This window comes from Schistocerca americana, chromosome 1 (assembly GCF_021461395.2).
Source record: "Schistocerca americana isolate TAMUIC-IGC-003095 chromosome 1, iqSchAmer2.1, whole genome shotgun sequence".
NCBI classification, from domain to species: Eukaryota; Metazoa; Arthropoda; class Insecta; order Orthoptera; family Acrididae; genus Schistocerca; species Schistocerca americana.
The window spans coordinates 593,962,657-594,081,925 of record NC_060119.1 but is presented as its reverse complement, the minus strand read 5'-3'; the positions used below and the strand labels follow the sequence as shown (position 1 = coordinate 594,081,925).

Sequence of the window (119,269 nt, the reverse complement as noted above, 5' to 3'; positions counted from 1 at the left end):
AAAGTGAAAGATACGGACTTCCTTGTCGAAGCCATCACCAGTGGCCTCTCTATAATCCAAGTCTATCATAAATAGTGTATGTGCGACGAAAATAAATCTATAACTAAGTGCGATAATGGACAAAGCAATCAACTGACAAGAGGATGACAATATAATGAATACAGTCAAAACAGAAAGTTGTGTACCAGTTGTGATAGTCAAATTACTTTTGCAACGATGAAAAATAAAGTGTGACTTTTTTCCTTATAAATTTTGTAAATATGTGTACTTATAGCCTTAATTTTAAGAATCATCAAGAAAGACTGAATCCATACAAAGACTCATAGAAGCACAAAACAAATTCACAATGATCTACCGTGAGTAATTACAAATTGCAACGTTAATTCTTTAATTATTTAAAACCCAGGGAATATAAAAGATCTCTGGAGAGAACATTTTAAGAAGCTGTTAAACGCTGAGGAGCAGGTACAAGAGGAAACAACAAATAATGGAGGAATTGAGAAAAGTTGGGAAGCAGAATTGGGACAAATTACACGGGAAGAAATGGAAAAAGCTGTGAAGAAGACGAATGGGGGGAAAGCCCCAGGACCTGATGAAGTATCAGTGGACATGATAAGAGCAGCAGGTCCAGTGGGAATGCAGTGGCTGTATAGAGTACTATCAAGCGTGTGGAGAAATATATCAAGCGTGTGGAGAAATAGTACAATACCTGGCGACTGGAGAGCAGGAGACATTGTTCCCATCTTCAAGAAAGGCAATAAAAGACTTTGTAAAAACTACAGAGGAATAACCCTTATGAGTCATACAGCCAAGATTTTTGAAAGAATTTTACTAAATCGAATAAGTGAAAAGATAGAAAAGGAACCGATGGAAAAAAGTTGGGAGTATAACAAAAGGGTGATAATGGTTTTTATAGACATAGAAAAGGCATATGACTCAGTTGACAGGGAAAGACTCTGGGAGGAAATGAAGAAGATAGATATAGAAGATGGATACATTAATGTTATAAAGACAATGTACAGGGGACACAATTGTAGAATTAGAACACCATTGGGGAACTGTGAATATTTCGAGATAAGGAGGACTTAAGCAAGCAAGTATTCTATGTCCTGCACTTTTTAATGTTGTAATGGAGGGGATGAATAGGGCAGTTAACGATATAGTAAAAGAAAAAGACAAAAAGATGATTTTTGCAGATGATATGGTAATATGGGGTGATAAAGAGGTAGATGTACAGTTACAGCTTGATGCGTGGAAGGAAATAATGAAGAGGTATGGATTAAAAATAAATAAAGAAAAGAGTGAAGTAATGGTATTTGGAAGAGAGAAAGGGATCAACGGAAATATTACCTTGAATGGAGAACCTCTCAAAGTGGTAGAAAGTTTCACTTATTTAGGGAGTGAAATTTATAGGGATGGAAGAATAACTAACGAAATTAATAGGAGGTTACAGAAGGGAGGCAATTTCTACCAAACAATAAAACACCTGATTTGGAAAAATAAAGTTTCAGAAAGAGCAAAACTCCTTATGTATAAGAATTATTACATCCCTATTGTCACCTATGGTGGAGAAACATGGACAATGATAGAAAGGGACTGGAGCAGACTGCAAGTAGGGGAAATGAAATTTCTCAGAGCAATTAATGGAAAAACAAGAATGGACAGAATAAGGAACGTAGAGATTAGAAAGGACCTGAAACAAGACAGTATGACAGAAGAAATTGAAAGAAAGAGATTAAGATGGTAAGGGCATGTTAAGAGGATGCATGGGCAGAGACTTCTCAAAATTATGGAAGAACTAAAGATGGATGGGAAAAGACCTAGAGGGCGCCCAAGAACACGGTGGAAAATGGGAGTGAAAATATCTGTAGAAAGGAGAGGTGTGGCCTGGTAGCAAGTGGAGGAAGAAAAGTGGTGGGAGGACCGAGCCAAATGGAAAGGACTCATCAGCACCCAGACCCGGCAGTAGCTGGAGCGGGATTCGGATATAAATAGAATTCTTTTATTATGGAATGAATGTGAAATGAAAATTTTTAATAACTTGTATGTTACACCCGAAAATTACAAATATTCCAATGGGCATGCGGTATTCCTTCCCTCCTCATGGGAGGCAGTGTAATATTAGTAATTTTCGCCTAACAAACATTAATATACGCTCAATAGTACACGCCTGATGGCCTAAAGTTATCGAACAATTGTAAAGTAAAAGAAATGAACCATCGCATAGCAGCGACAGAATCTATTGTTCTTTATCTTTTCCGTTCTTGCGCGGTGCCTGTAAATCTCTATGTACCTGTATCGATTAATGATATAAAAAAGCATTCTGTTGTTTCAAGACAAATGAGGCATTGGGCGCCTCACCTTTTACTGTTTTTATTCCATGAAAGGCGGAAGCGGACTTGCTGCGTTCCGCAACGGTATTTTATATTTTATGTGAAAATATTGAGTGAATATGCTAATTGTTATTTTTCCAATCAGTTTCTTGTAACCAGTTTCTTGTAACTGATTACGAACAGACAGCATCAAGAGGACATTTTGACTGTTATGTATAAAGTATTTAACTACAATGGTCATGTATTGTAATTTAATTATGAAAAGGTACGTAGCATTAAAAAAAACGTGTGTTAAAGATAAGTGTGCTTATTTTAGTAAAGTAACCTTGATGATTTCCATCTCCTTATTTACTTGAACGATAATTATTTTGTGTTAGTTCATTACAAGAAATTACGATCACGCTGATGGGCCGAACGCAGCATGAGGCAGAAGGAACATTATCGTTTTCCTATTATTTCTGAATCAACTCTTTTTTAATTGTGTAGTGTTGCATTTCTTTTAAAGTCTATAAATCTTCTGGTCCCTTAGTGTTGTTCCGGGTATGACTACATCGCGACTATAACAATGCATAGAAATGATAATGTTTCTTCCGAACGATCTAAATATATATCAATATGCTGCTCTTATTCAGGTATTTAATGCTTAGCGTATGTTATTATAATAGTGTAATCAATCCCTGATTCTGTTGCCAAGTGGCCCACCAAAATATTCACTTTTTCGACATTAAAAAAGAGGAACAATTCTTTTTCTTTTCGCCCCCCCAAGAGCAACTACAACTGACATGTTCCATTACCTTGGAGATTTCCTCTTCATTGTAGACCTGCAGAACTAGATGTGTAAATAAATAAATAAATAAAAGCCTCAACAGTCATTCAGTGGAATGTTGTTAAAAAAAACCATACAGCAACTGTTTATTAGCTGACACCACAAGGTTGTGACTTGCGGAGAGTATGGAGAAGCACGTTACAAATACTGTTTGTTAGGGTTTAAAACTTCTAAACAGTCCTACAAGCGTCAAACAAGTGACCCATTCTGTGGTTGTATATTTCAGTCGGTCCAGCTGGCAATACAATGATCCTTAGCTAAGAACACTTTATAAAAATTTATAAGGGGCCACATCTGGGCATGTCATCCAACATATGAGGTGCCCCAATAATGTAATGAAACTTATTCTCTTTGCAAGTCCAAGCGGCACATCGATTAAACTTCACAGTCGTGAGTTGCACTGTAATAAGTTAACACGTGTTTGTCTCTCTCGTCACGGAAATGGAACCGCATAATATTGCGCAACGGTATGCCATTTCTTTTTGCGTTAAATGGGATGAAAACGCGACGACGACTTCCGGTAAGCTTCAGAAGGCTTTTGGAGAGGAGGTTATGTCAAGAGCTCAAGTTTTTCGTTGGCTTAAAATGTTTAGTGAAGGCAGAACGAGTATTGAAGATGAAGACCGCAGTGGACGACCATTAACCTCACGGACGGACGTCAACTTGGCCAGGGTGCGTGAACTCCTACGGTCTGATCGAAGATTATCCGTAAAAATTATTGCAGAAGAACTGAACATCAATCGATAAACAGTTCGCCTAATAATAACTTAAGATCTTGGTATGAGAAAGATCTGTGCAATAATGGTCCCCAAAAATCTCACAACAGCGAGAAACACAGAAAAATGTGGCAGCCGACCTGTTAGAGCAAACGAAAATCAATCCAGAATTGTTGAGCCGTGTTATCACTGGTGATGAAAGTTGTTTTTTTCAGTGCGATCCAGAGACAAAAGGCCAAAGTTCGCAATTGTGCTCAAAGGGATCACCCAGACCAAAAAAGCTCGCATGTCAAAGTCAAAAGTGAAATGCGTGCTTATGTGTTTCTTTGATTCCAAGGGAATTGTTCATAAAGAGTGGGTGCCTCCTGGACAACAGTTAATCAATATTACTACAGAGAAATTTTTGAAAGACTCCGTAAAAGAGTTCTTCGTGTCCGTGCCAACGTTGCTGATAATTGGATTCTGCATCACGATAATGCGCCATCCCATACTGCTCTGTGAGTACAGCAATTTTTAACCTCAAAACAATTTCAGTACTACCACAGCCACCTTATTCACTAGATATCGCTCCGTGCGACTTTTTCCTATTTTCAAGAGTCAAAACGGCGGTCAAGGGACACCATTTTCAAAGAACACAAGATGTCCAAAAAGCTGTGACGAGGGTCTTGGAGGATATTACAAAAGATGAGTTCCAGAAATGTTACCATCAATGGCAGAAGCGCTGGAAAAAGTGTGTGCAATCACAAGGGAACTACTTTGAAGGAGATAACACTAAACTTGACTAAAACGGTAAGCAATTTTTTTTTTCACATCAATCTCATTACTTTATTGTCGCACCTCGTATATAAATTTATTACTCTACACTTGGTGGTCATCCACGTTAAGTATTCTATCCCAACCATCTTATCACTGTCGACGAAAAATGACTGTTTCCCTTTTTCCTGGTGCTTCCATCTCAACGTTTTCTTATATTCCTCTTGCTACTGCATACTCGTTGCCATGTACAAGAATTGCCCAGCACCAAGCAGAAGACATGCAAGTACTCCCTCAATTTCCCTGCATTTCGGCGTATTTTCCCACAATTTAATATTTTCTGTAATTTTTTTCTAATTTCATAGATTTTATGTTACTTCTGCCCATGCGATCATGACATCACTTCTCGATCCATATTCTAAAATTGCTTGTAAATGTAGTACAGTCGCCAACACCTAGCGCAAATGCACTATTTTTCTGGTCAGACAATATAATATAGCACTGTACTCAGATGCATCTAGTCACCTCCAACCAGATGTTCGACAGATGCAATGCATTGGCTCTGTTTTCTGCATCTCTGTGTTTGGGCAGTTCGATGTCCACTGTGTCCACGTTAATGTTGGTTCAGCACCTGACACAGACCACGTAGTCATGGTGGAGAAACAAAATGATCGTGGTGTATGTAGCCATAGTCATACACTGCTTGGATGTGTTACAACAGAAAAATACAATGTATCAAACAACAACACAGGGACTTTCTCTTGCGACTGATAGTCTGTGGGATATGGTCCTCCTACAGTACAGGCTACGAAACATTACACTGGTCAGTGTAAGCGAGTTATCTATCGGATGACCTTGGCGGAGCTTATATAGTTCGTAGATTATCTCTTTTGGATGGTATAAAATAACGATGATAGAGAGAATGTTTTGGTGACAGACATGAATCCACCCTGACGGACAGAGATCTCCTTCAGACTGCAATATCTATATGTAGTTGGAATAGCAAAATCCTCATCCTTCATTCAGTTCCTGTATGATGTGGTGTCTCCCTAATTATCCTGATAAAAAAACACCACTGTAACTGTTTGTACTGTCTTTCCTACTACTTCGTGTTGCAGGAGAAAGCTTTGTTTGGTACTGGTCTAATAGAGCATAGATGTTTGGCGGAACGATGAAAACATATTCCCATTTCCACTGAGTGGTCAAAATACAGTCCTATCCCAAGAACTCAGCTCACTCTGTTTCTCCACATGTTGCAGATGGTGGTAGATAAAGCGCCTTGTGACTTCTGCTCAGTTCCGACTTAAACAGGAACGAACACATGCACAAAGCTGCAGGTAGGGCGGGGCAGACTCTGAGGAACAGTTACAAGAAGCCGAGGGACTGTCTAAAAAACATTCTGCCGTTTTGCTGTAGCAGGTAGATTTGAAAAAAGGTAACTGGTTTTGAGACATGAGTGTGTCACGAATATGATACACCAGTGGCTGTAATCATTAAAAGACAGCTCCTTAGGATCCTACGCAAGTATGTTGTTAAATGGATAGACTTGATTCCAAATCACAGACAACATTTCTACCAGAAAGCGCAACACTATCAGCGACTCTTTCGTGTGCCTGTAGAACCAAGTAACATAGTCATTGTGACCGTGATTTTAATAGCGCGGTCCTTACACAAAATGTATGTTACCAGTAGTAGAGTCCTTCTGCGATCAACTATAACGTCGGTTCTCAAAAGTGTTCCTCGAAAAGAACATTTTCTTCCCTCCTAGGATTCCCATTTGAGCTCCCTGGCGAGTGTAATCCCTTTGCTGGACAAAAATTACTCGTCATACAGAGTGACTCTGATGATTAATTTAATTAATTAGCCTATCAATTTGATATCAACGACGTGCTGCCTTCTAGGTGGAAGCGATAGCTTGGTACAGCAGATATGATTCTTGATTTGCAGTGGTAAACAGGCATTTTTCGTTCCAGAGGTATGTTTTAGTTATATTTCACTCTCTCACCTACACAGGGAGAGACGACCATCGTAATAAAAACAGATGTATTACCGAATTTATAAACTAGTATGTTGTATAAACCTGATATTTGCAACTTCTCTGTGCTGGTACCTTAGAAGACTTCACATGTGTCGAGATATTTGGTTACATTGAGAGCGCTCGAAAGCGAGGAGGCGTCCTGTGATAGAGGTAGCCAAAAATGAGTTTAACATTCCAGTTCCATGATGCATAACGTAACAGATAGGAAAAGTTTTTTTCGTATCTGATGAGAAAGAACTTGGAGGAATTATAGCCTATGCCACTCTGCTACAGGATTTTCACAACAAGTAAGATTTGAGAAAGCTTGTATGCCTCGATTTCTTCTGCCTTCGAAAGTAACTCGTACAAAAGGGAGAAATCTACATTTCACGTGAGAAATTCGAGGTGTGTGGTCAATAACATCGCTGCCTCTGATTAGGTAAAGCAGATTTTTCAAAGTGATGGGCCTATGTCGCAGTTGAGTTGTTTAGAACTACCGGTACTGTATACATCCAAGCTGTAGTTGCTTGTTTTGCAGTGCACCACGACTAGTTGCAATGATGGTCACGAGGCTTCGGCGACTGGAAGATGCGGGTTAACTCAGCCTGTCATGGGTACAAAGAAAGCACCGAACTGTCTGATCTTGCCCACAGCAGCGTGAGCTGACGAACTGACCAGTGTGCTGGGTCAGCGTGACAGAAGTGGAGGTGTGTATTGTGAGACACTCAATAGGGGCTTGTGTTTGTGTTTTGGAGGTATTGATAACATCCGAATTCCTACCACTCAAATCATCCCCTGGCCCTCCATGGTCAGGGGTGGTGCACTCTAATATAAACACACTTCGAAGACTGCAGTTGCGGCCACTGTGGTAGTTTTCATCAACCTCTGAGAGTTGGCGCCAGCGGCACGTTTTGTGTGTACATTGGGACATGGGATAGGCGAGTGTTTCAGCGATCTCCGACATCTAGTCATGACAGCTACTGCTATAGACTGGATCATTGTTTAAGTGTGTCGTCCTTCTCATCACATTTCAGTGGACTTGCATAAGTATTTGTTGTTTTTGTTGCTACGAGGGTTGACTGAAAAGTAATGCCTCCACCTTCGTAACTCTTCAACAGTTGGCAACATTGGTATGCGGCAGGTACCGGCTTGTTCCGTAACCTCTTCCCTACAACTGCAGTTGGTGGGAAGCCTTAGCAGCCGGCTGGTGTGTCCGAGCGGTTCTAGGCGCTTCAGTCTGGAACCGCGCGACCGCTACGGTCGCAGGTTCGAATCCTGCTTCGGGCATGGATGTGTGTGATGTCCTTAGGTTAGTTAGGTTTAAGTAGTTCTAAGTTCTAGGGGACTAATGACCTCAGACGTTAAGGCCCACAGTGCTCAGAGCCATTTGAACCATTTTGAAGCCTTAGCAGTAAACAGTTTTGTTGTTACAGTGTAAAGTATCGAACCCTGCGCAGACGGTCGGTCAATGCGATTTAAGAAACGTACAGTCATTTAATTCTTGACAGCAGAAGGTGTCACCCCAAAGGAGATTCATGAGAGAATGAAAGCAGTTTATGGTGATTGTGCTGATGTGAGTACTGTGTGTCTTGTGGCAAGTAAATTTAAAGCTGTTGAGCCGGGAACATCTGACCTGTGTGACAAACAGAGTTGGACGTCCTCTGACAGCAACCACTGAGTTTCATAAGCAAAATGTTGACAGATTGATTCAGGATGATCGTTGTATCACTCAGAGAGAAACTCTAAGCACAATCGGCATTTCACAAGAACGTGTGGGTCACATTATTGCTCTGCTTGGCTATCGGAAGATCTGTGCACGATGGGTACCCCGCATGCTGACTCCTGAAATGAAAGCGCACAGACTTGAAGCCGCGCAGAGTGGCCCCGCGGGTAGACGCACCATGTCACTAATTGTGCGACCTCTCGCCCGGAGGTTCGAATCCTCCCTCGGGCATGGGTGTATGTACTGTCCTTAGCGTTAAGTTAGTTTACGGTAAGTCTAGGGACCGATTACCTCAGCAGTTTGGTCCCTTAGGAATTCACACACATTTGAACAGATTTGAAATTTTCCAGGAACTCCTCTCGCGTTACGAGATTGAAAGTGACGTCTTTCTCCATTCAATTACCACTGGAGACGTAACCTGGGTGCACCATTACGACCCGGAGACGAAACGTCAGTCTATGGAATATCGACACAAAGACTCGCCCCAGAAAAAGAAATTCAAGACGCAGTCCTCAGCTGGAAAAATCGTGGCCACAGTGTTCTGGGACGTAGATGGTGTTTTCCATGTTGATTTCCCTGATGATGGAACAACAATAAATTCAGAGCGTTACATCACACCGCTGCAAACTTTGAAACGATGGCTAGCAAGGGTTCGAAATGAAAAGGGAAATGTTTTCCTACAGTATGACAATGCCAAACCACACACTTCACGTGCCACCACAGCAAAAGTTCAGAGACTAAATCTCATCAGCGTATGGCATCCTCCATACATTTCGGATTTAGCACCGTCTGACTTCCATCTGTTCCTGATAATGAAAGACGATCTGCGGGGACATCATTATGCTTCTGATGAAGACGTTGAGAGAACTGTGAGATTGTGGTTGCGGAAGCAGAGTGTCGACTTCTTCCGTGACGGCTTCCGCAAACTTGTTCATTGTTGGCAGAAATGTATCCAATTGGTTGGTGATTGTGTGGCAAAGTGAATATTAGTAATTAAAGATCACATTCTTAGGATTATTTCTGCGTTTGATTTATTAAAATATTCCCATCCAAAGCCAATTAACGAAGGTGGAGGCATTACTTTTCATTCAATTGTACTATCTCATCACATGCTAGACTCTTTCCTGCCTCTTTCTTCATCCTGCTGTTGCGGGGAGAATCGGCAAACTCGGGATTTTATAGTACTTTAAAAAAAGAAAATACACTTAGCAGAACTGTAGTGGTCATGAACTCTCTAATCGTGACGGTATAAAATCATGTGGTAATTTGAAATTTCAACTAACATTTCATACACTACCTCTCCAGTCCTGACGCCAAATATTAATAGGTTTTGATTTCTCATCATAAATATAACACTGTTGTTGATGCCGGAAACTACTGTGTTGTGAAGATGTTTTTTTATTTCGAGTAGTTTTTTAAAACTGTGGAAGCAAATTGTTTTAATGCTGTATTAACCATTTGATTAATAGTTTCCATAGCACATCTTCTTTACCAACATTTGTGACATCGTCAAAATGTGATATTTCGCTCCATATTTAATAATTCCCGAAGCAGTTCGTGAAATGCACCGCTAGGAAGTGTGCCAGGAAGGCTGGGGCAGTTTAAAGCCCATGGTGAAATGAAATATCTCATGCTGGTTCCTATGTCGTCTGCAAAGCAAACTACAGCTCTCTCCCTCCCTCTCTCTCTCTTTTTTTAAAGTGTATTTCGAGTCAACCTGCTTCTAGTTTTGTGACATCATCAACTTGTGTGTGTCTGAAATAGCTACCATGCCTGGCTTATATTTCCTATATCACAATCATGTGACCAAAAATTAATTATTTATTAACTTCAGCATTATTTCAGGATCGTTTCCCAATCAGGTATTTGCTTTGGAAGGAAGGCATCTCTTGCGTGCACTGGTATGTGACAGATTGGTTCATGTATACAGACCACTTGAAACAGCAACCAACAGCCAACAGCAGTGGGGTGAGCCCACTGGTTTTTCCAAAATTCCCCTGGTATGTTGCGACTCTGTGCAGACTGATATAAATCAAATTGATATCAAAAGTGTGCTTGTATCGGCGAGGAGAGTTCCTAAAGGGATGGGCAGAGGAGGAGGGAGAGGGGGAGTCGGAAGAAGGAGGGGTATGGGTGGGGGAACAAAAGGGTAAGTACCTGTCAATCAGAAGGAATGATTATGCCCATAGGATCATAATCCTCTTAGCAAAACAATAGGTTAAGGACCTGTCAATCAAAAGAGAACAACAGGTTTGCCCCTGAACGTATGCTTGCTTCTGAAAGCTGGAATCCCGCACTAAAATATTGTGCTGATACCCCCTTTGCCCTGCTGCTAATGTCTGTTCAAGTTTCACTCCAGTCGCTAAGAGTGATGTCAGTGGCGCCACAATGTGGATGCTAATGAGGTTTGCTTCAAATATATGCTTTGAGTTCCGTGAGCATTATTAACCTTGAAATTGGACAAAGTGAGCTGATGCTGACCAAGAATGCTTTTAAGACGACGTAGTCGCCATGATCAACAGCTCACTTACATTGAATGAGGTCATGTAAAAGGCATACGAAAAGCTGGATGTGCCTTCTGTGGTATTGCAGAAAGACTTGGAACGAATGTAGCCACTGTATGTGATTGCTTGAAGCAGTCGTCATGGGAAGGTAAGTCATAAGAAGATCAGGCTGTCAATGGCCTCGTGGCCCCATCAAGATGTTCAGCATATTGCTATGGCTCATCCTACCGTATCTGGATTAGCAATTTGGGCAGCAGTTGGCACCACAGTGGCACAATGAACTGATACAAATTGGTTACTTCAAGGACAGCTCCAAGCTGGACATCCTGTAGCATCGATTTCACTAACCCTAAAACATTGCTGTTCACAACTTCAGTGGTGTCAAGTGGGAGGCCACTGTAGGGCAGAGTGGAGGCGTGTAGTGTTTCCAGATAAAAACTGGCTCTTCTTCAGTGCTGGTGATGGGCGTGTGTTGGTTAGAAGGTCGACAGGTGAGGGGCTGTAACCAATCTATCTGCCACTTAGACATAGTGGACCTACTTCTGGGGTTATGGACTGGGATGCAATTTCGTATGATTGTGGAAGCAGTCTCGCAGTTACTCCATGCACCCTGACTGCAAATTTGTACACCAAGCTGGCGATTCGGCCTATTATGCTGCCATTCATCAATAGCATTCCAGAGGGTGTTTTCCAACAGGATAACGCTCGCCCACATACTGCTGTTGTAACCCAACGTGCTCTACAGACTGTTGACGACAATTCCATAATCATCCACAAACAACATTAACTGTCCCTGTATTTACTAACCAGTTGCAAGAAATATGAAACTCCATCCCATAAACTCATATCCAGCACCTGCACAACGCAATGCATTTAAACACTTTCATTCAACATTCTGGTGGATACACTAGTTGTTAATGTACCAGCATTTCATATATTTGCAATGTCTGTTCTTGTGGTTATATTAACCTGTCATCCAGCAACGTTAATCACTAAAATATGTTACCCCTAGACAAATATATTCCCAAAATTTCTTTACTCAACACTAATTATTTCTTGATCTCCAGATTTTTTTCCTAGTAGTGTATTTCAATACCATCAGCATCAGCAATTCCTTATCTCTAATGCCAAAGCAGGAAATATGACATTCTGCCACATACCAAGATCATGGAGTGGAGGGGGACCAGGTATCAAGTCACATCAGCATCAGCAGTTTCTTATCTCCAATGCCATTCCAGTAATCATAGCATCAGAATCATCACTTCCTGTCTTGTGTCAAGGCAGGGAGGGAAGCTGGAGTGGGAATGGCATTGGGAGGCCTTCCTTGACACAGGAAAAACTTATAGAACTACCCAAGCAAGCTCGTTCCATTAATGGAGATTTATAGTGTATTTGTTTGAGGTATAAAGGTATGTGAATCCCACAGGCAACATAACATATGAATTAATTGTGTAATAGCTTATTCGGCCTAAAAATGGTGACAGATAATGAAGATAATTGATTGGTAAAATCTGCGATTTGTGTGTGACAGAGTACCAAACACGAAGGACTCACTGTGCCACTGATAATATTGTGTAGAACAACTACTCCCAAGTAGTAGTGGAATGATAGGACTCCTTGCCCACTTTAGATACCAAATTAATTGTTCAGATTAATTAAATTGATAAATTATTTATCCCCACCCCCTTATGACGTCAGGGGATTTCCCAAGCCGGCATATGGATCCCTTCCCCCTTCCCTCGCCTTCTGTTGCGCTCTCCACCCCTGTAAATGGCGAAAATTGAAATTTTGTGAGAAATTCAAAAAATGGTGGGAAATTCAAATTTATTGGTGGGATTGTCAAATTGGTGCGTTCACCTTGAGATTCATTGACAAACTGACCTAGTTCACAACACTGCTACCACCACCAACATCACCAGATGATGCTGTTGGCCCTCCCCCTCTCCTATGCACTCCTCTCTCCTCCTCATCCTCCTCTCTTCTCTTCTCTTCTCTTCTCTTCTCTTCTCTTCTCTTCTCTTCTCTTCTCTTCTCTTCTCTTCTCTTCTCTTCTCTTCTCTTTTCTTCTCCTCTCTTCTCTTCTCTTCTCTTCTCTTCTCTTCTCTTCTCTTCTCTTCTCTTCTCTTCTCTTCTAGTCTCCTCTCCTCACCTCTCCTCTTCTCTCGTCTCGTCTTGTCTCGTCTCCTCTCCTCTCCTCTCCTCTCCTCTCCTCTCCTCTCCTCTCCTCTCCTCTCCTCTCCTCTCCTCTCCTCTCCTCTCCTCTCCTCTCCTCTCCTCTCCTCTCCTCTCCTCTCCTCTCCTCTCCTCTCCTCTCCTCTCCTCTCCTCTCCCCTCCTCTCCACTCCTCTCCCCTCCACACCTCTCTTCCCTCTCCTCTCCCCTCCTGTCCCCTCCCCAGGCTGTGCTGGGCTGCTGAATAGGAAAGGTGCAAGTCTTTATTTTGTACATAGTGCGGTATATTGTTTATTTAAACCATCTGAGTTGCCACTGATCTATATTTTCATCTACATGGATGCTCTTCAAATCACATTTAAGTGCCTGGCAGAGGGTTCATCGAACCACCTTCACAATTATCTATTATTCCAATCTCGTATAGCGTGCAGAAAGAACGAACACCTATATCATCCCGTTGTTGTTGTTGTGGTCTTCAGTCCAGAGACTGGTTTGATGCAGCTCTCCATGCTACTCTATCCCGTGCAAGTTTCTTCATCTCCCAGTACCTACTGGAGCCTACATCCTTCTGAATCTGCTTAGTGCATTCATCTCTTGGTCTCTCTCTACGATTTTTACCGTCCACGATGCCCTCCAGCACTAAATTGGTGATGTCCTACCAACCGATCCCTTCTTCTAGTCAAGTTGTGCCACAAACTCCTCTTCTATTCTATTCAGTACCTCCTCATTAGTTACGTGAAATACCTATTTAATCTTCAGCATTCTTCTGTTGCACCACATTTCGAAAGCTTCTATTCTGTCTAAAACTATTTGTCGTCCCTGTTTCACTTCCATAAATGGCTATACTCCACATAAATACTTTCAGAAACGACTTTCTGAAATTTAAAACTATACACGATGTTAACAAATTTCTCTTCTCCAGAAACGCTTTCCTTGCCATTGCCAGTCTACATATTATATACTTGAATAACATCGGGGATAGCCTACAACCCTGTCTCACTCCCTTACCAACCACAGCTACCCTTCGTCTCTTATAACTGCCATCTGGTTTCTGTACAAATTGTAAATAGCCTTTCGCTCCCAGTGTTTTACCCCTGCCACCATCAGAATTTGAAAGAGAGTATTCCAGTCAACATTGTCAAATGCTTTCTCTAAGTCTACAAATGCTAGAAACGTAGGTTTGCCTTTCCTTAATCTATCTTCTAAGATAAGTCGTAGAGTCAGTATTGCCTCACGTGTTCCAACATTTCTACGGAACCTGAACTGATCTTCCCCGAGGTCGGCTTCTACTCTGTAAAGAATTCGTGTTACCCGTGACTTATTAAACTGATAGTTAGGGAATTTTCACATCTGTCAACACCTGCTTTCTTTGGGATTGCAATTATTATATTCTTCTAGAAGTCTGAGGGCATTTCGCCTGTCTCATACATCTTGCTCACCAGATGGTAGAGTTTTGTCAGGGCTGTCTCTCCCAAGGCTATCATTACTTCTAATGGAATGTTGTCTACTCCCGAGACCTTGTTTCGACTTAGGTCTTTCAGTGCTCTGTCAAACTCTTCGCGCAGTATCATATCTCCCATTTCATCTTCATCTACATCATCTTCCATTTCCATAATTTTGTCCTCAGGAACATCGCCCTTGTGTAGACTCTCTATATACTCCATCCACCTTTCTGCTTTTCCTTCTTTATTAGAACTGTGTTTCCATTTGAGCCCTTGATATTCATACAAGTGGTTCTCTTTTCTCCAAAGGTCTCTTTAATTTTCCTGTAGACAGTATCTATTTACCCCTAGTGATATATGCCTCTACATCTTTACATTTGTTCTCCAGCCATCCCTGCTTAGCCATTTTGCACTTCCTGTCGATCTCATTTTTGAGACTTTTGTATTCCTTTTTGCCTGCTTCATTTACTGTATTTTTATATTTTCTCCTTTCATCAGTTAAATTCAATATCTCTTCTGTTACCCAAGGATTTCTACTAGCCTTCGTCTTTTTACCTACTTGATCGTCTGCTGCCTTTAGTATTTAATGTCTCAAAGTTATCCATTCTTCATCTACTGTATTTCTTTTCCCCATTCTTGTGAGTCGTTCCCTAACGCTCTCCCTGAAACTCTGTACAACCTCTGGTTCTTTCAGTTTATCCAGGTCCCATCTCCTTAAATTCCCACCTTTTTGCAGTTTCTTCAGTTTTAATCTACAGTTCATAACCATTCGATTGTGTTGAGTCCCCAGCTCCCCCTGGAAATGTCTTACAATTTAAACCCTGGTTCCTAAATCCCTGTTTTACCATTATATAATCTATCTGAAACCTTGTAGTATCTCCAGGCCTCTTACACGTATACAACCTTCTTTCATGTTTCTTGAACCAAGTGTTAGCTATGATTACGTTATGCTCTGTGCAAAATTCTACCAGGCGGCGGCTTCCTCTTTCATTCCTTGCCCCCATTCGATATTCACCTACTACGTTTCCTTCCCTTCCTTTCCCTACTATCGAATTCCAGTCACCCATGACTATTAAATTTTCGTCTCCGTCCACTATCTGAAAATTTTTTTTTATCTCATCATACATTTCATCAATCTCTTCGTCATCTGCGGAGTTAATTGGTATATAAACTTCTACTACTGTAGTAGGCGTGGGCTTCGTGTCTATCTTGGCCACAATAATGCGTTCACTATGCTGTTTGTAATAGCTTACCCACACTCCTATTTTTTTATTCATTATTAATCCTATTCCTGCATTACTCCTATTTATTTTGTATTTATAACCCTGCATTCACCTGACCAGAAGTCTTGTTCCACCTGCCACCGAACTTCATTAATTCCCACTATATCTAACTTTAACCTATCCATTTCCCATGTTACATTTTCTAACCTGCCTGTCCCATTATTCCACGCTCCGATCCGTTGAACGCTAGAATGGGGGACTCTTTTACCTCCGGGATATTTTACCCAAGGGGACGCCTTCAACATTTAACCGTACAGTAAAGCTGCATGCCCTTGGAAAGAATTACTGGCTGTAGCTTCCCCTTGCTTTCAGCCGTTCGCAGTACCGGCACAGCAAGGGCGTTTTGGTTAGCGTTACAAGGCCAGATCAGTCAGTCATCCAGACTGTTGCCCATGCAACTACTGAAAAGGCTGCTGCCCCTCTTCAAGAAACACACGTTTGTCTGGCCTCTCAACTGATAACCCTCCGTTGTGGCTGTACCTACGGTAAGGCTATCTGTATCTGTATCTTAAGCCTCCCCCACAACGGCAAGTTCCATGGTCCGTACAAGCTATGATTTCCCTTACTTTATCGTGGTGATCGTTTCTCCCTGTGTAGGTCGGTGTCAACAGAATACTTTCGCATTCGAAGGAGAAAGCTGGTGATTGGTTTTCGATGTACTCCGTCGGTCCTATCTGGTAAGGATCCTACACCGAGCAGCAGTATTCTAAAAGAGGACGGACGAGCAAAGTGTAGGCAGCCTCCTTAGTAGATCGGTTACATTTTCTAAGTGTCCTGCCAATAATGCGCAGTCTTTGGTTAGCCTTCCCCACAACATTTACTATGCGTTCCTTCCAATTTAAATTGTTCGTAATTGTAATTCCTAGGTATTTAGTTGACTGAATTTACGGCCTTTAGACTTGACTGATTTATCGTGTAACCGTAGTTCGACTCATGTGGATGATCTCACACTTTTCCCTATTTTTGGTCAACTGCCAACTTTCACAGCATTCAGATATCTTTTCTAAATCGCTTTGCAGTTTGTTTTAATCTTCTGATGACTTTATTAGTCGATAACCGACAGCGTCATCTGCAAACAACCAAAGACGGCTGCTCAGATTGTATCCTAAATCGTTTAGATAGATAAGGAACAGCAAAGGGAATATAACACTTCCTTGGGGAACACCAGATATCACTTTTGTTTTATTCGATGACTTTCCGTCAATTACTACGAACTGCGACCTCTCTGACAGAAAGTCACAAATCCAGTCACATAACTGAGACGATATGCCATAAGCACGAATTTCACTACAAGCCTCTTGTGTGGTACAGCGTCAAAAGCCTTCCGGAAATCCAGAAATACGGAATCGATGTGAAATCCATTGTCAATAGCACTCAACACTTTATGCGAATAACGAGCTAGCTGTGTTTCACAAGAACGATATTTTCTAAACCAGTGTTGTCTATGTGTCAATAGACTGTCTTCTTCGGGACAATTCATAATGTTCGAACACAATATATGTTCCAAAATCCTGCTGCATATCGACGTTAATGATATGGGCCTGTAATTAAGCGGATTACTCCTACTACCTTTCTTGAATATTGGTGTGACCTGTGCAACTTTCGAGTCTTTGGGTAAGGATCTTTCGTCGAGCGAACGGTTGTATATGATTGTTAAGTATGGAGCCAATGCATCAGCATACGCTAAAAGGAACCTAATTGGTATACAGTCTGGACCAGAAGACTTGCTTTTATTGATTTAAGTTGCTTCACTACTTGGAGGATATTTACTTTTACGTTGGCAGCTGTTCTTGATTCGAACTCTGGAATATTTAATTCGTCTTCTTTTGTGAGGGCATTTCGGAAGGCTGTGTTTAGTAACTGCTTTGGCAGCACTATCTTCGATAGTAGCGCCATTGCTATCGCACAGGGAAGGCATTGATTCTTTCTTGCAGCTAACAAACACGTAACAAAAAGAGTTTTGCATTTCCTCGGTTCCGAGGGTTCCGGAACCTATACAGGAAACTGGAATAGAGATCAACATAAACATCATTTCCGCACTTTTTTTGCTCATGAAAACCACACTTTGCATGTTGTACCACCATACAACGAGACCTTCGGAGGCTGTGGTCCTGATTGCTGTACATACCACTACTTCTAATACCCAGCAGCGCGTCCTCTTGCGTTGACGCATGCCTGTATTCGTCGGGGCATACTATCCGCAAGTTCATCAAGGCACTGTTGGTCCAAATTGTCCCACTCCTCAACGGCGATTCGGCATAGATCCCACAGACTGGTTGGTGGGTTATGTCGTCAATAAACAGCCCTTTTCAATCGATCCCAGGCATTTTTCGGTAGGGTTTTTTGTCTGGAGAACACGCTGACCACTCTAGACGATCGATGTCGTTATCCTGAGGGAAGTTATTCACAATATGTGCACGATGGGGGCGCGAACTGTCGTCGATGAAGACGAATGCCTCGCCAATGTGCTGCCGATATGGTTGCACAGTCGGTCTGTAACCTCCCCCTCACTTATCGACCATAATGACAGTGAAAAATTAAACCGCGTGCACGTAATGGAAATTTGGGAAAAGCAACCGTCACCGAAGTTAGTTTGTCGGTAAAGAGGGAGGAAAGGGTTACATCTAAATGAAAGGAAAAATGCAAATGAAATTGGTGGAAATTAATTTTGAGAAAAGGGTAAAATTAATAAAGAAAGTAAATGTGCGGGCGTTACGTCAACAATTAATCGGAGGCCGACCGGAGTGGCCGTGCGGTTCTAGGCGCTACAGTCTGGAGCCGAGCTGCCGCTACAAAAAAATGTTCAAATGTGTGTGAAATCTTATGGGACTTAACTGCTAAGGTCATCAGTCCCTAAGCTTACACAATACTTAACCTAAATTATCCTAAGGACAAACACACACATCCATGCCCGAGGGAGGATTCGAACCTCCGCCGGGACCAGCCATACAGTCCACGACTGCAGCGCCTTACCGCTCGGCTAATCCCGCGCGCTGCCGCTACGGTCGCAGGTTCGAATCCTGCCTCAGGAATGGATGTGTGTGATGTCCTTAGGTTAGTTAGGTTTAATTAGTTCTGAGTTCTAGGCGACTGATGACCTCAGAAGTTAAGTCGCGTAGTGCTCAGAGCCATTTGAAACAATTAATCGGCGTTAATTAGATATTTGAGATTTGGGGAAAATTACGGTCGCCAGTCCTATGGACAACTACTATAATAACTGAAAATGAAAGATAAATGCACATATAATTAGCACTAAAAGCGTGGCAACTGAAGGTTGACACGTGTTGTGTGAAAACTGAATGTTTGTCAGAAGTAATAAATTTCGCTACTCTCTGACTTAATTTAGCAAAAGAATTAATAAAACCGGAAAATTGAAAAGTTAATTTAGTGACTGAAATTAATAGTGAACTTTGTTTCTGAAGCACTACGAAATTCAATAAAATAAGGTTAGAGCCGGCCGAAGTGGCCGTGCGGTTAAAGGCGCTGCAGTCTGGAACCGCAAGACCGCTACGGTCGCAGGTTCGAATCCTGCCTCGGGCATGGATGTTGTGATGTCCTTAGGTTAGTTAGGTTTAACTAGTTCTAAGTTCTAGGGGACTAATAACCTCAGCAGTTGAGTCCCATAGTGCTCAGAGCCATTTGAACCAAATAAGGTTAGTCTAGGGCTACCTCAACAATCATTTCAAAAGCTACTAGAATCTACGCAATTTAGAAATAAGAGATTTAACTTTGAACTTGAATTAAATGATTCTGAACAATTAACAATAGTAAAATTTAGTACGTACCAAGCTGAGCTGCAGTCACAGGTAAGCTAAAATATGGTAACAAAACTCGCACTCTTAATTTGTGCTTGTGTAATCTAAATATTGTAGCCAGCTATGAATACTTTAACCGAAATTTTAACTGAACTTTGAAATTAAAGCAGTGAAATGGAATGATATTACTTTAATGCTGGCTTTTGAATTTCAACGACACTCGGGTTCATTCCGGAAAAGGAATGCAATTGGGACAATGAGCAACAATGGTTCACGCAACGTTGCTGTAATTTAGTGTGAAAAATTTAAGAGTTTGAAAAGCTGAGGTCTGCCATACAGTTCTACAACTTTACGTGTTTCCAGTCTTCCTTGTTGGTTAATTGAAGGTTTGAAGTCGTCGATCGGGGAGGTGGCGACAGTCACTCGTTGTCGGCCGTCGCTGTTGCAGAAGCTGGATGTTGGCGCGCCTTCTTCTCGACACGGTCTCCAGCCGAAACGGGCTCTTGATATGTGCCAGCTAACGCTTCCCGTCCGCGACACCATGTCAGAAACTAACATAGCAAGTCGAGCGCAATTACATGCTGCCAAACTCCGAAAGCGCGACAACTCGCGGGAGCGTAACACAACACACCTCCTCCACCACCCTACTCCAGCCAGACTCTCTCTGCCCGCGCTCCGTGCGGCAGAGTTAACACTACCGAAGATCCTAAACACTTTGGTTCTCCACACGACCTATCGATGTAATCGTTCGATAGCATAGTTTTCCCTAGGCCAGACCCAGCGCAAAAGTACAAATAATATTTACAAAACAAACCAATCATACATCGACATAAATGCATATATATATATATATATATATATATATATATATATATATATATATATATATATATATATTAAATCAATTACAATATATGAAGACACAGAAATGTCATATCTTGAGGTAACAAATTAAGGAAAAAATTTTATAGTACAATAGATGGAAATAGGAGGATATGCATTTCCGGCGTTACAGGCCGGAGGATGGCATTCACGTATCGTACTGCCGTTACGGCGCCTTCCATGACCACCAGCGACGTACGTCGTCCCCACATAATGCCAACTGCTCGAAATAATTTTCAGAGAATGCGTTTAGCACAATTTCGGATGATGTTTTACGCGTACTCCCGGAATTAAATATGTGTTTTCGGTAACATATCGAGTGTAAATTAAAGTCACCACCAACTATAATCGTAGGAGTCGGGTATGTGTTTGAAATCAAAGTCAAGTTTTCTTTGATCTTTCAGCAACTGTATCATCTGAATTGGGAGGTCGGTAAAAAGATCCAATTATTATTTTATTCCGGTTGCCATCCCACTGCTGTCCACTTCAATTTCGCGACAGGATGAAATACTTCTGACAGCAACAAACACAGCACCGCCAACCGTGTTTAGCCTTTCCTTTCGGAACATCGTAACGGTCTTCGGAAACATTTTGGCTGAGCTTATCTCCTGCTTTAGCCAGCTTTCAGTTCCTGTATCGATTTGAGCATCAGTGCTTTCTATTAGCCCTTGGAGCTCTGGTACTTTCCCAACACAGCTACAACAATTTAAAACTGTTATATGGATGGTTCCTGTATCTACGTTCTGCAGCCTACACGGTCGCAGAACCGTCTGAGCCTCTTATTCAGACCCTCCACTCTGCTCTGTACCCGAGGTCCGCAATCGGTCCTGAAGACTCTGCTGCAAATGGTCAGGTCTGCTTTCATCTTGCAAGCAACACTGGCAGCTTATGCTCTTCACGGGTATGCTGCCAGATATGATCGTCTTCACTACGCGATAGTTCGGTGATCCATTTGGCCGCCATCTTCACATGCGATCGCTGAGCACACAATGACGCTGGAACTAAATGAACATCAAAAACGGCAGCTATTTTATACCTCTGGTCCAGGCCATTGCGCCTGCCCGAGAAGCGGAAGAGCTGCCCCTTCCAAGTGAAGAATTGCAGCGTATATAAGATAAAAAATATAGTACCCGTGGTCTAGGGGTAGCGTCTTTGATTCATAATCAAAGCGTCTTCGTTCCCGGGTTCGATTCCCGCCACAGCCTAAATTTTGATAAATAATCAGCATTGGCGGCCGAGGACTTCCGGCATAAGAAGTCAGCCTCATTCTGCCAACGGCCTTATCAAAGAGGCGGAGGAGCGGATAGAGGTTCAGGGCACTCGTCGTAGGGGTGGGAAATTGCCCCTAAAGGAGGAAGAATCAGCAATGATCAACGACATGAGGATGCAGAAAGCAATGGAAACCACTGCATTAAAGACACGTAACGTGTATCCACAAGACATGTGGCCTGTAATTGAAGAAGTGTCATGATGATCTCTCCATTGGCAGAAGATTCCGGAATAGTCCCCCATTCGGATCTCCGGGAGGGGACTGCCAAGGGGGAGGTTACCATGAGAAAAAGATTGAATAATCAACGAAGGGATAACGTTCTCCGAGTCGGGGCGTGGAATGTCAGAAGCTTGAACGTGATAGAGAAACTAGAAAATCTGAAAAGGGAAATGCAAAGGCTCAATCTAGATATAGTAGGGGTCAGTGAAGTGAAGTGGAAGGAAGACAAGGATTTCTGGTCAGATGAGTATCGGGTAATATCAACAGCAGCAGAAAATGGTATAACAGGTGTAGTATTCGTTATGAATAGGAAGGTAGGGCAGAGGGTGTGTTACTGTGAACAGTTCAGTGACCGGGTTGTTCTAATCAGAATTGACAGCAGACCAACACCGACAACGATAATTCAGATATACATGCCGACGTCGCAAGCTGAACAGATAGAGAAAGTGTATGAGGATATTGAAAGGGTAATGCAGTATGTAAAGGGGGACGAAAATCTAATAGTCATGGGCGACTGGAATGCAGTTGTAGGGGAAGGAGTAGAAGAAAAGGTTACAGGAGAATATGGGCTTGCGACAAGGAATGAAAGAGGAGAAAGACTAATTGAGTTCTGTAACAAGTTTCAGCTAGTAATAGCGAATACCCTGTTCAAGAATCACAGGAGGAGGAGGTATACTTGGAAAAGGCCGGGAGATACGGGAAGATTTCAATTAGATTGCATCATGGTCAGACAGAGATTCCGAAATCAGATACTGGATTGTAAGGCGTACCCAGGAGCAGATATAGACTCAGATCACAATATAGTAGTGATGAAGAGTAGGCTGAAGTTCAAGACATTAGTCAGGAAGAATCAATACGCAAAGAAGTGGGATACGTAAGTACTAAGGAATGACGAGATATGTTTGAAGTTCTCTAACGCTATAGATACAGCAATAAGGAATAGCGCAGTAGGCAGTACAGTTGAAGAGGAATGGACATCTTTAAAAAGGGCCATCACAGAAGTTGGGAAGGAAAACATAGGTACAAAGAAGGTAGCTGCGAAGAAACCATGGGTAACAGAAGAAATACTTCAGTTGATTGATGAAAGGAGGAAGTACAAACATGTTCCGGGAAAATCAGGAATACAGAAGTACAAGTCGCTGAGGAATGAAATAAATAGGAAGTGGAAGGAAGCTAAGAAGAAATGGCTGCAGGAAAAAGTGAAGACATCGAAAAAGATATGATTGTCGGAAGGACAGACTCAGCGTACAGGAAAGTCAAAACAACCTTTGGTGACATTAAAAGCAACGGTGGTAACGTTAAGAGTGCAACGGGAATTCCACTGTCAAATGCAGAGGAGAGAGCAGATAGGTGGAAAGAATACATTGAAAGCCTGTATGAGGGTGAAGATATGTCTGATGTGGTAGAAGAAGAAACAGGAGTCGATTAGAATCGGAATTTAAAAGAGCTTTGAAGGACTTACGGTCAAATAAGGCAGAAGGGATAGATAACATTCCATCAGAATTTCTAAAATCATTGGGGGAAGTGGCAACAAAACGACTATTCACGTTGGTGTGTAGAATATATGAGTCTGGCGACATACCATCTGACTTTCGGAAAAGCATCATCCACACAATTCCGAAGACGGCAAGAGCTGACAAGTGCGAGAATTATCGCACAATCAGATTAACAGCTCATGCATCGAAGCTGCTTACAAGAATAATATACAGAAGAATGGAAAAGAAAATTGAGAATGCGCTAGGTGACGATCAGTTTGGCTTTAGGAAAAGTAAAGGGACGAGAGAGGCAATTCTGACGTTACGGCTAATAATGGAAGCAAGGCTAAAGAAAAATCAAGACACTTTCATAGGATTTGTCGACCTGGAAAAAGCGTTCGACAATATAAAATAGTGCAAGCTGTTCCAGATTCTGAAAAAAGTAGGGGTAAGCTATAGGGAGAGACGGGTCATATACAATATGTGCAACAACCAAGAGGGAATAATAAGAGTGGACGATCAAGAACGAAGAGCTCGTATTAAGAAGGGTGTAAGACAAGGCTGTAGCCTTTCGCCCCTACTCTTCAATCTGTACATCGAGGAAGCAATGATGGAAATAAAAGAAAGGTTCAGGAGTAGAATTAAAATACAAGGTGAAAGGATATCAATGATACGATTCGCTGATGACATTGCTATCCTGAGTGAAAGTGAAGAAGAATTAAATGATCTGCTGAACGGAATGAACAGGCTAATGAGTACACAGTATGGTTTGAGAGTAAATCGGAGAAAGGCGAAGGTAATGAGAAGTAGTCGAAATGAGAATAGCGAGAAACTTAACATCAGGATTGATGGTCACGAAGTCAATGAAGTTAAGGAATTCTGCTACCTAGGCAGTAAAATAACCAATGACGGACGGAGCAAGGAGGACATCAAAAGCAGACTCGCTATGGCAAAAAAGGCATTTCCGGCCAAGAGAAGTCTCCTAATATCAAATACCGGCCTTAATTTGAGGAAGAAATTTCTGAGGATGTACGTCTGGAGTACAGCATTGTATGGTAGTGAAACATGGACCGTGGGAAAACCGGAACAGAAGAGAATCCAAGCATTTGAGATGTGGTGCTATAGACGAATGTTGAAAATGAGGTGGACTGATATGGTAAGGAATGAGGAGGTTCTACGCAGAATCGGAGAGGAAAGGAATATGTGGAAAACACTGATAAGGAGAAGGGACAGGATGATAGGACATCTGCTAAGACATGAGGGAATGACTTCCATGGTACTAGAGGGAGCTGTAGAGGGCAAAAACTGTAGAGGAAGACAGAGATTGGAATACGTCAAGCAAATAATTGAGGACGTAGGTTGCAAGTGCTATTCTGTGATGAAGTGGTTAGCACAGGAAAGGAATTCGTGGCGGGCCGCATCAAACCAGTCAGTAGACTGATGACAAAAAAAAAAAAGATAAAATAGGGTTCCATATCTTGCTTAAAGGGAAACCTTTATCTCTGTTAATAATGTCATCACATAATCGTATTTCGATGGATTCCTTGAGAATATAATCCCAGTAACGAGAAGCCGTAGCAACGATTCGCGTCTCTTTAAACGACATGTTTTGCCCTTCATTGAGACAATGTTCGGCGACGGCTGCTTTTCCTGGCTGGAACAAACGTATGTGACGGTGATATTCCACACATCGGTCATGAACAGTGCGAATAGTCTGTCCAATATAGGCCTTTCCACAATGACTGGAATTTTATAAAGGCCAGGCTTCCTAAATCCCAAATCATCTTTAACAAGTCCAAACAGGACTCTAGTCTTGGCCAAAGGTAAATGAACACGTTTAATATCATGTTTCCTAAGAATTCTAGAAATTTTTGAAGAAATACTTCCAGCAAAGGGTAGAAAAGCAATTGATTTACTAAAATCCGGCGCTGGTTCTCTTGATGGTCCAAACTGAAGAGCACTGTTAATTTAATGATCGGTTTATACGTTGAGCTTGAAGACAACCTTAGGATGATCCAGTTCCTGTGTCAAATTTTCAGAATCAGAAATGGCATAAGCTCTCTTGACCAATGTTCTTAAAAGTCTCATGCGCTGATGTGGTGGATGAAAGCTCGTAGAATGAAGATAGCGGTCCGTACGTGTGGGTTTATTGTATATGCCATATCCCAAGGTTTATTGGATGTTCTAGTGCACAAAAAAGGATGTTGTGTGCAACAATGGCTCGGTTTGAAATAGTACAGTTCATGACCTAAGTTCAGGGCTTATAGAAAATAAACTAACGCTAAATCACAGCAAGACTCAATTTTTTCAGTTTATGACACACAATTCCAATCCCAAAGAAAGCAGGTTTTGACACATATGAAAATTACCGGACTATCAGTTTAATAAGTCACAGCTGCAAAATACTAACGCGAATTCTTTACAGACGAATGGAAAAACTGGTTGAAGCCGACCTCGGGGAAGATCAGTTTGGATTCCGTAGGAATATTGGAACACGTGAGGCAATACTGACCTTACGACGTATCTTAGAAGAAATATTAAGGAAAGGCAAACCTACGTTTATAGCATTTGTAGACTTAGAGAAAGCTTTTGACAATCTTGACTGGAATATTCTCTTTCAAATTCTAAAAGTAGCAGGGGTAAAATACAGGGAGCGAAAGGCTATTTACAATTTGTACAGAAACCAGATGGCAATTATAAGAGTCGAGGGGTATAAAAGGGAAGTAATGGTTGGGAAGGGAGTGAGACAGGGTTGTAGCCTCTCCCCGATGTTATTCAATCTGTATATTGAGCAAGCAGTAAAGGAAACAAAAGAAAAATTCGGAGTAGGAATTAAAATCCATGGAGAAGAAATAAAAACTTTGAGGCTCGCCGATGACATTGTAATTCTGTCAGAGACGGCAAAATACTTGGAAGAGTAGTTGAACGGAATGGATAGTGTCTTGAAAGCAGGATATAAGATGAACATCAACAAAAGCAAAACGAGGATAATGGAATGTAGTCGAATTAAATCGGGTGATGCTGAAGGTATTAGATTAGGAAATGAGACACTTAAAGTAGTAAAGGAGTTTTGCTATTTGGGGAGCAAAATAACTGATGATGGTCGAAGTAGAGAGGATATAAAATGTAGACTGGCAATGGCAAGGAAAGCGTTTCTGAAGAAGAGAAATTTGTTAACATCGAGTATAGATTGAAGTGTCAGGAAGTCGTTTCTGAAAGTATTTGTATGGAGTGTAGCCATGTATGGAAGTGAGACATGGACGATACATAGGTTGGACAAGAAGAGAATAGAAACTTTCGAAATGTGGTGCTACAGAAGAATGCTGAAGATTAGATGGGTAGATCAATAACTAATGAGGAGGTATTGAATAGAATTGGGGAGAAGAGGAGTTTGTGGCACAACTTGACCAGAAGAAGGGACCGGTTGGTAGGACATGTTCTGAGGCATCAAGGGATCACAAATTTAGCATTGGAGGGCAGCGTGGAGGGTAAAAATCGTAGAGGGAGACCAAGAGATGAATACACTAAGCAGATTCAGAAGGATGTAGGTTGCAGTAAGTACTGGTAGATGAAGAAGCTTGTACAGCATAGAGTAGCATGGAGAGCTGCATCTAACCAGTCTCAGGACTGAAGACCAAAACAACAACACACAATTCAACAAAACCTGACGTTTTAGTGAAACTGAACAATTCAAATTTCTAGGTGTTCAGGTAGATAGTAATCTATCGTGGAAAGCCCTCGTTCAGGATCTTGTTTAAAGACTTAATGCTGCCATTTTTACTATTCGAACGTTATCTGAAGTGAGTGATTGTTCACCGCGAAAATCAGTCTGCTTTGCTTATTTTTATTCGCTTATATCATATGGTATTATGTTCTGGGGTAACTCTTCCCATTCTAAAAGGATATTTTTAGCTCAGAAACTGGAAGTTCGGGCAATAGGTAGTTTAACTCCTCGAACCTCTTGTCGACCCCTGTTAACGAGTCTGGGGATTTTGACATTGGCTTCTCAGCATACGCTATATATTCCTTATTGTCATTTCTTGTTAACAATATTAGCTTATTACCAAGAATAAACAGCTTTCACTCAGTTAACACTTGCAGAAATCACACCTGCATTTGGATCGGTTTTCCTTAACTCTTGTGCAGAAATGAATGCAGTATAGTGGTCCATCCATTTTCAATAAGTTACCAGTCGAATCTTAGCAGTAATCCACGCGGTTTCAAATCGAAACTGAAGAATTTCCTCATGGGTCACTCCTTCTATTCTGTCGGGGAGTTCCTTGACGTGTAAGTAGACAAATAAAACCTACTCGGCTCTCATCCGCATACTACAATCGCAGTCCCTATCGGCAAGTGCAGCGCAACTCTACTGTAGACCCTGACGAAAACACAGTAATTGTGTCTAATAAATTAGATTAATACTCAGAGATTCAAAAACCTAACTATCGAAGCACTCAGGTGAAACTAAATAATTCGCTCCTGAATAGGAACTTGTAATATGTCACAAAATCGATTTACTTTCCAACGCAAACGAAAAGGCGAGAACTGTGGCTATTAGGTATTAAATTAACACTTATAAACTCAAGAAACTAAGATATTAAAGCACACAGATGATATTATAAAGTTAGACAGTAGCTCCATCCAATTTCGTCTGTAACTGCTGGATGTAGAATGGATATTTTTGCTGTTAGCCTAGCACTAAGAGAGCACCAGCCAGTCTAGCCAATAGCGCTATGTGGGAAGAATGGGTAATGATGATAGGACAGCAAGCTACCTCTGAGGTACAGGGGAGTATCCTGCTGCCGATCTATAAGAGAATAGCTGCTGATGGGAGGAACCTAAGAATAGGTAACAATAATTTTAGAACAATGACCCAATGTCGCACAGGGTCTGTTTTTGTCCTTTATTGTTATTTCATACCGCTGCTCCATGTGGGCAGCAGTGGGCTGGCTGTGGCACAATTCGCCACTCATCAGCCAGAAACTGTGCAAATAATACGGGAGAAACTTTAGAAACAGATAATAAGGGGATAAATGATGAAGTTGACACATGATAATGGGAAACAATTGGGATCAAAATACATAAAAAGAAGAAATTTAACGATTACATTTGAATAAAATCCATGTATAAATAAAATAACACTCGTTGAAGATATAGTACAAAAACACTGGCAGCACTGAGACCACAATAAAAAACGGTGTCCACAGTGTAAAAAGCGACACTAGATGACGACACTTAAAACACACTGCACTTATGTAGCATATACAGCAAGCATCAAACATGGTGCAGAGTAAGCTGGATTAGAGGAAGGGTGAGGAGGGGTTCGGTGGAGGAGGGGGGAAAGGAAGGAGCGGAAGGGGAGGGAGCAGGTAGCACATTAAGGAACAGGAGACAGGGAGGATGGGAAAGGGACCACTCCAGTAAGGAGTGCAAAAACTGGGAAAGGAGAATCGAGGAGGACAAGGGGGTGGGAGGGAGGAAATAGCAAAGGGGGAGGGAGAAAGAACTCTAGAGAGAAGGGGAGAGGAAAAGGAGCGTCAGAGTTGGATAGAAGGATAAATATTGGAGCGAATCTCATCATCCAGAATGGCGCGATCTGAAAAGTTTCCTTGGGAGCGGAGATGGAGAGTTTGGAGATGCAGAGGGTGGGACACATCGGTAGAGACGCGGCAGCAGGTGGGTAGTGAAGAGGAAAGGAGACAACAGGGGGCGAAAGGGATCGAGTCTGCAGATGGTGTAAAGGATACATATGTGTTCAAAGAAAAGAAAGAGATGTGGGAAAGGGCTGAGGTCATAGAGATTCCTCATGGGGGATGGGAGGTGGGTATGGAAATCGAGGCAGAGTACATGGCATTCAAGAATTTGGAGGGCTTTATAGAATTTGGGAGGAGCAGAGATCCAGGCAACACAGCTTTACCGAAGGATAGGACAGATAAAGAATTTGTAGGTGAAGGATGGTGGAATCCCCATGTCCAGCTAGCCAGGAGTTTCAGTAGAAAGAGTCAACTATCGGCTTTACATAGGATGGTATAGAGATGTGGCGTCCAGGTAGGGTGACAGTCAAGAGTGAAGCTGAGGTGTTTGAAGGTGGGAGTAAGTAGGATAGGACGATCAAAGATGGTGAGGTAGAAATTATGGAGCTGGAAGGAGGGTGTAGTACACCTTATGATGATTGCCTGTGTTTTTGGAGGACTGATCTGAAGGAGCCACTGGTTGTTCCAACCGGTAAACTCATCTAGGAGTGTTCGAAGGGTGCACTGGGACCGTTGAGGGTAGGATAGACGGCAAGGAAGGTTGTATCTTCAGCATACTTAAGGAGATGGACAGGTGGGGGTGCTTTGGGCATATCAAGGGTCTACAGGAGATGAAGGAGAGAAGCAAGAACAGAGCCTTGGGGCACACCTGTAGGAGGGTAGAAGGTACAGGAATTAGTAGTATGGATGGTGACATAGGAAGGATGGTGGGTGAGGAATGATGCAATTAGATGAACAAAGTTAGTAAGGAGGACATAAGTCTGGAACATGAAAATGAGCCCAGAGTGCCATACATGGTCGTATGCATTCTGAAGGTCAAGGGAAATGAAAATAGCAGAGTGACAGGAGTTACGTTGAAGGGAGAGGAGATGGGTAAGGTTAAGGAGCTGGTCGTTGGAGAGGAAGGAGGATGGAAACCACACTGGGTAAAAGGGAGGGTATGTTGTTTAGTTAGGTGGTGATGGATATGATAGGAGAGGATAAACTCAAAGACCTTACTGCATACAGGGGTGAGGCACATGGGACCATAGGATGATGTGTCAGAAGGGGGTTTGTTGGTTTAAAGAACAAAAGGATGTGGAAGGTCCTCCACAGGTCAGGGGAAAAGCTAGGGGAGAGGATGCTGTTGTACATGGTGGCAAGGGTGGCAAGGAAGGAGGAAGGAAATTCTTTGAGGTGGTAGTAGGTGATGCAATGGTGACCAGAGGTTGTGTTGCGTTTGGAGCAGAGAAAGAGGTTGTTATGTGCTGTAATAGGAATGTTTAATTCTGAGGGCAGGAACTGGTCCAAGTAGGGGAGCTTGGAGCAAATGGTGGGATAGTGATATTAGTGAAGTCAAGGATGCTGGGGAAGAGGGAGTAATAAAAGTGAGGATCATCTGATATGGAGAAGGTTTTGGCGAGATGAGAGCAAAATGGTTAGCCTTACTGAGGTTCTCAGGGAAGGGGCAGTTGTTATGGAGGAGCAGGTAATATGAAGCAGGATGGCTACTAGTAAGGTGGTGGATGGCGGACCAGTACTTGGAGGAGTTGAGAGGGAGGGTGGCATTGATTCATGTGCATCTTTGGCAACAGTTCCAGCAGAAGGTTCGGAATATGTCGTTGTAGTTGCTGGTGCAGGAGGAGTGTGTCCTGGTCATGAATGTGGAGGAAGGAACAGTAGAGCCACCACGATTCAGAGAGAAGGAGTATGAACTCTTGAGGAAGGGTACGATGGTGGGGGTGGATGGATTTGATGGGAATGTGGACCTCTACAGTGTCAGAGATAGTCTTCTGGGGAAATACGAAACATGAGCGATGTCATCAGGAGGGTGGTAGGTGAGGGGGGTGGCCTTCGACCTGGGTGGCGATAGATTCCCAGCAGGAATTTCAGTTGGTGTGGTGGGGGGTAGGTGTGTATGACTTTGGGAGGGGCAAAAAGCCAGAGAGCCAGATGAGGGTGAGGGGCAAAGAAGATAGTGAGAAGAATGGGGAGATGGTCACTGCCAGTGGGATCAAAGACTTCTGCAGTGGTAACCTAAGGAGTTAAGAGAAGTGAGGACAACATTGGGAGGGGGTGTGGTTACTTTTTGGATAGGTATGCTGAGGGAGGGGGACAAGGTGACATTGGAGGGTGGAAAGAAACTGATACCACTGCTGGAGTGTAGCATGGTAGTGGCTATGGATGTGGTCAATATGGGAGAGGAGGCCATAGGGGATGGGAACAGCAGGGTGGACATAGATGGTGGCGCAGGTGATCATGAGGGTGGGGCAAAAGATGCTGATTTTAAGGTGTTTGGTGGGATCATTGAGCAGGAATTGTGGCCAGACAGGGATATTCTTAAGGTGGCCAGTAGTCATCTTGCGCTAAGGCATGGGGATTATCAGTTCAGTGAAGGACATAGACATAGGTGCAGACAACATAGTGAGGTTGGAGGAAGATTTCATTGAGGATGAAACATCAACTTGGTGCTGGGACAGGGTATGCATTTATAAGGCTTGTTAGTGGGGAAGGAGCAGATGTTTTGATAGAGAAGGTGATACTGTCGTCACACCAGGTTGGAGAGGGAGGAAGGTGGAGGGAGGAGAGGCTTGGGCAAGGGTGTCAAGACAGGTGAAGATGAATTTGGCTTGAAATGGTTGTATGGGAAAGTCGCTATCTCATTGTTACCTCGGAGGTGCTGTGGCCCATCGCTCGTGTGCAGACTATAACACCGCGTTCAAACTCACTTAAATCTTGACAACCTCCCATTGTATCAGCAGTAACCGATCTAACAACTGCAACAGACACTTGTTGTCTTACGTAGGCGTTGCCGACCGCAGCGCTGTATTCTGCCTGTTTACATATTTCTGTATTTGAAAGTACTTTAAAGCCCAAATTTTTGAGCTGACTTTGAAACTGAGTCCCATGTTCTAGTTTTTTCTTTCGTTTGTGTCCCTCATTGATTAAACATTTCTTAATCTTTGTTGTTTGTACTTCTATGTCGCATTATGTAATATTTTCAGTAAGTATTTCTATGGGACGTTCTGTAAGATTTGCTGTCAGTATTTACGTATCTAATATGAAAATATCTCTGCTAATTCTCCTGGATCATGATGCAATGGACCGAAAACATCTACAACCAAAAGATTCACAGTGCCTTTTAGTATCATCATACATGAACTATGTATACCTGAAATGATTTGTTTCACTTGCTGATGTGCTAGAGGGTCCCAGTATTTTCTTGAAAATTCTGAACATACTGTTAAAGTAATACGCTTTATTCATATATAGCACACACTTATTTGGACCAAAACATAGATCTTGTAATTGTTTGCTTGTATCATATATGACATATTCAAAGCTTTGGTAATTGCTGACATGTGAATAAAGTGTGGCATTCTTTTGTCTCCATCATTATGTAATGTACATCATTATGTATGTACAGTAGTGACACAAGAGAGTGATTTATCTTCTTTCAAATCTATGGTTTCAGTTCGTTCACTACCCAATTGTGGTTTCATTTCATATCTAAAGATTGTAAGCATTTCTGTATTCTTAGTTATGGCTTGTTCTAACTTACCATGTGTTCCTGTTATTTCTTTTTATAGTATGTGCACTATATTCACTGGAATATCTTGTAGCAAACTAATGGTAAGTTGCTTTCTAACTTTTCTTCTACTATATCTGGATGAGCAAATGAATCTAGTGTATAGAGAAATCGTAATTTCCTTCTTTTTTTTAGTTTGACCATTTTCCCATTAAAATGTGAACTCACATCAAGCAGTCTTTCATCTGTGTTATAAAATCTATCACCTGTTTGAAGAAAAATCTATCATCCATTTGAGAAAATATTTTGTGTAATTGAGAAAATCTTTTTTTATTGCCGAAAATGTTTGGTCCATTTTACTGGATAAACCTTTCTAATACTTCCTTTTCTGCCATGAAAGCCATGGACATCAATTTCCTCACAGATAGTTATTAAAAATCAAGAAGAGGTAATTACAGTAATTAAGAAGGAAGTAATAGTAAATGATGTATATTTCTTTTATATCAGCTGCTCATAAACCAATTAAATTCTGTATGTACATTGAAATTCGCCTATTAAGTTAAATTTGTAAATTGATATTCACCTAAGACAGTCATTGTATAAACTGAAAATAAAAATCCTCTGCGCAATAAATGATATCTGATATAAACAGTACACACCGGACTCTGATAAGATAAACTCCAATTAGATTTCATATAGACCATGTCTGCTGCTTGTCTGTAGAGGTTGTGTGTGAGCAATCAACACAGAAATCCCACTGTAATGGCTGCTGGCTGCTCCAGACTGTGGAACTGCTGACTGTGAGCATAGTGTGCCAGTCACTGCTAATCAGGTGCAGCACACTCACTCTGCTCTCTGTTGCTGCTGTATCAAACTGTTCTTCCTGAAAAATGTGCCACATGCATTGCATGTCACACAGACAGTGTACACAACTCAGACTTGTAGTTTCCAATTCTGCATTACTAAAGACTATTTAAAGTGAAATTAAACTTTCATAAATTCTTTGTATTCAATAGTGACTGCTAAATATTGTGGAACAATTTGTTACTGTTTGCTCTCATTGTTAAAAGTCTTGACATGTTGTTTGTTAGAGTTGTTATGAAAACTTATATACTGTGTGAATGGACTATTGATTATTTGAAAAGTACTTAAATTTCAAATTATGAAGCATCAGACAAAGAGACAGACATATAAATGCTCTTAGTAAGCACTAGTCTGAACTCCACTCAGTGTTGATTCTTCATGGTTGTAAATGTTATGTACATGCAATTCACACATGAATGAATCATGGTACTTCAACATCACCTTTACATAGTTGGTTAATTCACTTCAGAAAGGAAACTTTTATAATAAATTCAAAATGATCACATAAGTCGTCAGCTCCTTTTATGTTGTACAGTTGCTCAGCTCACTGCAGTATAATGCTTCTGCATGTAACAATGTACTATTAATTTATCAAGTTCCTGTAGATTCAATCTTCTTCTGCACAGTTGTAACATCAAAGTGGGAAACATTCTGGACAGTGAGGAGCAGAGTTGTAATTGAATTGATGTGTGTTTGCTTCTTCTTTGTAAGTTGATTAGTTTCATGTTCCAGAGATCATATTCATGATTAACCATAATGATCTGCAAGTCATTTTGCATTCACATTATACATTCACATGTAAATAAGACTTCATGCTGACCACATACAAGTCTTTTTTTTGTAAATATAGATGTGAGTTAGTAATTCCTATCAATTACAATTAACAGACTACAAAAATGGAAAAATAAAATTTTTTCTATGAAATAACAGGAGATGTCAAAAAGAAACTTTTTCAATTAGTTATCAAATTTAACTTAAATGTCTATCAGACATTTTATACCATTGAGTAAATGACCAAAAAGTATGGTGGCAGGACTGTGCATCCATTTTTCTATTAAAGACAACCTTGCTGTGAAGTAACGGATCTCGTTTTCTTCTGGTATTGCAATTATGTACATCAATGTTCCTTTTGACCTGAAGTCGATTATTTGCAACAAACTTCATGAGGGAATAAATATACTGTGAAGCAATACTCAAAATCCCTAACTCACTAAATTGATGTCTACAAGATGTGGGTAAGCAGCAACACATATAATTCATGCAGGACGTTTATGAACAATGGAATTTACTTTCTTAAACATGAGATACGCCAGAACATTATTCCATATGACTGAATGAGAACATGAAAAATATGTCGACTTATTGTGCTGATCTGCCTCCCACTAAGATTTAGAATAATTCTAAGTGCAAATTTGGCTGATCTATGTTGATTTGGGAGTTCCAAAATGTTTTTCCAGCTTATGTATACATCAATATGAGCACCTAATAATTTTTAAGTTTCGACACTAGTTATTATTTCCTCACCATGGGTTACACATAGTATCTCTAGAAGTGCAGAACTGGAATTGGTACATCGTGTGTTTCAGAAATTTAGAGTGAGACCATTTGCAGAAAACCCTTGAATAACAATTTTCAGGACATTATTTAAAAAATTTTCTGTTGCTGTATGTACGTTTGGATTGATTATAATACTAGTATATTCCGCTAAAAAACTAATTCTACGTTAGATGGACGGTCATTCACATATATGAGAAACAATAGTGGTCTTCTTGTGGAACCCCTCAAGTGATTTTCCCCACGTGGAAGAATTGTCCCCTGTTTACATTGGTACAACTTTCCGCATTTTTTTGGTAAGAGATGACATCCATTGGTTTCTATGTCATCAATTCCACCAAACTTTAGCCTATCTAGGAGAATATTGTGATTCGCCCAGTCAACTACCTTATATTGCTTGTAACATACTTCACCTCGGCCATTAATGTTCATGCATCGATTTTTACAGGATAAGTGAGAAGGACAAGAACATGTGATGTCTCTGCAGAAAACAACTCTTTGCAGCTGAAACAGGAGGAATAACAGGTTTGCACAACACAGGGCTACAGTGGACCCATCTGATGGTTTCTGCAACTCGATCGGTGTCTACGACATTGCAACCTGTTAAATCTCACCTACATTGCTGGACTGCATTCGTTCTGACATTGCACTTCAACTAGTACATACACAATCTTTGAATTAATTTGTGGCCCTAGGAAGAAGTTGGTTCACCAACAAATAAGTATCCAATGTATCTGATAAAAACAAACTGTATTGTCGAGGCCGTGGGTCCTTCAGTTACGTTGGTGTACATTAGAAACAATTTCCAATCAAAGATAAATGTGCATTACAGCAGAATTCACGAAGCTTTCACAGAAGTCACCAATTCAAAGAAATGTCTTTCCAACGGTACTCTGACGAACTAGTAACCGTAGTAGAATATCAGAAAAAAAGGCTGCCACAGGGGGCTTTAAGAAGAATACCGGAATAGTTCTGGCACTGCTTAGCATTTCGACCAACAAGATTCTCCATTACCATTAAATTTCAACATACAGTCACGACCATATGGCCATCGGCGATTATCTACTACAACACTGAGTATATACACAGTAAGATGGAGTTCTAGACCATTCGAGAAGCCGCATTTACACCCCTCTATGGGGTCTTGCTTCTGCCTAATCAGCGGACTTTCGTCTCGAGCAGGCGTGCCAAAATAACTCGCTTGCCAATGGTCTAACACGGCTGCTTCTCGCCTGCTTGAATTCTGGTGCATTATTTGATTAAAATTCACATAACTCTTTAACTAAAAGTCAGATTTAAATGCGGGTTCCATCAGCAAATTGCAAACGTAACGTTCTTGCTTCCCACGCCCGGGTTCGATTCCCGGCGGGGTCAGGGATTTTCTCTGCCTCGTGATGACTGGGTGTTGTGTGATGTCCTTAGGTTAGTTAGGTTTAAGTAGTTCTAAGTTCTAGAGGCCTGATGACCATAGATGTTAAGTCCCATAGTGCTCAGAGCCATCTGAACCATTTGAACCATTTTTTTTGTTAGAAAACAAGTTACACTTTTCCTCAACTCAAGAGAGTACGTAATTTAGGTTTGGCAATGTGCGTGGACAGGAAAAAAGCATGTCACTACTACATCTCAAAGTCACAAAAAATATCAGTAGCTGCTATTTTGTTATTTAATGCTTGTAAAATTTGATGAGCGGGTGGGTAAATAGCATTTACAGTTGCTCAACTCTTCTTAAATCCAAACTGTGATTTCCTGAGGATATTATTGTTGCTCACTGCCGTCGGTGGGGAAGGATCTTTGTTCGATTCCCAGTACTTCCTCAGATCATTTCGAGCTAGGAATGTCTGGAATGGGGTCCACTCAGCCTTTTAAGGCCAGATGGGACTCTACTAGAGTAAAGTGTCAGTAGCATGATCAGCATTCATCTACCGGCAGTAACGGCTAGAGGGATTGGTAACACGCTGACCACGATCACAGATCGCTTCTCGTACTGCCTTGTAGGCAGTAGTCAGCCAGTCGGAGCAGACCTAAGACGTAACCCCTGACTGATGTATTATTGTTGCTCAGGTGGGATTCTATTCTAGAATACAGCACCTTCTGAAAAATTTTGGGAAATGAGGTCAATAGTGAGTCAGCAATTAGTACCATCTCTTCTATCACCTTTCTTATATAGCGGTTTGAGAATGGCATGTTTCAGTCTATCTGAACAACAGCCATGAGTTAGTGGTGCAGTTCATTCTTCAGAAAAGAGAGCGCTTATTATATGGGAACAAGTCATTAGCACTATGTTGGAAACACCATCAAATCCAAATGGATATTTATTTTGGAGTAAATATATAATTTTTTTAATTTAAGAAGAAGAATTGTGTGAGACATCTGTATCATCGAATCTTATTTGAGGTGTTTTTTCAACATACAGCTTTGATTTTCCTATTTTTGTTTGTTCCTATATTTTCTATTATATTTAAAAAATGTCTGTTAAACATTTTGCTGCTGTGACTGATCATGTGTAAGCCTTTCATTAAAATCAGCAGTGATATTATTCTGTTCTGTTGCCTGTTGTCTTGTCTCTGATTTCACTACATTCCATATAGACTTATAGACTTTACTCTGTTGTCAGACTTGGTGATTTCTGAAATAATATGCATATTTCTTTATTGTCTAATAACTTTTCTTACTAGTTTTGAGTAGTTTTTGTAGCATTCATCTACTGCAGAATTTTTACTTGTTGTTTCCAACTGTTACATTTCCGTATTCCTTTAACCCCTTTAGTGATCCATGGTTTTTTGCGTGGCTCTTTAATGTTGCTTCTAACTAGCTTTTGCAGAAAGCAGTTTTCAAATTATGATACAATTTATCAAGAAATATATTAAATTTTGTCATCAGTTGGTACATTATAAATTTTATCCCAGGTCATCTCTTATAAACTATTCTTAAAACCGTATGTCCTGAAGTCATAATTTTTCTGTTTTCCACTGTGAAGTTTCTATATTGTAAAACACTGTCTTATTTATCCTAACTAACTGTAACTATCAGAAAGGGCCTATGTTACTGTGTGCTTTAAGCTTCAGCAAGGAAAACACTGCTGGTTAGGGTCCTACAGTCATTACCAACTCGTGTAGAAAAGATAATTATCGAAATAAAATTGTCGGATAGAACTAGAATTTTCGCACAACATTGTAATACTTGTCCAATTCAAACTTCTTCATCTTTTTTTGTATGTTACATACCTCTGATTACTGCTGATTCACCTGTCAACACGATTCAAGGAGAACAATATCCAGAGCTGGAGTCACCTTTCAGTGATACGTAAACTTCGTGTTCTTCTGTTACTGTATGTGTACGGTGTGCTTAGTAGTAGCTCCGTCTGTTTAACTTGTGCTCTCCTAAACCTTAATGTTATCGGGCAGTGCCGTATTAGACGTCAGCTTCAGTCATCCCACTCAGGGACACGTCGGCCTTTGTCTCACCAGCGAGGTGACATTTCGTAGGAGGACAGCATTCACTGCCATCCTTAGCTGTTAGTAAAAGAATGCAAAGTAGTGGAATGGAGGGTGAGTTGGAAGGAAAGAGTGAAGAGCGAAAAGTGAAATTAATAGGGTACATGAGGGTGACGGGGGGCGGGGGGGGGGGGGGGGTAAGAGAGAGTCAGGGATGGGAAAGGAAATGGATTTTCTTTCCTATGGGATTCTGCCACTTATTTTATACAGTGTCTGGTTTCCAATATTTATTTGGTCGTTGAACAATTATTTATTGTGTACAAATGCTTTTCGTATACAGACGTTTCCTTGGAAACGATTTTTGTAATGTTCCTATCTTTTTCTGTAGTGCCTGGCCTATATTATTGCTGTTTATAGTGTTCTGCAAATGATGAATGGTTTTTACAGCAATGCACTGATGTGCTCTTTACATCTTGTGTTAAATGTCCTGCCAGTCATCTCAAATGTGATTTTTTCATCACAGTCTATGTATCTAAGCTGGTAGGTTGTTAATTTGACTTTGATATTTTGTGTAACCACATACAACCCAAGTTCAGCACTGTGACAACATAAATTTTGTTAGAGGTGACGTCGCTATAATCTACCTACACTGCTGTGTGAAATAAATACTTATCTATAATTTAGAATGAACTTATTAATACAAACTATTAACATGCTGTGTAATGATAGCAGATGTTGGTTTCGTCACACTTCTGAGAATAATGATTCTCCTTTTCTTATAACTCACCGGTTTGTGGATAATATTAATGTATCCACATTAATGGTAGTTGAGCTCTGTGGCTATGGATTGAATTACTTGAAGAGAAACAACAGCCAGCCCATTTTTTTTTGTACAGAATTACTTTATTTCTGGGCTTTTATCCGCTTTCATCTGACATAAAAACGGGCCAAAAATTACAGAAGGAAAACAACTGCAACATTCAAAAAGCAGTCAATAAAAATGTTATACTGACAAGGCATAAACTCATTACACGCGCCGCAGACAGGTGAAACCACGAAACATGTCTTGACATAAAATAAAGCTATACAAAAAAGTGGCTGGCTTGCATTTTTTAAAGTAATTTGCAGCTAACATTTCCTTTCGAAACTGTCCAGTACCAACGGCTAAATGGTTATATCTTATATCAGCCTATTTGTAAGTCTTATTTCACTCTCATTTTATTTCAGTTTGTCCTGTCACACATAACTCTGAATTTACAGTAGATGATGATGATAATGATGGTGGTGATGATGATGATTCGTTTCTGGGGCGCTCAACTATGCTGTCATCAGCGCCCGCATTTACAGTACGAAGTCTAGTTCATTGATCTGTGTTGCACTTTTTATCTCTAGGTCGTTGATCATACCCTTAACGTGTTTGTTTCACAGACTGTAGATCTTTCTCCAGTTTGTAACAGATGCTGGGGACGAAAAGGGATCTTTAGAATAGGATTCATGAACCATAACTACACAAACGTCTTACCTGTATCAGCGTCATAATAATGAAGAAGTAAATTACTTAATTACAGCTGGCTATGTTTTTGTTTTCGCTGATACGCTAAATAAGAGCTAAGCAGGTACAGAAAGAAATGCTGGTGAAGACAAACTGAAATTTTGTACAAAATGATTTATTTTAAATCTTGTTACAAGATTCTTGAACACAAAATGATTCTCCCTGTCTTTCCTCGTAGAGAGCTTTCTTGTGTCAAATTATAATATTTTGACGAAATGTGAACTCATATAGTTATGTTTGTTCTCAAAATAATCCTGACGGAATCGGCGGGTAGTAACAAATCATGTATTTTGAATTTAAAGTCTCAAGCCTGAATCGAACAAAACCATTAATAGTCTAATGCTTCGACAGGAGATGAGCCACATAAGATTGACTTGGGTATATTTCAGTTCACCTTACAGTTCATTTCAAATCAATGTAGAGAATCACAGCGCCGAAACTCATCAATGTCTATTCGATTAATTGAATAAAATTTTATTCAACGATGCAGCGATGGTGACTTTCTTTTTTTGTGGAACTTACGCAAGGTAAACCATAGAAGTCACAGATATGGGTTTCTACATGTCTGAGCGCTGGTCTCTCAACGATAGGATGACTAGGGAAAATATGGTACGACGTTCACTTTCTTTTCACTATGAGTTACTCTGAACGTTCTACTTTCACGCTTTGTCACACAGCGGAGCTTCAGCTCCGATAAGCAGTCACAGAGCAGACGCAGCAACGCGCCTTTAGTAGATGAGGAGCAGTAAGCAGTCTGCCGTACTCTCTGCACTGAGATCAGGGAATGTAAATTGGCACGGTTTGTATTTTTTGTATTGGTTCACATCCTGCAGCCGGCGGCGCTTCGGACTCCGCTAGCTTACCATAACGACGAAATTGCTCCAGTCAACATTGTCGTATGTCCTTGCAAGCAGTTATCGTTAGCACCAGGGGAATCTGAAACAATGAAAGCGACAGTTGAGAGGTCGCTTAGCAGCAAATTATGAAATGGTTTTACTTCAATGTGCGGTAGTATAGCAGTACCATCTTACCCCACGAAACCTAATTCTGGGTGACAAAGCTTCTTTGTAAAGGACTGGCCAAGTTTCAGGGACGGTATACAGTAGGAAATCAGTAGTTTCAGTCCGCGAGTCCTTTCGTATGACTGGCAGCTGCGACGGGCCGTAATCTGCACCTGTAACGGTAAATTACAGCTTTTAAATGAGTAGTGCGTGAAAACCAGAGCAAGCGACAGAAAAAAATCGTAAAGCATGTGGTTTTAATTACAGCAGAGAAAGAGTTGTACGATTAATATCAACAGCGATAGATATATCACAACAGGGTCACATGCTGACGGGAAAGCACTCGGTTTTCCAGCCGGGTAACAATTTGAAGATACCACGACGTTTCGAAGTTTGTTATGTACAAAAGCATCTGATGAATCCTAGTCCCCTGGCCAGGAGATGAGTATGACACTCATCGGAACGTGGTGGTATTTTAACGCTGCCACTCGCCTAGAAACTCGTGAGCTTTTCATCAGCAGTACACCTCGGGAAAGTCTCTATTCACTCAGTGACATGGTCTTAACAAGAGTGGGAACGAACTATACTGGCACCTCAATGTATTGTATAATTAACACTTTTAAAATTTATTTTCATGTTAATTGTCATTTAGCGGCTAAGAGTGTTCGTACTGTTGTAATATATAGTTATTCCTGTACATTTCCTTATTATAGTGATAATACAGGGTAGCAAAACCAAGTTTTTGTTTATCATAATTTTTTGATGTTTATATATGACTTGTCCACACTGACATAGCATGTAAAATTACTTTTTATCTAATTTCAATGTTTTAGTCGTATTTCAAAATATTAACTTTTACTAAAACTAGACTAACGTAAGTAGCTATTGTATATAAGAACCAGATTAATATAGAAAAATTAATATTTACAAACACAGCACCTCTTATATCACGTAACAGATTGGGAAGAAATTAATTAAAAAATGAACATCAGAACAGCTTCTTCACTTGTGTAGTACTGCCTTCATTTCAGGCACTGAGACCCAGATGTAGCCCTCTGTCATAGATGTATCCCACTTTCTTTGGCTTCTTTCTTCCATAGTGTCAATGCCGCAGTGAAATCGTTTACCAGGTTTCCTAAGTCCTGCCGACAGGAATCACTATGTGAATGCAAGTAGTGCATTTTAATTGACATTCTCACCTATTCTCTTACCTAGAAACCCATTCACCAACATTCTGAATGACTCGCATTCATTACGTTCTGCTTGAGTCACTGCTTGCTATATATCTTTTGACTGATTGATTGTAACATGAGCCGAATTTGAAAACCACGAAAAAATTCCACTTTCCATATCTGCAGCATGGTTTGGGGCAAAAGATTTGTATCAGAAAGTGAAGAGAAGCGGAATCAGTTGCCACATCTTTAATGAACTCTTTAATTAATCTCAATCTGATATGCATGTGTTTACAATACAAAAACAGTTACCATTATAATGGTCTGTGAGCTCCATCAACATACGAGGCGGCCGAAGTTCGAGTCCTCCCTCGGGCATGGGTGTGTGTGTTTGTCCTTAGGATAATTTAGGTTAAGTAGTGTGTAAGCTTAGGGACTGATGACCTTAACAGTTAAGTTCCATAAGATTTCACACACATTAGAACATGTTTTGAACCTACGAGGAACTGCAAAAGATATACTCTTTCTTATCTCACGAAGCCACCTTTCCAATGCAGACCTACAACTTCCGTAAGGCACAAGGAGCCCAAAAAACATTCACATCTGCAACCGGCATTCCAAAGCAAGCTTTATACGCAGCAAAAAGATTGTGTCTAATACAATGTTATGCTTAATATCTTTAGGCCCAACATAATACTCACAGACGCAACAGGAAGAGCCATGTGGTAGCTTACACCTTCATCTGGTTTTCATTCTCTACTTATTGTAAAGAAAACATAAAAAAAAACAGTCTTGAATGATCTAGAAGACAGTGGAATGATTTTGGACTTACGTGTTTTGTGGTAATTACTTATAGTATTATGAAACAAAATAGGAATAAAAGTAATAAAAAACATGACAGTGGGCGCTATCTATTGATTATTGAAGTAAATGAATGAACGATTTTTTATATTTAGGTCTTTAAAAGAAGGATATCCTAAGTATTTAAAAAATAATTGTTATTTTGCAAAATATCATCTTCGCACCTAATCTATGGTACTTAATACGAATATTTAGAAGTTGTTAGCTGAATCGCAGTTTACAGTTACCTACTTATAGTTCATGAGGACGGTTTAACGCCGCCAGGGTTTGGTGACTAGACCTCCTTAACAGATTCAGGCACCTTGTAATTCACTTCGTTATTCGAATGTAGTGCTCAGTATTTATTTGTTAATTTTTCTTGTCCGTTTTTTCAGAAAATTGTGGCACGAATGGCCATTTTATTAACTTTAAAAAAGTCTTCTCGTGTGCAAGGTTCATCCAGCAGTCGGCAATGCAGCAAGTGGCCCGTATCTTGCACCTCGCCTCACACGGAGACACACAAACAGAGCATCTGCCTCATCCAGAAGGAGGCATCACTTCCACACACTGATCCTGCAGCGTGCCACTGCCGTTCAAAGTTCGCCTCAGCGTACTACGAGGAGCAGATAAACATTTATACTGAAGGCAAACCTAATATACAGAATTGAAATTTTTATGTTAGTCGCCAACTTTGTGAAGCGTGTTAGTCGTTTGTTCGATTAATATTTACGTGAACGGAATGTCTAATGTCTTACACTGCATGACAAAAACAGGGAGGCACCTGAAAGACACGGTCGAAAGTCAATGTAACTTCCTGCACGTACGTACCATCGGCGTGTATGTAAATGATTAGAGAAGAACGACGACCACTTTAGTGTTGTTATCAGGCCTGGTAGGGCATGCAAAGGGGACGTGGACAGAGACAGATGTTCACTGATCACCGTGACGGACACGGAGGTGACGCACACTCGTGTGAGACGACGCTATTTGCGCCACAGTCTGAATGGGGACTCCATTTGACCGGCTGGTCGTATCGCATATGACAGTGATACGATGTTGGACTTCGCGAGTACGAGGGTAGACATACTTGTAGTCAAGGTCCCAATCGACCCACAAGGGAGGATCGCTGTATTGCGCATCCTTTCTTTTTCACACCAGCACCAGAAATGCAAGGACGTGTAATGCACTCCCTGTGTCATTCTGCACAACTGGCCGGAGACTGGCGGCAGTCGGACTCGGGAACACAAAAGGCTGCGTTTCCAGAGTTGACGTGACCGGGGAGCATGGACTGGTGATGAACGGCGTCGCACTGTGTTCTGAAACGAGTCGCGGTTCCGCACGACACCGGATGACCATCGCTGCCGCGTATGGCAGCAACTTCTGGAGAGGCCCCATTCTTGAAATGTTTTGGAGAGCGGTGTTACCCCTGGCGTCCTGCTGTGCAGAGGCTTGGGGTATGCCCTGAGGTCACGGCTGATTGTGACTGTGTGAACTCTGACGGTACAGCGACACATCACGGTCGCCTGCATCCTCACGTGTTACCTCTCATGTGACAGCATCAAATGGTTCAAATGGCTCTGAGCACTATGGGACTTAACATCTGAGGTCATCATTCCCCTCTAGAACATAGAACTACTCAAACCTAACTAGCCTAAGAACATCATACACATCCATGCCCGAGGCAGGATTCGAACCTGCGACTAAAGCGATCGCGCGCTTCCAGACTGAAGCGCCTAGAACCGCTTAGCCACAGCGGCCGGCTGCGACAGCATCGTGATTGCGTTTGTCAACAGGGTAATGCTCGTCTATACATGACACGTGCTTCTATGAACTGTCTGCGTGACGCTGAGGTACTCCCATTGCCAGCAAGATCCACTGTCCTGTCTCCGATAGAACATGAGTGGCATGAGATCGGGCTTCAACTCTGTCCAGGTTTCAGTATCCGGGATATCAAGAACCAGTCACAACAGTTGTGAGCTTGCCTCGGGAGAGGATACTGTGGCTTTGTGACAAGCTTCTCAACTGAATTAGCACATGGGTCTCGGTCAGAGGGGATGCAATGTCATACTCCCATACTGTTTGCAAATTTTTCTCAGTTCTGTAATCACTGAAATAACTCCCATACAGTCTCATCCCGTGAAGCTTAATTTCGTTTCCCCCACCCTTCTGGCTGCTTCTGTTTTCTTGATAGGAAATTTAGCTACGATCGTGTGTCTGCTTAAATTAAGTACTTCTGAAGAAGAGCATTTTGTGATCGGATTTATACTTTCGGAAAGCGTACTACAATGAGAAATATTCTCTCGATGAACAAAAAAATACAGCGTATATTGCATGTAACGTGTGAGTTTTTACGCGTGAATGGAAAAGCTTAAAAGTGTCCCCGAAAGCGTAAGTGACTAGCACAGTTCCCGTATCTGGTGGCAGCGTCGACCTCGGCATGGCAAGCCCGAATTGATTCGGTTATCCGAGATGGTGGGCCTACGGTTGAATAAACTGCTGAAATACGTCGAGTAAGTGTTGGTGTAAAACTCATTTCGTTATTGAAAACTAACTAAACTACCGTAAGACTAATCCAAGATGGGTTCCCCGAGAGCTTACCGTTCATCATAAAGAACAGAGATTTCGCATTTTCCCTGATCTCAAAAATACTTTTAATTAGCAAACGACAGCTTCGACACGTCATTCTGAACCGGAGTCCAAGCGTAAAAGCATGCAATGGAGACACCCTTACCCGCCTGTCCGTAAGAAATTTGAAACGCAGCCTTTAATCAACAGCTGGTAAGGTCATGATATCTATCTTTTGGAATGCCCACTGTCCGATTTTATGTAGTTTTTTGGAGGGGTAACACACTATCAACAGCCATACTACGCTGGTATGATTAGGAACAAAGACAAGTTCACGTTTAAGAGGGTATGTTCGGAATGGCCGAGAAGGTATGCCTCTTCTCCAAGACAAAGATCGACCTCACACGGCCCATGACGCTAAAACTGTTGGCTAAGTAGTTTGGGAGGTCTTTCCTCATGCTTCTTACGGCCCTGACCTCTTTGCCCCATCGTCTTTCTATCTTTCTTGTTCGATGGAAGGCGTCAGGTCCAACGGCAGAGAAGACAAAAAAAAGTACAAAACTATCTGCGAGATACATGAGACAAGTGCATAGAAGGTGGTGGGAATTATATGGTGAAATAGACAAAAACTATATTGCTCGAACAGTCCACCAGTCAGCGCACCTGACGATGGCGACATGTCTGATCGCCGAAATATTGTGCCCGTTGGACACTATGAACCGGCAGTATACCCTTGGACTGTTCGAGCAACAAATACGCCGGGAGAAACTGAAGAATCACAAAAACAATATTGATTTAATATACGATTTTTGTTTTATAGCCATTTGTCTCTTTCATTACTGAATAGCCTTTGTACCAGGAGCACCCTCTTCTCTTGGGGGGATATCTGAGTTCCCCAAATCTGTGGTCCAACTTTCCACCCGCGTTTCTAATGGACACCTACTACGAGGACTGTATTCAGTCAACTTACTCCCGCAAATTTTTACAGAGTGGAGGGACGTTCTGTTTTTGGGAATTACGTTACTACCATGTTTCACATGGATTGTGTAATATAACGACTCAAGATTTCATTCCTATATTAGATGTCTCTAAGCACTACGGTAGCACTTGGAAGCTCAAACAGAAGTTTCAGTGATTTATATGAACAGTAACGTTATCTCTTTTTCCTTTCAAATCGCGGCCTATCGACAGCCACAGTTTACGGAAAATGAGGAAAATTTGGGAGGTGCAGGTAGTCATCGCACCGAGGGATACTATGAGTCGTCTTCAGCGTGGTCTCTACGACAGTGGTCACTCGGTGTTGTCAGTGGTTGGCCGGATGCAGAATTCATGTGTTGGTACAAAGTACAAGTCATCTAATTCGGCTGGATTGTAACTTGGTAAGTTTTTTAAACACTATTTTCTTCAGTTCTGGCCAAATGGGACTATTTATTCCTGGAATAAATTACAGAGTCGGACGTTTCTCTTGAAGCAGATGCGTACTTCCAGATACATTTTCCTTCGACAGTACTAATTACTTTCCTTTTGAAAAAACACTGTAAGCACTTAATGAGCTTGTCAGGACCAACAAACGAGTCAGAGCAGGTCCTACAATGCAGAACTCCGCTTAGTAAGCAAACATGGATCCGCTTCTCTCCAATACGCATTGGAGAAAGTATGGCTGCTTTATACCCGGGACTTTAAGACACAATCTGCAGGAGGAAATCAACCGAAGGTGAACCAACGTACGCACAAGTTCAGCATGTGATGTGGTCGTGTGAATGTGCTCATATTGCACTGGATTGTGCTTATCTGTGGACAAAATCCTTGGAAGTCGTATTCTAGCCTACGAGTCCCCCGTATTGGATGGAAGTATATCGGTAGCGAGGAGCTAAGTGAGCTGAAGTAATGTGTTTGAACTACGACGCAGCTGATTTTTCTCCCGGATTTTCCATTACGAATCATGAACATAAATGCAGCTACGAAGCTCACCGCAACGACCATAAACTGTAAGACACAAAGCACTGAAAAGACGGCACATGGAACACGACACTGAACCTAAATGAGAACTAGTAATAAATAACTGAAATATTCGAGAAAGAAAGCCACACAGATTGATAGTCAAGATACGTCTTTTACCACAAAGTCTCTGGATACGAGACATATTTAAGGGTTGCTTTTCTGATTAAAGAAGAAAATTTAAAATTCCTGTAACTGTCAATGAGAAAACTCATAAGACAATTCATGGTTTTAAAAGTAAAGGGAAGATACCACTTTTACTGACACTCGGATGAAGAAGCCTTTACGAACAGTTACAAAAACCGAGTTACAGCAAAATTCCCTTTCAGGAGTACAATGGATGTTTGAGAGCATAAATGAAGATGAAGTTCTAAAATAGCTCTTCTCTAGGAAAGTTCAGATTTAACACAAGAAATTATAAGAGAAAACTCACTAGTGGACTTTGTATTGCCCATTCTGGACGTGCTGAACATTGTTACTGTGGTAAGTTAGGGAAGCTGTGGCCAGAAACGACGACAAGTCGCTATTTTACTGCTTTGAAATACCTACTTTTTTCCGCGAGCTATGTTACAAGCGCATCGCACTGACATCAGATGGTGGCAATTACATCACCTAGCGTTGATCGTCGCTCACTTTGCAGCAGGAACGTAAAATCTAGAAGACAGAAAGAAAAATTTTGAGATTGTAAACGGACAAGTATTATCGCAAAATCCAATGTGCAGCAGTGCAGAATCGCACAAACCTATGTTTGACCCATTAACTGACAGAGCAGTCGATTTATGTTGACTCATATCTCAGTGTGGTTCAACAGTCGACGCAAAGCTGGAAAACTCAATGAACGTGTGACGAAACGTGCTGCTTTTCTTTGGATCTTTTTTATTTACGCTTCTGGTATGGATCCCAGAATGGTGAGCAGTATTCAGGTATTGGTCTCCTTCAGGTGGACTACAGATTCTGGGAATTCTTTCAATGAATCTTCGTCTGGCAGCTTTATAACCTGTTATTAGTTTTATGTAATCGCTCTACTTCAAACTGCTCTTTAAACGTTGTCCCCGATAATAACGAATTTGATTGCTTCTAGTGACTGTTCTGCAATCGTGCAATCATACTATAACAGATCTTTCTGCCTATTTACGCGTAAAACCCTACATTGGCTTTTGTTGTGAGTTGCCTGCCTATCCCTGCAGATTCGAACCTGTGCGGGCCTTCCTGCATTGACTGCAATTTCATAGCGTCGAAATTCTGTATAAACTGCCAGCGCAATAAAGTGTCACTTTTTTGAAACCCCGTAATTGTCTCCTATTTTGATGCAGAAGTTTGAAATGTGGTTCAAAAGTGCCTACAGCCTTCCTCTACAACGCTGCAGAAGCGTGGCGCCCTGCGACGTCTCCCTCGGGTTTGGCGATGCTTTAAACATCAACTTGTCGACAAGTGCGAAGAACGTCACAGCCCGGGACTTCATGTGACGGACGCATAACGTGCGTTAATGACCCCGCATTGGCGCCAAATTTCACGACAGCTTTTTCCACCTCCAGCGTGGACGTGTTACACGATGGGAAGGGCGTCGTACTCCCTCTTGCCCATATTTCACTCCTTTTGACGCTTCTGCGATGGGTATCAGAACTGCAAGACCCAGTGTTGAAATTACGCGATTCTCTTACGGGTGGTCAAGAATTCCGTCGATAACGAAGTTATTACAGACGGAGTACAAGCTTGGATTAGGAAAAGCGATTTAAGGAAATCACGGAAAACCTAAATCAGGATGGCAAGACGCGGGTTAGAACTGTCGTCCTCGCGAATGCGAGTCCAGCGAGCTAAGCATTGCGGTACCCCGTTCGGTCACACATTTCGCGGTCGGAAACAACAATTTGCCTTGCGATGAGCAACAGGACTACGTTCTTGACAGCTTCTGACACTGATGACACTCCTGGACAACTCGAACCTTAGCAAAGGACATCCTGGGCATGCAGCCCCAGTGGAAGTGACCACGCCCGTTCGGAGTACAGTGCGACAACAAGTTTTTGCTCTGGTGTACAGGGTGGAAAACTAGTGAACGTTCAAAAGCATTAGACGAAATCTGGACCTGATCTGAAGCAGAAAAGGTTGAACGTTGACACATGCATCAATAGCCGCCGGTAGCTGAATGGTCAGCGTGACGGATTGTCAATCCTCCGGACCTGGGTTCGATTCCCCGCTGGGTCGGGGAATTTTCTCCGTCCAGGGACTGGGTGTTGTGCTGTCATCATCATGCTACCTTCCCCATCGACTGCAGGTCGCCGCAGTGGCGTCAAGTTGAAAGACCGGCGCCCGGTGAACGGTCTGCCCGACGGGGGGCCCTAGCCGTACGATTATATTAAAAAAAATAATAAAATAAAAATTTTGCCTTATTGATGGTTGACCTGACTTCTTTTTGTAATTCTGGAGTCAGATCCTCACGCAGTTGCGAAATATTATTTTCGTTAAAAAATCTAAGGTTTTAGAAATATATTCAGAACTGTAGGCAATAACTAAAGAGTAACCTTTGTCAGACTTAGTTATTAAAGCAGAAAAAGGATTTTAGTATTTCAGCCTTCTTTCAGTCATCCTCCGTTTCGATGTCAGTACGGTCACAGAGAATCTGGAGAGTTGGATTTGATCCGTTTACTGATTTAACTGAAGACCAGAACATCTTAGGATTTCCTGACATGTGTTGACTCCTAGCATGTTTCGATGTAGCCATCAGACAAGCGATATTTATAGGTCACTGAAAGTTACTAGACAGGCAAACCCGAAATAGCCGCAAAGTTTTGCGAGTGTTGACTGAAAAAATTTTAGAGTAGCAGGTAATATGTCACTAATGCTCTCAGCCAATAACATGAAAAACATGAACAAATTAGCTACCTTTATCCACACCACAACATTCCCCAAGATAATAGCATCAAGCACGACAGCCAAGCAGTATCCCGAAGCTAACTTTTCTCCGACAGGTCGAACACCTCACTCTCACCGTTATTTACAAACAACTTGGAAACCTGGTCTAAATAATCTGTATACCGTAGATTACGAAACTAAGTTCTTCAATTACTTACTAGACAGTTCAATGATAAATTTGTTCGGAACTAAATCTCCTGAAATAGTGCACTTAATATCTATGTCGAAAAAGGGTTTTTTGCGTACACGAAAACACGGCACACTCTGAGGTACTACTGATAATTTTCTGTTATGAGAATTACCATAAACTTGCTAACAGCACACAGATGGAAGATTTTTGAAATCATGTCTTAACTGTTGCTTTTAATAAACGTGAGTGGAGGTTACTGAGCCATTTACGTTTAAACGTACGGCGTTTCCCGCTCTCTAAATACACTTACTCGATCATTAACCGTACTTATTGTTATAGTCCGCCCCTGACAGCTGAGTGGTCAGCGCGACAGAATGTCAATCCTAAGGGCCCGGGTTCGATTACCGCCTGGGTCGGAGATTTTCTCCGCTCAGGGGCTGGGTGTTGTGGTGTCCTAATCATCCTCATCTCATCTCATCCCCATTGACGTGCAAGTGGCCGAAGTGGCGTCAAATCGAAAGACTTGCACCCGGCGAACGGTCTACCCGACGCGAGGCCCTAGTCACACGACATTTATTTTTTATTGTTATAAATAATTTTGTTTGATGTTTGTTCTCAATTAATCGGTGCCTTGCTGCCTGACATTCCAAACGTTTGTCAAACAGTCGGTGTTTATTTATTACTCACTTGTGTTAGTAGATGAGGCCAGGGTGGAGCCCGCTGCGCTGGAAGAACACGTTGGGGTTGCTGGAGAGCGTCGGCTCGACCGTCGTGTACAGGTTGCTGTCGTCCGGCTTCAGGTACAGCCCGCCTGCGAACACACCGCACTGCTGCAACACCTCCCCTCTCAGCGCACGGGCTCTGTCTCAGCCGGACATTATTTTCTTACTATAGGCAGATTTATAAGGAAGAGAGATCAAAGGATTTTTTTTGTATTTTTAGGCGTAACTGAATACATGTAATATTATATGTGGTAAAATATTTAAATTTATTCTGACTATGTGAAAGCAAAAACATGTACAACACAGTCTGATCAAACCTATCCAGACACACCCAAGCAGTGTGCAGTTGGCCACAAGGTGTCACGAGAGGCGGACCAGCCACTATAAAACGAAGCGGGGAGTACTGTGTCGTCGGTAGAAAAACAGCAAGACAGTATTTGTCAGTCAGCAGAACACAGTGACTTCGAACTTGGAGTACTCGTCAGATGTCACCTGAATAACAAATCCATCTTGGACATTTCATTCCTTCTACAGCTGCCTAAGTCGACTTCTGGTGATGTGATTGTGAAATGGAAACGTGAAGGAATAACCACAGGTAAGCAGAGATCAGGCACTCCTCTTGTAGTGACGAACGAGAAACGTCTAGCCTAGCTAGCACGACGACTCTGTGTAGCAAGTTACAAAGAATGGGGCACAATGGTGGAGCACTTCCTCATAAAGCACATTTTACTGTACCCGATACTCGGCGATACTTCAGGTGCTGTAAAGGACCGACGCCACTGGACAATGGATAACTGGAAACGAGTGAATTGGAGTGTTGAATTACGCTGTACCTCGTGGCAACCCGATGGAAGGGTTTGGGTTTGGCGAATGCCTGGAAGTGTTATTTGCCGCCATGTGTACTGCCAACAGCCGGCCGAAGTGGCCGTGCGGTTAAAGGCGCTGCAGTCTGGAACCGCAAGACCGCTACGGTCGCAGGTTCGAATCCTGCCTCGGGCATGGATGTTTGTGATGTCCTTAGGTTAGTTAGGTTTAACTAGTTCTAAGTTCTAGGGGACTAATGACCTCAGCAGTTGAGTCCCATAGTGCTCAGAGCCATTTGAACCATTTTTTTGTACTGCCAACAGTGAAGTACAGAGGAGGTGGTGAGGTTACGGTACGTTTTTTTTTTCTTTTTTTTTTTTGGCCCCCTTAAGGAAATAAGAAAATTCTAAATGCGGAAGGATAGCAACACATTTTACAGCAATGTGTACTGCGTGCATCAGAGACACAGCTGAAGACGGTGACTGTATCAGCACGACAATGCACTTTGTCATAAAGCAGCAAATGTGGGACAATAACACTTCTGAAATAGACTGGGTTGCTCAGAGTCCCGACCTGAAGCCCGTGGGATTCCTTTGGAATGACTTAAATCATTGACTTCGCTCCAGGCCCCAGTGTTTATTGTCTCTAATTTCTCTGGTTTTGGCTCTTGAGGAAGAATGGGCTTCCCTTCGTCCACAGGCAATGAGCCACCGCATTGAAAGTGATCCCAGTAGTGCTGAAGCGATCATTGAGGTGAAGGGTGGACGCACACCACATTAATGTCCACTAACGGGCATCCAGATACTTTTGATCAGATGATGTGTTTGTTCATTATGGTAAAATTGTTTTCGTAGTGTTATAGTGGGGTAGGTTTTTAGTCTCTTAGGAAAGTTCAGTCCTTAATAATTAATTATAATGATAGAGAAGAAGTATGTTCAATCACGTCTTTTCGGATATGCAACAAAGTTGTTCATTTCATTTTATGCACAACATATTTTGATATTTTGACGACCGACCCAATCATTGTCGCCTTGGACTCAAGGCAACTTGTAGGCGTAATACACGTCACAGCACATGAGAAAGACGACTGGGTCGCTATGTCGTGCATAGAATGTAAACAACAGCTTGTCTGTACACCCGCAAGCACATCACTAATCAGTCTTTCCGAGGCAGAAAAATGGTTCAGTAGAGAAAGCTAAAGAACATGCAAACGCAATTATGTACTTCTTTCTGACTAATAGCTATGCTCTCAATGTGGCCCTACCCTATCAGACATGGAACAGTATGCCATACTTTTCGTTCCGACGCACTACTTTTTCTGATAATAGCTGACAAATTAGATGATCGAATAGGAGTCATAATTTGAACTGAGAACATAGAGTTTTTGAATATTCGTTTCAGAGGTAAGCAAAAACCACTCGTTGCAACGTAGTTACTCTCCGGTGTTCTTTTTTATTTCTTGTTTTGGTTTCTTGTGTCAATGCAGTGCAAGATGAAATCATTTCAGTTTCTAGGTAATTCCTTTCGGAAATTTTATACTCCTGTCGCATTTTAATATTTTACAGGGTAAAATCCCTCCCTTTTATGATTTCATTCATGTGTTTAGAATTATATGCTCCTGTTCTAACAAGGGGATCGTATTTATTTAACAACACTTTTTATATCAAGGCTAGTTCGGATTAATTGCTACAGTTTAATACAATGTCGGTCACGTTTCGGTAATCTAGTACTGCTGAAGCAAGCGATTTTGTGAACAGATAACGTAACATTCATCTTAGATCCTGGTGCGTGCTACAGTGACATAACATGCTGTCTGTTTAAACGATTGCGTAACTTAAAAAAATGCATTCTCTTTTTTGTGGTACAATTATTAACAATTTAAAAATAAACTGGAGACAATTTTTAAATCAGATAGGCCTATAGTTTAGCGCTAAGTTCTTTTGTATGCCCTATCGTTTTCTGATACTCTGTATACCAATGCTATACTCTTTTGTTTCGTAAGCAAATCACTACAAAAAACTAATTACTCAGAATACAACAAACAAGAAAGCAATCCAGGTGCGGCTACAATACGTGAAGCGTCGGTAGAGAGACAAAGAGGATGAGAAGTTTGGGTTAGTATAAGCAATGAGACATAATGTCATATCATGTTATCTCTTTTAACGGGAATGCTTTAGAAGAACTACGCTGGAGAATAATAATACAAAGGGATTGATTCTTTAACATCTTTGATGGTAAATATCTCGCTATTCTCATTTCTGCTATGTCTCATTACTTTCGTCGTTCTTCTGTTTACTCTGAATCTATATTCTGCTCTCATTGGAGTGTTTATACCACTCAACAGATCCTGTAAATTTTCTTCACCTTCACTAAGGATAAAAGTTTCATGAGCAAATCTTATCACTGATATCCTTTAATCTCGAATTTTAATCCCACTCTTGAATTTTTCTGTCACTACTTCTTCGATACACAGATTGAGCAGTAGGGGCGAAAGGCTGCATCTCTACCTTACACCCTTCCTCATCCGAACAATACGTTCTTGGTCTTTCAATGTCATTTTTACGTCTTGCTTCTTGTACATATTGTATATTACTCATCTTTCCCTATAGCTTACTCCTATTTTTCTCAGAATTTATTCTTATTTCAGTATAAAAGCTAATTTTGCTCCTCATGCATCTGGTGACAAAGTAAAATAAAGTAGTTAGTTACAGATGATATTATTAATCTCAGACGACAGTTGAATATAATTCGAATCCTGCTCAAATAGGGAAAAGCCAGAAGGTATGCGACGCCATTCGTCACCAGCGCATGCTTCCCCGGTCACGCCGACATTCCAGACGCCGCCGTTTATGTTGTGGTGTTAGCGCCGGCTTACACGTGGGACGGTATTACCCTCGGACGGCCGCTGCGTCTCCGACCAACGGCGCAGGCTGACGCAGAATACTGCAGGGAGTCCATTACTTGTTGTCGGATGGAGGGTGCAGATATGGACGGCTTACGATGTACTTGGTGCACAATACGGTGACCTAACTCGTACCTCGTTGTAGTCATGATAGCCGACCATAACTTTGGCAACGAGTAGGCCTGTGCTCAAGTTTATGCCGTTCAACGTCGAGCCTTCGTCATATCGGAATGGCAATGGATACTGCAAGATTCGACTAGCCGAACAAATGGATACCCACAATGGGAACCTTTTCAAACCACGTCCAGTACTGATAACGCTGTCTCACACAGGTACGCGGCATCTCCGCGTGCTTCGCAATGATTACTCAACACGTGACTTTGTTCACATCCCGTGAACTCTAAATACGAACAAAACTAATGTACTCTTATGACCGTTCTACCTATCACAGAGAATTACAACTCTAATCATTTGCGTACCCGCCGATGGTGAGCACGAGTACAAACTGACATTGACTTCCAACCACGTCTTCAGAATCAATTTTTTTGTTTGGCAGCGTACTTACTTGTCTGTCCAACTTCATCATCATCATCATCATCATTCTCCTCCTCCTGGGTAACCCGCCTTTTATTCTTCAGTTCTTATTCTTTTTTTTTCTCTTTCGATATGGCCCGCCATGGTGGAGTATGCTAATGATGGGCGCTTACGCATCCTAGAATTGGCAGCTGATTTTCATGCAATGCATTTTCTGCCGGTACCAGTTAGCTACTCTAAGTGAAAAGAGTCACGTATTCCACCTGTCTGTGAATCGAGCAAACTTTTCCTGATATTTTCATACATTTTTAACTGTTTTTCTGTGTGTGGGAGGGATATGGAACCAGCAAGAAATTCGCTCAGATGAGGGTGTAAGCCACAAAAAAAAAAAATTGGGAGGGAGTTCTCCACCAGTAACTAGACGTGTGATCATAACACGTATAGGCAGCGGATCGTCTGGCCAAAAAGTTGTAGAAACGGAAACCGCAAAAGGCAGTGCATCGCACCGAGTGAGAAGGTTAAGTGGAGTGCAGTTGGTACGCAGCGGCCGGCCGCGTGTTGGTTCTGCCAGCCGCCACCGCAGAGGAGCGTGTGCAGCTCGGGGCAAAGCGGCGCTTAACGACGTACAGTCGCTGCCGCACCGCCGCCTGCGTCCCGTGCGGAGATGCTCGTGCATCCTCCATACTCAGTCACCGTGGGTCGACAGATGGGCCTGCTGGCTGCGACGTTCACCGATCCAGTTCAGCTCGCCGCTATTTAAGCTGTGCAACCGACGATTTACATGTGCACGATGCAGTGCTGAGTAGGAGCACTTCTGGCTTAAAGACGCCCGATCAGCGCCATCCGCCTGGCACACAGAAGATCCTCATTCGACGTACTGTATCAGAAACCATTTTTTGCTTGTTGAAAATACTGAACCGACACTTTTACGTTTTCTTCTTTCTTGCCGTCTCACCGACTCAAACTAGTTTATCCATCGAGGGAGCTGCTTACATTTGGTCTCTGTAGCTCTGCAACACTAAGAATTCCAGTCTACACCAGAATCAATAATCTGTACTGACGATTTTATTTAACGATTCCGTATGATTATATTTTCACTACAAGTGAACATAAGTATACCATCTTACCATTATACAAAAGTGAAAAGTTTCGAATTTAATTATTCGTTTCTTTTTGTGTAATGCCCTTACAGCGTAACATGGTACACTGATCAAACGCATCCGGGCATCCCTTTCTAATGCAGAAATGGCCACTAGATTTCACGAGAGGACAATATAAAGGAGGCGGCAAGTATTGTGCTGTCACTAGCGAAGGTGTGACAGGAGAATGAATCGGTCAGGAGAGCACAGAGCTAATGTGGGCTAGTCATTGGAGGTCTCCTGGATAACAAATCTAACAGGGACATTTGAGTCCTAAATTTGTCCAAGTCAACAATTGGTGATACGACTGTCAAGCGGAAACGCGAAGGAACAGCCACAGATAAACCGAGACAAGGCAGACATTACGTACTTGCAGACAGTGAAGTACGGAGGAGGTGGTGTTACAGTATGGGGTGTTTTTCGTAATTATGGTGTGGTCGCCTTATTGTGCTTAAGGAAACGCTAAATACGCGAGGATATAAACAAATTTTACAGCATTTTGTACTGCGTACAGTACAGGAACGATTCGGAGATTATGATCGTTTCTGTCAGCACGACAATGCAGTCTGTCATAAAGCGGCATCTATCAGACAATGGTTTGTGGACAATAAATTCCGACCTGAACCCAATTAAATACTTCTGGGATGAGTTAGAACATAGACGTGGCTCCAGATTCCAGCGTCTGACGACACTACCCTCTGTGGTTTCGGCTCCAGAGGAAGAACAGGGTTCCCCTTCCTCTACAGGCATTCAGACACCTTATCGAAAACGTCTGCAACAAACTTAAAGCCGTCATCAGAGCGAAGGCTGGACGAACTCCCGTATTAATGTCCACTAGTCTGTGTCCGGATACTTTTGAACGGATAGTGTACTTGGCAACGTTGCCGATCTATCGTAGCTGATGTATCCAACAATGTGCAAAAGGATACAGTTGATGTGTATCTATGGCATTTAAACGGAAATTGCGGCATCGTTGTCTTTTCCTGATACCGGTGTGGATTTGCTTCGAAGAATTTCCCTAAAGTAGATACCTCTATCGTACAAGAAAAATCGGCAGAGTATTTCAAATTTTCATAGAGAAAGTTCAGGAATCAGAGCTGGGAACCAGCCAATAGTTGCAGTTAGTATTGTTAACAGCGGTGAAGAAGATCTGCTATGTACACCAAACGCCAAGAAATCCAAAATTTCTAATAGATCACCTACCGTCAGTATCTAATACGGAAAATACAACATATTGCATCCAGTAAGCATGTTTTGTTAGAATTTTATACTCCTATGACTTGCTAGACTGAAACATCAAGATGCAATGATATTTCATTTATGTGGGAAACCAATAAGCCCACCACCGGAATAGAGTTTTACGTGAAATGATGCGCAGTGTTTGAGATAGAAAATGACAGGTGTAGCTACTCAGTTGGAGAGAGGGAGCGTCCCTGTAACCAGACCAAATGGAACAGTCGGCATGTCGCGCCTCTGCAATGTGAACCCAATTTACGAACTGGCAGGATGGGCGTGACGGTAGTTGCCAGCGCCTTTAACCACGACTGCCCGGCACTTGCGACACTTTTCGAAGTCGTACAACCACTGGGCTTTATCACGAACCTCCATTTCATGGTCGCCTCGAGTGTCTAGATTCGGGGAAAATCATTCCTAGCGGAGTCATCTGTCACACATCATCTTGGTAACAGGGGGTCGCCGTTCACTATGATAGTTTGCAATAGTACCAAGATGGCAGGAATCACTAAGCCAGCAATACCAACCGGTGAACAACCATAACATGCAGGACCATCTCCTCGCTGTGGGTAAGGAAACCACAGTCCCGTGCGACTACCTGTGCTCACAACAAATAGCAGTGCATAGAGATCAGCATACGCGCACGAAAATATCCATCCATTTGTTTGCCTATATTTCCTCACAGGTGATCTGTATATACAACATGGGATGCCATAGAGTAAGATGTGCCTGTCTTGGAGCTAGATCCACGCCTCTCTGCGTCTTATGGACGAAGAACGTGCATATCGTGGGTTACACTTTGTTCCCCAACGCTTGGAGTCCATGTCATGATGCAGCATTGCCGTCATCAGCTCGGAAAGGACGATGCTAAGTATCAGGTATGTGCCTTCAGTTTAATGGTTCATTTTATGATTTCTCTGAATGTTGTTTGGCCTATGTTTTGAGCCTTCGCTAATCCCTGCGAACTCTGACACGTGATGAACAGAGGTATACATCTGGGATGGTGACTTTTGCCCACAGAGCGAGAAGGTGTTTCTGGATGATATGGCCAGTTTATCCTTCAGAACTGCCATACGAGTTTACTTTTATCCATATTTCGCAGCTTCAAGCGTGACTGTATTCAATACCCTGGAGGTATGAATTAAAAAAGACTTCAGTCACAACTTTTCGTGTTTTATTAAGTATACGGTGCGTTTCGGACCCTCTGAGTCCACCATCAGGTGTAATTTCTCTTCATACATGCCTTATTTTTTTCTCTTGAATGAGGTGAAATGAATTTTCCTGTCACAAAAAGGTGTGATGTTAGGTTATGAATTTCGCAAGGCAAAAGCAGAAAATACGTGCGAATTTTCGCACGATTTCGTACAGATTTTCCGCGTTTGACTTACGAGATTCATAACCTAACATCAGACCTTTTTGTGACAGGAATATTCATTTCATCTCATTCAAGAGAAAAATTAAAGCGTGTATTAAGAGAAATTATACCTGATGATGGACCCACAAGGTCCGAAATGTATCGCGTACTTAATAAAACACGAAAAGTTGTGACTGAAGGCGTTTTTTAATTCATACCTCCAGTGCCATACGAATGTCTGGAGAAGAGTTTATCAGACCTGCTAGGCCGTGAACAGGCCACAGGCAACTTCCACAGCGCATGGCCATCGCGACTGCTGGATTTCCCAGCACGTGGTTTCTTGTTATGGAAAGAAAGATACAGAGATTAGGAATCACCGCTCCACGAAAAAAATTCGAGATCGTTAGCGACTGATCACAAGTTACCTCGCCATTCGACCTGAGCAATTCAGACAAACTACTCTTGTCAGCTACGTCAGTGATAAGATATGCTTTCTTCCAACAAGGACATTATTTCAGGTCGGATGCAGGGGGTTTTGGAAGAACGGGATTAATGTTTGAATGTCTGTCATTTAAGATTCGGACCTCACATCAAATAACTTACAAGGTTCTTTCTTTCACAGAACGGATCTGTAAAAGAAAGGACCCGCATAACTAATGACCAACATGCTTAACATCGGTTTGCTGTCGAATTCTCGGATATGTTTTGAGTCTGAATAGAATAAATTTCCTTGAGGCAGAAAAGCTGCTGTCCATAAATAAGCACGGTATCAGGAAGCGTTGCTCGTGGGAAACTGGGCTTGCCCTTCTCTCGTATATCCTGCGAACCACTGATGAAGAGCCGGCCGGAGTGGCCGAGCGGTTCTAGGCGCTACAGTCTGGCACCGCGCGACCGCTGCGGTCGCAGGTTCGAATCCTGCCTCGGGCTTGGATGTGTGTGATGTACTTAGGTTAGTTAGGTTTAAGTAGTTCTAAGTTCTAGGGGACTGATGACCTCAGCAGTTAAGTCCCGTAGTGCTCAGAGCCATTTGAACCATTTGAACTGATGAAGACAAAAACAGGCAAATTCCATATTTCTAGATTTCTGGAATGCGTTCGACACGGTACACTCCTGCAGACTTAACGAAGGTAATAGCATACGGAATAAGTTACCAGATATATGACTGCCTCGAAGACGTCTTAAGCAAGAGCCCGGTACGTTGTCACAGGTGGCGAGTGTTCATCAAAGGCAAAGGGATCATCAAGCGCGCCCCAGGAAAGTGTGCTAAGGCCGCTCTGACGAACAGAGGAGCAGCAATCTGGGGCTGTTTCGTCGTGCTGCTGTGGAGTGCGGGAAGATATTGTCGCTGAGTGACGCTAGAAGGGCAAAAGACGAGTTAGACTCAATCTATAGTTCGTCTGATGAGTGGAAGCTTGCTCTAAATGTGGAAACATTTAAGCTAATGCAGATGAGTAGGAAAATATCTCGTAATTTTTCGAATTCAGCATTAGTATGGTGCTCCTTGACACAATCGCCTCGATTAAATATTTGGGTGTATCGTTGCAGAGCGGTATGAAGTGGGACGAGCATGTTAGGACGGTACCAACGAAGGCGAATGGTCGACCTCACTTGATTGTGAGAATTTTTGAGAAGTGTAGCTCATCTACGAAGGAGACAGCGTATAGGACACTAGTGCGATCCATTCTCGAGTGCTGCTTGGGTGTTTGGGACCCCCACAAGGACGGATTAAAGGAAGATATCGATGGTTCAAATGGCTCTGAGCACTATGGGTCTTAACATCTGATGTCATCAATCCCCTAGAACTAAGAACTACTTAAACCTAACTAACCTAAGGACATCACACACATCCATGCCCGAGGCAGGACTCGAACCTGCGACCGTAGCGGTCGGGCAGGTCCAGACTGAAGCGCCTAGAACCCCTCGGCCACAAGGCCGGCGATGACATCGAAGTAATTCAAAAGAGTACTGCTAGATTTGTTATTAGTAGGTTCGATCAACAAGTAAATATTATAGACATGCTTCGTGAACTCAAATGGGAATCCCTGGAGGGAAGACGACGTTGTCTTCTCGAGGCACTATTAAGAAAATTTAGGGAACTGATATTTGAGGCTGACTGCAGAATGATTATACTGCCACCAACGTACATTTCGCGTAAAAACCACAAAGATAAGAGAAATTAGGGCTCGTACAAAGTCGTTTTTCCCTCGTTCCATTTTCGAATGGAACAGGAAAGGAGGTATCTAATAGTGGTACAAGTTATTCTCCGCCATGCACCGTACGGTGATTTTCGGAATATGTAAGAAGATGTAGGGGTGGATCTGGGATCATGAGTAATTTATACTTAGTGTTGCTGAAGCTGTAAGTGAGGAAGTCCTTTGTGAAAGTATTTCTTTGGAGTCTAACCTAATATGAAAATGAATCATTGGTGATAAAAAATACAGACGAGAAGATAATAGAAACACTTTAAATTTAGTGGTAGTAAATCATGCTGAAAATTATACAGACAGAGTAAGAAATGAGGACATACATAATCGATTTGTGGAAAAAGGAGGTTTTTGTGACTTCTTGATATCGGATAGTATAGTTTGATAACACACATCCTGAGGCATCGTGGTGCAATTTGGTAACTGAGGGAAGTGTGGGAGTAAATAGCGTAGAGGTAAACCAAGGCTTCCAGGTTCTAATGGGAGTATGGTGCAATGGTTATGCACGTGTAAACAGACTTGTACAAGGTAGGCCTACAGTAGCACTGCGAAATGCGTCGAACCTGTCTTCGGGCTGATGTACGAAAGAATAACGACTGACGTACAGTGTTATGAAACAGTCAAGTAATTTATAATGAATCTGTCATAAACAGTTTCACAAAATGTTCTAAAAGACAATGCACAAAGAAATTTAAAAAAAATTAAAAAATGTTACACATCGACCAGTTAATTACAGCACAGCGCAGGCATGCAGCAGATTGTTGTTACGACGTGCCATCTCTGAGCTGCGAGAGGAGGCACATCCAGTGGAGTAGGAACAAGTAAGTTGTGCCGTGCAGGGGCGAGTTAGTCGCAAGGCATACAAGAAGCTCGGCGTGCAAAGCTGGTAGCGGCAGGAAGCTAGGCTGTGGGTGCGGGCGTGCGACATGCGGCGTGCTCGGCAGGTGCGGTGCTCACTCTTCCAGCGCGGGGCGGCGCCGGCGTGGTACTGGTCGCCGGAATTGGGGAGAGGCGCCGGCGCCGGCGCGGGGGCGGGCGTGCAAGGGCAGGCGTAGCGCGGGTAGTAGCAGTACGGGTAGTAGTGCAGCATCCGCGCGTAGCTCGGCACCTGCCCCACCACGGCCACCTGATCTGCAACACCACACACTCTGCTGCCACTGCTGCTCGGCAAGCCATCAGCTCTAGCGGGGGAGACGTGCGGTACAGTCGCGGAGAAGGTCATCCGAAACGAGTGGCCACCACAAGATGGTCATCTGTGCATCGTAGTGAAATTACGAGAGCATCAGTTCCTAACACGGTCAATCAACATTGCCTTCCTCGCAATTATAAGGAGATTTCAAAAAGTAATTTACACATTGTCATGGCAGGCAAAGTAACTTTTACTGAATGTCGCACTAGTACGCTACACTTTAAAGTGACACCGATGTATCATTTCACGATTCTTCAACAGAGTCGCCAAGTCTCTGGAAACAAAAATCGGAACGTTCTACCAATAGCTCGACTCCTCGACGATGTAAATCATCCCCTTCACCACGGAGTCATCGGAGAAAAGCTATGTGAACATCCACATCGTTGGAAAATCTCTCCCCCCCCCCCCCCCCCCCAAGATATTCTTTAACTTGCCGAAAAGAAGGAAAACGCTTGGTACAACATCTGAATTGCACGATGGATGTTCCCAGACCTCCTCTCAAAAACATTGACGCAAAAGCTTGTGGTCTGCGCGCAGTGTGAGATGTTGAGCTGTCGTGCAAGGGAACAAACTCTTTGCTAAATTTTCTACTTCACTCGTTGTTGTGGACTTTAGTCCAAAGACTGATTTGATGCAGCTCACCATGCTACTATGTCCTGTGCAAGACTCTTCACCTCCGAGTAACTACTGAAGCCTACATCCTTCTCAATCTGCTTGATGTACTCTTCTATTGGCTTAGCCCCCACACTTTCCTCCACTACTAAACTGGCGATCCCTTGATGCCTCAGAAAGTGTCCTACCAACCGATCCCTACCTCTAGTCACGTTGTGCTGTAAATTGCTCTTCTTCGCAGTTCTAATTATTACCTCCTCATTAGTTACGTGATCTACCCATGTATTCTTCAGCATTCTTCTGTAGCACCACTTTTCAAAAGCTTCTATTCTCTTCTTGTCTATACTGTTTATCGTCCATGTTTCACTCCCACACATGGCTACACTCCTTACAAATACTTTCAGAAAAGATTTCCTGATACTTAAATCGCTATTCGATTTTAACAAATTTCTCTTCTTCAGAAACGCTTTCCTTGCCATAGCCAGTCTACATTTTATATCCTCCCTACTTCAGCCTTAGTTCTTTTGCTTCCCAAACAGAGAAACTCATCTATTACTTTAAGTGTCTCATTTTCTAATCTAATTCCCTCACCATCACCTGATTTCATTCGACTACATTCCATTATCCTCGTATTGTTTTTGTTGATATCCATCTTATATCCTCCTTTCAAGATACTGTCTATTCCGTTCAACTGCTCTTCCAAGTCCTTTGCTGTCTCTGACTGAACTAAAATGTTGTCGGCAAACCCCAGAATTTTAATTCCTGCTCCAAAGTTTCTTTTGTTTGCTTTACTGTTTGCTCAATATACAGATGAGTAGCATTGGGGTTAGGCTACAACCCTGTCTCACTCCCTTCTCTACTAATGCTTCTCTTTCGTGCCCCTCTACTCTTATAACTGCCATCTGGTTTCTGTACAGATTGTAAATAGCCTTTCGGTCCTTGTATTTTATCCCTGCCACCTTTAGAGTTTGAAGGAGAGTTTTGTTGTCAACATTGTCAAAACCTTCCTCTAAGTCTACAAACGCTACAAACATAGTTCTGTCTTTCCTTAACCTGTATTTTACCTCATCCACCTTTAGAGATTGAAAGGGAGTATTCCCGTCAACGTTGTCAAAAGCTCTCTCAAAGTCTACAAATGCTACAAATATAGTTTTGCTTTTCCTTAACCTATCTTCTATGAGAAGTCGTAGGGTGAGTATTGGCTCGCGTGTTCCAACATTTCTCCGGAATCCAAACTGATCTTCTCCGAGGCCGGCTTCTACCAGTTTTTCCATTCTTCTATAAAGGATTCGTGTTAGTATTATATTCTTCTTGAAGTCTGGGGGTAATCGCCTGTTCATACATCTTGCTCACCAAATGGAAGAGTTTAGTCATGATTGACTCTCTCATGGCTATCAGTAGCTCTAACGGAATGTTGTCTACTCCTGGGGCCTTGTTTCGACTGAAGTCTTTCAGTGCTTTGTCAAATTCTTCACGTACTGTCATATCTCCCTTATCACCTTCATCAATGTCCCCTTTCATTTACTTAATATTCCCCTCAAGAACATCTCCCTTGTATAGACCTTCTACGTATTTCTTTCACCTTTCTGCTTTCCCTTTTTTGTTTAATACTGGTTTTCCATCAGGGTTCTTGATACTCATACAGGTGGTTCTCTTTTCTCCAAAGGTCTCTTTAATTTTCCTATAGGCAGCATCTTTCCCCTAGTAATATATGCTTCTACATCTTTATATTTGTCCTCTAGCCATTCCTGCTTAGCCATTTTGCACTTCCTGTAGATCTCATTTTTTAGACGTTTGTATTCCCTTTCGCCTGCTTCATTTACTGTGTTTTTATATTTTCTCCTTTTATCGATTAAATTCAATATCTCTTATGTTACCCAAGGATTTCTACTAGCCCTCGTCTTTTTACCTCCTGGATTCTCTGCTGCCTTCACTATTTCATCTCTCAAAGCTACCAATTCTTCTTCCTGCACTCCTTTCCCCCTTTTCTTGTCAATCGTTCCCCAATGCTCCCTCTGAAACTCTTTACAACCTCTGGTTCTTTCAGTTTATCCAGGTCCAACTCCTTAAAATTCTACCTTTTTGCAGCTTCTACAGTTTATAACCAATAAATTGTGGTCATAGTCCCCATATGGCCCTGGAAATGTCTTACAGTTTAAAATCACTCCGTCTTCAGGCCACGAGTGGCCTACCGGGACCATCCGACAGCCGTGTCATCCTCAGTGGAGGATGCGGATAGGAGGGGCGTGGGGTCAGCACACTGCTCTCCCGGCCGTTGTGATGGTATTCTTGACCGAAGCCGCTACTATTCGGTCGAGTAGCTCCTCAATTGGCATCACGAGGCTGAGTGCACCCCGAAAAATGGCAACAGCGCATGGTGGCCTAGATGGTCACCCATCCAAGTGCCGACCACGCCCGACAGCGCTTAATTTCGATGATCTCACGCGAACCGGTGTAGCCACTGCGGCAACAGTTTAAAATCATGTTTCTAAATCTCTGTCTTACCATTATACAACTAGTCTGAAACCGTCCAGTGTCTCCATGTCTAATCCATGAATACAACCTTTTCTCATGATTCTTAAATCAATTCTTAAATTCTACCAGGCGGCTTCCTCTTTCATTCCTTTTCCACAGTCCATATTCACCTTCTACTTTTCCTTTTCTTTCTTTTCTTCTCATTCCCGAAGTATTGTCCACAAGAATCGTACAGACTGGCGTAATTCAGCTGTAGAGTGCATTTCCAGTTGTCGCGACATTTCGCTCGCGCCTTACGACGCCAACTGTTGTCAGTACCAGAGCGGAACCGTTTCTGCATGTAACCCAGAACACATACTCTCTTCTGACATTGCGCCACTCTTGTTGCGCAATTGTCTTCACGTGTGACGCTACGTGTAACTTATCTTCTGAAGTCCCTACGTGCATCTCACGAAAGTTGCAACGAAAATGATGATCAGAGAGATTCGAGCTCATACAATGTTTTACCAAAAGTCTTTCTTCACGCACACTGTTTTCCCCACACAATACAATGGTATGCGAAGTACAAGCGTATCTCTAGTACGGTGGCCTGACACCAAACATATGCTTAGTCACTAGCCGTGTCACAAGCAGCAGAAATTTTCGGCATGTGCGTCTTCCACCTGGAATCTCAGTGATTTGAGTAGAACTGTCCTCAGTGATGAGTCCCGCTTCGAACCGAGCGCCGTGAGCAGCGAAGACGTGCCTGGAGACGCCTCAGAGGGTGGTGGGATACCAACCTGACTGTTGCCCGCCATACGGCCCGACAATAAGAGATGCTGGTCTGGGGTGCCACTAAATTTTATGGCAGGACCTCTTTGGTTGTCATCCGCGATACCTTTACAGGAAAGCGATGTTCTACGCACCGTTTTGTTGCTCTTCATGGCGAGCCACCCCAGGCTAATATTTCAGCAGTATAATGCCCGTCTGCATGCGGCGACATTTTTTTCCGCTTTTTTTCGTGCTTGCCAAACCCTACGTTGGCCAGACAGATCTCTCCCTAACCGAGCAAGTTCGCAGCGTTATGGGCAGGGCCCTCCAACCAGCTCGGTATTTTCACGACGTAACTTACCAGTTTCACAAAGTTTGGCACAATATCGCCCAGTAAAGCATCCAAAATCTCTATCGATGCCAAGCCGAGTAACTGCATGCATAAGGCCAGAAGTGGACCAACGCATTAATGACTTGATCTATAAATGAAACTCTTGCTCTTGAATAAACCGTCAAACTTTTCTGAAACTGCAATCATTTGTTTGTCTGTACATATACATCACATTTAGCGATATCCGTCCCATTCGGATAGTTGCTTCGGGATGAGTTTTTTTCTGTCTTAAGAGTGCATATTACCGGTAAAGGGCTAACGACTATCCCCACGTGACACGTATGCCGCGACTCCTAGGGCTTCCGTCTAGAGAAGACGGAAATGTAAGCCGTACCAATAAGGTCTTCACCGATTTCTGATTCTGTTTCCAGACCGCTAGAGCGACGGAAAATAGAATATACGTAGATGATTTCTATGGAGACTGCAACCAAGCGCGTATTATGCTGATACGATGGATGTACGAATCCAAGTCGTCACTCATTGAGAGTTTTTCTGCTATGACTGCGTAGTTTGTACCACTATATTATTCTGCTCTAATTTATGATACTTGTTATTTCTTGTTCTCACAAGTGGAGAAACGACAGTGCGATCACTGATTTACTTCAAACGTTCTACACCTTTACTATGTCGTTACAACAGTGTGCAAGTAGTAAGGCACAAATAGTAAGGCGCCAGTTCCGAGAAAATCGCAAGAGAACTTTTACGCGCCTATTATGCAACTGATGTATCTCTGGGTAAGTGCCGGAAGTTAGAGTTCATGGTGGTCAAGTGGTTAGCGTTCGCTCTTCGCAAGACGAACGTGTATGAAACGACAGTGACACCCGCTGAAACCTCCATTTTTGTTCTTCAAGTATAAACTCTGTGATATTCAAAAAATTTGCCCTTACACTATTCGTTCTTCGAATCCTGCCTCGGGCATGGATGTGTGTGATGTCCTTAGGTTAGTTAGGTTTAAGTAGTTCTAAGTTCTAGGGGACTGATGACCACAGATGTTAAGTCCCATAGTGCTCAGAGCCATTTGAACCATTTTTGAACTATTCGTTCTTCAACTTTGGCAACGTCTCACCGCTACGCTGGTTAACTGCGAAATGGGGCCTGCCTCTGTGTCTACAGCTCGAACCGTCGAGGTGCAAAGTAGTTTCAGGTACCTCGCCAAATTGCACGTTTGAGCGATTTCGCAAATTACGACAGGCACAGATTTTCAGCAAAACTCTATGCGTATCTTCATTTACTTGTCGATGGATATAAATATGTTTCTTGCAATAATTAAATTTAATTAATAACACAGAGCAGTCAAATAACCTGAAATTCACTAAAAGTTCGTTCAAAGGCATGTTCTTTTTTTTTTTTTAAATTATACTACCTCTCAAATGTCAGCTAAATTATATGACCAGTAATAAAAAATACGATTTAAAAATTAAATTTGAGCAGTAGTCGAACCGTCGCCTCATACATATTCGTTTTACGTGGCTAGAACATTAACCGCTTGATTACGACGAACTTCAACGTCCGGCACAAACGCACACTTACACCAGTTACATAACAGACGCGTAAAACTTCTCATGCAATTTTCTCGGAACTGACAGAGTAGTGCACCTCACTATTTGCGCACTATGTTGTTGTAATGGCCTACTAAAAGTGTACAAAGTTTGGCGTAAATCTGTGATGTCAATATCGCGGCCTCCCCTTGTCAGTTGCCGTAGATCAGCAACACCATCACTAAAACTGACTCACATCGTCTCTCAAAATATCGTACTGCCTCTGACTTGTCTCTAATGTAAATGCATCACAGTAGCCGGCGGTTGCTGGTTATAGGTAGCTGTACATTGCAGTGATCTCCCCAATGGTCCTGCGAATGCGACGTCTCTGATGTTTGACATCACAGTTGATCGTTAACACAGCTTAAGCCTACATGTAATTCGTGTGAAATCCGACGGAATGCTGGAACTTTTGGACCACTACATCCATGCTCTGTTTAGTGTCGGGCGTCTTCATTCACTAAATCTGACACAAAACAGGCCCAGTTCATGACGTCATCTTATCATCTGTTGTGCAGCTGAAATTAGCGATGTGTGTTCACCTCATAGGTTCCTCGAGTTATAGTTTTAAAAGAATAATCAATACGGGGTTCCCACTTTGAGCCGAACGCTCATAGATGTGGAACTGGTATTGTTTGTTGTTATTATATTTTATGTAGATTAAGAAATATGCATGACTTTCCAAATATTACACATATATACATGTATGCGAAAGATTTTGTGATGAGATCAGGAAGATTCGTGCTACCAGTCTGTCGATGAGAGAATGAATAGAAGTATTGTTATTAACAGATAAAACAAGTATGTGGAGAACTGAACAGTCACCGCTATTACATTAGACTCAAATTTCGGAATACGAGGTTTAGATTTCATAAACTGATTTTCTGTGTCATGTTTGCATGCTCAACTTGAATTCATTCTGGTAGCCCAATAGGTTTCCAGAGCGTTTAATTGTTCTACACGAATAGCGTTCGTTAAACCAACTTCTCAGGCTTCATCAGCATGATAAAGTGAGGGTATCAATACCATTCTATCATTTTGAATAAATAGAGGGCATGATTTTCCATGGACGTGAATGGAACTGGAGGATGAAGGGGGCACTGTGCATGAAGGAGCTTAAAAATTTTATTCATCATGCCAATGAATGCGTGTGAAATTCATTTTGTAACAACCATCCAGATCACTTGCCTTTTCAAAAAGTACGATGTGAGTACTGATGGAACATTGTTGCACTCCGAGGCTTTGGAGACTTTAAATGGCTAAAAATTTACTATTGAGTCTAGATATATTTTTAATCTTGAACACAGAATTAGCGTATGTTTCGTTCTCAGCTGTTTCTGTCTGTTAGACCCTATGCCACTAAAAGCGGGAGTGGATATAGAGATTTACAAATATGCCAACTATGCGGGATACAGGGATGTTGTAAAGCCGTTCTGTTTTGCTAATTCATTAAATATAACAGCATTTATACATCTCTTCCCATCTAATAAACATAAAAGTTGCTTCTCATCGACTAAGTAACGAAAACGAGTGAGTTCATGAGTAGTTCAGTACTATTACTTAACCTTCATTCCACACAAAATCATTTCGTTCACATTAAACAACATTTTAAAACCCTAAAAACCCAACCACGATTCAAATACAATAGATTTTTCACAAGCATTGAAAAGCGATTGTTGTTTAAAGTCAGAAGCCGAAATCATGTTTCCAGAATCGATACTGGAGTGTTTACATGACCCACCAGAAGCGGCATTAGGAAATCAATTTACGGAAAACTAGGTTTATGAGCCCATGAAAATGTAGTGACTTATGAAGATCTGGAAGTCGTAGGATCAATAAGCAATGATTACAGGATATCTATGCAACACGTGCATCAGTTAAGTTGAAGCATAATACAAAATGTCAAATTATGAATTGCATTGATGAGAGAAGTAATGGGAAGAAGCAGCGCGACTTGCTCTGCTCTGCCAAATAAGGGTCATCGTCCAGCGAGAGCGCCCCTGGCAGCCCGGCAGCCCGCGCAGCACTTGACGGCTGTTTTAAGTGGCGTCCCGTTATAAGCGCTCTCGGGGCACTAGAATAGCTGCTTCCAGCAGTCCAGCCACACGCTCAAATGACCTCCAGAGGTCGAAGTAAACGCTGATACAGCTCCAGAGAGGTTCACTCTCAGCACCGCAGGATCGTACCAAATAGATATCTGAGCTCTTACAAGAACATCATACAGCTTCGGTATCTCCTTGGTGTAATTCACGAAGGGAGCTACTCCGCATGATTCAGACTGCTTAGGATTAAAGACTCGAACTCGCGTTTTGCCTAGCTAAGTTAAATTTGTACCGGTTGTATGATCTAAATCTACATTACACTTTGCAAGCCTCCTTACGTCTTTACATGTATGGCGGAAAGTACTTCAGATGCACTATATCCCTCGCTAAATAGGCTTTTCCATCAACCTCCTATATTCCGCAAGACAGCTACCAGTGTGTAAAGGAGTTTATTTCTTCTACCACCTTCTCTACCTGTTCCATTCACGAACGGTAGGTGGAAATAAATGAATGTCGATAAACCTCTGTACGAACTCCAGTTTTCCATAGTGATCGTTTCGTGAGACTTCTGTGGAGGAAATAATATTTTACACGACTCTTCCACGAACATATTCCCTGTGAATTTCAACAGTAAAACTCCCTATAATGCACAACGCCTTTCTTGCAGCGTCTACTTTTCTCGAGCATCTCCAAAATGCTCTCATGTCGACGACGATCCTGTGACGAAACGACTCCCTCTTCATTGGATTTTCTCCATCTCTTCTATTAATTCAACCTTGTATGGGTCCAAGAATGATGAACAATATCAATCTGAATAAGTGTTTTGTAATCCACACCTCTCGTGGATGATTTGCCCTACCTTAAAATACTCCCGTATCAATCTCAGCCCGCCACCTACTTCTACAATTTGTTTTACTTTGACATTTCACATTAGGTTCTTCCTGATGGTTACTCTCAGATATAGAAGGGTAGTTTTTCCAGTAATTTTACGTCAATAATGTAACGAAAACTAATGAATTGCTTCGCCTATTTATTCTCAGTGCGTTACATCTATTTATGTACAGCGTCAACTGCCAGGTCCTCGAGCAATCTCCTTTCCTCTCCTGATTTTTCTGAATTTCGCTGCCAACTTCTGGCGTTCCTACCTTCCCATACACGAATACCTAGGTTGCGAAGAGCCTCATGGGGCTTCAGAAGTCATCCACTAGACCGTTTATATACAAGCTGATTAACTATTGCCACCAAGAATAAATCTGAAAGTATGATAGGAGCTGCAAAGTTTGTGGGACAAAAGTTGCATGGGACAAAAGTTGCATGGGACAACGAGGGCCATAATATGACGCTGGTTTTCCGTTGCTAGGTGGGGTCGCTTCAGAGATATGAAGGTCAATTTTTTTTTTAATAGGATGCTGTAGTTTGGTACTTATTTTTATTTTCTGATAGCGGCTATCGAGACGAATCCAGTGATGTGTAACAGTAAGGTCTTTGAAGGTCAATGGAGGTCGGAAAGGTGGCATGAACGTCCATTTACAGAAGGTGTTCGAAGTGATGACCATTGGGATCAATGCAGTGCTGCAATCTTCTTATCATGGATTGAGTGGTATTTCTTATTACATCGGCACTTATCGAAGCACATGCTCTGACAATTCTCTCTCGCATATCTTCAGGTGTAGTTCGAACGTCTTTATAAACAATGCCTTTCACGAATCCCCGCAAGTAAAAATCCAGAGCCCTCAAGTCTGGCGAACGAGACTGCCACGACACAATTCCTCCGTGTCCAATCCATCGATTTGGGAACTGTCTCTGCAACTCATTTCTAACCATCAGCGAAAAATGTGCCGGACACCCATCGTGTTGATACTACATTCTATTCCTTGTTCCTAAAGGTATTTCTTCCAATAACAGACCTAATGTTTCTTTCAGGAAGATTTCCTTCGATGAAATAGGGGCCTATCATTCTGTCCTCCAGAATCCCACACCATACGTTCACCGACCATGGTTTTTGGTGTGCAACTTGGTGCAGCCAACATAGATTTTCATTTGCCCAGTAATGCATGTTATTCAAATTAACATTTCCATGGTTCGTTAATCTAGCCTCATCAGTAAATAAAATCAAATTAATAAATGTGTCATCCCTTTGAATCTGAAGTTGAGCCCATCGGCAGAATTCAGTGCGACGCATACAATCCGTACCAGTTAATTCTTGGTGGAAACTGATATGGTAAGGATGATATTTATGGCGTTGCAGAACACGAACAACACTACTCTGGCGGCTCATGCCAGATTCCCTTGCGATTTGACGCGAACTAACACAAGGATCTCGAACCACAGTGGCAAGAGTACCAATTTCCGTTACCTCGTTAGTAACTTTCCTTTGCCGGATATGTTTCCGATTTTCCGATGCGTTAAATATCCAGTTGTTCTCAATTTATCACACACATACTTAAATGTACGACGTGTAGGGTGAGTACGTTAAGGATATCTTTCAGCGTATAAATCTCTAGCTCTCACTGAATATCGTTGGCATTCTCCGTAAATGAGAAGCATATCGACTTGTTCTTCGAAGAAATTCATGATTCACATTCGCTTGATTCGAGGATACCAGTCTTATCTTTCCTATTAGTGTTGTATTGCGGAACCGTCGAATGGTGTTTACATGTCAATGTTACCTTAGATGGATACGCCGTATGCGGTGAATATTTACTGTTTGCACCATATACGAGAGAGAATTGTCAGAGCATGTGCTTCGATAAGTGCCAATGTCATAAGGAATACCACGCAATCCATGATAAGAAGTTTGCAGCACTGTATTGATACCAATGGTCATCATTTCGAACACCTTCTGTAAATGGAGGTTCTTGTCACCTTTTTGAGCTTCGTTGACCTTCAAAGACCTTACTGTTACACATCACTGGATTCGTCTCGATAGCTACCTAGCAACAAAAAACCAGCGTCATATTATGGCCCCCGTTGTCAAGCAACTTTTGTCCCAAAAACTTTTCAGCTAATATCATACTTTCTGAGTTATTATAGGTGGCAATAGTTAGCGACTCACCCTGTATAGTGTAAATAGCAGTACCCACATCGCATTTCTTAGGGAAGCTTCTGAAATCACTTTGGCATCTGCCAATTTTGTTCCGTTAAGAACGACGTTCCATCTGCAAATAAGTTCGGAACTCGGTTAGTGATGTGGTCCAGTACTCGGCAGTTTCGTATTTTTTTACACGAAACGACAGAGCGGAACCGTATCGAAAGCGTTGCTGAAGTTAAAGAACACGGTACCAACCTGGAGACCGTTATCTAAGACATTCTGCATACCTTGGACGGACGGAGCGAGCTGAGGATTCATCAACTTGTCCTGTCTACCGCATAAAACGAGAAACAGTGTATGTAATTATGATAACACTTTCATCGTTAATACTTGAGGTGTCACAGTGACTGGGTAACATCTGGCTATTTCATATGATTCATCGTCCCCGAAGCCTCGTCTCGTAACTCAGGTCGCAAATTCACGGTAGTGCTGTAGCAATAGCCTCTGAGGTACCCGCTTCGAAATTATGGGGCAAAGAGAGGTGGAATAGTGATAAACCTGATAATCAGACCTTGCGGTAATGTACTGAGCTAAATTTTGAACTTGTGCGCAGCCTCTCGCGGAATGAACGGGGAGGGGGCGGGGGGCGGCGGCGAATACTTGTAACACACACAAAACAATATTAAACACGAGAAGTACGAAACACAGTACGTGTTTTTATACACGTGAGAGTTATTCACTGTGAAGAACTTTTATTGATGAAACGGGTCATCATTTTATAAATGTGCGATCAAGACAAATTTTATATAAGTAAATACATTAATTGTTTGATTGAGAATCCTCAGCCACTACCAATTTTGCAAATAAAATGGTTCCAGAAGTGGAAAAATGTGGAATGTTTATTTGTGTTACTACGCTTAAAACAGCTGAACTGAAGCAAGCTCCATCCAGAAATAGGTTTGCAAATTACACAGCGGAAAAACCAAGAAACTATACAGGACGTTTTTCCAACATAATTCATGGAAGCGACATAACAGAACACATTACTACAGATCTTGGTGCAGTACGTCCTTGGTTACATGTGAGATCCGTTCGTAGAGGAAGAGTATAAACACTGTCCGATTTAAATGGTTCAAATGGCTCTGAGCACTATGGGACTCAACTGCTGTGGTCATAAGTCCCCCAGAACTTAGAACTACTTAAACCTAACTAACCTAAGGACATCACACACATCCATGCCCGAGGCAGGATTCGAACCTGCGACCGTAGCGGTCGTGCGGTTCCAGACTGTAGCGCCTTTAACCGCTCGGCCACTCCGGCCGGCCCGATTTAAATGTACCCAAATTTACTGAGGAATCGACGTCAGAGATTAAATGTTTTAAAAGCAGAAAACAGATCTTCTAAACGCAGGTCGTTACTAGGTTGGTGTCTTTGTAACGAACATTATTGCAGGTGTGGACATTTTCAGCCACACTGTGTCGTTTTTGTAGATATCAACTTTATTGCTTTGCGGCAGTACTCTGTTTACAAGATACTTCGCACATAACATGAAAACGGAATGAGATAGTGCGGCACATCTCTGGCTGGCTGGTGTTGTTGCTTTTATCTCGTGAGACAGTGAGTATGGAGACGGGAGCGTGGTAGCGGACCGCAGAGTCAAGGCTGTGTAGGCCGGGGAGGGAAGCGGCGACGCAGCCACAAGCAGACCGGAAAGGCACGCCCCGTACGTAAACCCGCGCAGAACGTTCGCCGCGGGCGGCTACGGTGCGTTGCTCGCCTTTTCATCCACGCTGGCGGCGCTGGGAACGAAAAACATCGACTGCCCAAATTGCAGAGTGGGCCTAAACAGCTCTTATTTCAAGCTACGCGGCCTACTTTCGGAAGGACAGTGAGTTTCTGCCATTGTAGACCGTCTTTTTATAGTCGGTTCTGTACAATTCGAGTCTCTTAAGATTTTTACGTTATTTAGTTTTCCTTCCTTAACTGCTACTGAAAATAAGTTTGATGTTTGCTGAGAAATTTATTATACTGAAAAAACTGTGCAATTCAATTCAAATTAAATTGTTCGCCGTTTGTTTCTGCCACCTGCAGAACGATGACCCTTGTCACAAACATGAACCTCAGAATACTGAAAACGTGTTCTCCAGATAATCAACGAGTGAAGGAACGTGTCTAAAATAGCAAACGTATAGCATGACGCATCTGCCGAGAAATCCCGAAATAATTTCATTGTAGGTAGAGGGTAAGGGGTAAAATAGTTGAAGACGCTGGCTCTGAGATGAGGAGGTTCGTGTAGTAGAGGAAGTCGTAACGAATCTCACCAAACGAGTCAGAAAAATGATAAGAAAAAGTCGACGCCAAACAACGTTCAGGATTTTACATGGATCAACAACCGAAACTAAATCTTACTGATCTGCACGATTGTGCTGTTATCACATCGACGCTCAGTTCACAGAATATCGCGGTCGACGATCAGTAGTATAGCTGTGAATGTATGCGTGCAGTCTGCATTGTTGCCACATTTCCAAATATCTCATACATGACATAATTACATGTTGCCAGATTTGCCCCCTCCCCTCCCCACCGCCCCCACGCCACAGGCCAATTGCCTTGATGTTATATACGGCGAGAAATTCAAAACCTGGCGGGAAATCCAAGATATTTTAGTTGTGCTTAAGTGTTTTCTCCTCCCCTCTGAAGTCACATCTTGCAGACCAGTTGTCCTAAATGGTAAAAGATGGGCAGTTTCCCTGTTGGCGGGAATTCCAATCAGGTCACTTGTGCAAAGTATAGACTCCGAGATGATGTAAAAGGGGATATGGGCGTAGCCTGCATGGTTACCACATCACTTCTGCTAAGTTCAGAATCGAAGACAGCCGCTGCGTTTCACTCTGATGTGACAGACAATTTGTCCTAATTTTACACTGTTGTAAATTTAAAAAAAATCCAAAATGGTCACTTGAGCTAAGCTGGGCACTTTAAAATAGCGGGCAAATAAGAAACCACTGCATTTGCCTACTCCTATGACGTTAGAGTTCACTTACCAGAATTTCAAACAATTTGTAAGCAATTCATTTTTTAAGCCCATCTTCTAAAATACAGAGGGTGGACTTAAATATGGAAACACCAAAAACACAACACACTGCCGTGCCTTTTAGAGAGTAGGAAAACCGTTAGCATCCACAACAGCTTAGTTTCGAAATGGATAAATACAGGCCCTATAAGGTTTTCAGTGGCATTTTATTATACCGGTCTTCCTATAAAATAGTGGCAAGTTCGGGTAACGATGATGGAGGTGCATAGCGATCACCCACCCTGCTCTCCTAAGTAGACCATAAAGACTCAATAACATCGAGATCTGGCGTCTGTGATGGTCAGGAGATACGCGATAATCCATTCTCGTACCCACAAAACCAATCCTGGACGATGCAAGCTCTGTGAACAGGGGTCATACAGTCTTCGAATACAGCTTCACCGTTAGGAACAAAGATTGATCTATGGGATGGATCTGATCAGCCAAAATGGTCCTTGGCAGTAAAGCAAACTTGCACAGTACCAATGGGTCCCACGAAATACAACGATATGGCCGCCCAAATCATCACCGAACCGCCGTCATGTTTCACTATTGGGATGTAAACTCAGGCAGAAGTTGAAAACAGTGTAAAACAAGACTCATCTGACCAAATGACTTTCTTCCATTGCTCGATAGTCCACATTTTATGGCTTCGGCACCATGGTTTCCTGTTAAGGGCATTTGCATAATTGATGAGTGGATTTGGAGATCCAGGTCGCCCTGAAATTACGTAGTTATGGGGCTCTCTTCATGATGTTTCGGTGCAAACAAGCTTCGTGAATGCGACATTCAGTTCCGTAGTGTCTTTTGCAGCTGTTGTCCTTTTATTATTCGTCACAATCCTCATAACTGAGCTTCTGTCACGATCAGTTAACAAAACATACGGCCGCTTTGTGTCTTAGCGGATGATGTTTCTCCGTCTTTCTTGTATGCTGTATAAATCCCCGATAGGTGCCTCTTGAAACACCGAACACGTCGACAATTTTGGTTGCGGAAGCTCCCACCAAACGAGCATCAACAATCTTCCTACAACCTAAACCACCTAGCTTCGAAATAACACAGTTACAACTAGACAGTGGCGATCGTGGTCAAGTACAACAGAGCAAACTGCAAGCTTGGCTATCAACTGCATTTATGTCCAGGGATGCATTTCTCGTGGTATTTACATATTTTTGTCCAACCCCTCAAGTTCCATTTTTTGCTTTACCTAAAAGTATGCCCCATTAATCTTTACAAATCACACCTGCTGTTCATTGCTAACATCAGCTATTTCTGTGGCAACACTGACTCTAGATTGGATTTAGTAATTTCATAGTCAGACGCCATAACATCTTAGGTTTATACCAAGCCTTGAATGTGGAGAAGGTTGCATTTCTCTGCTTAATGAACTGACGCCATTCGTTTCATGATCTAACAGGATATTAATTCAACACTTATCAGATAACATTTCCTCATAGAAAAGTCAGTTCATTTACAATACGTCAGACGTTCAGTCAGCACTGTCGAATACACGAATAGTATATAACACGAACGGCTCACTTTAATAAGAATTGCTAAATCTGAACTTATTTAACTGGAATTTTTCAGCTTGTTGGAAACTGTTGTTAAGAGGTTGTCTCATTTAAGGGATGGTAGCGACTTCGCCCAATGTAAGTGTGAAAAATCATAAAAAATAGAAATCAGATTGGTAAAGCGACGATTTAAACCTATTGGCTACATAATGATCTTTCATCTCGGAACGGAATGTTCGCTGTGTTGAAACTCTGCGTTACATTTAAACTTATGTCGTACCGGGATCCAAATCTAGAACCTCATCCTCATGGGCACTAGGGGACTGTCTAAAACGTCTCATGATATGTCCTCAGGAGCTTCGTCGTTTCCTTATTCCTATTACATCGCGTTAAAACGTTTTCTCACCTCCGCCTTTTTTTCTATTTTCCCTGAAAGGAATCAAGAAACAAACCTACCTGCGATAACGGCTCTTTGATGTCAGAGAGCATGCATCTGAAGATTGTATGCACGGCCACGGTATAAACGACTCTGTGATTTTTCGCATTTTGATGACAAAAGGTCTGCCGCATGAACCTTGCAATTAGCGAAGTTTACGAGATTCTCGAGATACACAAGCTTTCTTCTCAATTGTTTGGAGATATGACGAGTTCTGTTCATTTTTGGACAGATGTTAAAACTGGTTAACTGTGTAAGGCCAGTATTACTGTCGGTTTTCGCACAAACTCAGTTATTGGCGGGTCGTAATGTCTGATTTCCTAAGTGTCTCATGAGTTCTGTATATCCAAATCTCCAGTTTGCGCATTTTGACGCTAGCAACCAGGGTAATACGTTCGAAGAAAGTGACGCTAAAAGGTAGTTCTCAGCCATCAGGCCCAACAAACCGTTATTAGCGGCAGAGGCACATTCCACACACAGCGTTGTGTATACAGTCGCTCAGTACCACACTCCTTCACTCAGTTACGTGCTGGGACGTTCTGGTTTTTAACACTGGTTCCCGCTCTTAGACTTACTCGCTCTGCCTATTATCCAGTTCCGAACCGCCACAGTTACGATCTCTAGACTCATTATGCTGCAGTCTAATTTTTGTGCCACTAACTTTTGGCACTAAAGAAACCAAGTGAAGCATTCTACGTTTAGAATTTTGGTGCTTCAAAACTGCCATCATTTCCGTTTTCATTGTCTCTCCATTTCGAACAGAATAAGATTGAAAATATCATCTTTCTTGTTAACAATCTTAGGAAGAACCACGTGCTTTCTATTTAGATGACTTTCCGACCAATTTTCACGAAATGAGTTACGATATATCAGAGTGCCTGAATCTGGACTCCAGAACTGAGTTATTTCTAATTTGATGTTTTCGCGTTATTCTTTACAGAACATTAAGGAAATATGAGGATGATATTTTCACATGTAATAACTATTCATGGCATTAATCGTTTAAAATGACAATTACGTGATCGATTATTGTGAATAAGAAACTATGGTGGAAACGAAATTCCGGTCACGTTTCACTAAAAGTCCACTTTGACGTCAACATAACTGTGAATGATCTTGTCAATGACTATCAGTTTAAGCTATCCGATTACACCTCCCTAAAGTTTGAAGAAACATGTTGGACACATCAGAAAACCTTAAAAGCCACACCACATTTGTTTGAACGTCCTTAAAATGTGCCGCTGCCGCCTCGTCCGAAAATAAAACACAATCTAGTAAAATGTGGCGCACAGAGATCTGTACGTCGCAAGCACCACACATTGGTGGGTCATCTCGCCGGAGCAAGAAGCCCTGGATCAGAGGATTGTGGCCTATATGAAAACGAATGAGGAGGACCTCACCCTGTCTTCGTGGCTGAAAGGAAGTACACCACGGTAGCATAGTCGGCTTTATGAGATGCAGTTTATTATCGGTCACTTACAGCCACTCGTCTTCCCATCGATGCATAACTCTGTACATCAACATCGAAGTGATTGCGTGCAGATGGATAGGACACTGAAATAATTAAGAATCACGTCACGCCTCCTTTGCTACATCTGCCCTTTCATTCCCTGAAATACCCACGTGCCCCCGTACCCAGCAGAAAGACACCGCATTCCCCAGTCGTCATAGTTGGAGGAGAGCATCCTGGGTATTCTGGCTACTTTATCTGCTGGGTACAAGCGTTGGAGAGAGTGAAGGGCACATAGAGAATTGGGACAGACAAGAAGTTTAGTGCTCGAAGCACATCTCATTTGCTTCAGCTCCCGCAAGATCGCATATAATTCCACGTCAATGACAGCAAAGTCTCGAGGCAGTCTGACCTTGAGGATCAGGGAAAACAACAGAGCAACCAACAGAGTGCCCTTGTTTCAACCCATCTGTAAATACGGCTGTGGAGTAGTGGTGCTCACATAAAATGTCATAAAATAATGTATTTAAAACATACACAGAAGTGCAATATCTCCTGTACTGCACCAAATCTAAAATTACTCTGGGCCCGTGCAGTAATCAGGGTGGCAGATGGTTAAAGCCCTGGATTTTGGGTTGTACTTGCTCCACACCAAGCGACTCCAGCACACGCTGCAGGAGAATCCCAAACGGCACTGATGCGCAAGAATGATTGGACAAAAGACTTTCCAGAGGTGGGCGAGCAGCAGTATAGTATGCAGATGAATTCGGAGCTGTGAGGACTTTACACGCCTGACGCACCATGAGGAGCTGCCGTCGGATTGTAAGTGGCAGTTTGCCAGCCTCAGCACATAGACTGGGTATGGGGTTGCTCCTATAACCACGTGCGGACCGTCTAATCCCCTCATGGAGGACAGCGTCAAAGAACTTCAAATAAGGAAGCTTCACCGATCCATACACCTGCACCCTTAATCTAGCCGCAAACGCATGAAAGACCTATGAAACTGGAGCAGAAGCGCTCTGTCCGCTCCCAAAGACCTATGGCTAAGGCGCTTTATGATGATCACTGCCTTTAGGTTTTTGGCCTTCAGATCTCCCCGTTGTGACAACCACGACAATTTGCAGTACAAAATGAGGCCCAGAAACACTGAGTGTGTAAGATGTAGAATGGTGACCATTACATGGAATTCAGGTAAATTAAAATACGGCGAGAAGGATTATAATGAACACACACACATTTCTCTGGAGAAAACTGAAAATCAGTCTTTGCAGCCCACTCCTATAACCTCTGCACTGTGAATTGCACCTGATGGCTCGCAGTTGCACTGCTGGAGGAAAAACAGAAAACAGCAAAAAACGTCCATAAATGAGGAGGACTGTACAGGACTCGTTGCTGTAGATGTGATACTGTTTATGGCTATTGCAAAGAGAGGAGCACGCAAAACACTGCCCTGAGGGACATCATCCTCCTGCTCAAAACGATCTGACGGCGTATCGGCAACTAGGGTCCTAAAAAGCCGTTGAGACATGAAAGACCATATGAAGATATGGAGGTGGCCACGAAAGCCCCACTGTTGCAGTTGAGCGAGAATACTGTGTCTCCAAGTAAGGTCATACCCCTTACTGCTGTCAAAGAATATGTCAATACAGTGATGATGTTCACATAGGAAAGACTGCCGAATAGCCGCTTCTAGCAGGGTCAGTTGTCGACAGCGGACCTAAATCTCACGAATCCACTTTGAGGGTGGCTAAGGAATTGTTTGGTCTCTAACAACCAGACCAGTCGACGTTAACCATTCATTCCAGGGTCTTTCCTACACAGCTCGTTAATGTGATACTCCGGTAACTACTGGGATGTGTGTGGTCATATCCTAGTTTGAGGAGAAGTAACAAAATTCCCTCTTTCCACGAATCGGGGCAATGACCTGTCTGCCATATCAAATTAAAACATTCATTGAGGATTTCCTTTGACACTGCTGGCAAAGGTCGAAACATGCAGTACTGGATTTGGTCGTGCCTGGGTGCAATATCACGAATCTCACACAGCGACGATTTCAGTTCCCACATTGAGAAACGGTAGTTGTAAGACTCAGAATTGTTGGATCTGAAGTCCAACTTTCCCCTCTCTACAACCACATTGTAGCGAGAAAACTCTGGTTCCTGGCTTGCATGACAGTAGTTTTGCAAAATGCTCTGTCACCGTCTGGGCAATGTTTCCAATCGTTCTTCGGAGACAACCTTCTTTCAGCCTGCTGCTATTGGTAAATGATTATATTGATCGGGGATCCTCCAGATAGTTTCCCATACTTTTGAAGAAGTAGTGGAACAGTTGACAGAGTCCAGGAACCTTGCCATGACCTTTTGTTGCTCTCTTTAAGTACGAGGCGGGCCTTTGCTCTCGCAGTTCGAAAGGCTGTGAGTTTTTCTGTTGTTGGGCGGTACCTAAACCGTCGAAAAACGACACGCCTGTCGTGGATTTTTGAACAGCGCTCATCTGTCCTCCTAAAATTACCTAAGGACTTTTGGGTCGATAAGTCAATGGCATGATGGATCACACTTCTCTGATATGGTCTACCCATTCCTGTATTTCGTCATGGTGTTTAAACACAGACAGCTAGCTGAACAGTGCCCAGTTGGCCCTGATGATCATACATTTCGGTGGCTCCTGTTCAAGAAATCTTCCATCCAAATGAATTCACAGTGGGAACTGGTCTCTGGAATGAAGGTCATCAACTGCTTCCCAGTGTGCTGAATGTGCAAGGGCTGGAGAGCAGAAAGAGAGGTCGACTCAGCAGCGTACAGCTCCTGAGACATCGAGACGTCCTCCAAGACTCGACCTGTGGGGCAAGTATAATCTGAGCCTCTTAATACATTGTGGGGACTGAAATCAACCAGTAGGAGAAACGGGTGGGGGAGCTGTTCCATAACGCCTGTGAGAGCGCCAGGGCAAGTATGCAGAGGTAAGTAAAGGGGGCAGATAGTGATGTTTTCACCCATATGTACTGCAATGGCTACTGCTTGTAGGTCAGTAACCAAGGAGAAAGCAGAGGAGTGATGTGTTTTATTGACGAACACAGCAACCCGTCTTGGCTCTTTCAACAGTCGGGTCGTCCTTTCAATGGAGGGTGTAGCCCAGTAGTACAGAGGCATCAGTGGCTTTCAGATGTGTTTCTTGTAAATATAAGCACAGGGATTGAGCCCACAATGGGTGGAGCATCAAACTTGGGGAAAGATGGTCGCCTTGGGATGACTTCGAAATCCATTGGCTCTGAAGCAGAAGCAGCAGAACCATCATGTCGAATGATAGCAACATGGTCGGACGGTCTACCGTTTCTTTCCACGTTCGTTGGAAGCTTACTTGGCAGGTGTGAGTGCAGCCCGCTCGCCAACGGCACTCGAAAGACCCCCATGAGGACCCATCGAAGTGCTAGACATGCCCGACAGCGTTTAACTTCGGTGATCTGACGGGAACCGGTTTTATCACTGCGGCAAGGCCATTGGCCGATAATGGAAACAAAGCTAACAAAAAATCAAGGCAAGTTCATAGTATTTGTCGACTTGGAAAAAGCATTCGACAGTTAAAATGGTTCGAGATGTTCGAAATTCTGAGAAAAATAGGTGTAAGCCATAGTGAAAGAGGGGTGATTATATAGTATGTACAAGAACCGAGAGGAAACAGTAAGACTTGAAGACCAGGAAGGAAGTGTTTGTATTGAAAAGGGTGTAAGAGAGGAACGTACTTTTTCGTCTCTTTCGCCGCTACTCTTCAATCTATACGCCGAAGAAGCAGAGACGGAAATAAAAGAAAGATTCAAGACTGTGATTAAAATTCCGGGTGAAAAAATATCAATGATACTATTCGCTGACGACACTGCTATTCTCAGTGAAAGTGAAGAAGAATTGCGGGAGTTGTTGAACGGAATGAACACTGTAACAGTATATGGACTTAGAGTAAATGGAAGCAAGACGAAAGCAATGAGAAGTTGCGAAAATGAAAACAGCGAGAAACTTAACATCAGAATTGGGGATCACGAACAAGACGAAGTTAAGGACTTCTGCTTCCTAGGCAGGAAAATAACCCATGATGGACGGGGTAAAGACATAAAAAGCAGACTAGACTGGCATAAAGGGCATTCCTGCGCAAGAAAAGTCTGCTGGTATCCAACATAGGCCTTAACTTAAGGAACAAATTTCTGAGAATGTACTTCTGGAATAGACCACTTTATGGTTGTGAACTATGGACTGTGAGAAAACCGGAATAGAAGAGAATGGAAGCATCTGAGATATGGTGCTACAGAAGAATGTTGAAAATTAGGTGGATTGATGAGGAATGTGGAGGTTCTCCTGAGAATAATAATAATAATAATAATATAAAAACAAGGACTAGCTTGAATTGATGGTGAAAATAAATTTCACACCGATGGGACATTCAAGTCATGCACAGGTGTTACGTTTATACGTAGACGATTATGGTTCCCGGTGATGGCCTAGGAAATGTTTTACGACCCATTGTGAACTGTTACTTCAGTTTCGCAAGAAGCAACGAGCACCAGATATGAGCGACATGGCTTAATAAGCCACACTGACGAATGGATGTGAGGATTTAATAAAGGGTGATTTCGAACAATAGGCATAACCTGTGAGAGATACTGCCTAAAACATAAAGAACAAACAAGCTCTAAATTATCATTTGTCCAGAGGTGTTTGTTTCCGTGCTAAATGTCACTTTATCCGTACTATGCATCACTTTGTGTAGAACATTCCTGAGTTGCTGCATACCAAAGGGCGCCACTGTTCATCGGAGCTTGTACCTTATCCCCTTAGGAACTGTCGTCCTCTCACGGATACGTCCCCATTTACTGCGGGACACACTGCCTTGCTGCTGAAAGAAGTGTCTCGGTGGCTTCGGTCACGTGGGTTCTACGTGATGGTACTGCAGCAAACGTCGGCCCTGTGGCATAAAGTATGCGTGCAGCCCTCTGTACATGGTAGAAAGGCCTCCGGCCACGAAAACGCATTCATGGGGCAATGTTAATTAGACCTTAACTCGTCCTTATCCACTTACATATGGCCTTCTGCAGTGTACTTCCAACTTTCAAAATCACCCCACGTTCGGAGTGAGGAGTCATCAATTATCTTAGTTGAAATGTGGCAATAGGAAATCCGCCAGATAGTCACTGCTTGGGTCAAATCTCACATAAAAGTGTCTTCCCTGGTTTAGTACAGTCGAGGAAGCTCACTAGACTATACAATATTGGGAATCTACCTACGGAAGGTTAGTTTTACTAAATGTATCGATTTGACAATGGGACTGGAGATCTGTCCGGAGTGGTGAAATGACGGCTGTACGTGAACAAGAAGACGTTGTACAAACTGTGATTGGTTCCACAGATCTGTAGCGTCTCGCCCTGTGGTATACGAATGGAAGGAACCTAATAATTTTGTATCCCACTGATCGTGGCCGTCTGTATGGCATTTGAAACATGTACTCTTGAGTATAATCTATCAACTCACTAATGAAGAAACATTCAAATTTATAGTCTGAGTGAAATTACTTTTATTTGTTACTTAAGGCCTTCGAATCTGGTTCTCCAGTCAGACGCCTTGACGTAACACGTGTACAGAGCATAACCCAGGTGTCAGTTCAGTTGCGGTTCTGGAGCACAGCTGGTAACGCAAAGTCGTTACCGGACACCAGGTAACAGCCGCAGCGAGCAAGAACGTGCTCTGGCCTTATTGGCAGACCGCTCCCTGTTTCCCGAGCCTTAACCGATGTGCTGTCGACAAGCTATGAGGCATGTCTTGACACGACGTGGCAAACGTCTGCTAACAAGTGCTTTTAAATGAAGTTCAGTTAATGATGCTTCACTAAACATCACACAGTAGCCTCGTCACCACAGCCTCTCAAAATAAAGCCAGTATATCATTAAAGGAACGTCACATGAAAATCTGTGTCTTATCCCACGCATAAAGGAGCTTGTAACATCTCATATGCTTTCCGCCTTTCATCGGGGGTGGGAAACATATTCGTAAAGTTTTTAATAAATGTCAAGTAATTCAGCGATTAGCCACAATCTGAGATAATGTCATCCACAGATACGATACACCGCACATCGCTGACTACCTTCTTAGTTTATATATATGAAGCTAATATCTGTCCTTTCGGACATGTCCGAAAGAACAGATACCATTGGTAATCTTGCAGCTCAAGAACAATGAAATCAACACCTTTAGCTGCTTACTATCCCCGTTTATATTTATCAACGCCTGTAAGGAGCTAAAGGTCTGCATTTCATTGTAATTTCATTCTTAGTTCATCTTCTCCGTAGAGGAAGATGAAGATTATCAATGATTAGTCTGGAGTTATCTGCCTTGATTAATAGTCGAGAGAGAGAGAGAGAGAGAGAGAGAGAGAGAGAGACAGCTTGTATCAAAAGTTACGTTCCGCCGTCCTGCAAAGTGAAGCAGGTACTGTACCGACGCTGCTGTTTGTTGTACAGGCATATCTTAGACGTTTTATGATTGTGTATCCCGATCGCCACGCCTCTATCAATTAGCAATTTACTTGATGTCACATGATGATGGGGCTGTAAACTTCCGGAAGTAGTCGTCCAATAAAAAGATACATTAATTACAACAGCAGCGGATATTTACTTCAGTCAACATGAGCCTCAACTGCGGATGTTCTCAAAATCAGGTTTTATGCTTTATCGAAAAATACAGGTAGATGAGAGTGTGACGCCATTGTAATAAGTTATTCATGGAACGTTACTAATGGCTCTAATAATACAAGAAGTTTTTGTCCGCAGAAAATTCGGCCGTATTTTGTGTGAGCCTGCAAAAGGAAACTAATAATCAAGGTACATTGCATATTTTATAGTCATTTAATGAACAGTCATAATCATATTTTAAGCTGTGTTCACAGATCCAGAGGCCATTCTGCAATCAAATAATTTTATTTTTTACAAAGCTTTTCCACATTTAAGCATTATTCATTCAAGGGTACATGCACCACAATTAAGTAGTAAGTAGGGTGAAGGAGAATCTTAGAAGCTGCAGGCAGATGCTGGCGCAACGAAATATTTGATAGGAAGTCTTATCCGCTCGTTCAGACGCAAGTACGATGAAATAGAGAGCTCTCCACAAATAGGGGGTGTTTAAAAAATAATTCCACAAACTGCTGTGAGAAGTTCCTTGCACAGAAACGAGAAAAATGTACAATAAACATGGCCTCTAAAAAGCGCATGCCGTAAGAGCTATGGGCACTTTTTCGTCTTCGATACTGTGAAACGCGTCTGTCCATCTGAAAGTTCCTTGCTTTCCGTATTTTGGGAAGAGGTAGTACGGACCAAAACAAGAAAAAAAAGATACCAGTGAACATGGGCTCTGCATTCATCCCTTAAGAGCTATATGCGCTTGTTCAATAGAAGAGATGTGTTCCAAAGTAACCAAGACGAGCAAGTGCAATGGCTCTTAAGATATGCATTTTAGAGCCCATGTTTACCAGAGATTTTTTCTTGTTCGGTGCAAGTAGCCCGTCCCCACAGTTTGTAAAAGTATTTTTGAAACACCCTGTATAAGAGACAGTGAAACGAAAACGAGACAGAAGGAATAAAGAAAGTAAACTGTTTATTATTTCAAAAGTAAGCGCTGTAAGTGTTAATAAATTTATGCCACTGTACGATAAGACGGTCAGTGCCTTCACGGGAAAATATTTGCGGTTGCCTACGGAACCATGATTGTACCCAGGCGTGCATCTCCTTTGCCGAAGCCAATCGACGGCCAAGAACGTGTTTCTTCAAGGCACCAAAAATATGTAAATCGCATGGGGAGAGATCGGGACTGTACGGAGGACGCGTAAGGGTTTCCCAGTGAAACTTCGGCAGTGTAATCGAAACAATTTTGGCAACACGCTGGTCGAACGTTCCCCATGCGTCTTCTTTATTTCTGAAGCGCCGAAGAAAGGCATTTGCGGCCGTCGATTTGTTCGTATGAAGAAGTGACCGGTGGGTACAATTATAGTTCCGTAGGCAACGGCAAACATTTTTCCGTGAAGGCACTGACCGCCTTGTCTCACAGTGGGATAAGTACACTACTGGCCATTAAAATTGCTACACCAAGCAGAAATGCAGATGATAAACGGGTATTCATTGGACAAATATATTATTCTGGAACTGACACGTGATTACATTTCCACGCAATTTGGGTGCATAGATCCTGAAAAATCAGTACCCAGAACAACAACCTCAGGCCGTAATAAAGGCCTCCATACGCCTGGGCATTGAGTCAAACAGAACTTGAATGGCGTGTACAGGTACAGCTGACCATGCACCTTCAACACGATACCACAGTTCATCAAGAATAGTGAGTGGCGTATTGTGACGAGCCACTTGCTCGGCCGCCATTGACAAGACGTTTTCAATTGGTGAGAGATCTGGAGAATGTGCTGGCCAGGGCAGCAGTCGAACATTTTCTGTATCCAGAAAGGCCCGTACAGGACCTGCAACATGCGGTCGTGCATTATCCTACTGAGATGTAAGGTTTCGCAGGGATCGAATGAAGGTTAGAGCCACGGGTCGTAACACATTTGAAATGTAACGTCCACTGTTCAAAGTGTCGTCAGTGCGAGAGGTGACAAGAGACGTGTAAACAATGGCACCCAATACCATGTTGCCGGGTGATACGCCAGTATGGCGATGACGAATACACGCTTCGAAAGTGCGTTCACCGCGATGTCGCCAAACACGGATGCGAGCATCATGATGCTGTAAACAGAACCTGAATTCATCCGAAAAAATGACGTTTTGCCATTCGTGCACCTAGGTTCGTCGTTGAGTACACCATCGCAGGCGCTCCTGTCTGTGATGCAGCGTCAAGGGTAACCGCAGCCACGGTCTCGGAGCTGCTGGAACCGTCGTCGAACTGTTCGCGCATATACACTCCTGGAAATGGAAAAAAGAACACATTGACACCGGTGTGTCAGACCCACCATACTTGCTCCGGACACTGCGAGAGGGCTGTACAAGCAATGATCACACGCACGGCACAGCGGACACACCAGGAACCGCGGTGTTGGCCGTCGAATGGCGCTAGCTGCGCAGCATTTGTGCACCGCCGCCGTCAGTGTCAGCCAGTTTGCCGTGGCATACGGAGCTCCATCGCAGTCTTTAACACTGGTAGCATGCCGCGACAGCGTGGACGTGAACCGTATGTGCAGTTGACGGACTTTGAGCGAGGGCGTATAGTGGGCATGCGGGAGGCCGGGTGGACGTACCGCCGAATTGCTCAACACGTGGGGCGTGAGGTCTCCACAGTACATCGATGTTGTCGCCAGTGGTCGGCGGAAGGTGCACGTGCCCGTCGACCTGGGACCGGACCGCAGCGACGCACGGATGCACGCCGAGACCGTAGGATCCTACGCAGTGCCGTAGGGGACCGCACCGCCACTTCCCAGCAAATTAGGGACACTGTTGCTCCTGGGGTATCGGCGAGGACCATTCGCAACCGTCTCCATGAAGCTGGGCTACGGTCCCGCACACCGTTAGGCCGTCTTCCGCTCACGCCCCAACATCGTGCAGCCCGCCTTCAGTGGTGTCGCGACAGGCGTGAATGGAGGGACGAATGGAGACGTGTCGTCTTCAGCGATGAGAGTCGCTTCTGCCTTGGTGCCAATGATGGTCGTTTGCGTGTTTGGCGCCGTGCAGGTGAGCGCCACAATCAGGACTGCATACGACCGAGGCACACAGGGCCAACACCCGGCATCATGGTGTGCGGAGCGATCTCCTACACTGGCCGTACACCACTGGTGATCGTCGAGGGGACACTGAATAGTGCAAGGTACATCCAAACCGTCACCGAACCCATCGTTCTACCATTCCTAGACCGGCAAGGGAACTTGCTGTTCCAACAGGACAGTGCACGTCCGCATGTATCCCGTGCCACCCAACGTGCTCTATAAGGTGTAAGTCAACTACCCTGGCCAGCAAGATCTCTGGATCTGTCCCCCATTGAGCATGTTTGGGACTGGATGAAGCGTCGTCTCACGCGGTCTGCACGTCCAGCACGAACGCTGGTCCAACTGAGGCGCCAGGTGGAAATGGCATGGCAAGCCGTTCCACAGGACTACATCCAGCATCTCTACGATCGTCTCCATGGGAGAATAGCAGCCTGTATTGCTGCGAAAGGTGGATATACGCTGTACTAGTGCCGACATTGTGCATGCTCTGTTGCCTGTGTCTATGTGCCTGTGGTTCTGTCAGTGTGATCATGTGATGTATCTGACCCCAGGAATGTGTCAATAAAGTTTCCCCTTCCTGGGACATTGAATTCACGGTGTTCTTATTTCAATTTCCAGGAGTGTAGTTGTTGTCTCGCAAACGTCCGCATCTGTTGATTCAGGGATCGAGACGTGTCTGCACGATCCGTTACAGCCATGAGGATAAGATGCCTGTCATCTCGACTGCTAGTGATACGAGGCCGTTGGGATCCAGCACGGCATTCCATATTACCCTCCTGAACCCACCGATTCTATATTCTGCTAACAGTCATTGGATCTCGACCAACGGGAGCAGCAATGTCGCGATTAGATAAACCGCGATCGCGATAGGCTACAATCGGACCTTTATCAATGTCGGAAACGTGATGGTACGCAATTCTCCTCCTTCCACGAGGCATCACAACAACGTTTCCCCATGCAACGCCGGTCAACTGCTGTTTGTGCACGAGAAATCGGTTGGAAACTTTCCTCGTGCCAGCATGTTGTAGACGTCGCCACCGGCCCAACCTTGTGTGAATGCTCTGAAAATCTAATCATTTGCATACGTCAGCAATTTTAATGGCCAGTAGTGTAATATTAACAGTTACAGCGATTACTTTTGAAACTTTCTTTCAATCTGTCTCGTTTTCGTTTGACTGCCCCTTGGAGTTACGTTTGCCAGGCGAGAGCGGCCTGCCCGTATCACGGAGGCACGTGCGCGCTTACCTGTGAGTCCGGGCGGCACGGGCGCCTTGTGCGGCGGCGGCGGCGGCGGCGGCTGTGGGTGGTGCGCGGGCGTGAAGTGGAAGAAGGAGGGCGAGGCGGCCCTGCTGAGCGAGCTGAGGCGGTCGTCGCGGTCCTCGGCGTACAGGCCGTCGCGGCCCATGGCGGCCAGCTGGCGGCCCTTGGGCATGAACATGACGAGGAAGACGACGGCGGCGGTGGCGACGAGGCCGAAGGCGACGCAGGCGTCGCGCTGGGGCGGCGTGGCGAGCAGCAGGCCGGCCAGCAGCCAGGCGGCCGCGATGAGCACGGCGGCGCCCGCGCTCAGCCCGATGAACGTGGCCTCGCGGTAGTTGTCGCGGATGGCGCGCGACTTGACGGCCAGCACGGCCACCAGCAGCAGCAGCGCGCCGCAGTACGACAGCGACGCCACCAGGTGCGCGTACGGCGACCGGCACGACCACACCCAGCGCTCCCCGCCGCCCTGCAACGGGCGCGCCCAGCGTGCGTTCACCCTCCACACCGTTTATCGTTACAATCCTTTTTCGGAAAGTGACGGTACACCCCTTACGCCACGGGGCACAGCGGGCTGTTAGAGATCCCGGTCACTGAAGAGTCGCGATTCTCTTCGGTCAAATGTCCCAGCACTAGAGAAAAAGGACAAAGCGAATCCCAATTGGTAATACTTGGGAGAGGACTTCCAGTTCCCGTATTCAGTTGATAACCGAGGGAAACTTCCCGAAAATCGAGTACGGAAAAGGGGAATTGAGACTATTTTGACTATCTTATTTAACGTCTGGGAAAGTAATTTTATTCGTACAGTGTCACGGTCGGAATGCAGGCATTCACGGCCGGCGTCTTCGGTATTCTTGATATATGATTTATCTGGTTCACATGGCTCTAAGCACTAAGCGACTTAACATCTGAGGTCATCAGTCCCCTAGACTTAGAACAACTTAAACCTAAGGACAGCACACAAATCCATGCCCGAGGCAGGATTCGAACCTGCGATCGTAGCGGTCGCGCGGTTCCAAACTGAAGCGCCTAGAACCGCTCGGCCACACCGGCCGGCTATGATTTATTTGCATAAGGCAGTGGTACAATGCGAATTCTCTGCTTAGCGTTTCGTCTTCAACTGCTGAAGGCTCCATGAGAGGCTTTAACGACACCGCGATCTTAGGCAGCATTCTGATGACGCAACGAACAAACTGTTCAGTGGATATAAACAGCCGGCCTTTGTGGCCGAGCGGTTCTAGGAACTTCAGTCTGGAACCGCGCGACCGCGACGGTCGCAGGTTCGAATCCTGCCTCGGGCATGGATATGTGCAATGTCCTTAGGTTAGTTAGGTTTAAGTAGTTCTAAGTTCTACGGGACAGATGACCTCAGATCTTAAGTCCGATAGTGCTCAGAGCCATTCTTTTTACATATAAGCGGTTGCGCTTGCTCACCTGTTTTGAGCCTGTAACAGCTGTCTGAGTCGTTAAAGCCTCCAATGTAATCGACACCAATGTAAGATGAAATATTGGGCAGAGAATTATCTATGGACCACGACCTTATGCCAATAAATCAAATATCAACAACAATGTTATTGATCGTCCCAGACAAATATTAAAATCTACTCTCTCTGTTCTCTCTCTCTGTCTCTGGGTTTGTAGGTTATTAACACAATAATTAGATAAAGAAACAACTATACCTTTTAAAATGGAACAGTATGGTACCTTAATGAAAATAAAATTGGAAATCTGTGGTAAGTTTTATGGGAGCAAACTGGTGAGGATATCGGTCCCTAAGCTTACACAATACTTAATCTAACTTTTGCTAAGGTAAGCTAAGGGAAACACAAACAGCCATGCCGGAGGGAGGACTCGAACCTCCGACGGGACGAGCCGTGCGAACCGTGACAAGACGCTCCAAACCGCTCGGCTACCACGGTTATCGACAATTAATTGATCGTGAAAACGAAAGTACAGTAAAATATCATATGTCAGTATTCACAATTAAACGTTTCGGAAAATAAAATTTAAAACCTGAGAGACGTAAAAGGATGAGGACTGACTCCTAGAATAAGAGATCTTCTAAACACAGCGTGACAACACTGAAAAGCCCTTCTGATGGCAGACTTTCTCATCAGCCGTAGTGACGCTGAGGTTGCGGCAATGGACTCGCACTCTGAGGGAGCAGGGTTCTAAACCCTGTCTCGCCACTCGAATTTAAACTTTCCATCGTTTGCTGAAAATAATTAGCGCGAATGCTGGGAAGGTTGGTAAGGCATGTGCACGACCGATTGCCTTACCTACCGTTGGCCGATTTGAGCTTGGTTTCGCCTGTATTAACAATGAAGAGGACGACACGTTAATTCCTAATCGTCCTCCCCCAAGACTTCAGTTTTAAGAACACTTCAAGCGCATTAAATAATAGTGCGAGAGATCCTGGCAGGAGTCACAGACAGATATACGCGAGTAGCAAAACCGAAGAATCTTAGCGTCAGAATCAGCACGCCGTTATTAGCGTGCGAGCAACGGTAGAGGAGTAGAACAAACGTGCATATGTATGAAACATATGCCTATCAATTTATTTTAGAATACAGATTTGCCGCGCGTGGTAGCCGCGCGGTCTGGGGCGTCTTGTCACGGTCCGTGCGGCTCCCCCCGCCGGAGGTTCGCGTCCTCCCTCGGACATGGGTGTGAGTGTTGTCCATAGCGTATGTTAAAGTTAGATTAAGTAGTGTGTAGGCTTAGGGACCGATGACGTCAATATTTTGGTTCCAGAAGACCTCACCAGAAATTACCAAATGCAGATTTTCTAAAAGATTTATATTTTCAGTATTTTTTGTGTTTATTTGAACTATAAAAGTTAAAAAATTGGTAGTGAACAATCTTGGAGGGTGGAAGGAACATTATCGATAAACGTTTGCATCCAAATACGGTAATCATTTTCAATTTTTTTTTTCCATGTTCTTCAGTCGGAAGTTGTAATATAATGTGATGAGCAAAATTGGACTCCAGAAGAAGTGGGTGAATTTTGATGTTCTGGAAGTAGGATAGGCTTTCTTTAAGGCAGATATAATAAAGGTACAGGCTCCGTCGACTAATGTTTACTTTACCGACCGAGGTGCCGGCTATTAGCAGAGACTGGAGGAGTGGTTGGCGCTTACGTGCAGCAGCGGCGGCAGCGGGCGCAGCTCGGCGGCGGGCGGCGACGCGAGCAGCCACTGCACGCCGACGGCGACCTGCGTGAGCACCGCGAAGGCCAGCAGCAGCGCCTGGTAGGCCGCCGGCAGGTACACGCCGCCGTTCAGGCTGATCAGGAAGACGCACTTCACCAGCAGCGCCGAGAACACCACCGCGTACGACACGCCCGCGCCCATCCTGCCGACACGCGCGCGCCACAAATGAAGCACCTGACAGCCGGTAAACTAACAGATTACCTCCGACAGTTAAATCAGTTGTCACTGAAAGGAATAACAGGGAGATTAGAACTATAATAAGGGTGGTACGAATATTTACCTCATCTTGTCGAAAAGCACAATAGTAATGTAAATGTATGTGAAGAAACAGAAATTTAGTGCAAGTGACAATAATAAGCGGTGCTCGCGTTGTGGGACATTTGAATCTTAAATTGTAATCCGTAAAGCTCCCAATTATCAGGATGCAGAATATCTCCCTTACGGATTATCCATACATAGCTCAATAACTTTTGAAAAAGACAAAGAATAGCTAAAGTGTTCAGTTATAAATGGAGCCAGTATTTTCGTTTCAAATACAATATTCTGATTGTGATGGCGTAGGTGATGAAAATATCCGCGAGTAGTTAAATACCGATGCTTATGAACCGGGATTTGAACAGTTCAGTGACTAGGACTCTTTCCTTTTCTTTTTTGAGTCATCAGCTTTCTGACTGATTTGATGCGTCCCGCCACGAATCCCTCTCCCGTGCCAACCTCTTCATTTCACAGTAACACTCGAAAACTAAGTCCTAAATTATTTGCTGGATGTATTCCAATCTCTGTCTTCCTCTACAGTTTTTGCCCTCTACAGCTCCCTCTAGTATCATGAAAGTCATTCCCACATTCTTAACACATGTCCTATCATCCTGCCCCTTCTCAAAAATGGTTCAAATGCCTCTGAGGACTATGGGATTTAACTTCTGAGGTCATCAGTCTCCTAGAACTTAGAACTACTTAAACCTAACTAACCTAAGGACATCACACACACCCATGCCCGAAGCAGGATTCGAACCTGCGACCGTAGCGGTCGCGCGGTTCCTGTCCCCTTCTCCTTGTCAGTGTTTTCCACATATTCCTTTCCTCTCCGATGCTGCGCAGAATCTCCTCATTCCTCACCTGATCGGTCCACCTAATTTTCAACATTCGTCTAAAGCACCACATCTTAAATGCTTCGATTCTCTTCTGTTCTGGTTTTCCCACAGTCCATGTTTCACTACCGTACAATGCTGTGCTCCGGACGTACGTTCTCAGAAATTTCTTCCCCAAATTAAGGTCTGACACTAGCACACTTCTCTTGGCCAGGAATGCCTTTTTTGCCAGTGCTAGTCTGCATTTGATATCCTCCTTGCTCCATCCGGCACTGGTGATTTTGCTGCCTAGGTAGCAGAGTCCCTTAACTTCATTTACTTTGTGACCATCAATCCTGATGTTAAGTTTCTCGTTGTTCTCATTTCTGCCACGTCTCATTACTTTAATCTTTCTTCGATTTACTCTCAGTCCATATTCTATAGTCATTAGACTGTTCATTCCATTCAGGTGATGATGTAGTTCTTCTTCAAAATGGCTCTGAGCACTATGGGACTTAACTTCAAAGGTCATCAGTCCCCTAGAACTTAGAACTACTTAAACCTAACTAACCTAAGGACATCACACACATCCATGCCCGAGGCAGGATTCGAACTTGCGACCGTAGCGGTCACGCGGTTCCAGACTGAAGCGCCTAGACCCGCACGGCCACACCGAGTTCTTCTTCACTTAGCGAACAAATTTCAGATGTTTGGTAGAGGAAGAGGGTTGAAAGAAGCCTATGGAGGAACCCTTTCGCACGCACAACGTCGAAATGAAATACGTTGATCTATTATTAGATTAAGGACATACCGGTGAAAGAATGTGAACGTGAACGTAAGCAGAAAAAATCTTAGGATTATTTTCCAAAATAAAGAAAAATCAACTGAAATGAAAGACGATCTTTTTTCAGTGTAATTGTGTAAATAAGTTGTCAGCTTCGGAGAGAAACACGTAAGTAATGCAGTAAGCTTTTACATCTGACGTGTATAATGGGGCAATGAAATGAAAACGTGACAGGTGGCAAGAAAGTAAGTAAACTGTGTCTTATTTCAAAAGTAATCGCCAATTCTATTAGCACATTTATCCCACTGTGATACAAGGAGGTCAAGGCCTCCTTTGAAAAAATTTTTGCGGTTGCCTACGGAACCAGGCGTGCATCTCTTCCTCCGAAGCAAATAGACGGCTCCGCATTTCTTTCTTCAGGCTTCCAAAATGTGGAAACCACACGGGGAGGGATTACATCTAAGAACACCGTTTTTTTGACCAGAAGCAAGTACAACGTTGGAGCCCACTGACTGAAGACACTTTTAAACAAAAATGAAATGCGCCTGAATTTCTCATATTGCAGAACATAAAAAGGCAGTTTGTTCATCATAAATGTATAATCCACCCTTTCTATTTTCTTTTAATCTCATCTCTAGCTCAAACAGACATGAAAACGAGCGACTGCAAACACTTTTAGCACTTGCCAAAAGTTTCGTTCCGATATCCTTTGGATCAAATACACTTGTGTCCAAAAGTAAAGCTACAAACGGAACTTTTGCAAGATTACTTTTATTTTGCCACAAAACAGTATAAACAGGGATAGTAAAGTAGAAACAATGTAAAGAATACAAAACTTAAACAGCTGCAACATGCGTAGCGGTAGACAATCATGTTCTTCGTTTTTTGCAACTTGTCGGATTTGCAGACGCATTCTCACAACTGGTTAATCTGCATAGTATGGTGTGTGACAACCTCTGGCAGCAATACAGACCTGACAACGACGGGGAATGCTGTAAATGGTGTCACCAGTTTCATGTTGAGGCAATAAAGCTCGTTCTTCCAGCAGAGCTGCACGCAAATATTGGAGAGTGGTTGGTGGATGCTGATATGACGCAACGGGTGTCCCTAGTGCATCCCAGATACGCTTTACGGGATTCAAATCTGGAGAGCGAGAAGGTCAGGCCATGCGTGCAACATCTTCCGTTTCCAAGGAAACATCAACCACTTGTACTCTATGAGGTCGAGCATTATTGTGCCCACTTATAAAGTCTAGGCCCACAGCTCCTCGCAACAACGGCACATGAGGTCCCATGATTTCCTCAAGACATCTGTCAGCAGTGGATCCATGCTGATTCACCGATACAATTTCATGGAGAGGTGTTCCACTGGTCATCATAATCCCTGCCCACACCATTATGGATTCTCCTCTCTATCGGTCTGTTATCACAATGTTTCAATCCAGAAATCGTGTTTCACGTCCACTCCAGATGCGAATCTGTCGTGAATTCCTCTCCAGATCAAACCGGTACTCATCTGTGAAAAGAACATTAACCCACTGTTCGACCGTCCAAGTGGCATGTTGACGACTCCACTGTAGACTTCTCTTCTGTGAAGACGCGTCAGAGGTACACGTACGGCAGGTCTGCGTCAGTAAAGACCACTCTGCCGAAGCCTTCTGTACACCGTTTTTCTCAATACAACAAGTTCAGTGGATGCTGCGAGGTCAGATGCCATCTGCTGTGCTGTACTATGGAGGTATCTTCGTGCCCTTACAGCCAAAAACGGTCCTCTCTCTCTGATGTCACACGTGGTCGTCCTTGTCGTGCCTTTTGGGATACAGTTTCGGTCTCTAAAAACTGCCCCCACGTCCGATAACATACAGAAAGATTCACATTAAAACATAGGGGCACATCAGTTTGCAACTATCCTACTTCCATTCTTACTGTAGTCCTCCACCACAGAGAGTCTGGCAGACGTCTTCTCTGTGCCCTACTGCACCATTTGCGACTGTATACACAGCTACAATCGCACCAAAAAGTATTGGCACAGTTAAATTTTAGTGGTTGTAGGTTAAACGAAACTTATATTTCAGAACAGAACCCAGACACGTGACACCTTACATTACATAGGTTACAAATACGTCCAAATGACCTGTCCGTAGAGTAACATACAGTGTTATGAAAATAAACATCGCTCTTCTGCATCCAAAAAAGTATTGGCACACGCATATCAATCGGACAGTGTTTTCGTTTTCTTCATTGATGTTCACCTTCCAATTGCTAGTGTGCATCCCTTTAGCATCTATAACAGCACGTAAACGCCTAGGAATGCTTTGTATTAAATTCCGGGTGATATCAGGGGTAATTTTCGACCATTCCTCCAGGAGCACTTTCTCCAAGTCGTTTTTACCAGACGGACGCCTTTTTCTAACTTGCGTGTTAAGATGAGCCCACAGGTTCTCAATGGGTCTCAAATCAGGGCTCTGAGGTGGTGTTAGAACCCTTCTGGGGGCATTGTACAGTAACCACTCGCGGCTTTTCATGGCGGTATGATTTGGGTCGTTGTCTTGCTGGAAATGAAGCACCCCATTAAGGGCCAATGTCTGTGCACTAGTGTGTAAATTACCTCGCAATACGTCGATTTATCTCATATGATCCATTGTACCGTGGATTAAGGGCTATATTTCTACGCCAGACGCCGCCATACAGCCCCAGACCATGATACCGCCCCCACCGTGTTTGACTGTGGGATGCATGTGTTTGATGTCCAGGTGCGTATTCGGCTTGCGCCGAACTTTCTTTCTTGTATCAAATCCAAACACATTGAACTTCGATTCGTCACTAAATATCACAGTGTTCCAAAACTCCATCGGCTTGCTGATGTAGTCCTTGGCAAACTGCAGGCGGTTAATTTCCGATATGAATGGCTTTTTACTGGGAAAACCTCCATGTATGTCAGACTAATTTCCGATATGAATGGCTTTTTACTGGGAAAACCTCCATGTATGTCAGACTCATTCAACACATTTCGTATAGCTTAAACACTAACCGTCTTGTCGGACTTTGTCTGAACAACCTCAGCAATAGTTGCTGATCTTGTAGCAGGTTCCTTCCCAGCACGTGCGATGATACGGTGACGCTCTCGGGTTGTAAGCACATTTGGACGTCCAGGACAACACTTATTCACTGTTGTTCCAGTGTCTTTATATTTATGAATGATGGCTCGTACCGTGGTATAGCTAACAGACACCTCTGCTCCGATTTGTCGATAGCTTCTCCCTTGAGAATGGAGCAATACCACTCTCTAACGCAACGCCACTGAGTGTTCCTTCTTCTTCGGCCCCATGACAGGGCCGTCAACAACACGCAGTGTCTAGTGCGTCAGTAGATGGCGTTCCGGTACCTGAAAACCCAGCAATATACCGAGAAGCCACGCTCTGAGCCAATGCTTTTTGTGTGCAGAGGAGAAACATGTTTGCCCTTAACATTGCATTCCTTTGTAGGCACTGTGGGCAGGTGTGATGTCTGGTATGTGAGGTAGCACGCACGTGTGCTGTGTACCGGAAGGTGCGGCGTTTGTAACCAGCAACGATAAATACGCACGTGTGCCAATACTTTTTGGTGCGATTGTATAGTGGACTACCCGGCAAACATTACGCCGTTTGAGAGGTCCCCTGGCGCCGTCGATGGCCTGATTGTCCGTTGTCGGAATTCCATCTTCCGTGCAGAACACAATCGTATGGATCATTATATCGTGAATGAAACACAGGACGGGGAAATAGCGATTTGTTGCTTTAATTTTGGACACCAATGTATGTGAATACCAAGCGTCACATTCAATGTATTAGAAACATAATTTTATTTCAAAGCTCTGACTTTGGGTCTAAGACACCACACACGTACAGGGGATAGGCGAAACAATGTGAACGGTGGTAGTAATGAGGCAGTACAATCATGGTGTGAGGAGCATGCAACTGAACTGCAGCGTCTTCCCTGGGCAGCACACTCCCCGGACACGAGCATTATCGAACCCTTGTTGGCGGTATGGAGTGCAGATTCTGGAGCAGATTTCCGCCTCCTCGTCACTACAGAAGAGGTTCTGATCGAAGAATGGCATAACATTCCACTGGAGAGTACACAATTATTATATGCCAGTATTCCAAGAAGAATCGCAGCTGTACTAAGGGCAAGCGTCAGGTTCAGTGTATCAGAGAACATCATTTTATTTGACAGCTCTGACATGGGGTCCAAGACACAACATACGTATGCGGGATAGGCAAAATAATGCTATCGCTGTAGATGGTGGGAGATAACGTTCTCCAGACATTCACCAAACACATATCCTAATCCCCTGTACGTTGTAGGTCAGTACAAGCTCGTTCAAGACTAATCACACGACATCAGAACTGATATCTAATTTCCTCTGTACCATGAGGTACAGTGATGATAGACAATTCTCTGTGGAAATTACAGTTGTCTCACGAACTTAGTTTCCTGGCAAACGGTGTACTGTAAGCTCAGGGTTGTCAGTTCGTACAACCGACATACGGAAGAGTGTGCGTCTCTCTCACGACAGAGCGCAGACGACAAAGCGGAGATTCAAATACAGTGGAAAGGGATAATTTTCGCCGCGATGTGGGGAAGCATCGAAATAGCTGGACGTACGGGATTCACGCGTTCATTGTTGACCCGAGGAGTGGTGTGATCGCCCCAAATGCGACGTTCCAGAAGTGGAGTTGATCTGGGCTTTAGCTACTTGGGCTACAATGCTCGTCCTTACTGAGATGCACCTGGTGAAGACGTACGCCTATTTGACTGCCAGTGAGGCCGCCCACTCAAAAACACATGCACAGCGTGATCAAAAGTATACAGACCATCTATTAGTTGACATTAACGTGAAATGTGTCCATCCTTCGTCTTCCTGACGGCTTCAGTTCAGCTTAGGACACTTTCAGTGAAGTCCGAATGTGTGTGCAGGAATGGCAGCCCGTTCTTCCTACAGAGCCACAGCCAGAGCATGTAGTGACGTTGAATGCTGAGGTCTCGAGCGAAGTCACGTTCTAAGTCCTTCTGAAGGCGTTACATAGCTTTCAGCTCGAGACTTCTGGCAGGTCAGTCCATTTGAAGAATGTTATTGTCGACATTGCCTCACAGATGCTGCTTTATGACAGAATGTATTCTCATGTTGATACAAACAAACATCTCCTCCGAACTTTTTGTCTACTCTCTGCAGTATACGATGCCTTAAAATGTGTTCATATACTACCGTTTAGCGGTTTCTTATGAGCAGTAAAGGGATCTCAGACTAATCAAGAGAAACTTTCTCATACCGTAACACCACCTCGTCCCTACTTCACTGTTAGCACTATACATGGTGGGAGATAACATTCTGCAGACATTCACCAAACACATGTCCTTCCATCAGATTGCAGCTCGGTATAGCATTATGCATCAATCCAGATCACCAGTTTCCAATCATCTACCACCCAGTGACGTCGCTCTTGACACCACCTCAAGCGACGCTTAGCACTGACTATATAAATGTGTCTTACAAGGAGATGTTCGATCTTGTACCCCAAACGTCTTAACACCCTACACACGCCACTGTGCTTGCTTGTCTCCTGGGAGCACTTTGCAACTCACGCGTGATTCGTTCCGCTGACTTCATTCGATTTTTTACGACCACCTTCCGCAATGCTCGACGCTCCCTGTCTGCCAGTGGATGAGATCTGCCTGGTCTTCACTTACCTGTGATTGTGCCTCCGCGTTTCCACTTCACAATCACGTCACCAACACTGGAACTGAGCAACTTTAGAAGGATTCCTGATGAATTTATTACTCGGACGGCACGTTCGAAGTGACTGACCTCTCTGGACAGAGCCATTCTGCTGTTGCTGCTTCTCTACAGACAACATAATAATCCCCGCCTCCTTTCGCCCCTCGTGAGATCTACTGGTCAGTTCCGCATTTAGTGGGGAATTGCGGATACTTCCGATTAAGTAGTGTAGAGCGGGTCTCCAATGCAACTGAAAGACGAACTGCCGCCTATCAGTTGCCACCAAGGACTTTTCCTAATATCGTCACAAATCACAGCTCTTCCTGAAGGATGAAGTATGGAATCGACTGTAAATAAAGCTCTTGAGCCACAACACAGATAACGTGTCACGGTGCACTCAAACGTGTGACACACCAAAGTAACCGCTCTAAATTTTAACAATGTTATTGTTTTAGAAGTGATTTTTATTCCGTTTTTAGTTTTTTAAATAAAGATATATTTACGATATTCCGGGTGTATTGGAAAGTGTTCTATGTTTTCCTTAGTTTTGTAATCCTTTCGGCAGCTTGCCCTCGAAATATGTCTTCTTTATAATTACACTGAACTTTCGGACGCCGATGTAAATTTGTAGGCTTTCTTGGCCAGAGTCATTCCGTGGATAGTAGACCATGTCATGTTGTAAACTGATGCACTAACGTCAGAATATGTAATATTTCTGGGATAACCCAACGTTCACTTTATTATACTGTTATCATTACTGGTCGCTTAAAATCTCCGTAGGAACAGGCCTCGGAAGGCCCAACGGTACTGACCGACTGTCGTGTCATCCTCTGTCGATAGGCGTCACTGGATGCATATATGGAGGGGCATGTCGTCAACACACCGCTTTCCCGGTCGATGTCAGTTTTCGTGACCGGAGCCGCTACTTCTCAATGAAGTAGCTCCTCAAAAATGGTTCAAATGGCTCTGAGCACTATGGGACTTAACATCTGTGGTCATCAGTCCCCTAGAACTTAGAACTACTTAAACCTAACTAACCTAAGGACATCACACACATCCATGCCCGAGGCAGGATTCGAACCTGCGACCGTAGCAGTCGCGCGGTTCCGGACTGAGCGCCTAGAACCGCATGACCACCGCGGCCGGCGAAGTAGCTCCTCAATTTGCCTCACAAGGGCTGAGTGCACCCTGCTTGCCAACAGCGCTCGGCAGACCAGACGGTCACCCATCCAAGTGCCAGCTAGGCCCGACAGCGCTTAACTTCGGTGAGCTGACGGGAACCGGTGTTAGCACTGCGGCAAGGCCATGGCAACCCTTTAAAAGCGTTAAATAAAATTTCGTCATATGGCTGGATGCCGGGAGTGGAGAGGAGGAGACCGTTTTTTCCCGTAACAGCAGTCTTCTGACATTTTCGTGTGGCTAGCCACGAATTACTCTCCTATGCCAATCGTTGCATCTCGGAGTAGTGATTGCCACGTATGTCATCAATTGTTTGCTGGATGTTTCCAGTTTCTGCCTTCCTCTACTGTTCAAAAAATGGCTCTAAGCACTATGGGACTTAACATCTGAGGTCATCAGTCCCCTAGACTCAGAACTACTTAAACCTAATTAACCTAAGGACATTACACACATCCATGCCCGAGGGAGGATTCGAATCTGTGACCGTAGCAGCAACGTGGTTCCGGACTGAAGTGCCTAGAACCGTTCGGCCACAAAGGCCTGTCCCTCTACTGTCTTAACCCTCTACAGCTCCCTCTATACGATGTAAGTTATTCCCTGATGTCTTAATAGATATCCAGATCACCGCAGAAAATCAAAGAAATAAAAAAAGGCAAAGCTCCAGGATTTGATGGGATACACCCAGAGTTCCCCATCAATTGTGGATACAGGACTCGTAGATGGCTTGCAAGCTTTTCCACAAATATTATGCAATCAGGGATCATGTCAAAAGCCTTCAAAAAACAAAAATCATAGCAATACTGAATCCTGGTAAACCAGCGAACAAAACTGCTAGCTAAATCGCCCTCCTGAGCTGCTCCTACAAGCTTTTGGAAAGAGTCAGCCTCAGCCGAATCGGTCCAAAGTCTATGAAGTTATTCCCATCGAACAGGCAGGATTCAGACCAAACAGAAGCTGCGCAGATCAAGTGCTCAGCTTAACTACACACATAGAAGCTAGATTCCAACGTCAACTTAAAACGTCAGTGGCTTTTATTGATCTTACAGCTGCCTATGATACAGTATGGAGACAAGGACTCTTGTACAAGCTCGCCATTGTAATACACTGTCTAACCACAATCAGGCTCATTAACAACGTGCTATCTGAGAAATACTACCAAGTAGCCCTTGGGAACCAACTAAGCAGACAGAAAAAACTTAATAATGGTCTTCCTCAAGGCTCAGTTTTGGCGCCAATCCTGTTCAACTTGTATACATCTGACCTCCCTAAACAGAGTCAAGAAAGTTCATCTATGCAGACGATCTGGCCTTGGCCACGCAGCAGAGAACTCTTAAAGCTGGTGAGGAGATCCTATCCGCAGATGTAATTACAATAGATGAACAAAAAGTGAAGACTGATACCAAATCCAACGAAAACTGAAGTCAGCTGCTTTCACCTAAACAACAGAATGGCCAATGCGAAGTTGAATGTCGCATTTAATGGTCAGATCCTTCACCACCAAGACTGATCAAAATATCTAGAAGTGGCTCCTGACAGAAACAGGAAGCACATAGAAAACACCGCAGCAAAGCTGAGATCACGCAATAATATGATACAGAAGCTGAGTGGTACCTCAAGGGGCGCAAGAGCTACGACACTGCGATGCGCTGCCTTAGGGTTGGTCTATTCTGTTGCTGAATACTGTACCTCACTGTGGCTCAATAGCACACATGTGAAAAAAATTGACGTGAAGCTAAATGCAGCAATGAGGACAATAACAGGCTGCATCAAATCTACTCCTCTATACTGGTTACCACCTCTAAGCAACATTGCGCCACCAGAACTCCGAAGACAGAACGCCCTCCTCAAGGAAAACCAATGCACTCTGACGTTCCTGCATTCCGAATGAAGCGATTAAAACCTATGCAACCATCTGTCCTACTGACAGAATCGCTACAGGCAGCTACTTTCAGTATCAACAAAAAATGCACAGAAATGTGGAACACTATTGCCCATGAGGAACATCAGACCCTCCAAAGACTAGCCGGTATGGAACTAACGCGACGTGCCTGTAAAACAATTAATCGGATCCGCACAGGCCACAGTATCTGTGCTGAAAACCTCTACCAATGGGTAAGGGTTTCATCATCTCAGTGTGACTGTGGAAATGAACTCCAGACGATCCGTCACATTGCAACAAGCTGTAGCAGAAGAGCCTACCATGGGAACTTGGAAGATTTCTTTGAAGTGATGGAGGCAGCCCTTGAATGAATCGACAAGTTAGATATTAATTTATAGATTTATTTTTTAAATTATAAATTATGAAATTAATATAGTTTTGTAAAATTTTGTAAAACTATGTAATCCACAAACGCTAGTCGCTGTTCATATGTAATGTCATACGCTAAATAAATAAATAAAATACTGTCCCTTCTTCTTGTCAATGCTTTCCATCTATTCCTTTCCTCACCGATTCTGCGGTGAACCTCCTCAATCATTACCTTATCAGTTTACCTAATTTTCAACATACTTTGTAACAACACGCAGCGAATGCTTCGATTCTCTTCTGTTCCAATGTTCTCGCAGACTGTGACTCAGTACCGTCCACTCCCGTGTTCCAAACATGCATCCTCAGAAGTTTCTTCCTGAAATTAAGGTCTATGTTTGATACTAGTACTTCTCTTGGCCAAGAAGGCCAGTGCAAATCTACTTTTTATGTCTTCTTTGCTCCGTCCATCATCGATTATTTTGCTGACTATGTAGAACAATTCCTTAACATCGTCTACCTCGTGATCCCCAATTCTTAAGTTAAGTTTCTCACTGTTATCATTTTTGTTACCTCTCACGACTTTCGTTTTTCTTTGGTTTACTTTCATCCCATATCCTGTACTCATTAGACTGTTAATTCTTTTCAACAGACCTTGTAATTCCTTTTCGCCTCCACTGAAGATAAGCAATGTCCTCAGCGAATCTTATCATTCATATAGTTCCTCCTTGAATTTTAATCCCATTCTTGAAACTTTGTTGTATATCCGCAATGTGTTCGATGTATAGATTGAACAGTAGGGACGAAAGACGACATCCCTTTCTTACTCCCCTTTTCAATCCGGGCACTACGCTCATGGTCTTCCAGTATTACTGTTCCCTCTTGATTTTTGTGCATATTGTACATTACCCGTCTGTCCGTATGGCTTACCCCTATTTTTCTCAGAATATCAACCGTATTGCACCATTTGACTGTGTCGAATGTTTTCCGAGATCGACAAATCCTATGAATATGTCTTAATTTTTCTTCTGTCTTGCTTCCGTTATACACTGAAGCGCCAAAGAAACTGGTACAGGCATGTGTATTCAAATACAGAGATATGTAAACAGGCAGAATACGGCGCTGCGGTCGGCAACGCCTACCTAAGACAATAAGTGGCTGGTGCAGATATTAGATCAGTTACTGCTGCTACAACGGCAGGTTATCAAGATTTAATTGACTTTGAATGTGGTGTTATAGTCGGCGCACGAGCGATGGGACATAGCATCTCCGAGGTAGCGATGAATGTTGATTTTCCCGTACCACCATTTCACAAGCTTACCCTGAATGCCAGGAACCCCGTGAAACACCAAATCTCCGTCATCGCTACGGCCGAAAAAAAAACCGTGCAAGAACGGGACGAACGACGACTGAAGAGAGTCATTCACGTGACAGAGGTGCAACCCTTCCGCAAATTGCTGCAGATTTCATTGCTGGACCATCAACAAGTGTCAGAGTGCGAACCATTCAACGAAACAGCGTCGACATAGACTTTCGGAGACGAAGGCCCACTCGTGTACCCTTGACGACTGCACGACACAAAGCTTTACGCCTCGCTCGGGCTCGTCAACACCGACGATGGACTGTCGACGACTGCTATCATTTTGCCTGGTCAGTTGAGTCTGAAATTGTATCCAACGGATGGACGTGTACGGGTATGGGAACAACCTCATGTTTCCATGGATTCTGCATGTCAGCAGCTGACTGTTGAAGCTGGTGAAGGCTCTGTAATTGTGTGGGGCGTGTGCAGTTGGAGTGATATAGGACCCCTGATACGTCTAGATACAACTCTGACACATGACACGTACGTAAGCTCCAGTATACTCGTATGAGTTTAAACACTTCCTCTGGCCACCAAAGTCCCCATACATAAATATTATTTAGCCTATCCGGGATGCCTTGCAACATGCTGTTCAGAAGACATCTCCACCCCCTCGAACTCTTACGGATTTAAGGACCGCCCTGTAGGATTCATTGTGTCAATTCCATCCAGCACTACTTCAGAAATCAGTCTTCCATGCCACGTCGTGTTGCGGCACTTCTGCGTGCTCGCGGGGGCCCTGCACGATATTAGGCAGGTGTACCAGTTTCTTTGGCTCTTCAGTGTACAACCACGTCAGAATTGCCTCCCTGGTGCCTTTACCTTTCCTCCAGCCAAACTGATCCTCATCTAACAGATCCTCAGTTTTCTTTTCCATTCATCCGTATATTATTCTTGTCAGCAACTTGGGTGCGTGAGCTGTTATTTTGTTTGTGCGATAATTGTCACACTTCTCGAGTCTTGCTATGTTCGGAATTGTGTAAATGATGTTTCACCGAAAGTCTGACGGTATATCGCCAGTCTCATACATTCTACACACCAAAATGAATAGCCGTTTGCTTACCACTTTTACCAATGATTTTAGCAATTCTGATGGAATGTAATCTATCTCTTCTGCGTTGATTGATCTAAAGTCGTCCAAAGCTCTCTTGAATTCTGATTCTAATACTGGATCTCCCCCTCTCTTCCGTACCGACTCTGTTTCTTCTTCAATCTCGTCATCAGACAAGTCTTGCCCTCACAGAGGCCTTCAGCGTACTCTTTACATCCACCCGATCTCTCTTCTTCATTTAACATTAGAATTGTCACTGTATTTTTCATATTAACACCCTTGCTTTTAATTTTACCAAAGATTGTCTTTACTTTCCTTTATGCTGTGTCAGTCCTTCTGACAATAATTCCTTTTTCGATTTCTCCACATTTTCCATGGAGCCATTTTGCCTTATCTTTCTTTAACTTCCTATATATTTCATTTCTAAGTTACTTGCATTTCTGTGTTTGTGAATTTCTCTTCCTTTGTCTGTCAACTGTCTTCTCTTATCTATGGTTTCTTCGCAGTTATCTTCCTTATATCTAGGTTTTTCTTTCAAAGTTCTGTGGTTGCCCTTTTTAGAGATGTCCAGTCCTCTTCATCTGAACTGCCCACCGCACCATTCATTATCGCAGTACTTCAAGTGTACCGCTTCATTCCTTAATACTTTCGTATGACACTTCTTTGCACGTTGATGCTTTCTGACTAGTCTCTTTAATTTGAAGCTACTCTTAATCAGTACTAACTTGTGATCTGAGTTTGTATCTGCTCCTGGATACGCCTCACAATCCAGTATCTTCTTCAAAATCTCCGCCTGACCATGATGTAATCTAATTGGATTCTTCGCTATTTCCCGGTCTTTTCCAATCATATGTTCGCCTCTTGTGATTCTTGAACTGAGTATTCGCTAATAATAGCTGAAATTTACCGCAGAACTCAATTAGTCTTTCTCCTTTCTCATTCATTCAATGAAGCCCATATTCTCCCGTAACCCTTTCTTCTATTCCTCCCCCTACAACCGCATTCCAATCTGCTATAAATATTAGATTTTCATCTCCCTTTACGTACTTAATTACCCGTTTAATATTCTCATATACTCTCTCTCTCTCTCTTCGTCTTCTGTTTGGACGTCGGCATGTATACCTGAACTATTGTCGGGTTTCGTTTGCCGTCTTTTCTGTTGGGAGCAACGCTGTGACGGAATTCTTTACGGTAACCCTCTCTCCGCCCTGCTTCCCTATTCGTAACTAATCCTACTATCGTTTTACCTTTCTTGCTGCTGCTGAAATTACCCTATTCTCGACTGACTAGAAATCCTTGTCTTCTTTCCATTTCACTTCACTAACCTTCTCTGTATCTACACCGAGCCTTAGCATTTCAGTTTTCAGATTTTCTAGATTACCTACCATGTTCAAACATTTGACATTCCACGTCCAGATTTGTAGAACGTTACCACTGTGTTAATTATTCAGTCTCATTCTCGTGGTCATCTCTCACTTGGCAGTCCCCTCCCGGAGATTCAGAATCTTCTGCCAGTGGAAAGATGACCATGACACTTTTTCAGTTGCAGACCATATGTCCTCTGGGTACACATTATTGTGCTTAATGCAGTGGTTTCCATTGCCTTCTGTATCCTCATAGCGTTGATCATTGTTGATCCGGGGTGGCTAGGTGTCAGAACGTTGTGCGTCTTCTGCAGAGCTGTTTACGGCCGTGGTTGTTGAAGACCGTGCGAGTGCAGTCCATCCCTATGCCGACTACTGCTGGCAGGTAAAACGGTGAGAGATGGCAGTTATCATCGCAAATTCATGCTTTTGGGCAGCTTCAGGATTTCGATCGCGTCTCGTATCTTCATGTGAAGGTGAGTGGCTGTATAGTTAGCCATAGAACTTCAGGTCCCATTCTCTTCACCCCTGTCATCCAATCGGAAAATTAATTTTAATGGTGTTCATTTTGAGGAATTTTAGGAGTAAGAGTGAACATAGTACGTTACACTTGCGTTGACGCAGTAGCGTTGCACATCCTGTTGAAAGTCACTTTTAATACTAGCTGCAACATTGGTATATCATTTTACTACGTGACGCATTCGATATCCCAGAATAATTTTACAGAAATTTAGGACACTGACGTAGAAGTGTTCATAGAGATTACACAACCGCCGGTCTCTGTAAACTTTTGATATAACTTATTTTACGTTCCAAGACAGTACAGCTCACTAACAAGTGTCAAAATAGCAACACAACGAAGGGTAAAGGTCTTTATATTACATATTACGTACAAGAAAATACACAAATTGTTTTGATTTTGGAATGGTACACGATCCCTGAGTCGGAGAATTCGATACGGTCTGAGGTGCACAAACGCTTCAAATTGAGAGTGTAAGAGTCGTGGGATGAAGTCAAAAACGATCTGGATGTGTTCCTGCGGGATCTAGATGCGCTCGCTCTTTGTGCAAGAGACCAAAAATTGTTCTTTGTGGCTGTGGCAGGATCGTGATCAGTGAATTGTTGCTCACCCATATCTCTGTTTTATTGTAGGGGCGACATGCCAGGCTAACGTGCAGCCCCGGGTAGCAATGGCACCTGTCGTTGTCTGAAGAAGGGTTGCACACTCCCTGTCACACGAGGCAGGTCGTTGTCCTACTGAAATATGATCCACGAACCGGTCACACAAATAGGTAAACGCTGTGTATATGTGCGCGCGATTCTTCGGCAGCCAGATTAGTCATTGCTAGAACACTGTTCGACGTTTCCAGAAATGTGGAACACTATTGCCCATGAGGAACATCAGACCCTCCAAAGACTAGCCGGTATGGAACTAACGCGACGTGCCTGGAAAACAATTAATCGGATCCGCACAGGCCACAGTATCTGTGCTGAAAACCTCTACCAATGGGTAAGGGTTTCATCATCTCAGTGTGACTGTGGAAATGAACTCCAGACGATCCATCACATTGCAACAAGCTGTAGCAGAAGAGCCTACCATGGGAACTTGGAAGATTTCTTTGAAGTGATGGAGGCAGCCCTTGAATGAATCGACAAGTTAGATATTAATTTATAGATTTATTTTTTAAACTATAAATTATGAAATTAATATAGTTTTGTAAAATTTTGTAAAACTATGTAATCCACAAACGCTAGTCGCTGTTCATATGTAATGCCATACGCTAAATAAATAAATAAAATACTGTCCCTTCTTCTTGTCAATGCTTTCCATCTATTCCTTTCCTCACCGATTCTGCGGTGAACCTCCTCAATCATTACATTATCAGTTCACCTAATTTTCAACATTCTTTGTAACAACACGCCGCGAATGCTTCGATTCTCTTCTGTTCCAGTGTTCTCGCAGACTATGACTCAATACCATCCACTCCCGTGTTCCAAACATGCATCCTCAGAAGTTTCTTCCTGAAATTAAGGTCTATGTTTGATACTAGTACTTCTCTTGGCCAAGAAGGCCAGTGCAAATCTACTTTTTATGTCTTCTTTGCTCCATCCATCATCGATTATTTTGCTGACTATGTAGAACAATTCCTTAACATCGTCTACTTCGTGATCCCCAATTCTTAAGTTAAGTTTCTCACTGTTATCATTTTTGTTACCTCTCACTACTTCCGTTTTTCTTTGGTTTACTTTCATCCCATATCCTGTACTCATTAGACTGTTAATTCTTTTCAACAGACCTTGTAATTCTTTTTCGCCTCCACTGAAGATAAGCAATGTCCTCAGCGAATCTTATCATTCATATGGTTCCTCCTTGAATTTTAATCCCATTCTTGAAACTTTGTTGTATATCCGCAATGTGTTCAATGTATAGATTGAACAGTAGGGACGAAAGACTACATCCCTTTCTTACTCCCCTTTTTAATCCGGGCACTACGCTCATGGTCTTCCAGTATTACCGTTCCCTCTTGATTTTTGTGCATATTGTACATTACTCGTCTGTCCGTATGGCTTACCCCTATTTTTCTCAGAATATCAACCGTATTGCACCATTTGACTTTGTCGAATGTTTTCCGAGATCGACAAATCCTATGAATATGTCTTAATTTTTCTTCTGTCTTGCTTCCGTTATACACTGAAGCGCCAAAGAAACTGGTACAGGCATGTGTATTCAAATACAGAGATATGTAAACAGGCAGAATACGGCGCTGCGGTCGGCAACGCCTACCTAAGACAATAAGTGGCTGGTGCAGATATTAGCTCAGTTACTGCTGCTACAACGGCAGGTTATCAAGATTTAATTGACTTTGAAGGTGGTGTTATAGTCGCTATCATGAATTCATTTTGGCCGTTATTTCTTGGTTTTGCGTTTATACATTGCTTTGGAATCTTCGACTAATAAAATGTGCACATCTGTAGGTTTTTACATATACGTCTGTGCTCAGCAAATCACCTTACTGCGTGTAGCGGAGGATTCTTCTGGCGTCAGTATCATCCTCCCCATCCCTGCTTCCGTGCAGTATTCTCGAATAATGCGTGGGAAGTAGCACTGTCGGTAGGCGGCAGCAAGAGCTCTGATTTCTCTGATCTTTCCGTCGTGGTCATTTTCCGAGACACGCTGGAGAAAGTATTGTGTTACTCTACTCTTCCTGACGTGGCCGGCCGCAGTGGCCGAACGATTCTAGGTGCTTCAGTCTGGAACCGCGCGACCGCTACGGTCGCAGGTTCGAATCTGCCTCGGGCATGGATGTGTGTGATGTCCTTAGGTTAGTTAGTTTTAATTAGTTCTAAGTGTAGGGGACTGATGACCTCAGATGTTAAGTCCCATAGTGCTTAGAGCCATTTGAACCATTCTGAATTTCCTGATGTGTACGCTCTCCGAATTTTAACAGTAAATCTCTCTGTGTCGTACAGCGTCTCCCTTGTAACGTCCATCAGAAGGTCTCGCGGTTGATAAACAAGCCAGCGACGGTATGCGCCGCTCTCTAATAGATCTCTGTGTCTTCCATTAAAACAGACCGCAATTATGCAATAATCGTTAGAAACGAGTATTCTGTAAGTTCGGCATCTGTTTCTCCTCTAACTATCTTTATGTGATAGTCTGACTTACGGTCGCTCTGGACTCTTACTCCAACGGTTTTTACTTTTGTATCGGGGTGCCAGTAAACGGATCAGATTAGGTACCCAGCTACGGACTGCGGTGGGAATGAGTGTTGATTAACAGGGCAGCAGGGTCACGGAAGAAGGTGGACTCACGACGTAAGTCATAGAAATAGCAGTTACATAGAATCATTTATTCCGTGCGAAAAGTACAGCAGTCTTAGTGTTGTAAGGCGCCGGTCAGAGACCCGAGGCCAGGCTGGCTGGTCTCGGTCGGTGAAGTGCTCTTATCTCTTCAGGTGGCCTCCCCTGTAACGGCCAGCGCGCGGCCTCGCCCCGTCGAGCAGGCAGCAGCTTACACGAAGTTACGATGCCAGCACTGCGGCCGTGTAGGCAGCGTCATGCCTCGGCTAGGCGGTTGGCACGCCACTGTGAAGATGCAGGACTCAGTGCGGAAAGCACTCGAGCACGCAGAGCTGAACCGTGGGCCCCAGCGCAGGATGTAGGGGCGGTGCTGCAATAGCAGAGTATGCCCTCAAAAGCCAGGTGGCGGCTAGGAGGATAGACCCAGGCGCGAACATGAACCCCCACGTAGGCACAATGAAGTCGGTAGAAGTCATCCTGCAGATGGTCCTCGGCTGAAATTCACCAATTCGACTCCCAGCAGCATCAGGCCTAGACACAGTCGGTAGTTCTACAGCTAGCAAAAACAGCGTCCAGTAGAAAGAACTGCCGGCCGGGGTGGCCGAGCGGTTCTAGGCGCTACAGTCTGGAACCGCGCGACCGCTGCGGTCGCAGGTTTAAATCCTGCCTCGGGCGTGGAATTGTGTGATGTCTTTAGGTTAGTTAGGTTTAAGTGGTTCTAAGTTCTAGGGGACTGATGACCTCAGAAGTTGAGTCCCATAGTGCTCGGAGCCATTTGAACCATTCTTTTAGAAAGAACTAGATGGCTCATTTCAGATGGATGATAGCTGGATGCAGGTGGAAACAGACAATGCGTAGTCGGGACGGGCTGTATTAATGGGTGCCATTACTCGTCGTCACGTAGACCAAGGAAGTGTCTCAGTGGCGGGCATGGACATGCGGTAATCCAGACTGCCATCGTTATAGTCTACTTCCGTACTTCTGCAGCGTCAGCAGTGTTGCAGTCCCAGCAGCGGTTGTCGAAGATAGATATGTAGTAATTTGTTGCACTGTGAGGACCAGGCAGCGATTCTGGCTGTGTTGGCAGACTCTTCTTGCAGCTTCTATCGAAAGTACGCCCTGCGGGTTTCCGTCTGCTCCACATCTCTAGAGCTTTTTTGCGTTAGGATGTGGTGACATTTTCTGCTAACCTGGCCACGAGTTTTTAACATCCAAGTAAAAGAAGGTCTGGTACAATAGTTTGGTTTGGTACTTTTCCCAGAGATTTATAGCCAATAATTTACTCAAACTACAATGGATCTCTTCAACTAATTATGTACGTTACATTTATTTACTTTCGGGATCAATATCCAATCTCTAAATAAGTCATCGATTCTCTGCAGTTCTTTCTTCTGGGTATTGCGATGTATTTAATTTTTCAGTGGAGTTACTGAAAATGTAATTCGTGTTTTGAATGCTGAAGGCAATATGACAGAAAATACGTGTGCGTGCCTGACGGTGTGTGTCGCTTTGTGCACTGTGTGGGCTATCGTTATCAAGACGTTTACAAAGCGACTTTTTTCTTTTTTCAAATTGTGTGTAGGCGGCCGTCGTGGCTGAGCGGTTCTAGGCGCTTCATTCCGGAACCGCACTGCTGCTACGGTCGCAGGTTCGAATCCTGCCTCGAGCATGGATGTGTGTGATGTCCTTAAGTTACTTAGGTTTAAGTAGTTCTAAGTCTAGGGGACTGATGACGTCATATATTAAGCCCCATAGTGCTCAGAGTTATTTGAACCATTCGAATCAAATTTTGTGTTCCCACAGGGTTCAAAAAATTCAAATCGCTCTGAGCACCATGGGACTTGACTTCTGAGGTCATCAATCCCCTAGAACTTAGAACTAGTTAAACCTAACTAACCTAAGGACATCACACACATCCATTCCCGAGGCTGGAGTCGAACCTGCGATCGTAGCGGTCGCGCGGTTCCAGACTGTAGCGCCCAGAACCGCTCGGCCACCACGGCCGGCTTCCCACAGGGAACTGTATCCCTGAGCACGTATAAGCTACTGTTTGAGAGCCAGAAAAGAAACGTTATTCTCCTCTCCGTTACGGTTCAATATTTCGTAAATATCATCCACGTTTTCTACTAAAGTACGTTGTGGTCAGTAAATGACGAAAGAGGAAAGCGCTACATCTGATGGGAGTTAGTGGTCTGTCTGCAGACTCACCTCGATATATTGGGCCGCACGTAAGGCATTCTGTGTACTATTTTGATATTTTGAAAATGTGCTTTTGATTCTGAAGTTATTTTAATCACTTCTGGTGCTATTTCCTTGATCTCGATGGTCCCCGTGAACGAAATGATAAATGAAAGGCTATTCTGAAGTGAAACAAATTTACTAGAAAAGCTAGTTGGTTTCTTGAAAACCCGTTCGCTTGTCCCCTATGTTTGGAAAAAAAAGTTAGTAATTACTCTCTGCTTCTGTTCGGAGTAGCGCGCCACAGCAGTAGATGAAACTGACATAACTGTACGAACATATCTTCTCTATATTGTAGCAGAGCAGTCCAATGACAAATTTGAAAAGCTGGTTCCACGAATAGTCTAAGCACGAGAGTATTAAAATCCGATTACCGCGTGTCATACACAGCCGTCACGGTAATTATGAAACACGTACAACTGCACTACATGAGTAACGACAGCGGAGCGAGGAATTGAGATGACAAGTGGCACTGCGGCTTAATTAATTGCCTACTTATCGCGACTCGCCTGCGCACTGGCGAGCCGCGGCGCGAGGCGGCCGCGCGACAGGTTTGCGACGCTTTTTCACTGCCGCCGGCGCCGCGTGGCTGCTTCGACACCGCGGCCGACATTCTTCGCTCAGGCGATCGCCACTCGTGCGGAACGGGCTGCCCCTCGCCGAAGTTCACTCCGCGTCTCTCTGCCAGCTGAGATGGAAGCAGGTGACGAGACAGGAAAACTTTGTCAGGGAACTAGATAATGTGACTCGAACCTGTTTGCTACACAACACAAAGATCCACGCAAACGTGTTTATGTGTTTGTTCGTGGTAGGACAGAAGAATCTCTTTCACATCATCAATACGAGATCCTTCTTCGGACGCACTGTTTGTCTGTGTGAGTCCTGGTATTATAAAAAAAAATGATAAAATATTTGTTTCTGTCAGAAAAGATTGCGCCATAAAATATATAAAAGTTTTCAGATAGTACCGGAATTCGCTTCAGCTGATCTGTGAAAACCAGCCGAACGACGAAGTGCAATGATGAAGAAACTAAATTCGTACCCGGGAGGACCTCGTTCAAGTCTTTGTTCAAGCGACCTTATTCAGATTTCCCTGTTTTTTTTTTTTTCCTGAATAATTTGGGGCGAGTGGCGGGATGCTTCCATCAGAAAGGCTAGAGCTTCATCATACTTGTTCTGTCCAAGGGAACACCCTCACCCAAGTAAGATTTTAAAATTCCTCTCTAGGATGGGCGAATTTCTATTAGCGAGGTGCTCGTTCCAAATATGTCACCTGTGTCTCAACCTTTGCATCACGTGACTCTTCGTCTGTAAAGAGCTGCCAGTCTAACCCGTAATGAGACAGTCGCAGAGAAGAAGCAACATTTACCTAAACATTTTCCTAAAACCCACACTCCCTCTCCAGCGAAGTATACGCCGTTGTGAAATTACAGACAGAGCGTCCATATGGCACATTGTCTTTCACAATAATCCAGCTAGCAATTTCACCAACTTTTATATTTTTACTCTCCAAAGCAACATGAAATACATCATAACAGCCATGTCTCGCTATATAGTATATTACTTTAAGTTGTTCCCACTCTACGGTCTAGCTCATCCACTATGTCGCAATTTTTTAAAGAAAAGAACCCATTTATATTGTTACTTACGTACAGCTTTAGCTTTACCTTTGTTCGCGTATTATGAAACCTAAATAATTTTTTGCTTTCAAATATTTGGACTCCTTTATAAATGAACGCTCACAGAAGAAACATTCACCAAGTGATGAGATGTGTACAAGAGCAAGGGCAGCCGGACAAGGTTACAAAGAAAGAAAGAGTCGAATAGGAATTAATAAGCAATTAATCGAATGACAGATCGAGGATCATTTAGTAATGTACAACCCGGTGGTGTAAACATAATTTCTCTATCAATTTTATTTCGAATTTCTTGAAATTTCAGCCACGATTGAAACCATTAACGAAACTTCCGAGGGAAAAGAAAGTTTATGACAATTATTGTTAACATACTGAGGAACCAGGATGTGGAAGTAGATTTCAGCTGCCGTCATTAAAATAAATTGATAATATACTCCGAATGGCAGCAACCGGTAAAAACTACTCCTGTTGTAAAAAACGGTCCTCCTCCTTACTTGTGAAGGCATGGGGATACAGTGAGAACCGCCTTTGCGCCGGTTAGATGTGACCCAGAACAGGAAACCTCTCGGCAAAATGACGTGACAGCTCCTATGTCTCACTAAGAAGGCGTCAGCCCCTGCCCTCCTAGGTAGTTGGCAACGGCTCTTTACTTTTTGACGTGTATGCCAGGACAGTGGTGCCATTCAACCCACAAAAGGCCTGACCAGCGCCATGTCCTACTTATTCAGTTTGAGCTTCGAGTCGGACCAGCAGTTGCAGCTTCATCTCCGTTGTGGACGCATCTTGCTACAGGTATTTAACCAATTGCAATTAGTAGCAGTTTAGCTGTCGATCATCTTGCACAGAACACAGCGACATCATTAGGTTACGCTGGCCTATTCGTCTACTCAGTAAGTAAAAAGTATCTCATGCTACGAGCACAATCCCATGGCGTCAGCCGCTTGGTAGGATTCACTGAAATCTCGTCCTTTGGCATTTTGACATGCTCTCTCTGGTTGGTATTCCCTCTCCGCCCTGATCGTAGTTCTGTGTACGTGTTCTGTGTCATCTCTCGTTTCATAACATTAGTGAAGGCTGATCTCTAAATATTGTGTTTTCATTAATTCTAATTTCAGACTATATCAATGTTTTCTTGTTTCTCCTCATTCTTTGTTATTAGAGTTGGGATTTCCTTCGGCCCCTCCCAGCACTGAAACAAAACAGGGACCTCCTGCAAATAACTACGTTTCCAGTGCCTTACACCACACTGAAGAACTGGGGTAAGCGTCTTTTATTTTCGCTGTCATGGATTGCAAAGATATGTGGAAGACAGCAGGATGGGGTAGCTGCAAACGACAAAACTTCCACCCCTAAAATCCTTGACGGTGATGGTTCGTTACATTCTGTCCTGTTCTGTGATGTCCATCGTGTACTGACCTTTATGTGAAAATTAAAGCAGTAGCGAGTCAGAATGACATAGTCTCCAGGGTCTGAATGCAGAAGAGGCAAGGTAAACGGTAGACAAGATGAAGTGCTTACTGAACACGTGGTATCATTTGTGAAGTTTCACAGTTGAGCAAAGAGTGAGCGACGGTACCTGATGGTGGCGCAGACGGCGGGGGTGGGCGTGGCGGCGGCGACGGCGGCGACGGCGGCGCACAGCAGCAGCCCCAGCAGCAGCGTCTGGCCCAGGAAGAGGTGGCGCCGGCTGGGCGCCGTCTGGCGCGCCTTGCACACCACGAACACCTCGAAGCCCAGCATCAGCAGCGCGCTCACGCTGCACACCACCAACAGCGGCACCACCTGCCGAACGCCTGCAGCTCACTAACCTGGCACCCCACTACAGTCAAATGGCGCGCCTTGCACACCACGAACACCTCGAAGCCCAGCATCAGCAGTGCGCTCACGCTGCACACCACCAACAGCGGCACCACCTGCCGAACGCCTGCAGCTCACTAACCTGGCACCCCACTACAGTCAAATGGCGCGCCTTGCACACCACGAACACCTCGAAGCCCAGCATCAGCAGTGCGCTCACGCTGCACACCACCAACAGCGGCACCACCTGCCGAACGCCTGCAGCTCACTAACCTGGCACTCCACTACAGTCAAATGGCGCGCCTTGCACACCATCAACACCTCGAAGCCCAGCATCAGCAGTGCGCTCACGCTGCACACCACCAACAGCGGCACCACCTGCCGAACGCCTGCAGCTCACTAACCTGGCACCCCACTACAGTCAAATGGCGCGCCTTGCACACCATCAACACCTCGAAGCCCAGCATCAGCAGTGCGCTCACGCTGCACACCACCAACAGCGGCACCACCTGCCGAACGCCTGCAGCTCACTAACCTGGCACCCCACTACAGTCAAATGGCGCGCCTTGCACACCACGAACACCTCGAAGCCCAGCATCAGCAGTGCGCTCACGCTGCACACCACCAACAGCGGCACCACCTGCCGAACGCCTGCAGCTCACTAACCTGTCACCCCACTACAGTCAAATGGCGTGCCTTGCACACCATCAACACCTCGAAGCCCAGCATCAGCAGTGCGCTCAC

General features: G+C 43.4%; 1 protein-coding gene and 1 pseudogene across 1 annotated transcript; both read right to left on the bottom strand.

Moving 5' to 3' along the window:
- Positions 1 to 41,073: 41,073 nt before the first annotated feature.
- LOC124580219 lies at positions 41,074 to 118,992 on the bottom strand. The gene is made up of 8 exons (XM_047131258.1): positions 118,930 to 118,992; positions 118,668 to 118,772; positions 118,305 to 118,510; positions 94,174 to 94,387; positions 91,022 to 91,502; positions 62,501 to 62,674; positions 51,339 to 51,462; positions 41,074 to 41,209 (listed from the first exon to the last, which is right to left on the bottom strand). The coding sequence occupies exons 1-7, from the start codon at positions 118,990 to 118,992 to the stop codon at positions 51,344 to 51,346; spliced, it is 1,362 nt and encodes a 453-aa protein (XP_046987214.1). The 3' UTR covers positions 41,074 to 41,209; positions 51,339 to 51,343.
- Positions 83,424 to 83,542, bottom strand: LOC124556826 (annotated as a pseudogene).
- Positions 118,993 to 119,269: the final 277 nt, after the last annotated feature.

Coding starts and splice junctions, on each gene's coding strand:
- LOC124580219 (XM_047131258.1), bottom strand. CDS start 118,992: ATGCTGGGCTTCGAGGTGTTGATGGTGTGCAAGGCGCGCCATTTGACT. Junction 118,511..118,667: donor TGACTGTAGTGGGGTGCCAG/GTTAGTGAGCTG, acceptor GGCGTTCGGCAG/GTGGTGCCGCTGTTGGTGGT. Junction 62,675..91,021: donor CGTGCCGCCCGGACTCACAG/GTAAGCGCGCAC, acceptor GTGGTGTTGCAG/ATCAGGTGGCCGTGGTGGGG.